The sequence below is a fragment of the Syngnathoides biaculeatus genome, chromosome 1 (assembly GCF_019802595.1).
Source record: "Syngnathoides biaculeatus isolate LvHL_M chromosome 1, ASM1980259v1, whole genome shotgun sequence".
NCBI classification, from domain to species: Eukaryota; Metazoa; Chordata; class Actinopteri; order Syngnathiformes; family Syngnathidae; genus Syngnathoides; species Syngnathoides biaculeatus.
Window position 1 is genome coordinate 5,881,807 of NC_084640.1, and position 144,179 is coordinate 6,025,985.

A 144,179-nucleotide genomic window follows, 5' to 3' on the forward strand; every position below is an offset into this window, starting at 1 on the left:
CGTCTTAGTGTATTACCAACAGTCCTTGGAAACGGTGGTCCCAGCTCTTTTCAGGTCATTGACCAAGTCTTGTCATGTAGTCCTTGGCTGATTCCTTACCTTTCTAAGGATCATTGAGACTCCATGAGGTGATATCTTGCATGGGGCTCCACTTCGATTGAGATTGACCATCATGTTTAGCTTTTTCCATTTTCTAATGATTGCTCTAACAGTGGACCTTTTTTCACCAAGCTGCTTGGCAATTTCTCTGTCGCCCTTTCCAGCCATGTGGAGTTGTACAATTTTGTCTCTGGTGTCTTTGAAATTTGAGTCTTACTGATTGTATGGGGTGGACAGGTGTCTTCATGCAGCTAACAACCTCACACAGGTGCATCTGATTCAGGATAATACATGGAGTGGAGGTGAACCTTTCAAAGCGGACTAACAGGTCTTTGAGGTTCAGAATTCTAGCTGATGGACAGGTGTTCAAACACTTATTTGCAGCTGTATCACACAAATAAATCGTTATTAAATCATCCATTGTGATTTGTGTTTTTTTTTTTTCTTTTTAGATTATCTCTCTCAAATTGAACATGCACCTACAATGAAAATTTCAGACCCCTCTATGATTTCGAAGTGGCAGAACTTGCAATATAGCAAGGTGTTTAAATACTTATTTTCTTCACTGTACATCTTACGTCATTGGCAGGCACTGGCATTAATCCTAAAGTACAATAAGTATAAAGTGTACTAGACATTTTTGACCAACAACAATTGACAAGTTGAATATGTGAATTACTGGACACAGCAACTGAACTTGTACGAGTAAACCTAGGAGTCACTGACAGTGTAGTGGTACACACGCCTGCCTGAGATATATTCCTGCTCAGTGATGATGTCAATATCTGCCCTGTGAGTAACTGGCGAACAGTTCAGGGTGTCGTCCGCCTTCCGCCTGAAGTTAGCTGAGATAGGCTCTGGCTTTCCCGTGACCCTTGTGAGGATAAGTGGCTTGGATAATGGATGGATGGATAAGTAAACCTAACAATTGTTGCCATTCTGTGCATAGTGGCTACAACACTTCACACTAACAAAGGTCAATGACTGTTGGTGTTTAGCTAATCCAAACACACACAGTATTCACTCAAGTAGGTGCTTTCGTATTGAACATTTTGTGGTAGTCAGCCAGTAGTGCACGATATAAAGAATATTTATAATGTCAAAGTGTGCACTGTAAATTTATGCCACTGCTTGCATAAAAAAACATTTTTTAGGCTATTGTGGCAGCATGCAAATTCAATCAGGGCCAGACACAAAGTAAAACCTTTCCACTTCATACTCTTGCTCCTTGGGATGTAATATAATAACATATCTTGAAATTCAAGTCGTGGTCACTTTTATTAGATTTTGCTGTGAGTGACACTATTGGTCCCTTGTGGCACTTGGCATCATTGTGTGAACTGCATGAACAAAATGTCTCAATATTGATACAATAAAAGCATGCAGTAGAAAAACAAAGACTGATTAAATTGAAGGAAGATCAAACATGTAGTTGAGAATAAAATGAGAAAAATTTACCTTGAACTCTTGAGTTTGGATTCATTTCATTCAGTGAATTGATCTTTTAGCTGATAATCATGCAATGACATAGATGTAACGAGCTATTTTAGTGAACCAGCCATTCATTTTCCATCCAGGGTAGAGAGTGTGCTGGAGCTTATCAGAGGTGACTTTGGGAAACAGGCGGGGTACATATAACTGACTGCCAGCAAATTTCAGGGTACATTCAAATAAGGGTGTCGGACAATGCAATTGAGTTTTGAGCATTCTAGCATCCAAAATCAATAGAATGACTGGGTGCTGCTAGACGCATTCTTTCGGGGGCTCTCCCCCCCTGTCAAGGACCAGTTTGTTCCGGCTGGCTTGCCATTGGACCTAGATTCCCTCAGGAGCATCTGTGTCGACAAAGGAAAGGCCATTGTTAATGCAGGGAACTAGGGTCACACCGTGGCGTACTGGTGGACAAGACGCCAAAAAGAATGATTCTCAACCTCATAGAAAGGCATGCAGCCCAGCTGGTACGTAAGGTCGCTCAGGCTCGGAACACCAAACCATGAAGCAGTACGTGTAGGAGTTCCTGGCCACCGGGCTCATCAGACCCACGTCATCTCTGGCCATAGGAGGGTTTTTGTTTGTGGAGAGAAAAAGACAAGACTGGTAGACCCTGCATTGACTAACAGGGACTCAATGTCATAGCCATTAAAAACAGGTTCCCTCTCCCCCTTATTCCTTTAGGGGGCTTAGTCTTTCTTTCTTATTTTAATCAACCACAAAAACCTAGAATACTTCAAATCAGCAAAGAGACTCAATGCGAAACACTGGGCACTTTTTTTTTTTTGCTCATTTTGACTTCATGTTAACTTATCAGCTGGTATCCAAAAAGGTTAAGCCCTATGCTATTACATTCCCTTGAGAGAGAATGTTCCAATCCTGCACCCATACTGCCTGAATCATGTTTTGTATCTGCCTTTACGTAGGAATTAGGAACACAAGTCAAAGATGCCTTACAAGATATCCGCAGTCCCAAGGGGTTTCCGGACTACCAGCTTTTCATGGTGACTTGATTAAGGGGTCGAGTAATTCATTGGGCTCACACCAGCTGTCATCCTATTAATAGTTCTCCCTTAAAATATCATCTCTGGGGAAGCCACCATAGTAAATACAGCCATTCATCCATTTTAAGGTGGATGGCTACACTATAGGGCTGGGTAATTATGAGTAATTTCACTAATTGCATCTTCTGAGGTCATCGCTCCTTGCACCTGTGTTTACATGCTGGCATTTCCCACAAGAAATTTTAATGAAAATATGAGGAGATGATTGACTGTGGAGTGAAGTAAGAAATCAGAATCAGGAAGAAATGTGTGAGGGAAATGAGACTATTGGTCCTAAATTTGGCCTGAAAGTGCCAAACCATATAATAAATCGTGAAACACTAACATTTCAGGAAAGACACAACCAAAACACGAAACATTAACATTTCAGAAAACCCAACAAAACATGGAACAGTTAAACATTTCAGGAAACACGAAACAAAACATGAAACACTTCAACATTTCAGAAAACATAAACAAAAAACGAAACAGTTTGGCATTTCAGAAAACACAAAGACAAAACACTGACATTTCTGGAACGACAAAAACAGAAACATCTTTACAAAAAGACAACAAATTACAATTGCGGAAACCCAAAGAGAGAGGGGCTGATTTCACAGACATTCTTTGAAAACGCACATCCTTTCTTAAAAAGACACACCCCACTCCAACTTAATTGGCTCCTGCATTGGAGGAAGGCTAGGCTACGCAGATGGAACATGTTTTGTCGAAATAGCGATTCCATACGTATATGGATGCCCTGATAGTGAGCTTGTATTGATGTTTGATGCAGTACTGTATCCTGAATATATCTCAAAGTTGATTACATTTCCTAAACCATTAAAAGATAGATTAAGAGTTAAGGAAGGAGCAGGGGCAGGGCAGCTGGCCAAGTGTAAAACATTGGCCTCACAGTTCTGAGGACTGGGGTTCAAATCCCGGTCCTGCCTGTGTGGAGTTTACATGTTCTCCCATGCCTGCGTGGGTTTTCATTTTTGTTTGCATGGGCACTCTGGTTTTCACCCAGATTCCAGAAACATGCATTAATTGGAAACTCTAAATTGCCCCTGGGTGTGATTGTGAGTGTGACTGTTGTCTGTCTTCAGGTGCCCTGTGATTGACTGACAACCAGTCCAAGGTGTACACTGCCTCTTGGCCAATAATAGCTGGGATTGGCTCCAGCGCTCCTGTGACCCTTGTGATGATAAGCGGCTTAGTAAATGGAATGATGGATGGAGCAGGTTACAAGAGAGTAGATGCTGGTGAGAATTAAAGGAAAATGTGGATATTTGCAAGGAAGCTGGCTCTTCCATTTATTTTGAACGTACCGAGCGAGGGATCTATTGTCATGTGGGTGTGGTCATTCCCCTGCCTCGTACTTCTGGTAGCAGACTCCCCACCTGTGCCTTGTGTACCCTGATTAGTCCGTGCATACTGTTTACTGTGTATGACTTGAGCCGAGGTCACCCAGTTGCACAGCATGCAAACTCGGAAATATACAATATTTTCATCACAGGGTAAAGTCTCTGTGTATTTTCATTTCATGTAAATGTGCATTGAAGATTGTAATTTTGAAAAGAGAGAAGAAAACCACCTGACTGAACTATGGTGCATTGTGCGTGGTGAGGCAACTGTACTACACTGTCATTTCCTTCCTGATCAACCAGACCAGGATGTATGCAAGGTAGATCCCTTGCTCAGTATGTTCAAAATGAGTCAAGGATGGCTAGAGGATTTTGAAGAATATCTGTGAAATGTGCCCCTCCATTTTCGAGTTTCAGTGATTGTAATTTTTTTCGTCTTTTTCAATAACAGCTAACAGCTGCATATATATAGAGTGAAGAAATACGTATTTGAACACCCTGCTATATTGCAAGTTCTCTCACTTAGAAATCGTGGAGGGGGTTGAAATTTTCATCATAGGTGCATGTCCACAGTGAAAGAGATAATCTAACGAGAAAAATCCATAAATCACATGTATGGTTTTTAACAATTTATTTGTGTGATACAGCTGTAAATAAGTATTTGAACATTTGTACATCAGCTAGAATTCTGACCCTCAAAGACTTGTTAGTCCGCCTTTAAAGGTCCACCGCCACTCCATGTATTATCCCGAATCACATGCACCTGTGTGAGGTCATTAGCTGCATAAATACACAATTTATTTACAATCAGTAAGATTCAAACTTGTAACATGGCCAAAACCAAAAGGCTGTCCAAAGACACCAAAGACAAAATTGTACAACTCCACACGGCTGGAAAGGGCTACGGAGAAACTACCAAGAAGTTTGGTGAAAAAAGGTCCACTGTTGGAGCAATCATTAGAAAATGGAAGAAGCAAAACATGACTGTCAATCTCAATCGGAGTGCAGCGCCACGCAAGATAACACCTCATGGGGTCTCAATAATCCTTTTGTTTGAAAAATAACTGTTGAATTTTTTTACATATTTTTCCAAATGTGATCTGAAACAGGGCTTCACAATGACGCAGCTGGAGAGCGTTGGCCTCACAGTTCTGAGGACTGGGGTTTAAATCACGGCCTCCCCATGTAGAGGTTGCATGCTCTCCCTATGCCTCCGTGGGTTTTCTCTGGGCACTCCGGTTCCCCCCACACACGCCCCCCCAAAAAATCTGCATTAATTGGAGACTCAAATTGCCCCAAGTGTGATTCTGAGTCTGACTGTTGTCTGTCTTCATGTGGCTTTGCAATTTGGCTGGCAACCAGTTCAGGGTGTACCTTCCCTCCTGCCCAAAGCCAGCTGGGATAGCCTCCAGCACTCCCGTGACCCTTGTGAGGATACGCAGCTAAGAAAATGGATGGATGGATTCTTTCCAACAATGAACAGATATGTATTGAAACTTTCACTTTAAAACTTCATCCGTGAAAAAAAGGAATACAATGCCACATTGACGGTTGGTAGACAGTTGGCGTTCCCTTTTTCTGCAAAAACATAAGAATGACACGCTTAGATTTGATGATGAAAACGTAAATGAAGACTCATCGCCATAGTTCTCTTGGATGACAGCCAAAGCTAACACGTGACTATCTCCTGACTGGCTGCGAGTACATTCAGATTCAGAGTAGTGTGAGAGAATTACTAAGCAGCACCGAGGCTATATAATGGGCCAGCGCTTGTGGAGAGTGCTCACTGAAAAGCAGACAGAGATAAACGAAGGACACTTGACTGCGGCAAGAGTGTCAGTACTCCTCATGGATCACTGAAGATTAGACGACGCAATCACCGCACTCAACCATTTTTTTCTCGCTTTCCTCCGTTGCGAATCTAAATTTATTTTATGCTTCAGTCGTTTCACAGATTATAAGTAGCAATCGAGTTTGCATCATGAATTTGCGTGTTTTCCCACTTTTTATGCTTTTCGTCGCTGTGACTCCATTTTTTTGCAAGGAGAACTTCCAACAAGAAATCGATGAGTACTGGACGAACAACCACATTCAGGAAGTGAGTTTTCGCTTTAAGAACGTGTGTTTTCCACATACACGGCATTAAAGGAAAAAACTACTTAATTTACGGTAACACACGGTTAAAATATCCTAAACTCATGTCCTGTTGACCTCTTTTCCGCTTAAATAATCAAATCATATATTTTACTTAAACATATTTTAACCATTTACAACCGATGTACAAGTACCTAAATTCAAATGACATTTTTAATGTTAATTTGTACCGTCCCTGCATTTGTATTAAAAAAGGACTCACAAAAATATTAAAATGGGATTAAACAAAAAGCTTGATACAAAAAAGTGGCTAATCAATTTGCCTTGTTTTTCTAAAAAAAAAATTAAACAATATATGTTATTTTAACACATTTTTATTGTGTGCATCCTGCATGTTTAAATTAAGTAAATTAAAAGGACCTGGAATTTTCAAGATATATATTTAAGGTCAATATCACAAAAAAGTACTTCATGTTTAATTCCACGTAATTTGTTGACCAAATTTTAATCAATTACAACCAATGTACTTGTTTGAAGTAAGTAATTCAAATGACTTTATTATTATTATTTTATTAATTTAGATTTAGGTGGAATGTTGGTGCTGCTGTAGGGTGTTGGCCTCACAGTTCTGAGAACATGAGTTCAAATTCCCGCCCACCTGTGTGGCATTGGCATGTTCTCCCTGTGCCTGCGTGAGTTTTCTCTGGGCACTCCGATCTCCTCCCACCCGTGTGATTCTGAGTCTGACTGTTGTCTGTCTTCATGTGCCCTTGCAATTTGGCTGGCAACCAGTTCAGGGTGTACCTTCCCTCCTGCCCGATGCCAGCTGGGAGAGCCTCCAGCACTCCCGCAACCCTCGTAAGGATAAGCTGCTCAGAGGATGGATGGATATAGATTTAAGCATACAACTTTAAAATAAAACAACTTAATTTTCAGTTGCACATGATAAAATGTGATAAACGGACATGTTTTCCCCTTTTTTTCCTCGAAATAGCCAATATTATATGATGGTTTAACAGATTTTTTTTAAACTGTTGAATGTAGATATAGTCTACTACTGTAAAAAGGTGGCATGGTGTGGCAGCTGTATAGCATTGACCTCACAGTTCAGAGGACCGGGGTTCAAATCCCGGCCCCCATTTGTGTGGAATTTACATTTTCTCCCTGTGCCTGTGCGGGTTTTTTTTCCCGGCACTCCGGTTTCTTCCAACATCCCAAAAACGTGTTAATTCTTCTTCTTTTCTTTTCGGCGTGTCCTGATTAGGGGTCGCCACAGCGTGTCTTTTTTTTCCCATCTTAGCCTATCTCGTGCATCTTCCTCTCTAACAGCCACAGTCTTCATGTCCTCCCTCACAACTTGAAGGCGGTGGGATTGTGAGTCACTGTTCTCTGTCAACGTGCCCTGTAATTGGCTGGCAACCACTTTGGGATGTACCCCCTCCCCGATGATAGTTGGGATAGGCTCCAGCACTCCAGCGACCCTCGTGAGGGTAAGCGGCTCAGAAAATGGATGGATGGATAACTGGAAAAACTACTTGATTTTCAGTTGCAAGATTAAAATGTGGTCATTTTCCCATCTTTCCCTCAAAAATCTCAAAAGCTATATGTTAGGCTAACACATTTTTCTTCATGCGCAAACGGCGAACATGTTTAAGTAAATTCAAAGGAAAAAGTGATACATTTAGTCTAGGCCTTTGAGTTTTATGATGTGAAGAGATCCACTTTCCTTTTTTTCTTCTCGATTGAGCAACAATTACAATTAATACATCATGGTTGCCTGCACACGATAATGACTTTGTTTAAATGACCCCGTTCCCCAAAAAACAAAAACTAAAAAGAACAAAAAAAACACTTCGAGCACAATTTGTCCGAATGAAATGTTATATTTGATGGTGCACTATTGTTTGCCTGCATTGATATGAATTGCATTTTTTTACCTTGCGAACTGAGGGATGCCGAGTTAATGTGGGCTGAGCCCATTTTCCTAATGACTTTGCCATCAATAAATCACATTTGAGCCCATTTCACCCACTAGTGCCACATCTCAGGCAATCACACGAATGCATACGGGGGGGCCACAGAGAAACAAATGGCGAAAGATAGTACTCTCCCTAGGTCAAGGTAGATGTGGAATTAGGGATCGCAAAAAACGCTTACTTTCATAACCGGTTTTAACCAAACAGCTGTAGCAAAAAAACAATTAACCGGTTTTAAAACCGGTACCATTGTGGTGTTTACATAATTCACCCGCGGGACCTCGAGTTAGGGTGCGGGGACGGCACGGACTGTTTTTGTTGTTGCTCTTCCGGAGTGACGAGTTCACAGAGTTCCCCCCGTTATGCGCGTAGTGTTTTGATGTCTGGCAATAAAACAAGTTTTGTTCCTGTGTTCGACACTCCGCTTCCGACTCCTTTTCTCCGGCGCTACACCATCGATCGTTAATTTACTCCGCGGTAATGGGGTAGTTTGTATACAATATTGACAAACAAGCTTGTTGAATGTGGCTTTCAACAACACACTCGTGTAAGTTAAATTTAAATAAATTAAAATTTATTTTATTAAATTAAAATTAAATTAAATTTTTATTCTTTTTGTAAAATGTTTTAATGTTAACATTCTTCTTTCGGACTTTCAGAAAGGGCATGAAAGTATACCGAGCGTTTTCTCGATGCCATGTTTGATGTTTCTTTGATTTAACTGAATGTTCTTTTGAGTCCAACTTTACTCTAACAGCAAAACTTGAAAAAAAGTGGAAATGATGTTGAAAAAAATAGCGCAATGTGGAGTACCGGAACCAGAAGAAATAATTGGAAATTTTAACTGATTTCGAAAGTCCGATTACGGTTTCGGTTTTAAAAAAACGAAAACGGGTTATAACCGGTTATTTGTAACCGGTTGCGATCCCTATGTGGAATACATACAGAATTTTGTATACAGTAGTCCTTCTCTACTTCGCGGATCACCTATTGCGGATTCAGTGCATCGCGGATCCCCCCCCCCCCCCCAAAAAAAAAGCCGGATCGCAACATACTAATGCGGCATCCCCGGTGCGACGACGTGGACCAATGAAGCAAAAAAGATAAAATTTAAAAAAACAAAAAATGCTAGCATACATTAGTACAGTACTGTATTTACATCCATCCATTTACTGAGCCTCTTATCCTCACAAGGGTCGTGGGAGTGCTTAGAGCCTATCCCAGCTATCTTTGGGCATGAGATGGGGTACACTCTGAACTGGTTGCCAGCCAATTGCAGGGCACATAGAAACAACTGTCACACTCGCAATCTCAGGGCAATTTAGAGTATCCAATTAATGCTTGTTTTTGGGATGTGGAGGAAACTGGGGTGCCCGGAGAAAACCCAGAAAGGCACAGGGAGAACATGCAAACTCCACACAGGCAGTGCTGGGATTTATCCCCAGTCCAAATGCTCTGACCAGTTGGGCCATCATATTGCCATTTTGTTTATTTGTTCATGAATATTTTCAAGCCGTATGAACCTCCTCAGACTCTTAGAAATCTTCTCCACACACTTATTAATATCTACAATACTCTTAACAGATGTACTCTTACACACCATTAAAACTCTTTAACAAACAGTAGTACTGTACATTATAAATTTTACTCCTTGTAATATTTATTTATTTTTACCATTTGAATATTTTAGGGTAAGAAGCTTTATTTTAACACGAAAAAATTCAGAATACACAAAAATTATGTACCGTTTTAGCAGGAATGCCCAGATTTTCCTTTCCCCAGCCACTTCATCCGGCTCTTCCGGGGGGGATCCCAAAGCGTTCCCGGGCCAGCCGAGAGACTTAGTCTCTACAATCTGTCCTGGGTCATTCCCGGGGTCTCTTTTCAGTGGGACGTGCCTGGAACATCTCACCACGGAGGCGTCCAGGGGCCGTCCGAATCAGATGCCCCAGCCACCTCATCTGGCTCCTCTCAATGGGGAGGAGTAGCAGCTCAAAACTGAGCCCATCTGTCCGTCCTGTAACAGAACACCTCTCAGGTCCTGATCGGAAAGGGTGGAGGTGGGGGAGTTCTTCCCAATCACACCCTTCCAGGTCTCACTGTCATTGCCCACGTGAACGTTGAAGTTCCCCAACGGAACGATGGAGTCCTCAAAGGTAGCGCTCTGCAGCACTCCCTATAAGCACTCCAAAAAGGGTTGATAATCTGAACTTCCGTTTGGCACATAGGCACTAACAGCAAGAGTCAGGACCCAGCCCCTCACCCGAAGGCGGACAGAGGCTACCCTCTTGTCCGCCAGGGTTAACCCCAATTTACAGGCACCAAGCTGGGGGGCAATAAGTATCCCGACACTTACTTGGTGCCTCTCATCGTGGCCAACTCCAGAGTGGAACAGAGGCCAACCCCCTCTCAAGAGGACTGGTACCAGAGCCCAAATCGTGTGTAAAGGCGAGTCCGATTAAATCTAGTCGGAACATCTCAACCTCACACAGCAGGGTGGAATTCAATATGATTGTAAAATTAAGCAATGCACTGAATCCACAATAGGTGAGCAATAATATACACTACATTGAACACTATATTGCATTTTATCTACTGCATGTTATATGGTCTGCTTCAATGTGTCAATCGATTTTAAAATTAAAAGAATTAATTAGGTTGCCCACTGTATCTCACTCTCCCCAGGACGGCTGGATGTCCAGTGACCCATTCAGAGAAATGCTTTTGAGGAGGACAAGAAAACCACGGCCACATCAGTTTATCAGCCTAATGGGAAAACGCTCAATGGGTAAAAACTGTCAGCTAGATCAGTGGTCCCCAACCACTGGGCCCTGGATCGGTACCGGTCTGTAGATTATTTGTACCGAGCCGCAAAGAATGAACAATAAATGATTAGTTTTTTCTCCCAGGTGTCTTATTTTGAAAGACAACCACCCCCCACCCCCGCCTCATTTCTGCACTCTTTGGCGCTAGCCCTCGTAAAATAAACCAGGAACTGTTCATTTGAGAGTTTCTTTGGAAACGGTATACAAGACAACGATGAGACAACAGAGGGGGTCACAGACTACCGTCAAAAAGAAAGCTGCATTTAAAAGAAAATACCAACATTCCTACCTGTGTTATGGGTTCATCGCAACAGGTGATTCACAAACCCCACAGCTATGGCATAAGGTTGCTATCTAAAACACAAGAGCTCAAATATGAGTGATACTATGGATAGGTTTCCAATGACTTCACCCCCACCCTGAGACCAATCGGATAAATTAATGATGTGAAAAAAATTCACTTTTCTCCCATCACCTGTATTCTCTGATCTCTATGACACACAAGATGGCATAGTTGGAAACCTATCCATCGCAAAACTGAGTGAGCATTTTAATCGTGTGCACCCTCCCGCTTTTTTTAATGTGCCCATTACACTCATTTCTCTGTGGTTTGAGCTCTCATTGTTTTGGTAGCAATGTAACGCCATACTACGTTTTGATGGTGACCTGACGCCATTTATTTGCAGCACACATTTCGGAGATGTTGCAGTAAAAAAGGTTCAAAACATCCTGATTTCGGCGACCACATTCAGAAGAATAAATTATTCCTCTGAGGCACTAACAGCAAGAGTCAGGACCCATCCCCCCACCCGAAGGTGGACAGAGGCTACCTGCTAATAAATTATTGTTCTGAATGTGATTGCCGAAAGCAGTGGTCCATAGTGCAAAAAAAGGTTGGGGACCACTTATATAGAGTGTTTACATTCTTATTTGCGGCCTGGTACTTAATAGCTTTTCCCTGTTTTCTACCAAAGCAAAGACACAGATTCCACGCAAAAGTAAGTACCAGTACTGAACATTCACAAAAATTAACAAGAACAAATATTGTAGTTTTCTTCTTTTTTTGTTGTAAGGATAAAAATCAAAATATAATATGCAATGCCTGGTAAGTGAATGACCGCTAGAATCATTTTAGCGTGACTTGCCTTTCTCTGTTTTGAAAATGCTCAGCTCCCTTAATTTGTCAATTTGAGTAGTGATGTGTATTTTTCAGTGCAACAATGGAGAGATACATTGTGCAACAAAAAAAGGTTTGCCCTTGTGTTTTTTGTCAAAATTAGTTACCCTCTACATTAACACAATTTTGTGTTGTATTTTTTTATTTCATATTTTTATGTTTCTTAATACTGAAGTTAGTAAATCGTAAAAAATACTTCTAAAGCACTAAATGGGTCATCTATCCATCATCAGCGCTGCTTTTCATCACAAGGGTCAATGGATAAATAGATTATTTTTCTGTAATTTCATCAATGATGGTGAATTCACAAAAAATTTAAATTTTAAATTTTATTATTTTTAATGACACCTTGGGTGTAGGTGTCCATACAGTAAGTAAGTAAATTTATCCCATGCTGAAAGAGCCACACATGAAGTCATGTTTTCCAAAGGTTATTCCAACCATCCATCCATCTTTTTCCCGAGTTACTTAGGGTCGCGGCAGTACTGGACCCAATCCCAGCTATCTTCGGGCAGGAGGCAGGGTACACCCTGAACTGGTTGCCAGCCAATCGGACCGCACATAGAGACAGGCAACAGTCACACTCACAATCGCACCTACAGTATGTGTAAGTAAAATGCAAACTCCACTTAGGCGGGGCTGGGATTTTAACCCCAGTCCTCAGAACTCTGAGGCCAACACTCTAAGCAGTTGCGTTACCGTGCCACCCTAAATGTTATTGCTGATTTAAAATTTTAGGTTTTCATAGTCTCCTCCTCAATCTGTCACCTTATCATGGTGGAAGCGTTTGTGTGTCCTGACGATCCTAGGAGCTAAGTTGTCTGGGGCTTCACAACCCTGGTAGGGTCACCCATGGCAAAAAGGTCCTAGGTGAGGGACCAGACAAAGTATCACTCCAAAACCCTTTTGATGAGTAAAACTAATGGATTCGGGTTTCCCTTTTTTCCACGCTGATCACCTTGCCCCCCCCTCTGGAGCCAGGCTTGGTGGGTAGGCCTTCACCCATGGGGGTCAGCTGGGCACAACCTGAAACAGTAACCGCTCGATGGAGCGCTGTGTCAACGACTGGGTAAAGGCTCGTGGTCCGGCACACAAGTTGAACTGTGCAGCAGGGGACAGAGACTGGCACTTATGTCGTGTCTTCTCTAGAATCTATGCTCCCTCGCCAACGAAATGGATGTAGTTCAATTTCCGATCATGACCTGCAAAGACTTTAGATGTTCTGCCACCTTGCGTTTCACAGAGACATGGCTTTGATGTGTTTCCGACAGACTTGTTACTCTACCCGGCTTTCATCTTTATCGGGTGGGCCGCATCGCAGAGCTAGCGAAAACATCCAAAGGTAGTGGAATATGCTTCTAGAGTCACTCACATTTGAAAAATGTATAGGTGTGGTCAGTAATGCCCGCAGATATAAAGTTGTGGGTGTGATTCGGGATGGAATCTCAAGACCTTAAAATAACTTACTGAATTGTTATACCCAGAGTATGTAGTTGCTACCTAATACCATAATCATAATTTGACATTGCATAGACTGAGACAGACATTTTTAAAGAGGTCAATAGACATTTAATTTCAAAATTAAATATAGACTGTTCACATTTATATATATGGACAGACGAGTCTGTTAGAACTTAGATCAAGTCAAAGTAAATCACAATCTCATACTTATTATAGTTAGATACTGAAACATTACCTATGTTGTATCACAGAAATGTTTTCAGTGTAACTGAACTTTCTTTGGCATGGCTCATGTTGATGACTTTCGTACAGTTAACCTGCATTTCCTGTTTCCGGGTGAATACTGATTGTTTAGTATCAGGCTTGTTTTGTTACCAAAGATTATGAAAAACACGTTAATTGATTATTTATTAATTTAATTAATTAAGACTACACAAAATAAGCATCATCTTTCAATATCTATATACTTTACTTACTCTAAACAAATTTCACGTGCGTGATTTTTCATCCTTGATTGTGCAGATTTGCGAGTGCGATGGGGCGCGGAACCATACGCGCCCGGCAAATCACACTTCTATATCAGTGAGAAATGTTGCACGGACGCCACACAGCTCAGCACACACTGCAGCCCGCTTTGGAGTCGTTCTTGAACCATGAATTCACTTCCCTCTTTCATTCTCATAGCTGTTCACATTCCACCCCAAGCTAGCATGAATGCAGCAATGCTAATGCTTACCAAGCAGGTAAGTGAGATTAAGAAAAAAAAAAAACACCCAGAATCACCTTGCATTATCCACATAGGAGATTTTAACACAGCTCATCTTAACCACGAACTCCCTAAATATAAGCAGGACGTAAAATGTCCGATAAGGGATCGTAACACTTTAAACCACTACTATACCACAATTAAACACACATATTGCACAATTCCCCTTGCTGCCCGGCAGTGCCTGTACGCTGTACTCTGTATGTATGTACCCCTCCGCTTTCGTGTGAGAGGACGGGTCTATGCACCAAACAGCAGTTCAGAGTACTCACCCTTTTTGGTGTCCTTAGTGGGAGTGCTGGAGAGCGTTCTGGGGACTCCATCATTCTGCTGGGGGACTTCGGTGAAGCCATGGAGAAGGACTACAATACGGCTTTGAGGAAATTCTGGTCTACCATCCAGCGTCTCAGGAGGGGGAAGCAGTGAATCATCAAAACTGTGTATATTAAGGTTTGGGCGCTGCTGACCTCAACTCGGGACGTTGTGAGTCGGTGGGGAGAATACTTGGAAGACCTCCTCAAGTACATGGCTTCCCATGACTAAGCTTAGTCTGGGTTCTCTGAAGCAGGCTCTCCTATCGCTGGGGTTGAGGTCCCCAAGGTGGTTCATAAAACTCCTCGGTGGAAAGACTTCAGGGATGGATGAGATTCGCCCGGAGTTCCTAAAGGCTCTGGATGTTGTAAGGCTGTCCTGGTTGACATGTCTCTGCAATATTGCATGGACATTGGGGACAGTACCTCTGGATTGGGAGACTGGGTTGGTGGTCCCCCTTTATAAGAAGGGGTACCAGAGGCTGTGTTCCAACGACAGGCGGTGAAAAATCCTCAGCCTCTGTGATGAGGTTTATTCAGGGGTCCTGGAGAGGAGGGTCAATTGGGAAGTAGAATCTCAGATTCAGTAGGACCAATGTGGTTTTTGTCCTGGCCTTGAAACAGTGCACAAGCTCTTTACCCTCGGCAGGGATCCTCAAGAGTGCATGGCAATTCGCCCAACCACTCCGCAAGTGTTTTGTGGACTTGGAGAAGGCGTTTGACCTTGTCCCTCGGGGAATCCTGTTGGGTGGGCTTCGGGAGTACGGAGGTGTCAGAGTGTGGTCCGCATTATAGCAGTAAATCGGACTCCATTCCGATGAGAGTAGGACACCGCCAAGGCTTCCCTTTGCTCAACTAGTCGGTCTTTGAGCTTCTATTCTGTGTTGATTATTTTATTTTTGTGTTGTGTTGTGTGTGTCTGATTAAATTCTTAAACGCAATACAACTGCTTTGTCATATTTTCCTGGTTTGAGTTTGGGGATTTTAGTCTAAATTCACACGTAACAAAATTGGGGGCTTGTTCGGGATCAAATTCATTTGACATTTGAGACATCCGTTTAAAAGCCCTATTTTTTTTTTTTTGCTGCATATTTGCAACTTAAACTGTGAAGCCAGCAAAATTGAGTTTTAGACTTGAGCACTTTATTAGGTCTCCTACCCCTGAATGAGTCTGTGATTTACGTAAGTCTGAGCTTCTGCAACTTGCTAGTCATTTCAGACTTGATGCCAAACCTGCTATGAGAAAATTTCAAGTTTAGAAAATTGTTCTGAGTCATTACAATGATGAGAGGATTTTTGTTCCTGATGTTTTGGCCTTGGTAGAAGAGGAACCTTCAGACGTTTTGGAATTAAAGAAACTGAAATTACAATTTCAGATTGAAAAAGAGAGACGAAAGAAAGACATAGAACTTAAAAAATTTGAATGTGACAAAGATTAAACATAAGAAACTTGAAAGGTCCTCTGTTTCGGTCGGTTCTTCATCTTTTAATATTACACGGTATGCCACAATCGTCCCTCCTTTTAATGAAAAGGAAGTTGATAAATACTTCCTCTACTTTTAGAAAGTTGCTGAAAATCTCAAGCGGCCTAAAGAGTCATGGACTATGCTATTGTAAATAGTCTTAAAGGGAAAAGCTCAGGATGCATATTCAGCCCTTTCTGTCGAGCAAAGTTCTGATTATGATTTTGTCAAAAAGACCCTACTGGAAGTTTATGAGTTGGTGCCCGAAGCGTACCATCAGAAATTTTGAAGAACTCAAAAAGAGGATGATGTGAGCTTTGTAGAGTTTGCTAGAGAAAAGGAAACTTTGTTTGATAGGTGGTGTAGTTCAAAGTGGGCTTCAGATTGGCAGAGTTTGAGGCAGGTTTGATGGAGGAATTTAAGCAGTGCGTTCATTCCAACCTCAGGACATACTCTGATGAATGGACTGTTAATTAATACTTTACATGATGCAGCAGTGTTGCCAGATAATTATTTTTTGACTCACAAGAGTTCTTTTCAGTCTCCGGCAATTCCAATTTTTTTTGCCAAAAGACTGTTTCTCACACAGAGTCAAGTGATGAAAAGGCAGGCTCAAATTTTCAGGATAAAGGACCTGTCTGTGCCTATTGTAAGAAGCCCGGACACTTGATTTCTGCTTGCAAAACGCTCAAATACAAAAATCAGTCCACGATTTCCCCAAATGCTTGTGCATATATCACACCTCAGCCTTCCTTACCAGGTGGTTCTAAGGAGAGTTTTGGTTCTGACAAAGAACTTTCAGATTCTGGAGTTCCGGTGAAGCTTTTGCCTTTTATTCACAATGGTTCGGTTTCACTTATGGGAGATAATTCTACCCCAAGGCCCGTTACTATTCTGAGGGACACTGGAGCTCTGTATTCTCAGATTTTGAAGGATGTTTTGCCTTTTTCTGCAGAGTCTTCAGCTAACTTAGATATTATTATTATTAATGGTATAAGTGGCTATTCTCTTGCTGTGTTGCATTTTGTGAATTTGACTTCAAATCTGGTTTCTGACACCACTGAGGTTGGTGTTCTTGACTCTCTTCCAGTTCCGGGTGTTCATTTGTTGATCAGCAACAATCTTATGGGGGCACAAGTTGGCACTGATCCTATTGTCACTGTTTCGCCAGAGTATTCGCCCAATACACAGCAATTGGAGTATGATGTTACGGATATTTTTCAGTCTTATGCAGTGACTCCTTCAATGTCAAAAGACATTTTTTCCAAGACTTCTTTGCCGAATGATTCCATTTTTGATTTGTCGGATACATTCATGGTTCATTCTGTAGCCTCAGAGGCTGATGCCTTATCTACAAACTCCTCAGGTCCTGCTGATAAGTCTGAAAATTTGTTAAACAACAAACAAGTCAGTTGTATTGCAACAACACTCTCCTCCCCAGTCACTGATTGTACAGTTGATGATGATGCAAGCGTGAATGACAATGTTGATTATGATGTTAGCGATGTCAAGTTGGATGATTTGAGCGACAATGTTTCACCGAGATTGTGCAATTCTGATGTGATAGCTTACCTTGATGAGAAATTGACACATTTGTCAAATGACTAGAAAGCTCAAACGTCGTGTCTGCTTTTTGAGTTTTCTCACCTGTTTTCAGATGTGCCTGGCCGCACATGCCTGATTAGTCATGACATAGATGTGGGTGATGCTCCACCTGTGAAACAACACCCATATCGAATGAATCTTGTGAAGAGTGAGATTCTGCAGAAGGAGGTGCAGTACATGCTGGACAATGACATTATAGAACCCAGTGACAGTCCATGGAGTTCAACTAGTGTACTGGTACCCAAGCGTGGTGGTGGCTGGTGCTCCTGCACTAACATGAAAACTGTCAATGCACTGTCACGAGCTGACTCCTACCCTCTGCCGAGAGCGGATGATTGCATTGATCACGTCAGTCAAGCTACATACGTGAGTAAGTTCGACCTTCTGAAGGGCTTCTGGCAGGTGCCGCTCGTGGTCTCTGTAAAGACGATTGCGGCATTTGCTACACCTGACGAACTGTATCAATACAAAATGATGGTGTTCAGCTTGAAGAATGCCCCAGCAACCTTCCAATGGCTTGTGAACAACGTGACATCTGGTCTGGAAGGTGTCAAAGCCTACATGGATGATGTCATTGTTTACGCCATGGAAAGAGGATTCAGCAGCTCTTCGAGAGACTGTCGGCAGGGAAACAGACTGTCCATCTTGCAAAGTGCGAGTTTGAAAAGGCCCAGGTTGAATTCCTGGGGCATCTTGTACGGCAACCAATTAGTGGGATGAAGGCTATTGAACGGGCTGATGTACTCTCCAGGGTGTAAAGTTTTGTTTGATGTTTAGTACTTCTATTGTATTTTACTGTATTTTTGTTTCTTTATTTTCTGTTTATTCTATTTTCTATTCTGTTTTGTCATGTTTTGTGTTGCTTGGTTGTATTACAACAGAAAGTTTCTCTGTAACTTTCTTTTCCTTGTGGGGGAGAGTGTGTGTGTGTATTTTTATTTTCCTTTCATACTTTTATGTTACTATGATGCGGTTCTTTTTTGATGTGGAATTCTGGAATGTTCTGAGAGGTGCCTATATAAGAAGACTGAGAAGGACCGTCAACAGAGCTTCTTACCACCACTCTAAGGACAAGTAGACAAGTACACGCCACACTGCATTTTGCCTTTCATTCCCGGACATTTGTTGACTTGGAATATTCGCTGGAAAGAACATTTGCCTGGTTGTTCAACTCTGGTGACTATTCATAGTTTAGCAACTACTCGGTCTTTGAACTTCTATTCTGTGTTAATTGGTTTATTTTTGTGTTGTGTTGTTGTGTGTGATTAAATTGTCTTAAATGCAATACAACTGCTTTGTCATATTTTGCAGGTTTGAATTTGGGGATTTTAGTCTAAATTCACACGTAACACAAGTGGCATGAAAAACAAAGATTAAATACACAACATAATCTGCATGCATGAGGCCTGAGGCTGAGGCACAAAGCCACACTGCCACCCACCGCAGTTGCTGTCAAACACCCGACTTAACTCTGTGCTTCCGCATTCACGGCGCGTAGGGTGCGCTGCGGATGCACACATGGCCATGGAGAACCCCGCTCCCTGACATCTAATTTACATTATGTAAAAATGTTTGTGTCAGTAGGATTTTTCAGGATCTGTCGGGAAATCGGGACTACAAACTTTTTTTAACACCTAGATGGATGGATGGTTTTCATCGTAAATTGACAGAACAAATGGTGGTGGCCTTCTGAAATAAACTTGTTTCTATAAAAGTAAAAACAAAAATCCATAATGGTACGGACATAAATTCACTAAAATCATGTGAGTTGCACAATGTAGGTATTTCTCTTTAAACACTGCAGAAAAAAGTGCATAAATGACCCTAACCCCTCATTAAACCCATTACTTGTCTTTGTACAATCTTAAAGACATGCAGTCGTTATGACACTTTGATCAATTAATACATATTCATTTCAAACTCAGAAATAACGTTTTTTTTGCTCTCTGCTATAGTTGTATCATCTTGACACTTCGACTCACAAATCCCTCAGGTGCATTGTAACCTGAGAATGTGTCCAGCCGCATTAATAGTAAAGATACCTTAAGTGACAAAAAGTGAGAGAACCCAAAAAAGGACTTCTCAAGATACTTGGATGCATTTGTGTGAGTTTTCATGGAAATGCCTTGCCATTAAGCATCAAAGAAAAAAAACCTTATGAAACACAAAATTTAATTAGCCTCTTCAGAAAACGAAAACAAAATTCAGCATTAAAAGTCTAATAGTCTATATTCCCGAATATTATATTTCTTAACATTTATTACCTTTTGATGGATGACAACTACTAATACTTCAAATACTTATATTGTATCAGTAAAATAAATTTATATTGGAAATGATATTCCATGTCTTTACAATTATTGATTAAATTATATTAATATTACCTCTAATCATAATATGATGGTATTAAAGATATATGACAAGACACAACATAATATAATTGGAGTTACAGGAGTAAAGAAGTCTTATACATCATAATTTCAAAATGTAATTGCAGGGTTCCCTCGCTTTTTCACACTTCACTTTTTGCAGCTTCAGTGCTTTGCGTCCCCCCCCCCCCAACAAAAAGAACGTTGGAAAAATACAGCCATTTTGCATATTGCGGGAAGACTGATTGATACAAGGCACATGATTGGTCCCCAGTGTGACATGGACCAACAAGAGAAAGTGTGGATTTATCTTGTGAGCTGATTGGCTGGACATCATCGAAGCGTCACCCAGCAACTTCTGTTCCACCTTTTCTTTTGTCCTTCCTTTCCGCCATTTTCAGCTACGCTGTTGACAGTGCGATAATCTCTCGTATTCATAAATGCCGCTGAAACGCTGTGTTGATGCAAAAGCTTCCTCCGAAGCACCCAAGAGTGCGCCTTTATGGTGTGAATGAATCCAAGGTGCCCTACAAAAAGAAGGAAGTGGCAAACATCCATAACAAAACTTCAATAACTTTTAATAAGGAAGCTAAATGTGGAGTGACTCCATAAAATAAGACGATTGTTCGAATGGAAGCTGCGTTAGCCATCAACTGCAGATTGCAGAAAAAAGGCCCAGTGACAAAGATAGAGAGGCTGAAGAAAGTGCTGACAAACCTCAAGCCAGCACTAGTGCTGCAAGAAACGATTCACCCCCTCGAGAACGAGGCTTTTCGGCAAGCAAAGGTTGGTCTAACAAATTTCAAAAGCGTTGTGGCATCAGAAGCATGCCTTTGTATGGTGAGGCTTCCTTTGCCAACAACGATGCTGCTCATTAAGTGGAGGAAGAATTTGCACAAGACATTGACGACAATGTGGTACAAGCTGTCAAGTTTAGCAATTATGTTGCCGGGGCTATGTCCTTGTACAGGGGAGTTTTGAAGTCAACTCCCTATCACCATGTTTTTCTCAAAAAAAACCCCAATTACACCATCAGCACACCCAACAGAAGATTATCAAAGTGAGGAATGTTAATTACTTATGCACTGCAATGAAAATGTTACAGTGCACCACAAGGTTTTATTAAAGATTGAATAGACACTTGTACTGTTGTAAATGTTGGTCTCAAATATGCAAAGTATAAAAAATGACACTGTTGACATATTTTAAACATTTTGGTACCCACGTTTACACACAAATCCCCCATACTCATCTCAAAGATGAAAAAAAACTCAGCTATGTACACCGCCAGCACCTCCAGTTAAAGATTCTATGAGTGGGGAATGTTAAAGGTCTCGTGTCAACCCTATAAACATTCTAAAATACATATTGAAATGAAAAATACATAAAATATTATTCACTTCAAGCTCTACACAAAAAAATAAATATGAGCAGAGAGCGCGTCATACATGTGCAAAGTTGCGGAAGTCTCATTGAACATCCAAGTGGTTGCCCTATTGGCTGAATCTACTGTCCGTGACGTCACCCCGGACATTTGCCATTGAAAACACACTGTGGCCCCTACTGTAGGACACGCCCTTCAGACACGGAAGCTCTTTTCGAAGAAAACATCTCACAACCCAATGAAGTGTACGGGGCAATATTACCCTATTTTTTCGAGTCATATTTAGATGACATGGAGATCACGGGCCAAACCACCTCCCCACAGTGGTGATAAACGGTCACTTCCGCGGCGGCGACGAGCCACCCCGGCCGACAAGGCCTGCGGCAGGCTCGGCCTTGTCGACAAGGCCTGCGGCAGGCTCGGCCTTGTCGACAAGGCCTGCGGCAGGCTCGGCCTTGTCGACAAGGCCTGCGGCAGGCTCAGCCTTGTCGACAAGGCCTGCGGCAGCCTGAGGTAAAACTAGTAGAAACAAACGAGTCCACTTGAGGGCAGTCCTGCCATGTATGTCACTTCCTGCTTCTTCTCGAAAACAAATCCCTTGAGAGGATTTTCGTAGCGCGAGTTACAAAAAGTTGTATACGTCAAAATGTCGCCTGCCATTTTTTCATTAATAGCATACTAAAAATCATGAATTTTATGACATTGGCCCTTTAATTACATACTGCAATAAAAATGTTATTGTGCAGCACAAGGTTTTATCAAAGATTTAAAAAGACACTTGTCATGTGGTGATTATTTTTTTTTCAAGTATGCAAAGTATACTGCCACTGTTGAAATATTTTAAACATTCCAGTCCCCACGCACACAAACACGCACACGCACACCTTCCGATCGCCTCCAGCAGAAGAGTCTCTGAGTGATGAATGGGGAACTATACAGTAATATAATAGTGTTTTAAAATGTACATTTATATTATAAATTTATAATACTGTGTATATTATATTCATAAGGTTTTATAATTAAAGATTTAAATAAATGCTTTTTGTCTCAAAGTATAAATACGCTTTGCACATTTTAAAAATTCCGGTACCCCCATAAACATTCACCCCCCACCCACTTTGCAGTTTTTCACATTTCGTGGGTAGTTCTGGTCCCAATTAACCCCAAAAAAATGAGGGAGTATTTTTAATATTGTTATTATTAGTAGTATCCTTTTCTTGGATTACAATTTTGATTTTTCAAGTGTCTCAATGACTCCCACAAGAAGGTGAAATTATTAATCTACGCCTGTTCATCAATTATTTTATTTTATATTTTTGTTTCTGATCATTTTTCAATTTTTCATTTAAGGGCATAAAGTCAACTCTTTTGTCGGGTTGATGGGGAAACGAAACCAAGAAGAGCCAGGTAAATCATCGTGCCACTAGCCAAATTTTCAACAGGAACTACAGTTCACCACATTATGCTACATACAGTACATGGAATAATATAGAATTACTGACATATTAACTTGGCTGGCCTGAATAAACTCAATATTATTTTCGATCAGTCTGTAGACTCGCAACCAAGTAGTAATGAAGGCTTACAGTATTATGTTATATGTTTCACAGTTTTAGAGGGTACTAAGAGAACGAGTATGTAAAAAAAAAAAAAAAAAAAAAAATTGCCAAAGTCAGTCAAAGCAAGTTTGTACAAATAGTCTCTAAGGCCTGGTACACACAAGGATTTCAAATCTTAAGGGATTTTTTTTCAATCTGTTACAGACACCACACATTATTTTTTATAAAATCTAGCATTTACCAGTTTTGATCATACAGTGTGTGGTTTGCTACGATAATCTCAATACAACACACAAGACAATGATTCAACCACCGATCTGGAATCTAATCCTCCCAAGTCAGAAATCTAGGTGATTGAAAAAAAATGAAGAGGAAAAATGGCAACAACAAGGAAATACACAATGTGGAAAACGATGCACGAGAGGTGGTATGATGAAGGTATTGGGACTTTTATTTTTTTTTTCAGGAAACATCTTGACAAAATGCAGACTGTTGAAAAAAATCCTGAAAGACATTATACAAGTCAACTTCATTTATTCATTCATCTACTGTACAGAATGGAGAGTTCACAAAAGAAGCTAACAGCTAATGTAATTACCTTCGTAACATGGATAGGACATTTATTTTTACTTACCTGTAGCTCAGTCATATAAGTTCTTGACTGGAGGCATTCTGTTCACATCCCAATTCAAGGAATAATGACTCGATGTTATTGTCTAACTTACATGAAGGTTTTTATTGTAAATATTGATAATTAAGATTATTGGCCCGGACAATTGACAATCAATAATTTCCAAGACTATTATTGTGATAAATCCACTCTTAACACACCTTGTACAAATAGGATAATCCTTCCACCTATCCATGAAGTCAGTTCGCAAAGGCTGTTGCTGGTGCAGGGAAGCCGAGACTAGCTAATTCTTCAGCTTTTAAGTCTTCAGGAGGGATCATGAGGCATTCTCAGGCCAGCTGGGTTGCTTTCTCTCCAATGTGTCTTGGGTAGTCCCCAGTGCTTCCTCTCAGTGGGACTTGTCAGGAATACCTCACCAGCGAGGTGTCCAGGTGTCATCCGAACCAGATGCCTCAACCACCTCATCTGCCCCATCTCAATGTGGAGGAGCAACAGCTTGACTGTAAGCCACTCCTGGATGACCAAACTTCTCACTTTATCTCTAAGGGACAGCCTTTGTAGTCTTCAGGAGGGATCCTGAGGCATTCCCAGGGCAGCTGGGTTGCTTTCTCTCCAATGTGTCTTGGGTAGTCCCCAGTGCTTCCTCTCAGTGGGCCTTGTCAGGAATACCTCACCAGCGAGGTGTCCAGGTGTCATCCGAACCAGATGCCTTAACCACCTCATCTGCCCCATCTCAATGTTGCTTGACTGTAAGCCATTCCCGGATGACCAAACGTCTCATTTTATCTCTAAGGGACAGCCTTTGTAGCAGAAACTTCTTTTGGCCACATATATCCGTGATTTTGTTTTTTCTGTCACGATCCACAACTTGTGAGCATAGGTGAGGCCAGAAATATTAATCAATTGGTAAATTGAGAATTGCTGACACTGCATCGATCCACCATTAGATCGCCTCTATTCAAGATAATCTTATGAACACCAAATAATCTGGTTTTTGACATCCTTTGTTCGGAAAGGACAAAGTCATGTTAAAAAAAACAAAACAGTCCCTTTATCTTCCAGCTCCTTCCGTCGGGTAAGCGCTACCAATCAATGCAAGTGAAAACTAGCAGGCATTTAAGCAATTTTTTCGCTCTGGCAATTAAGTCATTAATTTTTTGATCAGCGAACCTATTTTCTGCTTTGTGCCATTGTTGGGACACACCCTCACATCTTGCTGGTCCAATCAGTATTCGTGATAGTGATATACATTGTAGATTCTCGCACGAGTCGTCACTTTAAACTGCTACCTTTGCACAATTGTCATTGTGCTGGTTTATAACAGGAACCACGAACAGGTAAGGGTACTTTTAACAAGCTTAACTAATGAGGGGCGTTGATGCACTCTTAACTGCTCTAAATGAAGAAGACAATGTATCTTTCACATAAGGAAAAGTTCCTATTAACTGAATGTCTCTAGTTCTTAGTTCTGAATGTTGTACCGGGGCAGCACAGACTGCCGTAGACAAATTCCTTGTGTTGTTACATATTTGGGTTTAAAGCTGCTTCTGATTCTGATGTCATGTGAACCAGGTACATCCCAATGAAAGGTTGCTGCAAATATTATGCTGGCAACTTCTGACAATGGAAAAGCAAAATGGTGAGGTGAACTGTAAGACTTAGTTGAAATGGACCTGCAATGATAAGACCACCTTTCAAGTTTAAGGAGTTGTGCTTTGAGGCTCCCTTTTTTTCTCCTCCAGATTCCTATGATTGAAGAACTTTTGAGATGTATGACAAGCGCCGCTAAAACTGTCAACTCCTCACCTGTTAGTTCTGAATGTTGTACCGGGGCAGCACAGACTGCCGTAGACAAATTCCTTGTGTTGTTACATATTTGGGTTTAAAGCTGCTTCTGATTCTGATGTCATGTGAACCAGGTACATCCCAATGAAAGGTTGCTGCAAATATTATGCTGGCAACTTCTGACAATGGAAAAGCAAAATGGTGAGGTGAACTGTAAGACTTAGTTGAAATGGACCTGCAATGATAAGACCACCTTTCAAGTTTAAGGAGTTGTGCTTTGAGGCTCCCTTTTTTTCTCCTCCAGATTCCTATGATTGAAGAACTTTTGAGATGTATGACAAGCGCCGCTAAAACTGTCAACTCCTCACCTGCCCGTTTCACATCTTGACATTACTCATCCATCATAGGGGCCTCAATGCTGATTTTGTTCTGTTGTCTTGAAGCTGTTAATTGCTGTTCATTGAATTAAAAAAAATGAAAAATACACCTTTCACTTGGAGCAATGTTGTACCTGTGCGGGCGACAGCATGTTTGTTGAACTATTGAAATTTTCATAGAGCAAAGCATTTCAAGCTTTTGATTTGTCAAGAATCCATCCATTTTCCAAGGACTTCAGGCGAAAGGTGGAGAACACCCTGAATTGGCCGCCAGTCAGTCGCAGGGCGCATACTGACACCATCATTGAGCAGGAATCAATCCCATGCTACCCTCACCCAGGTCAGGCGTGTGTATCATTACATCATCAGTGACTTTCTGGTCAATAATCTATCCATTTTCTGATCCACTTTTTCTCACAAGGGTCATGGGACAGCTGGAGCCTATCTCAGATATCTTCTGGGGTAGGCGGCGTATACCCTTAACTGGATGCCAGCCAATCACAGTGCACATACAAAAAAACAATCATTTGCACCCACATTCACACCTAAGGGCAATTTAGAGTCTTCACTTAATGCATGTTTTGGGGACGTGGGAGGAAATCAAAACTCCTTTCTAAAACCCACCCAGGCACAAAGTCCGCATCACAGCAGATGCTGCACCAATCTGTCTGTCGTCTCCCGCTCAATTCTTCCTTCACTTGTGAGCAAGACCCCAAGATACTTGAACTCCTCCACTTGAGGCAGGATCTCATCCCCGACCCAGAGAGGGCACTCCACCCTTTTCTGACTGAGGACCATGGTCTCAGATATGGAGGTGCTGATTCTCATCCCAGCCTCTAAACAAGTCAGCTGCAAACCGCTCCAGTGAGCTTGAGAGATCATGGCATGATGAAGCCAGCAGAATCACATCATCTGAGAGATGATGATCAGAAATGCATTACTGAGGCCACCAAACCAGACACTCTACGCCTCAGCTGCGCCAAGAAATTCTGTCCATAAAAGTTATGAACAAAATCTGTGACAAAGGGCACCCTTGGTGCCGGAAATGAGTCAGACTTACTGCCGGCAATGCAGACCAAACTCTGACAGCGGTCGTACTGGGACCAAACAGCCCATATCAGGGGGTTAGGAACCCCAAACTCCCGTATAAACCCCCACAAAACTCCCCGAGGGACACGGTCAAACGACTTCTCCAAGTCCACAAAACACATGTAGACTGGTTGGGCGAACTCTCATGCACCCTTACGGATCCTGCTGAGGGGACACCACGGAGCTTTTTAACCACGTCGTTGACCTCAACTCCAGAGATTATAGAGTCTGCCTAAGAGAAACCCAGACTCAGCTTCCTCATGAGAAGGTGTGCTGGTGGAATTGAGGAGGTGTTCACAGTATTCTCGCCTCCGACTCACAACATTCGGAGTTGAGGTCAACAGTGCCCCGTCCCCACTATACACAGCGTTGACGGTGCACTGCTTTCCACTCGTGAGACACCAGACGGTGGAAGTTGTTCTCCATGGCCTCACCTAACTCCTCCCCCGCCCGGGTGTTTGCTTCTGTGACCACCGAAGCTGGATTCTGCTCGACTAGCCGGTACTTATCAGCTGCCTCGGGAGTCCCACAGGCAAAAAATGCACAATAGGACTCCTTCTTCAGCTTGAAAGCATCCCTCAGTGTTGGTGTCTATTAACGTATTCAGAGTTTGCCGCCACGACAGGCACCAACCATCTTATGGCCACAGCTCTGGTCGGCCGCATTTGCAATGGACGTACGGAACATCGTCCACTTGGACTCAATGTCCCCTTCCTCCCCAGGAACGTGGGCAAAGATCTTTCGGAGGTTGGACTTGAAAGTCCTTCTGACAGGGGAATTTGCCAGTCATTCCCAGCAGACACAATAGGTTTGGGCCTGCCACGTTGGACCAACACCTTCCCCCACCATCGGAGCAAACTCATCACCAGGTGGTGATCAGTTGACAGCTCTCGCCCTCTCTTCACCCAAGTGTCCAAGACATGCGGTCACAAGTCCAATGACACGACTACAAAGTCGATCATCGAACTGCGGCCTAGAGTGTCCTGGTGCCAGGTGCACATGTGAACAGCCTTATGCCTGAACATGGTTTTTGTTATGGACAATCCACGATGAGCACAGAAGTCCAGAAACAGAACACCACTCGGGTTCTGATCAGGGGGACCATCCTTCTCAATCAAGCCCTTCTGGGTCTCACTCGCATTGCCAACGTGGATAATTGAAGTCCGCCAACAGAAAGATGGAGTCCCCAGGGGGAGCACTCTCCAGCACTGCCCCTAAGGACTCTAAAAAGGATGGGTACTCTGAACTGCTGTTTGGTGCATAGGCACAAACAACAGTCACGACTCGTCCCCCTACCTGAAGGTGGAGGAAGGCTACCCTCTCATCCACTGGGGAGAACCCAAACGTACAAGTCCCAAGCTGGGGGGCAATGAGTATACCCACACCTGTTCGGCGTCTCTCACCTTGGGCAACTCCAGAGTGGAACAGAGTCAAACCCCTCTCAAGTGGAGTGGTACCAGAGCCCAAGCGGTGCGAGTCCAACTATATCTAGTGAGACCTTGTTGACCTCACGTACCAACTCTGCCTCATTCCCTGCCAAAGAGTTGACATTCCATGTCCCTAGAGCTAGATTCTGTAGCTGGGGATTGGATCTTGGTGCTTTGGCCACCACCCAGCTCACATTGCACCCAACCCCTATGGCCCCTGTCACAGGTGGTGGCCCCATGGGAAAGGGGACCCATGTTACCTTTTCAGGCCCGGCCACCAGGCTTGGCTCCAGAGTGGGGCCCCAGTGACCCGCGTCCAGGCAAGGGAAACAGAGATCCAACATTTGCACTCGTCATAGGGGTTTTGGAATCGGACTTCATATTGGTCCTTCACCTAGGACCTTTTTGCCATCGGAGACCCTACCAGGGTTATGAAGCCCCAGACAACTTAGCTCCGAGGATCATCGGGACACACAAACCCCTCTACCATGAAAAGGTGACGGCTCGAGGAGGGGGCCTATTGGTCAATAATTTGTAAATAGATCTATCTACAGGTCTGCCCAGTAGTCTAAATTTGTCAATAATAAATGTGAAATTGTGCAAATTTGGCAATAAGGGTTATCCGCTTAACAGTGGCATTATAATATGATCCAAAGATAAAATTGAGGTGAGTGGGGGTTGGAGGTGGCATTTTTTTTCTAGTGGCCTTTCTGTAAAGTATAATTTATACTTTTATTTGCAATGCAGGTTCACTAAATCATTTCTGCCAGTGAATGGCCAGCGACCAGTTAAGGCTGTATACCGCCTTTCTCCCGAAGATAAGTGGTGTAAAAAATGGATGAATGAATCATTTTTAACTTTTTTTCATTTTTCCTCCACCTTAGCACAGTTTTGGTGTTCATATTGAGAACATTGTTGCAGTGTTTACAAAAACAAATGTTTTAGGGATTAACAGTTGAGCCTATTTCACTTCTGTGTTTCAAGTTGCCATCATGGTAAACTACTTGGAGAGTTAGATATTTTCACAGTAATAAAGTATTTTCACCGTACTACTTCGTGTAAACGTTTGAAAGACACTTCCAGACACAGCCAGGGTGAAAAGATCAAAACATTGTCTGAAAATTCTCAAGTTGTCATCAATGTTCCAGGATAGTTTCAACACTGTCTGACAAATGGTATAAACTAAATTTATGGTGTTTCCTTTCACCAAGTATTAACATGATAGAAGCCCATTTCTACCAGGAAAATAAACAAAAAATAACAAAAAAAAAAAAAAATCACAGCAGGAAACTAATTTCTTCTCCTAATTTTAAAAGATTGTCTATACTCAACATTTTACACTGCAGTAGACTGTAGAGTAACTCTGACATCTATCAGAATACCAGTTCATTATTTCAAAATATGTTAAGAAAGAACAAAATATTGTAATCTTTGGTTAAAGCCTATGTTGTAAATAAACACTTTTTAGCAGCAGTAAATGTACTCCAAAAACAAACTGCTGTTACATATACAGTAGTAAAAAAAGATAAAAGTACCGGTGCCCACTTTTGACTTTTTGCGAAATTGCATAATGACCACCCAAGTACCATGGTTTTATTTGTTAATTGGATATCCGCAAAATATAAAATCATAATTATGTAACAGAGATCATGGAGCGACAGAAACAACATGTTTTGAATTGCGAAAGTTGCAGTATATCATGGCAAATATAATACGAGTCAATTATGATTGACTTCCATCGGCATAACCAAGTATAACTAGTTCACAGTAATAAACTTCCTAGCCTACTGTGGTTATGTCCTTTCATGCAAAGCATTGCAACACTGAGAAACCATTATAAAACAAAGACAAAAACATGCATGGTAGGTTAATTAATTTCTTTAAATTGTTCGTACAGTATGTGTGTAGTCATTTTCATAGACCAGACAGGAACATAAATGGTTATTTCTGAAATATGAACGTGTCAAACTATTACATCTTTACACTCTATAGAATAAAGAGTTGCACTCACAATCAGACCTCGGGGCAATTTAGAGTCTCCAATTAATGCATGTTTTTGGGATGTGGGAGCAAAGTGGAGTGCTTGGAGAAAACCGACGCAGGCACTGGGAGGACATGCAATCAGCACAGCTGCTCCACCGTGGCTCTTCTAAAAACACTTAAAATTAATTGAATTGAATTTGAAGAACGTTTGTCTATCTGCAACAGCCGCACTCAAAATCACACCTTGGGGCAATTTAGAGTGTCAAATTAATGCGTGATTTTGGGATGTGGGAGGAAACCGGAGTACCCGGAGAAAATCCACACAGGCACGGGGAGAACATGCAAACTTCACACAGGTGGAGCCAAGATTGAACCTGGGTCTTCAAGAACTGTGAGGCCAACACTTAACAGCTGCACCACCGTGCTGCCCCTTTTTGGACAATTTGCACAAAATCATGATTATCACAGCTTCCATCGAGTAATCCCCTCCATCAGTCCAAGTAAAGCTTGTATCCAATTCCTCTATTTTGGTAACCAAACTGACAGTGTAATCGGTGTACTGACATAGGTACCACTTTGTTTGAACACAAAATACGATAAAATGTTAATTTTTTCAAGTAGTTCATTTGTTTGGAAGTCAAATATTCTATGATTATACATTTGTAATTTAAATATTTATTATATTTTATTGATTCTCTGTAAATTTGGTTGGCAAATTTGGAATTAACCTGTACTGGAGATTGATGAGCTTGTTGAGTGGCTTGCTGAGTGACTTCACATGCAACTTTTCACTTGTTGGTGCTAAGTTTATAGATGGACAGTGTGCGGGCTGAGGGGTCAGTTGCAGCAATCCAGCGTGGCATCCAGAAATGTGGGAGCAACTCAGCATGGTCAGGGTAGTGTTTTTCAAACACCTGTCTGAAGTAGTATGCCTCTTTGGTTCGGGGAGTGTTATGAGGGAAGATCTTTGGGGCATTCGTCATCTGGCCATCAGTAACCTATCAAAAGGAAAGAATCATTTATAATTTGTTAGGCTTGTAGAGTATCCAGATTTATACAGTATAAGTATACGTTTAAATCAAACTGCACAAAAATTTGGCAATTCACTTTTCAGTTTTACAATCTGCTCTTTAAAGCTCAAGTGTCGTCAAACTGATGATTTTTGGTATATTATTAATGAAAAACCCACAGCCAATATGGTCTCATGTGTTTTTTGACCACAAAACATGATTTTGACGTATACAGCTTTTTGTAACTCCCGCCATGAAAATTCTCTCAGGAATTTGTTGTCGAGAAGAAGCAGGAAGTGACGTGAAGAACAGAAGCACCCCCTCGTGGACTCGTTTGTTTCCAAGAGTTTTACCTCCGCGAAGGTAGCTTGTTATTCCTTCGTGTTAGCCAAAATGCCGCCTCATTGCATTGCTGGACATTGCTTGAACACTCGGGAGAATGGAATTACCCTTCATAAGTTTGAAAGAGACTCTGTACGTTGAGAAAAATGGATTGCACAGGTGAAGAGGACGAGAGCTTCGTGGGTTTCCTAATAACAGGTAGGTGTGTATATAGCTACTAAAAAAAAAATAGTTTGGGGCGGACCAAATTATCGGTCTCTCTCATAACAGAGCAAAAGATCTGCGTATGAAATGTGTCGATGTGCCCGTCGCCCAGCCAACAATGTCTCACTCAGCCTGCAACATAGCTCGGCTCCAACACCTCCTTATATAGCTTGGCGGGCCGAAAATCAGCCACACCGGCTGAGGCGCCGCGTTCTGCGGTCACATCTTCCGCGAAGGCTGCGCGTCAGGCTTTGCAACGGGGGTGGCTCTGAAGAACCCAGCCGAGAATGTGTTACTCAGTCACATGCGAGCATGAAGCGCGCCGGCTCGACTGTGAACCGTCATAAGCCACACCGGCCGGCTGCGATGAGCCGCGATGGCTCATCTCCGCCGCGGAAGTGGATCGGACGGGATGCGGTTTGGCCGTGATGGCATATCATCCAAATAGGGCTCGAAACAATAGTGTAATATTGCCCTGAGGGCTCGAAACAATAGTGTAATATTGCCCCGGTAACTTCACCCGGTTGTGTGGTGTTGTCCTTTTCGAAAAGAGCTTCCGTGTCAGAAGGGGCATTGGAAAAATCCGAATATCTCTGTTGTTCGTCTTCCGTAGTAGCGGGCACTGCGCGTTTTCAACGGTGCAAGTGATGATGACGTCAAGGACAGATGACGCGACTAATATGGCGACCACTTGGATATCGAGGGACACTCAATTGCGCAACTTTGTGCATGGATGACGCGGTCTCCGCTCACTTTTTTTTTTGTATAGACATTGACGTGAATACTGTTATGTATTTTTCATTACAATATCGATTTTAGAATGTTTATAGGGATGTCACCCGCACTTTAAACAACTTGTGGCCCACAGCATAATCAGTGGTACATAGTAACGCATTTCATCTCAATGGAATTAGCATTGAACAATGCTTTGTTTGACGAGCAATATGGCGATGTAAACAAAGTCACGTGATTTTATGACATGGGTGCACGAGCTCTATATGTGTTATTAACAGTATGAATAAAATGGTATGCCATCATTGAGCCTTTATTTTAGTTGGTTGAAGGATTCTGTTCTGACAATTACAGGGACCAGGACAAGCATGTCCTGTGGCCTTCCCGAGATATATATTACCGCTACATCAGTACATGCAGAAAGGTTCTTATTCATGATTGCTGTACATACTTTCTTTTGAAAAAGAATACAAGTACAAACAATAAAAGTACAAACTAAAATAGAAATACAGGAAATTCCTAATATTTTGAGCATATGGAAATCAGCAAATTGGTGTTGCGCTGTTGAAAAATTTAATGATTTTCACAAAAGTTTTTTGGTCAACTGTATAAAATTCTGACATGGTAACAGAGCTTTCCTTGGGTGACTTCAGAAGTAGTATAATTATTATTTTTCTGATTTGTGCTGAAATTTAACCGGATGCCTTGTATTTTTTCACTAAAGCAGGGTTGGAGTTAGCGACATGGTAATAGAGCTTTCCCTGGGTGGCTTCAAATTGCATCTTTTCACGAAAATACCAGTTCTGGAGCTATCTGATTGGGGTGCGGGTTGTTAGCTTAGCAACCACACCAAACGGAATGCGAGTATTGTTGAAGTTCTTGATGATAATTTCAGAAAATTGTTGCTGTCAAGCCCTGACCAATTACAAAAGCACTGTCTGTAGAGGTCATAGTCAATTTTCTCCATTTGTGTTCTTTCCTACTGTTTGATTTCGAGCTCTTGACCATCACTGTCTTCTTCTTTTCCTTTCGGCTTCTTCCGATAGTTATCGCCCCAGCGTGTCATCTTTTTCCATCTTAGCCTATCTCCTGCATCTTCCTCTCTAATCCCAACTGCCCCCATGTCTTCCCTCACCACATCCATAAACCTTCTCTTTGGTCTTCCTCTCGCTCTTTTGCCTGGCAGCTCCATCCTCAGCACCCTTCCACCAATATACTCACTCTTTTGCCTCTGAACATGTCCAAACCATCGATGTCTGCTCTCTCGAATCTTGTCTCCAAAACAGCCAACTTTGGCTGTCCCTCTAATGAGCTCATTTCTAATCCTATCCAACCTGCTCACTCCGTGTGAGAACCTCAACATCTTCATTTCTGCCACCTCCAGTTCAGATTCCTGTTGTTTCTTCAGTGCCACTGTCTCTAATCCGTACATCATGGCCGGCCTCACCACTGTTTTGTAAACTTTGCCCTTCATCCTAGCAGACACTCTTCTGTCACATAACACACCAGACACCTTTCGCCAGCGGTTCCAACCTGCTTGGACCCGTTTCTTCACTTCCTGATCACACTCTCCATTGCTCTGTATTGTTGACCCCAAATATTTGAAGTCGTCCACCCTCGCTATCTCTTCTCCCTGTAGCCTCACTCTTCCCCCTCTACTTTTCTCATTCACGCACATATATTCTGTTTTACTTCGGCTAATCTTCATTCCTCTCCTTTCCAGTGCATGTCTCCATCTTTCCAATTGTTCCTCTGCATGCTCCCTGCTTTCACTGCATATGACAATATCATCTGCGAACATCATGGTCCATGGGGATTCCAGTCTAACCTCATCTGTCAGCCTATCCATTACCACTGCAAAGAGGAAGGGGCTCAGAGCTGATCCCTGATGCAGTCCCACCTCCACCTTAAATTCCTCTGTCACACCTAAGGCACACCTCACCATTGTTCTGCTGCCATCATACATGTCCTGTACTATTTTAACATACTTCTCTGCCACACTAGACTTACGCATGCAGTACCACAGTTCCTCTCTTGGTACTCTGTCATAGGCTTTCTCTAGATCCACAAAGACACAATGTAGCTCCTTCTGATGTTCTCTGTACTTTTCCACTAGCATCCTCAAGGCAAATAATTCATCTGTGGTACTCTTTCTCGGCATGAAACCATAATGTTGCCCGCAGATACTTACTTCTGTCCTGAGTCGAGCCTCCACTACTCTTTCCCATAACTTCATTGTGTGGCTCATCAACTTTATTCCTCTATAATTCCTTTGTTCTTAAAAATGGGAACCAGAACACTTTTCCTCCATTCTTCAGGCATCTTTTCGGCATCTTTTCGCCTGCTTGTATTCTGTTGAATAAGTTGGTCAAAAACTCCACAGCCATCTCTCAAAATTTCTTCCATACCTCCACCGGTATGTCATCAGGACCAACTGCCTTTCCATTTTTCATCCTTTGTCGTGCCTTTCTGACTTACCCCTTACTAATCATTGCCACTTCCTGGTCCTTCACACTTCAACTCTTCCTTCTCTCTCATTTTCTTCATTCATCAACTTCTCAAAGTATTCTTTCCATCTATTTAGTACACTACTGGCACCGGTCAACACATTTCCATCTCTATCCTTTATCACCCTTACCTGCTGCACATCCTTCCCTTCTCTATCCCTCTGTCTGGCCAACATGTAAAGATCCTTTTCTCTTCTTTCTTGTCCAACCTGATGTACATGTCTTTATATGCCTCTTGTTTAGCCTTTGCCACCTCTACCTTTTCCCTACGTCGCATCTCGATGTACTCCTTTCGCCTCTCCTCAGTCCTCTCAGTATCCCACTTCTTCTTCGCTAATCTATTTCCTTGTATGACTCCCTGTATTTTGGAGTTCCACCACCAAGTCTCCTTCTCCCCTTCCCTACCAGAAGACACACAAAGTACTCTCCTGCATGTCTCTCTGATTACCTTGGCTGTCGTCGTCCAGTCTTCCAGGAGCTTCTGCTGTCCATCAAGACCCTGTTTCACCTCTTTCCGAAAGGCCCCACAACATTCTTCCTTTCTCAGCTTCCACCACCCGGTTCTCTGCTCTACCTTTGTCTTCTTAATCTTCCTACCCACCACCAGAGTCATCCTACACACCACCATCCTATGCTGTCGAGCTACACTCTGCCCTACCACTACTTTACAGTCAGTAATCTCCATCAGATTACATCGTCTGCACAAAATATAATCCACCTGCATGCTTCTACCTCCGCTCTTGTAGGTCACTATATGTTCCTCCCTCTTCTGGAAATAAGTGTTCACTACAGCCATCTCCATCCTTTTTGGAAAGTCCACCACCATCTGTCCCTCAAAGTCGTACTTACCCATCACTTCTTCATCGCTGATGTTTCCTTTACCAACATGTCCATTACAATTTGCACCAATTACAACTTTCTCGCTGTCTGGGATGCTCAGAACTACTTCATCCAGTTCCTTCCAGAATTTCTCTTTCAACTCTAGCCCCCCCCCGACACCACACAGACCTGTGACAACTCCTCTTCTCTGCTGGATCAGGTGCACGACTTCTTTGCTCACTTTGAGGCAGACAACAACACCCCAGCAAAGAAGATCCCTCTTACTACCACCGACCCGATGCTGCTGATGTCTCTGCAAAGCATGTGGAGATAACTCAGAGGGACCAATGGAATGCTGGAGGAATGCCTCCGGACCAGCCATCATTCCTGGCCCCATCCTGAGAGACTGTGCCGATGAGCTCATAGATGTCCTCAAAGACATCTTCAACACCCCACGAGGCCAAGCTGACATGTCGACTTGCTTCAAAGTCACTACCATCATTTTGGTCCCAAAGAGGTGATCTCTCTCCTGTTACAATGACTAGTGCCCGGTTGCACTCAGTTCCATCATTATGAAGTGCTTCAAGTGACTTGTTATGAAGCACATGAACTCCACCCCCACTGCCCCACACTGGACCCCTACAAGTTTGTAAATCAATCCAACCGTTCGACTGATGATGCTATCGCCATTGCCCTCCACTTACCCTCACCCACCTGGAGACCAATGACTCATATCAGAATACTGTTCATGGACTTCTGCTTATACCGTCATACCCCAGCAGCTCATCCTCAAACTAGACCAGCTGAGACTCAACACATTCCTGTGCAACTGGCTGCTGGATTTCCCGACGGGGAGACCAGAGGCAATTTAGGTCAGCAGCAACACCTTTAACACCACCATGCTGAACACAGGGACCCACAACGGATGTGTGCTCAGTCCTCTCCTCTTCACTCTGCTGACCCACATCTGTGCACCTACCTACAGCTCTAAATTCTTTATCATGTTTGCAAATGACACATCTGTGGTGGGTCTCGTCAACAACAACGATGAGACAAGCTACATTAGTGAGGTGACACGCCTGGCTAGATGGTCCAAGGGCAACAATTTCCACTTGAACATAGAGGAGAGGGCCCACCCAGCATCACCCACAAACCATCAATGGTCTGCAGCACGCCGGATGATCAGTGCAAAATTCCTGTGTGTAGAGTGTACAAATCTCCAAAGACCTCTTCTGCACCCATAACAGCCAGCACTGGCTAAAAAGGCTGAACAGGTGCTGTAGTTCATGCGGGAACTGAAGAGTGAAAGCACCATGCACCATCATGATGTCCTTCTCCAAAGACCATCCTGTGGAGCAGCATCACTGTGTGGTATGCCACCTGCATCAACTACTGCCAAAAAAAACCTGTAGCACATGGTGAAAGCAGCTGTAAAGATAATTCGTGTCTCTCTCCCCTCGCTTCTGGATATTTATCACACGCACCTTACCTGAAAGTTCATGAAAATCATAGGTGACCCCAACCACTCATCCCACTGTCTCTTCAGATTGCCACCATCAGAGAGGACACTCCAGAAACTTTGAGCCAAAACTTGCAGGGTCAAAGACAGTTTACGTATTCCATGAGGCAGTCAAGATGCTATTCCCTCTCTGCTTTGGTCCATTATTCCTCCATGGCACCTACCACCACCCATCACCACTGACTCTTGGGATTTAAATCCGGGCCCTGTCTGTGTGGAGTGTGCAGGATAAGTGGCTCTGAAAATGGATGGATGGAGAGTTTGATTGTTTATTACACACCACAGGTCTGAGAGAAATGGTATTTTAGGTATGGTGTATGTCATGTGGCATGGTGGTGAAGCTGAAGAGCGTTGGCCTCACAGTTCTGAGGACTGGGGCTCAAATTCTGGCCCTGCCCTTGTGCAGTTTATATGTTCTTCCCGTGCCTGTGTGGGTTTTCTCCGGGCACTCTGATTTCCTACAAAAACATGCATTGATTGGAGACTCTAAATTGCCCCAAGGTGATTGTGAGTGCAACTGTTGTCTGTATCTATGTGCCCTGCGATTGGCTGGAAACCAGTTCAGGGTGTACCCTGCCTCCTGCCCAATGACAGCTGGGAGAGGCTACAGCACTCCCGCGACCTTTATGTACAGTATATTTTTGTATATTGCAGCATATAGTATATCGCCAAGTTAAAAAAAAAAAAACATTTTTTGACTATCATGGAGCCTGAAACAGCAGTATTATTTTTAAAAGCAAATCATGTCTATCTTAAAATGTTGCACATACCACAGATCCAAGGTACTCCTCTAGGTAGACATACCAGGACTTCTTAACAGACATCACACCATCACTGAAGGCTTCTTTCCTTCTCCACAGGATCTCATCAGGGATCAATTTCAGATCTCTGAACGAGTCCCTCAAAAGGTACTTCTCCACTCCATGCTGGCGACAAATACCAATTACTTATATTCGAAAGTTGATTTTGACAGATGCCAGCAGATACTGATTTGAAAAAAAATATGATAAAGAAATGTAAAAGATTTCACCCTGGGATTTCTCATCTCCTCAGGCAGTGATAGGTAGTATGCTGTCAGTCTGTGGTCCAGGAAAGGTACTCTGAGCTCCAAACTGAATAGATAAACCACATTAATAAACAGCAGTAAAAGTGCATTTGTTGACAAGCTAAAGGAGGTTTTCAGTGGTCTTGCAGGTATACGATACAATGCCAGAATGTAAAGGGAATGCTGCTCCAATATTGCAAAAAGTTACCCGTGTGCAGAAGTAGTACGATCAGCTCGGAGATTATCAAAGAGGTAGAGTTCTTTCAGCAGTCGAACACTTTCTTCTGCTCCTGCTTTGGCACTTGGAGCCTAGAAAATGAGTACAGCATGATAATAAAATAAACAACATGATACAGTGAAGAAAATAAGTATTTGAACACCCTGCTATATTGCAAGTTCTCCCACTTAGAAATAATGGGGGGAGGGGGTCTGAAATTTTCATCATGTCCATTGTGAGAGAGATAATCTAAAAACAAAAATCCAGAAATCACAATTTATGATTTTTTTTAACGATTTATTTGTGATACAGCTGCAAATAAGTATTTGAACACCTGAGAAAACAATGTTAATATTTGATATAGTAGCCTTTCTTTGCAATTACATAGGTCAAACGTTTTCTGTAATTGTTCACCAAGTTTGCACACACTGCAAGAGGAATTTTCTGATTTTATTGCTTGATATGCTTCTTCCGGAGCCACTCCTTGGTTTTACTGGCCGTGTGCTTCGGGTCATTGTCATGTTGAAAGACCCAGCCACGACCCATGTTCAATCCTCTGACTGAAGGGAAAGAGGTTGTTGCCCAATATCTCCCAATACATAGCTGGAGTCATCCTCTCCTTAATACAATGGATGGAACAAAACTTAGGGTTAGGGTAACCCTAACCCATGACTCCTCCGTATCATCCAAATGGTTATTGAAAAACTTAAGACGGGCCTTGACATGTGCTGGTTTAAGCAGGGGAACCTTCCGTGCCATGTGTGATTTCAAACCATGACGTCTTAGTGTATTACCAACGGTCACCTTGGAAGAGGTGGTCCCAGCTCTTTTCAGGTCATTGACCAAGTACTGTCGTGTAGTCCTGGGCTGATTCCTCACTGATTCTAAGGATCATTGAGACCCCACGAGGTGATATCTTGCATGGGGCTCCACTCCAAATGAGATTGACCATCATGTTTAGCTTCTTCCATTTTCTAATGATTGCTCCAACAGTGGACCTTTTTTCACCAAGCTGCTTGGCAATTTCTCTGTAGCCCTTTCCAGCCGTGTGGAGTGTAACGTGTGAATTTAGACTAAAATCCCCAAACTCAAACCTGCAAAATATGACAAAGCAGTTGTATTGCATTTAAGACAATTTAATCACACACAACACAAAAATAAAACAATCAACACAGAATAGAAGTTCAAAGACCGAGTATTTGCCAAGCTATGAACAGTCACCAGAGTTGAACATCCAGGCAAATGTTCTTTCCAGCGAATATTCCAAGTTAACAAATGTCCAGAAATGTCCAAGAATGAAAGGCAGAATGCAGTGTGGCGTGTACTTGTCTACTTGTCCAAAGAGTGGTGGTAAGAAGCTCTGTTGACGGTCCTTCTCATTCTTCTTATATAGGTACCCCTTGGAACTTTCCAGAATTCCACATCACAAAAGAACCACATCATTGTAACATAAAAGTATGAAATGAAAACAAAATACACACACACACACACACACACACACCACACACACACACACACACACACACACTACTCTCTCCCTTAAGGAAAATATAGTTACAAAGAAACTTTCTGGTGCAATCCAACTAAGCAACACAAAATGTGACAAAATAGAATAGAAATCAGAATAAACAGAAAATAAAGAAACGAAAACACAGGAAAATACAACAGAAGTCCCAAACATCAAACAACTTTACACCCTGGAGAGTAATGTAGAGTGTGCAATAGCCTTCATTTTATCTTTGAACGGAACATGAGCGGCACCTGCCAGAAGCCTTTCAGAAGGTCGAACTTACTCACGTATGTAGCTTGACTGACGTGATCAATGCAATCATCCGCTCTCGGCAGAGGGTAGGAGTCAGCTCGTGACAGTGCATTGACAGTTTTCATGTTAGTGCAGGAGCACCAGCCACCACCACACTTGGGCACAAGTACACTAGGTGAACTCCATGGACTGTCACTGGGTTCTATAATGTCATTGTCCAGCATATACTGCACCTCCTTCTGCAGAATCTCACTCTTCACAAGATTTATTCGATATGGGTGTTGTTTCACAAGCAGAGCATCACCCACATCTATGTCATGACTAATCAGGCATGTGCGGCCAGGCACATCTGAAAATAGGTGAGAAAACTCAAAAAGCAGATGTGACGTTTCAGCTTTCTAGTCAGCTGACAAATGTGTCAATTTCTCATCAAGGTGAGCTATCACATCAGAATTGCACAATCTCGGTGAAGCATTGTTCCTCAAATCATCCAATATCGCTAACAACATCATCAACATTGTCATTCACGCTTGCATCATCATCAACTGTACAATCAGTGACTGGGAAGGAGAGTGTTGCAATACAACTGACTTGTTTGTTGTTTAACAAATTTTCAGACTTATCAGCAGGACCTGAGGAGTTTGTAGATAAGGCATCAGCATCTGAGGCTACAGAATGAACCAAGAATGTATCCAATAAGTCAAAAATGGAATCATTCGGCAAAGAAGTATTGGAAAAAATGTCTTTTGACATCGAAGGAGTCACTGCATAAGACTGAAAAATACCCGTAACATCATACTCCAATTGCTCTGTATTGGGCGAACAATCTGGAGAAACAGTGACAATAGGATCAGTGCCAACTTGTGCCCCCATAAGATCGTTGCCGATCAACAAATCAACACCCAGAGAGAGTCAAGAATACCAACCTCGATGGTGTCAGAAACCAGATCTGAAGTCAAATTCACAAAATGCAATGGAGTAAGAGTCATCCTCTTCTTATTACAATGGATGGAACTCACCATTCGTCTTCGTCCAAACGCAGTTAGTGGAATTATGACCAAAACGTTCCATTTTGGTCTCATCTGACCACAAAATTTTCTCCCATGACTACTCCGGATCATCCAAATGGACATTGGAAAACTTAAGACGGGCCTAGACATTTGCTGGTTTAATCGGGGGAACCTTCCCTGCCATGTATGTATGTATTTCAAACCATGACGTCTTAGTGTATTACCAACAGTCACCTTGGAAAAGGTGGACTCAGCTCTTTTCAGGTCATAGGCACCTCTCGGAAAATTCCAGAATTCCACATCACAAAAGAACCGCATCATAGTAACATAAAAGTATGAAAGGAAAATAAAAATACACACACACACACAACAGGAGTTCTACAATTTTGTCTCTGGTGTCTTTGGACAGCTCTTTGGTTTTGGCCATGTTACAAGTTTGAGTCTTACTGATTGTATTGGGTGGGCAGGTGTCTTTATACAGCTAACGACCTCACACAGGTGCATCTGATTCAGGATCATGAAGTGGAGGTGGACTTTTAAAGGCGGTCTAACAGGTCTTTTGGGGTGAGAATTGTAGCTGATAGACAGGTGTTCAAATGCTTATTTGCAGCTGTATCACACAAATAGATCATTAAAAAAAAATCATACATTGTGATTTCTGGATTTTTCTTTTACGATTATCTCTCTCATAGTGGACATGCATCTACGATGAAAATTTCAGACCCCTCCATGATTTCTAAGTGGGAGAACTTGCATTATAGTAGGGTGTTCAAATGCTTATTTCCTTCACTGTATGAACATGTCTAAACCATCTAAGTCTGCTTTCTCTAACCTGGTCTTCAAAACATCCAACTTTGGCTGTCCCTCTAATGAGCTCATTTCTAATCCTATCCAACCTCTTCACTCCAAGCGAGAACCTCAGCATCTTTACTTCTGCTACCGCCAGTTCTGCTTCCTGTTGTTTCTTCAGTGCCACCGGCTCTAATATGTACATCATGGCCAGCCTCACCACTGTTTTATAAACTTTGCCCTTCATACTAGCGGAGACTCTTCTGTCACATAAAACACCAAACAGCTTGCACCAACTGTTCCACTCCGCTTGGACCAGTTTCTTCACTTCCTTATCACACTCTCCATTGCTCTGTATTGGTGACCCCAAGTATTTGAAGTCGTCAACCCTCGCCATCTCTTCTACCTGGAGCTTCACTCTTCCTCGTCCGCCCCTCAAATTCATGCACATATATTCTGTTTTACTTGGGCTAATCTTCATTCTTATCCTTTCCAGTACATGCCTCCATCTTTCTAATTGTTCCTCTGCCTGCTCCCTGCTTTCACTGCAGATCACAATATCATCTGCGAACATTATACTCCAAGGGGATTCCAGTCCAACCTCATATGTCAGCCTATAACATATTTCTCCACCACACCAGATTTGCGCATGCAGTACCACAGTTCCTCTCTTGGTACTCTGCCTCTTGTTTAGCCTTCGCCACTTCTACCTTTGTCCTATGTCACATCTCAATGTATTCCTTCCGCCTCTCTTCAGTCCTCTCTCCATGTCCCACTTCTTTTTCTTCGCTAATCTCTTTCCTTGAATGACTTCCTGTATTTTGGGGTTCCACCACCCATTCTCCTCTCCCCTTTCCTACCAGAAGGCACCCCAAGTACTCTCCTGCCTGCATCTCTGAGTACCTTGCCAGTCGTATTGAAGTCATCTGGGAGCTCTTCCTGTCCATCTTGAGCCTGTCTCACCTCTTTCCGAAAGGTCACATAACATTCTTCCTTTCTCAACTTCCACCACCTGATTCACTGCTCTCTCTTTGCCTTCTTAATCTTCCTACCCACTACCAGATGAATCCTACACACCACCATCCTATGCTGTCAAGCTCCACTCTCCTACCTGTGGGGTATAGCCATAAATCACATTATACACAACACCCTCAATTTCAAATTTCAGCCTCATCACTCAATCTGATGCTCTTTTCACCTCCAAAACATTCTTAGCCAGCTCTTCCTTTAAAATAACGACTACTCATTTTCTCTTCCTATCTACTCCATGGTAAAATAATTTAAACCCTGCTCCTAAGCTTCTAGCCTTACTCCCTTTCCACTTGCACTCGTCGATGCACAATACATTAACCTTTCTCCTAATCATCATGTCAACTCACTCGTGAGCTTTTCCTGTCATAGTACCAACATTCAAAGTCCCTACACACAGTTGTAGGGCCTGTGCATGACTCTTCTTCTGCCAACTAAGCCGCTTTCCTCCTCTTTTTGTCTTTCTACCTACGCCTTGTAGATTTAATAGTGCCGAGGGCGGGGGTAGTTTGCCCGGGCCACGACTTATCCGTTATGGAATTCATTTGATGAATGCTCATATATGTTTGGCTCACTTTTACGCTGGATGCCCTTCCTGCCCGCGACCCTCTGCATTTATCCGGGCTTGGGACCGGCCTACAGGACGCACAGGATTTGTGCCCCGCTTCAGGCTGCAGATAAGAGGAACATCAATTCCATCCCCAAAAAATCCCAGCAAAGGATGTACTTCTTGCGGTTTCTGAGGAACCACAGCCTGTCGCAAGAGCTGCTGAGATAGTTCTACAGATTGGTCATCCCATCAGTGATGTGTGCCACCATCACAGTCTGGTGTGGGGCTGCCACAAAAAAGGATAAACTCGGACCACAACAGACAATCAAAACCACTGAACAGATTTCTGGTACCACCCTACCTAATCTTGAAGACTGGCACACCACTCAAACTACGTCCAGAGTGGGCAGGATCCTTTTGGACCCTCCACATGAAGGCTACCAGCTCTTCCTAGCGGGTAAGCGCTACAGATCAATGCAAGTCAAATTAGCAGGCATTGAAACAGTTTTTTTACCTCTGGCAATAGTCATTAAATTCTTGAACAGCGAACCGACAATTTTCTGCCTAGTGGTATTGTTGGGACACACCCTCACATCCTGCTGGTCCAATCAGTATTAGTAATATAAACTGACACTATAGTACGATTCGCCACTTTAAACTGCTCCATTTGCACAATCGTCATTGCACTGGTCTATAACGGGAACCGCAAACGAGTAAGGGCACTCTGTATAAGTTGACGTAATGTGGGGCGTTGACGCACTCTTAATTGCTCTAAATGAAAAAGACTGCATCTTGCACATCTGTAACTCTTAAAGGAATAGTTCCTATTAACTGAATGTCTCTTGTTCTTTGTTCTTATCTGTTTGTTCTTTGTTCTGATTGTTGTACCCGGTCAGCACAGACTGTCGGAGACAAATTCCTTCTGTTGTTATATACTTGGCCATTAAAGCTGATTCTGATTATCAGAGCATGAACATTGCTGTTGTAAAAAATAAATGATCATCAACAGATATCACGATTGAGTGTGTTTGCCTCATCTGCCGGTCTACCATTGCAATACTACAGAAAGAAAATGTGGAGCGCCCTTTTAGGACTGTTCATGGAAAATAAGATACCTACTTCCCGCCGAAAAGCGAGCTGAGAAAGAGAAAGGTGAAGGAATTAAAATCCCAGTTGTCCGGACAGCAGTGATTTTTCACTCAACAAACTTCAAAAACAAAGGCTGATTCTGATTAGCAGTGCATGAACAGCACTGTTGTCAAAGTTAAATGAGCATCAAGTCATATCACGATTGAATTTTTGGGACTGAATTATTTCAGAGTTGTATTTCCAATTCAATTTTACTTCTTATTTCTGAACAAACAATGTTGGGTGATAGCCTTATAACTCCTCCAGTTCTTAATTCAATTTAATGAAACCCTTCCACTGTGTCATTAATATTTTCATCACCTCACCTCTGTACCGTTAATAAGACACATAACCTGAACAACTCATTTAAAAAAAAAACATTTTATGAAAAGTAAAACTAAAAAAATGCTGACATATGTATCGTGTGCAGAAAATGCATTTGTAACCCTCATTATTTGCATTATTTTTGCATATTAATCACACACAAATGTTTAAAATCATCAAACCAATTTTAATATCACTCAGAGACAACCCAAGGAAATAGAAAATGCAGTTTTCAAAAGACAATTCAAATTATTGAGGCAAAAAAAAAATCCAAACATTTCTGAACCTTTATGAAAAAGTAATTGCTCCCTGAACCTAATAACGGTTTGTGCCGCTCTTGGCAGTAATAACTGAAATCAAGCATTTGCTCTGATTGGTGGTCTTTCACATCGCTTTGGAGGAATTTTTTCTCCACTCTTCTATGCAGAAATGTTTCAACTCCGCCATATTACAGTTGCTCGAAGTTAGAAGCATGACCTTCCCGTTTAAGGTCACACACACCACAGCATCTCAGTTGGATTTAAATCCACAATTAGACTTGGCCACTCGAAAACATTTTTTGAGCCATTCAGAGGTGGACCTGCTGGTGTGTTTTGGATTGTTGTCCTGCTGCATGATCTAAGACCGCTTGAGTTTGAGGGCATGAACTGATGGCCAGACATTCTCCTTCAGGATTTTCTGGTCTACAGCAGAATTAATTGTTCCATCAATGACAGCAAGTTCTCCTGGTCTTGAGGCAGCCCCATTCCATCACAATGCCAGCACTAAGCTTCAGTGTTGGCAGAATGTCCTTTTAATTAAATTCTGTGCCATTTTTATGCCAGATGTAACAGGTTACACACTTTCCAAAAAGTTTAATTTTTGACTCGTCAATCCATAGAGCGTTTCTTCCAAACGCTTGCGGATCATCAAGATGTTTTTTGGCAAAAGACTAGCCTTTATATTTTTTGCTGACGGCAAGGGTTTTCGCCTGGGAACCCTCCCATGGATGCTCTTTTTGTCCAGTGTCTATTATATCAATGACTTTTTTCTCATTTCTTCTTCAATTTCATTGGATCGTCACATAATGCATTGGTTCTTGAGCTTGTAGCCTACTTCACGTTCTCTGACAAATTCGATTCAAGCAACTTCTTGATTCAACAAGTATGGTGGTAATCAAGTTTGTGTGTGGCTATTTAATTGAACTGATCTTTCCCAAATTTGTGGTGCATCACAGCGACTTAGTGATTTAACATGGGGGTAAGGGGGGGAAATTACTTTTTTCCACAGAGGGTCAGAAAGATTTTGATTTTTTTTTTGTTTTTGTTTTTTGGTGCCTTAATAAATTGAAATGTCATTTGAAAACAGCATTTTGTATTTCCTTGTGTTGTATATGAGTGACATTAAAATTGATTTGATGATTTGAAATCTCTGTCTGTGATAGATACAAAAAATACAAATAATGAGGGTTGAAAATACATTTTCTGCGCATGGTACACAGGTAAGCTTTCTTTCAGTTTCACTTTTCATATTTTTTTTTTCAAATTAGTTGTTCAAGTTATGGGCCTCCTTGGTGGTACAAAGGTGAGGTGATGAAAATATTAAATGACATAGTGGAAGGCTTTCATAAAATTGAGTGCCTCCTTGGTGGGAGGACTTGTTAGATCCCTCACTCATGCTATCAGGCTCACATTAATAAACAAAAAAAAAATTCAACAACTTCAAAAGCAAAAGCCGGCACCAAAGCATTGTTCCGTGTGAGTCACGTCATCATTAAAAGAAACAAGTCCTTCAAAGATGGAGGGATGGTAAAAGAGGCATGTGTTGAAGGTGAAGTTGATTAAGTTATTAATTTTGGAACTCTTATGGTCTCTTAGCACCTGGTTGGTGAGGGAAACGGTTAGTATTGTATTTTTCGAATGGAAATATACTGTCACGGGCGTGGCCAGGCCACTGCCCTCTGTACTGCTGACGTTGGCAGCAATTACTCATCTGCGCTTCATTGACCCTAATTAGGCCAGGTATATAAGCCTTGTGTTCGTTGTGTTTGACACTGCATCACTGTGTGTAAGTACGCAATTGCTTTGTTCGTGTAATTCCCTCATTCCCGTGTTTCTGTGCCACGTAACTCAAGTCTTCTTTTTGCTCATGTTCCAAGTTTTGCCTCATAGTTATCGGACGTTTGCTACGTACTCTTGTTCTGGCAGCGCCCCACTGCGTGCCATCCACTACATGCTCATGTCTCACCGGTGCCCAATCCACAGCATCCAAGTACACTTCAGCTTTATGCCTCCCGCTGTACTCCGCCTAAACCACACAAAGCAAAATCTGCCAGTGAATCAACGCATTCTATAGCACCCATGTTTCCCAGTTCACCTTCACAAGTCAGTGTACACTCTGCCACCCTCATATCCTTACCTACCAAGCCTGGATGACAGAAGGCTCAGGAGGCCCCTGCTGACCCACAGCCGCCTCGTGCCTCTCTTCAGCAGAGCCCAAGCCCCAGCCACCTCACGCTCATGTCTTGGCGACACCGAGCTCCAACCGCCTCTCACTCACGTCTCGGCAGCAACGGAGCCCCAGCTGCATTTCAACCATACCTTAGAAGCGTCCGAGGCCCAGGCGAACAGCAGAAGCCATCGCCTCTGGACTACGAATCGGCGGCGCTTGACCAGCACCAGCATCAGCCGCCGCCGCTGCTCAACCACTCCTCTGCTGTGCTCAACCAGCACCAGTGTCAACAGCCTCCACCGCTCAACCAAACCTCGGCATTGATCAACCAGCACCAGCGTCAGCCGCCGCCGTCGCCTCTCGACCACACCTCAGTCATGCCTGACCAGCAGCAGCAGCCGCCCAACCATGTAACAGTGGTGCTCGAACACCACCAGCGTCAGCAGGCACCGTTTCTTGAACATTCTTCGGCAGTGCTTGACCAGCGTCACCAGCCAACACCTCTCGACTATTTCGTCCACAGCTGTCATCTGATCATGTTTGGCTCCTGCTTTGTCATTGGGAACCTCCTTAAGGACGTACGCCTGAGTCGTCCCACAAGGACCCTGGAACTTGGTGTGGTGGGCGACCTCCTGAATTGCTCAGCCAGGCTCCTCGCTTTGGGTGGCCTGGACAGCCATCAGACAGACTGGGGTGGGGGTTTGTTACTTTATTTAATTGGGTTTGTACACTGATTATTCTATCCACTTCCTGCCAACTAATAGAAGACCATTAATTCGTTCTCTCTCTCACTATGTCTCACTGCCATAACTAGATCAACAAAGATACATTATTTATTGTAAATATATATTTTTGGGCGGGGGGGGGCAATTAAGTACAAAAGTAAACATTAAGTGTTAGGTAAAGTGGCTCAGATAATATATTTACAATCAAGGCACAGTTCTACTTGAGCTACTTAAGCTATTTTGGAGTCTCTTTTTCCGTGTTTTGTGGGACATCTAACTCCTGCCAGAGGTCACCAAGTTAAACACCTAATGATCAGGGTTGGACGAGTCCTTAGCAATGTTATTAGCTCTGCTATGGTTGCGAGAGCTGGAAATGTCTTCTAGGGAGAGCGGAGACCAGCCAGTGATCTTCTGGGCGCTGTTGATCCCTCTCTGTAGACTTTTCCTCCCCGCCATTGTACACCCAGCATACCACACTGTGATGCAGTATGTGAGGATACTTTGCAGGGTGGTTCTGTAGAAATCCAGCACCAGCTTAGTTTCCAGATGTATTCATTCTGAGCACTCTCGGCAAGTGGAGTCGCTGCTGGGCCTTGTTCACCACCGTCATGGTATTTACAGTCCAGATGAGTTTGTCTGTTACAGTATGTGGACTACCAGAAATATGAAGGAGTGGACCCTCTCCAGACACTCCTCATTGATGAAGAGCGGGACCAGGTCTATGCCATATTGCCGTAAGTCGAAGATGATTTGATTTGTTTTTGTGGTCTTTAGTGTGAGGTTGTTTACTAAACACCAGTTTGACAGATTCGCAGTCATCTCTGTAGGGAGACTCATCTCATCTTGAGATAAGACAGATTACGATGGTACCATCAGCAAACCTGATGACAGAGTTGCTGGGATGGGCTGATAGAGTCATATTTGTACAGAAAGTATAAGAGAGGACTCAGTACACAACATTGAGGGGACCCAGTGCTGAGGGTGATGGAGGAAGAGAGGTATGGAGTAAGTCTGACAGATTGTGGATGGTTTGTGAGAGTCCCGAATCCAGCAACAGAGGGAAGGGAGAGTTTGTCAACCAAAATACCTGTCACAATGGTGTTAAAGGCTGAGGTAAAATTTATGAAGAGCATCCTCACATAGTTCCATTGGTGTTCCAGGTGGTTCAGTGTAGTGTGAAGAGCTATTGCGATAGCATTCTTGGTGGATGGGTTTCCTTTGTAGGCAAACTGGTGTGGGTCAAGTGAGGGAGTGAGTGAGTCCCTTACATAACCTGCAACCAGTTCCTTAAAGCAGTTAATGATCACAGATGTGAGTGCAACCAGCCTGTGATCATTCAGATTATCAATGACTGGCTTTTGGGATGATTGTTGCAGATTTCAGGCACGAGGGGATGGTTGATTGTTGCAAGGAACAAGATTTTTGTGAAAACACGGCCAGCTGGTCACCACAGGTACCTTACCAGGCATTCCATCCGGGCCGGCAGCCCTCCTGGTGTTTACAGTCCTGAGCATACGTCTTACTTCATGTTCCTGAAGTGTCAGTGTGCTGCTGAGGGGAGATGGTTGTGACTGAATCCGATCCATCAATGTCAAAGCGAGCAAAGAAACGGTTTAGTTCCACTGCCAACAAAGCATATGTGTTTCTGGCGCACATATTTTGTTGTTAGTGATGTCTTCATCTTCTTCTTTGAGTCACTCAAGCACCTGAGGATGATCCTCAGAAGCGCTAGACTCATGTGGGAGGCTCCGTAGTTCCCTGAAGGAGAATCCCAGTTGACAGCGGTATCGGGCAGACTGGAGTGGAAGGCACCGAAGCCAGAGGCTGATTCTTCTTCCTCACCGCAGAGACGACACCGGTCATCATCACACTTCCCCATCAAATGTTGCCATCTTCGGAGGGAGGGATGATGGCCAGACTGGAACTGGATAAGATCAACAAGGTCTTTCTTGGACAACTGGGACTCTTCCTCCATATTAGGTTGGGAGGAGGTGAAGGAAAGGATACGGGGGCGGGTAGGTGGAGAGGGTTTGCAACTCCTGCAGATGATCGCTAAGCGTATTTGGGAATCGAGTGATATGATAGGTTGGGGAAGGGAGAACCAGGTTTGGCCTGGTCGTCTGCAAGGTCATTGCCCAGGAGGTTGCAATGGCCTGGGACCCATATTAGTTGGATCTTTTTGGTGCGAAGGAAGGCTGTAAGGTTGGAGTTGATGGAAAGGGTGGAGGGGTCTAAGGCAGTGGAGTGGTCGAAGGATTGAAGGAGGAACTTTCAGTCTGTGATGATGGAGGCTGAGGACCAGTTGTCATTTTGTCCAAGCCAAGTGATGGCCACATTCAGTGTAGCCTTTTCGGCCTGAAAAGAGCTGCTAAAGGTCCCGTTGGATGTGTGCAAGGAGTGGATCAAGGAGTCACCTCTGAAGACCACTCACCCAGCGCCTCCTTTCTCCGTGCTGTTAAAGGTGGAGCCATCAGTGAAGACAAACAGTTCTGTTGGGCCGTGTGCCACAAGCATTTCCATACCTGCAGCTAGTTGTTGGGTGGGGAATGCAGATTTTGGGATGGGCGTGAAATGGATGGGAGGTGGAGGAGGCGGGGGCCATGGAATATTGGAATTATTTTCAGTTTCCATGTCCACCAGGTTGATGTTGGATAGGATAGGGGTGAAACTTCTGTAGTCGCCACGTTTTAGGCGTTTTGGCTGGTGCGTCTGGTATAGTACCCTTCTGTCATTGTCGTGGGGAAGGTGGCACCAGTCATCAGCCTTTTTAAGACAGGCCAAATTTAACTGGGAGGAGATTAGTGGTAATTGGGCTTCATGCAGGACAGCGTCGATAGGAGTTGTTTGAAGATGGCTCGTTATGGTGCAAGCCACATCTGACTACGCCCTCTCCAGTTTCTGGATGTTGTAGAAGGAAGCCCAGGGTGCCCAGGCAGGAGCTGTGTATTCTGCGAGCGATTTGATGGTCGCAAAATTGATCATCTGCATATCCTGTGGCTGCCACCTCCAAGACGAACCAGTCAGTTGTCGCAGGAGGTTGGAGCGCTGCTTCATGACTTGGCTCAAGTGGCAGACATGTTTGTTGAACATGAGCTGGTGATCGTATTGAAACCCCAGAAAGATGGGAGTGGGATTTGTCTTGAGTCTGCAACCCCCAGCCATGATGTTTGGGCGCCATGAGGATTCAGCAACGTCCATCGTGAAAAAGGCAACTTCCAACTTCGACGTGTTGAGAGTGAGATGGTTGGCTGCGGACCATTGGTGAACTTTGACAGCCTTCGACTGTAGTCTCACCACCAATTCTTCCTGATTACAGCCGCCACAGACCAGCGCAAAGTCATCAGTATTTTTATGGTATGGGAGGATCTCAGCCGTGCACCAGAATTGTGGGCACCATTGGGTGGTCCAGCTGTTGTTGAGTATTTCTAGGAGAGCGGGAAGTGCAGCAGCAGGCAGGTGTTTCAACATCTCTGGAGCAGTTCCATCTGGTCCAGCAGCTTTGCAAGGTTTGAGTTGTTTGAAGGGAGTTCATCAGTCGTTAATTGGCACTTGAGTGATTGCCGAGGGGAACCCTGTAGTCTACGAAAATCTCTTCGAAGCTCTCATATAGTCCTCCTACTCGACTTATCACCCTTGCCCCACTCACCGTTGCATATTCGATGACTAAGGCCATCGCGTCAGACTTGTCTGAGGCATATTCGTGGTTGTTGTAGGTAACCATCTTGCCTGTTTCATGTGAACGGGGTCCAGACAGAGATTTGACCACCACTCATGCCTGCTTGGTGTCATTGGTCTCCGCAATTGTGGAGAGGTGGAGATGCCAAGCCGCACATATTGGCTCTGCTGTCTTCTCAGTTACCGCTTGGCGTTTTTGAAGGGAGTACTGTCTGGTGTTGGCGCTCAGATTTCTTTGGAGCCAATGCCTCTCCTTGATGAGTTGTTTTAAGTCGCTGTTCATCCAGGAGATGTTGTTTGGTCGGAAGACTTTTTGCTGGACTGATTCTGCGGTCGCAGTTTTGAGCACTTCAGTGAACAGTGAGGTGTGGGGGCCGCAGACATTGATAGAGGGGAGTTCTTGAAGGGCAGCACATTTGTATTTCCCTCAATCACCTTTCTTGTTGTTGATGTCATAGTTAGTGTGTGTTGTAATCCCTCACACATCTTTTTTGAGTTATTTTCCGTGTGTTCAATGTTCCCTTTGTAGGCCGCCTTGACCTCTGTGATGCCTCTCTTTACAGTGAAGAAAATAAGTATTTGAACACCTTGCTATATTCCAAGTTCTCCCACTTGGAAATCATGGAGAAAAACACCCCCAAAGCATGATGCTACCACCCCCATTCTTCACAGCAGGGATGGTGTTCTTGGGGTGGAACTCATCATTCGTCTTCCTTCAAACACGGTTGGTGGAATTATGACCAAAAATTTAAATTTTGGTCTCATCTGACCACAAAACCTTCTCCCTTGACTCCTCTGTATCGTCCCATGACTCCTCTGTATCATCCGAATGGTCAATGGCAAACTTAAGATGGGCCTTGACATGTGCTGGTTTAAGCAGGGGAACCTTCCATGCCATGCATTATTTCAAACCATGACGTCTTGGTGTATTACCAACCTTGGAAACGTTGGTCCCTGCTCTTTTCAGATCATTGACCAAGTACTGTCGTGTAGTCCTGGACTGATTCCTCACCCTTCTAAGGATCATTGAGACCACACGAGGTGATATCTTGCATAGGGCTTCACTCCAATTGAGATTGACCGTCATGTTTAGCTTCTTCTATTTTTTAATGATTGCTCCAACAGTGGACGTTTTTTTCCACCAAGCTACTTGGCACCTTCTCTGTAGCCGTTTCCTGTCGTTTGGGGTTGTAGAATTTTGTCTCTGGTGTCTTTGGACAGGTCTTTGGTCTTGGCCATGTTACAGGTTTGAGCCTTACTCATTGTAGGGGGTTGACAGGTCTCTTTATGCAGGTAACGACCTCACATGGGTGCATCTGATTCAGGATAATACATGGATTGGAGGAGGACTTTTAAAGATGGACTAACAGGTCTCTGAGGGTCAGAATTCTGGCTGATAGACAGGTGTTCAAATACTTAGTCGCAGCTGTACCACACAAATCGTTAAAAAAAAAAAATCATACATTGTCACAAATCACAATGTATGATTTTTTTTTTTTTAGATTATCTCTCTCACAGTAGACATGCACCTACGATGAAAATTTCAGAGCCCTCCATGATTTCTAAGTGGGAGAACTTGCAATATAGCAGGGTGTTTAAATACTTATTTTCGTCACTCTAAGTCAGCTCTGAGAGCTCTGTAATTTTCCTTGTGCCCTGACATGAAGGCAGCTTTATGGCATCTCGGGAGTAACCGAGTCTCAGTCATCCAGCATTTTTTTTATTGTGGAAAACCCAGATATGTCTATTGATGGTTACAGTGTGTATGTAGTTTTTGATCTAGAAAAGCATACTATCTGTGAATTCCTGGAGTTTCTGTGGTTCAAATAATTCCAAAACAGTGCATGAAAAACAGCCCTGTAACTGAGAGAGCGGATTCTCAAGGCATGTTCCATTTATTTATTTTCTTTGTTTGTGGCTTTGTTTGTCCAAGATATGGGATGTTTGTGGGGGTGAGGGAAACCTAAACATGATCGGCTCCAGCAAGATGGGGGAGGGTGGTGGCCCTGTAAGCATGTTTAATGTTGGAATAGACATCGTCCAGGGTTTTATCCCCTCTGGTGGGACGCTTCACATACTAGATGAATTTGGGAAGAACAACCTCATTGAAGTCACCAGCAGCAATAAATATTCCATCGTGGTGGGCAAGCTGCTATTTGTTTACAACCACGAGCAGACGGATAAGTGCTGTGCTTACGTTAGCATCCACTGCACTGATGCAAACAGCTATCACAATGACTACGTTAGCGCTCTTGGTAGATAAAAAGGTCGCACGATACTGCAAGAACCTCTAAATCAGGAGAATAGTGGGTGTTGATGATCCTGCTGTTGCAAGACCAATCATTATGCACATAAACACAAAGCCCGCCTCCTCTGCTCTTACCGGAGACTTTGGTTCCATCCTGCCGGTGCAGCGTACAGTCTGCTAGTGAAACTGCAGCATCAGGGATTTGCAGATGAAGAAGCCATGTCTCCGTGATGACAATAACACTGCAGTTACGGACAAATTTGTTCATGGCAAGTTATAACTCCAATTCATCCATTTTGTGGGGAATGGATCTGGCGTTGATCAGGAAGATGCTTGGTATCTGTGGTCTGTGAGGTTCCTTCCTTAGCTTAGCAGCAAGGCCTGACTGACATCCTCACTTTTGCTTTCACTCCCTCCATCGTCTCCGTTGCTTGCTGGGTTGACCTACTATCCACTGAGATCTCGGTGGTCTCACGATGTCATCTGGAATATTGTTTTTTTGTCTCGAGGATCATCAATGATTGATAGATTATGCTTCAGTCCCAGATCAATCAGGTCCATGAAGCTCTAGGTGAATGTGGCTTTACAAAAATGTAAAAATAACACCAAAATAATGAACAAGAAAAAGCACTAAACTTTGCAGCCAGCCCTGTATCATTACAAAGGAATACAAGTACACCAGGAAAATCTAAATATTTTTTTACCATAATTCATTTTTATGTGATTCCCTTACAAGAAACAGGAATCGAACCTGCACTATCCAGTACCTTCTTCTTTTCTTTTCGGCTTGTCCCGTTAGGGGTCACCGCAGCGTGTCATCTTTTTCCATCTAACCCTATCTCGTGCATCCTACTCTCTAACACCCACTATCCTAATGTCCTGCCTCACAACATCAATCAACCTTTTCTTTGGTTTTCCTCTCATTCTTTTACCTGGCAGGTCCATCCTCAGCACCCTTCTACCAATATACTCACTCTCTCCTCTCTGAACATGTCCAAACCATCTAAGTCTGCTCTCTCCAACCTTGTCTTTAAAACATCCAACTTTGGCTGTCCCTCCAATGAGTTCATTTCTAATCCTATCCAACCTGTTAACTCTAAGCAAGAACCTCTGCATCTTCATTTCTACTACCCTCAGTTCTGCTTCCTGTTGTTTATTCAGTGCCGCCATCTCTAATCCGTACATCATGGCTAGCCTCACCACTGTTTTATAAACTTTGCCCTTCATACTAGCGGAGACTCTTCTGTCACATAAAACACCAGACACCTTGCACCAACTGTTCCACCCCGCTTGGATCTGTTTCTTCACTTCCTTACCACACTTTCCATTGCTCTGTATTGTTGACCCCAAGTATTTGAAGTCGTCCACCCACGTTATCTCTTCTTCCCGGAGCTTCACTGCTCCTCCTCCGCCCCTCACATTCATGCACATATATTCTGTTTTACTTCAGCTAATCTTCATTCCTCTCCTCTCCAGTGCGTTCCTCCATCTTTCTAATTGTTCCTCTGCCTGCTCCCTGCTTTGACTGCAGATAACAATATCATCTGCGAAGATCATAGTCCAGGGGGATTCCATCTGTCATCTGTCAGGCTATCCATTACCACCGCAAACAGGAAGGATCCCTGATGCAGTCCCATCTCCACCTTAAATTCTTCTGACACACCTACGGCACATCTCACCGCTATTCTGCTGCCCTCATACATGTCCTGTACTATTCTAACATATTTCTCCGCCACACCAGACTTGCACATGCAGTACCACAGTTCCTCTATTGGTACTCTGTCATACGCTTACTCTAGGTCTACAAAGACACAATGTAGCTCCTTCTGACCTTCTGTGTACTTTTCCACTTGCATCCTTAAGGCAAATAATGCATCTGTGGTACTCATTCTAGGCATGAAACCATAGTGTTGCTCGCAGAAACTTACTTCTGTCCTGAGTCTAGCCTCCACTACTCTTTCCCAAAACTTCATTGTGTGGTTCACCATCTTTATTCCTCTATAGTTTGCAAAGGTCTGAACATCACCTTTGTTCTTAAAAGTGGGGACCAGCACAGTTTTCCTCCATTCTTACGTCATCATTTCTCCCGCGAGTGTTTGATTGCATAAGTTGGTCAAAAACTCCACAGCCACTTCTCCAAATTGCTTCCATACTTCCACTGGTAAGTCATCAGGACCACCTGTCTTACCATTTTTCATTCTGTCCAGTGCCTTCCTAACTTCCCCCTTACTAATCATTGCCACTTTCTGATCATTCACGCTTGGCTCTTCTACCCCACCTTCTCTTCCATTTTCTTCATTTATTAACTTCTAAAAGTACTTTTTCCATCTACATAGCAGACTGCTGGCAACAGTCAACATATTTCCATCGCTATCGTTAATCACCTTTACTTGCTGCACATCCTTCCCATCTCAATCCCTCTGTCAGGCCAACCTGTTGAGATCCTTTTCTCCTTTCGTATCCAACCTGGTGTATATGTCATGCGCCTCTTGTTTAGCCTTCGCCACTTCTACCTTTGCCCTACGTTGCATCTCAATGTATTCCTTCTGCCTCTCCTCAGTCCTCTCCATGTCCCACTTCTTCTTCGCTAATCTCTTTCCTTGGATGACTTCCTGTATTTAGGGTTCCACCATCAAGTGTTTCTCCCCTTTACGACCAGAAGGCACCCCAAGTACTCTCCTGCCTACCTCTCTGAGTGCCTTGGCAGTTGTATTCCAGTCTTCCAGGTGCTCTTCCTGTCCGTCTAGAGCCTGTCTCACCTCTTTCCAAAAGGCCACACAACATTCTTCCTTTCTCAACTTTCACCACCAGATTCTCTGCTCTCCCTTTGTCTTCTTAATCATCCTACCCGCTACCAGAGTCATCCTACACACCACCATCCTATGCTGTCGAGCTACACTCTCACCCACCACTACCTTACAATCCATAACCTCCTTCAGATTACATTGTTTGCACAAAATATAATCCACCTGTATGCTTCTACCGCCGCTCTTGTACGTCATTCTATGTTCCTGTCTCTTCTGGAAGTAAGTGTTCACCACTGCCAATTCCATCCTTTTTGCTAACTCCACCACCATCTGACCCTCAAAGTTCCTTTGCTGAATGCCGTACTTACCCATCACTTCTTCATCGGCCATGTTTCCATCGCCAACATGTCCTTTGAAATCTGCACCAATCACATCTCTCTCTCTCTCTCTCTCTCTCTCTCTCTCTCTTACTCAGGACCACTTCGTCTAGTTTCTTCCAGAATTTCTCTTTCAAGTCTTGGTCACATTCCACCTATGGTTCAGAGCCGCTAATCACATTATACACAATACCCTCAATTTTATATTTCAGCCTCATCACTCGATCTGATACTCTTTTCACATCCAAGACATTCTTAGCCAGCTCTTCCTTTAAAATAACCCGTACTCCATTTCTCTTCCAATCTACTCCATGGTAAAATAATTTAAACCCTGCGCCGAAGCTTCTCGCCTTATTCCCTTTCTACTTGTTCTCTTGGATGCACAATACATAAACATTTCTCCTAATCATCATGTTAACTAACTCGTGAGGTTTTCCTGTCATAGTCCCAACATTCAAAGTCCTTACACACAGTTGTCGGGTCTGGGCATGCCTCCTCTTCTTCTGCCGACTAAGCCGCTTTCCTCCTCTTTTTTGTCTTCGACCTACATTATCTGAATTTCTACCTCCGCCTTGCAGTGCCGGCCGGGGGCAGGCGTAGTTAGCCCGGGCCACAACCTATCCGTTATGGAATTCGTTTGATGAATGCTCATATATGTTTGGCACAGTTTTACGTTGGATGCCCTTCCTGCCGCAACCCTCTGCATTTATCCGGGCTTGGGACCGGCCACAGGAATTGTGCCTCCCTTCGGGATGCAGATAGTCAAAAAAAGCAATCAAATAAACTAAGTCAGCACATAAGGTACACAAATCACATACTATCTGTGTGAAAATACAAAGGATATCTGGCTGGAAGGGATTTGAACCATAATGGCCCTCACTCTAGTAGTTGAAAGTTGAGTCCACGTTCGATGTTTGGTCATCGTTGTATATTCTACGTAGGTTATATTGTTCACGCGCTTTGCTAACTTAGGCCGAGCAGCTTCAACGCGAACGATACGGGAACAATCTGGGTAGTAAGATGTACCAAGATAAGACTTGTTAAATTTCCTATAAGTTCTCACGGCCCTCGTCGTACAAGTTCTGAAGTTACTAATGTTCGATGTTTCTTCAACAGCACAGTTTGATCACAAACGCGTCTCGTTGTTAGCCAACTAAGCTAAGGTGGTCTGGGCCGAAGTTTACGTTGACGTTTCTACTTGCTCAACTTCCTACTAAGTACTCACGGTCCTCATTGTAAAAGAAACATAGATTTTGCCGGTTGTGTAACTACTAAAGATAGAGTTTAAATATTAGTTCAGCTCAGTTAAATATTAGAATACAGACGCGTTTTGTTTTTAAGAGATCTAGGCTAGGCTAATTTATGGCCGAGCAGCTTCAACACGAACGATACAGCTCCAATTTGGGTTCTAAGATTGCACAGATGATGATTTTAGTCCACTGAAGTCGTCACCAGGAGCGTCCCACGTCGAGTCTTCACAACATTCGGTCCAAATTCAGCAGGATTTATTGAATCGGGCTGGCCAGAGCCTCCTGTTTAAGCTGCTACCAGTTTGGGGACCGGAAGCAATATTCCTGCACTATCCAGTATATAGGTATTTATTTCAAAGTCAGACTGGATCATTTATTAATTTTGACATAAAAGGACACTGAACTAATTTCCTGCCATTGAATAATTTCAGATCATATTGTTCTCAATGAACCAATATCGTCCTTGAATTAAATTGCCGACTAATGAATCGTGATATTAATCAAATCATTGTTAAAATGAATCATTTCAGCCCTAATTTCAAATATGATTGTTTAAAAAAATGCACTTGCCTTGTGAAAGTAAATGTACCCTTGTGTGAGTTCATCTGAGCCTTCTCCAGAGAAGATAACCACACTGTCAGTCTTCTCACGGATATATTTAGAAACCAAGTACATTCCTAGAAGGAAGAAAATGGTAGGGTTGGTCAGAGGTTTGGAAGAAACAGTCTCAAGCTTAGTTATTTAAAAAATGTGAGGTTAGGTTGTGTTGATTGATTCATAACGTACTCACCATGTTCACATGAGCCCTCTCTACTTCGCGATTCACCTTTTGCCGATTCAGTGTATCACAATACTTTTTTTTTTTTTTTTTACTCCAAGCCACAAAAAGAAAAAAAAAATCCAGATCTTCTTACAGGAGATACTAAATTACGTAAATTACGCATTGATTCAACACGGATTGATACAAGGCAAGTCCCTAGCACAACATGTGGAACAATGAAGCAAAAAAAAAAAAAAATTGATTGGTTTCCGGCGTGACATCAACCAATGAGAGCACAGATGGCAACTTCCCTTGTCCCACCCATTTCCTTGTTGTGCATGTTGTCATCCATGCTATTGACTGGCTCGCATATGTATTGTAAGTTGTGTTTGTGATAACTTTTTTTTTCCAGCGATATTTTTTTGCAATAAGCGATAAAATTTTTTGATTATACACCTCAGCGTTGTGCCCCAGTGAAAGCTTCCTCCATGGCGCCTGAGAAGTGGTGACCATGCGTGCACGTTTATTCTTTTAGGGACCCCCCTGAGGAATCAGCTCTTACAATTTGTAATGACCTATGGGGTCCCTCAAGGGTGAGTTCTTGGACCTCTCCTGTTTAGCCTGTACAGTATATGCTACCCTTGGGTCATAGTCTTCAAAACTTTCACTTTGACTATCGTAGCTGACATCGCATCGTAGATGACACAGTTATAAATAACAGAGTCTCCAGATGACTAGAGTTCAATTGAGGTATTGTGCCACTGTCTAAAGCAGATAACTGGATGAGGCAAAATTTTCTTCAACTAAATCACAACAAAACTGAGAATTATTTTTGTCAATAAAGAAAAGAGAATTGCTGTGAGTAAACACCTGGACTCTTTTTAAAAAAAACAAAAACATAGACAAGGTCCAAAACCTTGGGGTTCTGATTGATTCCGATGTGACTTTCAACTATCATATCCAATCACAAAAACTGCCTTTTACCATCTAAAGAACAAATCTATAAAGAAGGCTTGTATGTGTCAAGCGGACCAGGAAAAGCTCATTTATGCTTTTACCTCAAGTAGACTGGAATACTGTGAGTGTTTAATGACTGGATTCCCCAAAAAGAGGATTAAACACCTGCAGCTCATTCAGAATGCTGCAGTCGCGTTCTGACCAAAACAAAGCAGTCAGAGCATATAACGCCACTCATAAAGACCTTGCACTGGCTTCCAGTCAGCATTAGAATCGATTTTAAAATTCTGCTACTGGTCTATAAATCACTAAATGGTTTAGGTCAGGGGTGTCAAACATACGGCCCGCGGGCCGGATCCGGCCCGTCTGGTGGTTTGGTATGGCCCGGGAAGAAAGCTGCATTGTATTAAAAAAATATGAATTTTCTTTAAAATTTGTAGTTCTTGTATTATCCACTAGGGGGCGCAGTGTTTTAGTACGTGCAGACAACATGAAAGCAACACTGCGGCGGAACTAGGACCACCTTGACCTGGTAAAATTGAACGTCTGTACAGCGTCTATTGGCGACAATTGCATTATCTACTTTTCCGTTTGCCTCGCACCCTCATCAGCAAAATGTCTTTGTCAAAAAGGAGAAAAGTAGACACAGAGTGTCGGACTTTTCAAGAAAAATGGACATGTTCTTATATGTTCACGGAGGTGAATGGGAAACCCTTGTGCCTGGTGTGCCCGCAGCAAGTTTCGGTGCTTAAAGAATACAATATTCGGCGCCATTACGAAACTCAGCATGGTGAAAAATACAACAGTTTGCATGGAGAATTGAGAAAACAGAAGGTAAATGAAATGATGGCGCGTCTGAAGAAACAGCAATCTGTTTTCACCCGGAGCCGAGAAGCCAGTGATGCTGCGGTGAAAGCCAGCTACCTAATTGCGAGCCAAATAGCAATGGCATCAAAGCCGTACAGTGATGGAGAGTTCATCAAAAACTGCTTGCTGACGGCTGCTGAAATTGTGTGTCCTGAGAAGCGACATGCTTTCGCCAATATAAGCTTGACAAGAAATACCGTGGCAGACAGGATTTCAGAACTCTCTGCAGATTTGGACCACCAACTAAAACGCAAAGTGGGGTCATTTGTGGCATTTTCTGTTGCGATTGATGAGAGTACTGATATCACGGACGTCACTCAACTGGCCATATTCATTTGTGGAGTTGACAAGACTTTGAATGTCACAGAGGAGTTTCTCGAGCTGGTGCCGATGATCGACACCACAACAGCTGAGGACATTTTCAGCTCCGTTGTCGGAGCGCTGGACAGAGTCGGAGCGGACTGGTCACGCGCCATAAGCCTGACTACTGATGGTGCGCCGTCAATGATCGGTAAAAAGGCAGGTGTTGTGACAAAGTTCAGAGATAAAGTACAAGCCGCAAATGGGGGAGGTTATTTTTGGACATTTCATTGCATTTTGCATCAGGAGGCATTTTGCAGCAAATCGCTAAGAATGGATCACGTCATGGAGGTGGTTGTCCGAACTGTTAATTTCATCCGAGCCAGAGGTCTCAATCATCGTCAATTTGACAGCTTTCTCAGTGACTGTAACATTATCCATGGTGTGCCTTATCACACGAACGTACGATGGTTAAGCAGAGGTGCTGTGCTAAAGCGCTTCTTTGATTTACGTGATGAAATCGGACAATTCATGGAGAAAAAAGGTAAACCTGTTAAGGAATTACAGTGCCATCTGTGGCTGCAGGACCTTGCGTTTATGGTTGACATCACTGAGCACTTGAATATTCTTAACAAAATGTTGCAGGGACGCAAAAAAATCGTAACACAGTATTATGACAGCATACGTGCATTCAAGTTAAAGCTCGGGTTATGGGGGACGCAGGTGGCAAGTGGTGACCCTGCTCATTTTCCCTGTTTAAAAGATATGTGCGCAGCAAGCGTTAATTCTGACGTGAAACGGTACAAAGAGAAGATTTCAGGGCTGTTGATGGAGTTTGAGAAAAGATTTCAGGTTTTTAGCGAACTCGAAACAGATTTTGCAGTTTTTCGCTCACCATTCACAGTCAAAGCTTCTGATTTGCCTGTTGCCATGCAACTTGAAATCATTGATTTGCAGTGTGATGTAGAACTGAAGGACAGATTTGCCTCTGTAAGCTTGGACACATTTTACAAGTACCTCCTACCAGGCTATCCCGCATTGACAGCACTAGCTGCTAAAACATTGTCCATGTTTGGGACAACCTACCTTTGTGAGCAAGTTTTCTCACTTCTTCTTCTTCTTTTCCTTTCGGCTTGTCCCGTTAGGGGTCGCCACAGCATGTCATCTTTTGCCATCTTAGCCTATCTCCTGCATCTTCCTCTCTAACCCCAACTGCCCTCATGTTTTCCCTCACCACATCCATAAACCTTCTCTTTGGTCTTCCTCTCGCTCTTTTGCCTGGGAGCTCCATCCTCAGCATCCTTCTACCAATATACTCACTCTCTCGCCTCTGAACATGTCCAAACCATCGAAGTCTGCTCTCTCGAATCTTGTCTCCAAAACTTCCAACTTTGGCTGTCCCTCTAATGAGCTCATTTCTAATCCTATCCAACCTGGTCACTCCGAGCGTGAACCTCAACATCTTCATTTCTGCCACCTCCAGTTCACCTTCCTGTTGTTTCTTCAGTGCCACCGTCTCTAATCCGTACATCATGGCCGGCCTCACCACTGTTTTGTAAACTTTGCCCTTCATCCTAGCAGACACTCTTCTGTCACATAACACACCAGACACCTTTCGCCAGCTGTTCCAACCTGCTTGGACCCGTTTCTTCACTTCCTGACCACACTCTCCATTGCTCTGTATTGTTGACCCCAAGTATTTGAAGTCGTCCACCCTCGCTATCTCTTCTCCCTGTAGCCTCACTCTTCCCCCTCTACTTTTCTCATTCACGCACAGATATTCTGTTTTACTTCGGCTAATCTTCATTCCTCTCCTTTCCAGTGCATGTCTCCATCTTTCCAATTGTTCCTCTGCATGCTCCCTGCTTTCACTGCATATGACAATATCATCTGCGAACATCATGGTCCAAGGGGATTCCAGTCTAACCTCATCTGTCAGCCTATCCATTACCACTGCAAACAGGAAGGGGCTCAGAGCTGATCCCTGATGCAGTCCCACCTCCACCTTAAATTCCTCTGTCACACCTAAGGCACAGCTCACCATTGTTCTGCTGCCATCATACATGTCCTGTACTATTTTAACATACTTCTCTGCCACACCAGACTTTCGCATGCAGTACCACAGTTCCTCTCTTGGTACTCTGTCATAGGCTTTCTCTAGATCCACAAAGACACAATGTAGCTCCTTCTGACCTTCTCTGTACTTTTCCACGAGCATCCTCAAGGCAAATAATGCATCTGTGGTACTCTTTCTAGGCATGAAACCATACTGTTGCTCGCAGATACTTACTTCTGTCCTGAGTCTAGCCTCCACTACTCTGTCCCATAACTTCATTGTGTGGCTCATCAACTTTATTCCTCTATAGTTCCCACAGCTCTGAACATCCCCTTTGTTCTGAAAAATGGGAACTAGAACACTTTTCCTCCATTCTTCAGGCATCTTTTCGCCCGCTAGTATTCTGTTGAATAAGTTGGTCAAAAACTCCACAGCCATCTCTCCAAATTGCTTCCATACCTCTAGGCCTTTCCATTTTTCATCCATTGTAGTGCCTTTCTGACTTCCCCCTTAGTAATCATTTCCACTTCCTGGTCCTTCACTCTTGCCTCTTCAACTCTTCCTTCTCTCTCATTTTCTTCATTCATCAACTTCTCAAAGTATTCTTTCCATCTATTTAGCACACTACTGGCACCAGTCAACACATTTCCATCTCTATCCTTAATCACCCAAACCTTCTGCACATCCTTCCCATCTCTATCCCTCTGTCTGGCCAACCTGTAGAGATCCTTTTCTCCTTCTTTCGTGTCCAACCTGGTGTACATATCTTCATATGCCTCTTGTTTAGCCTTTGCCACCTCTACCTTTGCCCTACGTCGCATCTCGATGTACTCCTTTCGCCTCTCCTCAGTCCTCTCAGTATCCCACTTCTTCTTCGCTAATCTCTTTCCTTGTTTGACTCCCTGTATTTTGGGGTTCCACCACCAAGTCTCCTTCTCCCCTTTCCTACCAGAAGACACACCAAGTACTCTCCTGCCTGTCTCTCTGATCACCTTGGCTGTCGTCGTCCAATCTTCCGGGAGCTTCGGTTGTCCATCGAGAGCCTGTCTCACCTCTTTCCGGAAGGCCGCACAACATTCTTCCTTTCTCAGCTTCCACCACATGGTTCTCTGCTCTACCTTTGTCTTCTTAATCTTCCTACCCACCACCAGAATCATCCTTCATACTACCATCCTATGCTGTCGAGCTACACTCTCCCCTACCACTACTTTACAGTCAGTAACCTCCTTCAGATTACATCGTCTGCACAAAATATAATCTACCTGTGTGGTTCCACCTCCGCTCTTGTAGGTCACTATATGTTCCTCCCTCTTCTGGAAATAAGTGTTCACTACAGCCATCTCCATCCTTTTTGCAAAGTCCACCACCATCTGCCCTTCAAAGTTCCTTTCCTGGATGCCGTACTTACCCATTACTTCTTCATCGCCCCTGTTTCCTTTACCAATATGTCCATTACAATCTGCACCAATCACAACTCTCTCGCTGTCTGGGATGCTCAGAACTACTTCATCTAGTTCCTTCCAGAATTTCTCTTTCAACTCTAGGTCACATCCTACCTGTGGTGCATAGCCGCTAACCACATTATACATATCACCCTCAATTTCAAATTTTAGTCTCATCACTCGATCTGATACTCTTTTCACCTCCAAGACATTCTTAGCCAGCTCTTCCTTTAAAATAACCCCTACTCCATTTCTCTTCCCATCTACTCCGTGGTAGAATAATTTAAACCCTGCTCCCAAACTTCTAGCCTTACTACCTTTCCACCTGCTCTCTTGGATGCACAGAATATCAACCTTTCTCCTAATCATCATTTCAACCAACTCCTGTGCTTTTCCTGTCATAGTCCCAACATTCAAAGTCCCTACACTCAGTTGTAGGCTCTGTGCATTCCTCTTTTTCTTCTGACGCTGGATCCGGTTTCCTCCTCTTCTTTGTCTTCGACCCACAGTAGCTGAATTTCCACCGACGCCCTGCAGGTTTAGCAGTGCCGGGGGCGGGCGTTGTTAACCCGGGCCACGACCGATCCGGTATGGGATTCTTTAGATGAACGCTCATATTTGTTTGGCACAGTTTTTACGCCGGATGCCCTTCCTGACGCAACCCTCTGCATTTATCCGGGCTTGGGACCGGCTTACGGATTGCACTGGTTTGTGCCCCCATAGGGCTGCATTCAAGTTTTCTCACTAATGAACATTAAGAAAACAAAGCTGCGCTCAAAGCTCACACATAAGCATTTGAATGAGATTCTGAAATTGGCTGCTTCTCAGGACATGATGCCTCATATTGATGCACTTGTGCAGGATAAACGATGTCGAGTTTCAAGGGCAAATTCCAAGCAAGACGAATAATTGCTGTGAAAGTTATTAATTTGTTCAAATTGCTTTCCAGATGTTGAAAAACAGTGTTTTTAAGTTCCACAAGGCTGGTACTAAATGTTTTTGGAACATTGTTACTATTTCTGTGATCAGTTTTATGTACAACACACTTAAATATATGTTTAACTGTGTAAAAGTGTTGTTAAAATTGCACATACTTTATTTATGTTCTTATGTTATTCTCTTGTTCATAATATATTGTTCATAATGTAAAAGGAAAATTCTGTTAAACATTTTGATAATTTACTCATTCTTTGCACTAATTATTAGTATTAGTGACTAATACAAAGGAAAAAAGTGGGCTTAATGTTAGTTCTATGTAATTTTGCAATGAGTTTACTGGTCCGGCCCGCTTGATCTCAAATTAAGCTGTATTCGGCCTGCAGACCAAAGGGAGTTTGACACCCCTGGTTTAGGTCGTGAATACATGAAAAAAATGCTTACGGAATACAAACCCAGTAGAGCTCTGACATCAACTCACTCAGGTCAAATAGTGGAGCACAGAGTCCAAAGCAAACATGGAGAAGCATTTACCTATTATGCTGAACAAAAATGGAATCAGTTTATTGTTATTTTCCCCTTTTTAAATGTTTTATCTCTTTGTTTTGAAATGCTTTTAATCATGTAAAGCACATTGTGTAAATTTCATTTGCTTTGCTATTTGGAAGCACTTTTGGAGATCCAGCAGGAGGAATCAACCACTTTGTGCAACAAATGACGCAGTCACCGCAGGGACCAACTGAGATGTCCTTCAGGCCTCCAGACAGGGCACTTTTCACCTTGTTGGATCCTGCATTGTGATTCTACCCCTTGATGACGAGGCTTTTTGACCAGCAAAGAGTGGTTAAAAAAAAGAAAAAAAAAAATATACAACCTCAGAAATATGCCTCTGTAAGATGCTGCTCGTCGGTACGTGGAGAAATTGTTTCATAGGTGGTGGGCACACGTTTTTAACATGGATGAAAAAGATCTTTTCTTGGAAGAGGACAGCTACGTATACTTCTTAAAGGACCGTATTTACGGTCATTGTCTACAAGCCTCTGCTTCGTCGTGTGTGTGTGTGCGTTAGCGCGTGCTTGGGTGTCTCCCCTGCGTTTCCCGAACAACTGTTGCAAAAAAGATTAATAAAGCTTTTATAATTAAAGATTTAAGTACTGTTGTCATCTTAGTCTCAAATATGTAAAGTATAAACATTGTGACTGTATTTTAATCATTCTGATACACATACACACATGAAAATTCCCAGGGTGTGTGTGGATGGGTGGTTCGGGGAGGGGGTACTACTTTGCGGTTTTTCGAATTTCACGGGGTGTTCTGGTCCCCATTAACTGGAAAAAAACAAGATTCAGTAACAGGAACAAGATTATTTTTTTAAGTTCATCAGCAGCCCAATGGGGTAAATTCAGCCCTATGGGGGCACAAGCCAGTGCAATCTGTACGCAGGTCCCAAGTCCAGATGAATGCAGAGGGTCGTGTCAGGAAGGGCATCCAACGTAAAACTGTGGCAAACAAATATGAGCGTTCATCTAAAGAATACCATACCGAAAAGGTCGTGGCCCGGGAAAACACCGCCCACCCCCAGTACCGTGAACCTGCAGGGCGTCGGTTGAAATTTGGCTACTGTGGGTCAAAGACAAAGCAGAGTAAAGCTAATTTATCGGCAGAAAAAGAAGAGGAATGCACAAAGCCTATAACTGAGTGTTGGGACTTTCAACCTTGGGAGTATGACAGGAAAAGCTCAGCAGTTGGTTGACATGGTAATTAGGAGAAAGGTTGATACATTGTGCATCCAAGAGAGCAGGTGGAAAGGTAATGAGGCTAGAAGTTAAGGAGCAGGGTTTAAATTATTTTACTATGGTGTAGATGGGAAGAGAAATGGAGTATGGGTTATTTTAAGGGAAGGCCTGGTTAAGAATGTCTTTGAGGTGAAAAGAATATCAGATCAAGTGATGAAGCTGAAATTTGAAATTGAGGGTGTTATGTATAATGTGATTAACGGTTATGCCCCACAGGTAGGATATGATCTCGAGTTGAAAGAGAAATTCTGGAAGGAACAAGATAAAGTAGTTCTGAGCATCCCAGACAGAGAGTGTGATTGGTACAGTTTGTAACGGACATGTTGGTGAAGGACACAGCCGCGATGAAGAAGTGATGGGTAAGTACGGCATCCAGGAAAGGAGAATGATGGTGGACTTTGCAAAAGGGGTGGAAATGGCAGTAGTGAGCACTTTTTTCCAGAAGAACACAGTGTGATATACAAGAGTGGAGGTAGAAGCACGCAGGTGGATTATAGTTTGTGCAGACGATGTAATCTGAAGGAGGTTACTGACTTTAAGGTAGGGGTAGGGGAGTGTAGCTCGACAACATAGGATGGTGGTGTGTAGGATAACTCTGCTGGTGGGTAGGAAGAGGACTGAGGAGAAGCGAAAGGAATACTTTGAGATGTGACCTGGGGAAAGGTAGAGGTGGCGAAGGCTAAACAAGAGGCATGACCACATGCACACCAGTTTGGATACGAAAGAAGGAGAAAAGGATCTCTACAGGTTGGCCAGACAGAGGGTTAGAGATGGGAAGGATGTGCAGCAGGTAAGGTTGAATTAGGATAGCAATGGAAACGTGTTGACTGGTGCCAGTAGTGTGCTAAATAGATGGAAAGAATACTTTGAGAAGTAAATGAATGAAGAAAATTAGAGAGAAGGAAGACTAGAGAGGCAAGTGTGAAGGACCAGGAAGTGACAATGATTAGTAAGGGGATAGTTCAAAAGGCACTAGAAAGGATGAAAAAATGGAAATGCAGTTGGTCCTGATCACATCCCATGGAGCAATTTGGAGAAGTGGCTGTGGAGTTTTTGACCAACTTATTCAACAGAATACTAACGGGAAGAGAAGATGCCTGAATGGAGGAAAAGTGTGCTTGTTTTGATTTTTTAGAACAAAGGCAATGTGCAGAGCTGTGGAAATTATAGAGGAATAAAGATGATGAGCCACACAAGTTATGGGAAAGAGTAGTGGAGACAAGAACATAAGTACGCATCTGCGAGCAACAGTATTGTTTCATGATTAGAAAAAGTACCACAGATGCATTATTTGGCTTGAAGATCCGAGTGGAAAAGTACAGAGAAGGTCAGAAGGAACTACATTGTGTCTTTGGATCTAGAGAAAGCCTATGACCAAGAGAGGAACTGTGGTACTCCATGCGTCTGGTGTGATGGCGAAATATGTCAGAATAGTACAAGACATGTATGAGGGCAGCAGAACAGTGGTGAGGTGTGCCTTAGGTATGACAGAAAAATTTAAGTCGGAGGTGGAACTGCATAAGGGATCAGCTCTGAGCCCCATCCTGTTTGCAGTGGTAATGGATAGGCTGACAGGTTAGGTTAGATTGGAATCCCCTTGGACTATTATGTTCGCAGATGACATTGTGTAATGCATTGAAAGCAGAAGGCAGCTGGAGGAACAATTAGAAAAATTGAGGCAAGCACTGGAAAGGCGAGGAAGGAAGAATAACCAAAATAAAACAGAATATATGTGCGTGAATAAGAGGGGAGGAGGGCGAAGAGAGAGGCTCAAGGGAGAATAGATAGCGAGGGTGGACGACTTCAAATACTTGGGGTCAACAATCCGGAGGAATGGTGAGTGTGGTAACGAAGTGAAGAAACTGGTCCAAGCAGGATGGAACAGCTGGCGGAACATGTCAGGTGTGTTATGTGACAGAAGAGTCTCTGTTAGGATGAAGGGAAAAGTCTATAAAATGGTGCTGAAGCCAGCCATGATGAACGGATTAGAGAAGGTGGCACTGAGAGACAAGAGGAAGCAGGACTGGAGGTGGCAGAAATGAAGATGTTGAGGTTCTCGCAAGGAGTGAGCAGGTTGGAAAGGATCAGAAATTAGCTCATGAGAGGGACAGCCAAACTTGGATGTTTAAAGGACGACGTTCAAGAGAGCAGACTTGGATGGTTTGGTCTTGTCCAGAAGTGAGAGTGAGTATCTTGGTAGAGGGTGCTAAGGATGGAGCTGCCAGGCAAAGGAGCAGAGGATGACCAAAGAGAAGGTTTATGGATGTTGTTAGAGAACATATGAGGACAGTTGTTGTTGGAGAGGAAGATGCAGGAGATAGAGTTAGATAGAAAAAGATGACACACTGTGGCGACTCTTAACAAAAGGAAAAGAAGATCAGTTGGATTAAAACCAGTTTCCTCACATGAATAAGAATAGCAAAGAAGTATGCAGAGAACCTCGACTCTGAGCCCCTCATGGATGACCGAGCTTCTCAACCTATCTCTTAGGGAGAGACCAGACACCCTGTCGAGGAAACTCATTTCATCCTCTTATGTCTGGGATCTTGTTTCATCGTTCCCACATTTTGTGAAGATAGTTGAGGGTAACAATGTAGATCTACTAGTAAACAGAGAGCTTCGGTATTCGGGAGAGCATCTTCTTCACCACAACAGACCAATACAAAGTCCGCATTACTGCAGACACTGTACCGATGCAACTGTCAAACTTCCCTCACTTGTAAACACGACCCCAAGATATTTGAACTACTCCACTCGGGGAATGATCTCATCTCTGACCTGGAGAGCGCACTGCACCCTTTTCCGAATGAGGACCATGGTCTCAGATTTCAGGATGCTGATTCTCATCAAAGCTGCCTCACACTCAGCTCTATGCTTAGGTTGCGCCTAGAAATTCTGTCCATAAAAGAAACAAAGTGGCAAAGGTTAGCCTTGGTGGAGTCCAGCTTTCACCAGACACAAGTACGACTTACTGCCAGCAATGCAGACAAAACTCCAATACTGGTCATATCAGGAGATAAAAATGTGGGTTCGGTACCCCAGACTCCTGAAGTACCCACAGCAGGACTCCCTGAGGGACACAGGAGAATGCCTTCTCAAAGTCCACAAAACACATGTAGTCTAGTTGGGCGATCTACCAAGCACCCTCAAGGACACTGCCGGGGGTGAAGAGCTGGTCCATTGTTCCACAGGGAGAATGAAAAACACATCCTGCTCCTCAAGCAGTCACCTTGTTGTGCTGGAGAGGTTGTGTGTCAGGATGATCCTTGGAGCTAAATTGTCAAGGGCTGTCACCCCCTGGTCGGGGCAGACAGATTCTATGGAACAGACGGTATGGCTCAATAAACCCAGATGATGATTAAAAATATTGGATTCAGGTTTTCCTTGCCTGGACATGAGTCACCAGAAACCCCCCCGGACCCAGGCATGGAGGCGGAGCTCGAAGTCGAGTGCCTGGTTGCTGGACCTGCACCCATGGGGCTCAGCTGCATACAGCCCAAAGGGTAACACGGGTCCTCCTTCCCATGGGTCCACCACCTGTCAGAGGGGCCATAAGGGTCGAGTGAAATGCGAGCTGTGCGATGGCCAAAGGCGGAGACTTTGGTGATCCGATCACTGGCGACAGAAACAAGCTGTGGAAACATGGAATGTCACCTCTCTGGCAGGGAAGTAGTCCGAGCTGGTGCGTGAGTTTGAGAACTTACGACTAAATACGGTCAGACTCACCTCTACGCACCACTCACCCTGGTGGATGAGAGGATAGCCTTCCTCCGCCTTTGGGTGGGGGGAAGGGTCCTGACGCTTCTGGGTGCCAATAGTTCAGAGTACCCACACTTTTGGGAGTGCTTTGAAGGAGTGCTGGAGAAGGGAAGAATGGCTCCCCCCATCAGAACCCTCTTAGACACGGGTGAAGAGAGGGGCGGAGCTGTCAAATGATCACCACCTGGTGGTGAGTTGGCTTCGATGGTGGGGGAAGAAGGCGATCCAACATGGCAGTATTGTGAGTGTCTGCTGGGGACCTCTGGCAGATTCCCCTGTCAGAAGGAATTTGAACTCCCACCTTTGAAAGAACTTTACTCGTGTTCCGGAGGAGGCAGGGGACATCGAGTCAGAGTGGACAATCTTCTGCACCTCCATTGCTTAAGTGGCCGATCGGAACGCTTGCTGTAAGGTGGTCGGGGCCCGTCGCGGCAGCAAACCCCGAACTTGTTGGTGGACAACAGTGAGAGATGCAGTAAAGCTGAAGAAGGAGTATTATCATGCATGTGGGACTCCCAAGGCAGCTGATAGGTACTGGCTGGCCAAACGAAATCCAGGTTCAGTCATTGCTGAGGCAAAAACCTAGGCATGGGAAGAGTTCGGTGAGGCCATGAAGAACGACTCCAGTACAGCTTTGAGGAAATTCTAGTCCAGCATCTCAGAAGGATGAAGAAGTGCACAATCAACACTGTGTATAGTAAGTTTGGGGCACTGCTGACCTTAATTCGGGACGTTACGAGTTGTGGGGAGAACACTTTGAGGTTCTCCTCAATTCCGCCGACACGCCTTCTCATGATGAAGCAGAGTCTGGGTTGTCTGAGGCGGGCTCCTCTATCGCTGGGGTTTACGACACTGAGGTGATTAAAACGCTTCTCGGTGGCAGGGCCCCGGGGGTGGATGAGATTCCTCCTGGAGTTTTGCCCATCGGGGTGAACCCAAACATCCAGGCCTCGAGCCGGAGGTTAATAAGTATGCGCATACTTGGCCGGCGCCTCTCACCTTGGGAAACTCCAGACCGGAAAATAGTCCAACTCCTCTCAAGCGGACTGGTACCAGAGCCCAAACCATGTGTGGAGGCAAGCCCGAGTGTATCCAGTTGGAACCTCTCAACCTCACACACCAGCTCAGGTACCTTCCCTGCCAGAGAGGTGACATTCCACGCGCCTTGAGTCAGCTTCTGTAGCTCAGATCGCCTTGGTCCCAGCCTTTGGCCACCACCCAGCTTAAACTGCGCCCAACCCCTATGGCCCTCCCACTGGTGGTGAGCCCATGGGATGGGGAACCCAAAGTGCAGACCCAGCCACTAGGCTGCGGGTCGGCAACCCGCGGCTCTAGAGCTGTACGCTGCCCTAGTGGCTCCCAGCTAAAATATACAATGAAAGAAGACATAAAAAAGGCAAAAAAAATCAACTACATCTACTATCAATTTTTCCGCAATCTACTACATGGATTTCACTTAACTCAGGTATTTTTTTGGAATTTCAGTGCCACGTTAAAAGAGGGAATACTGTACTTATAGAATTTTTTGTACAAATACAGTAAATGTGTTAACGAACAATGTCTCAACAACTGCTATTATGTTTGATGGCTCTGCGATGACATATTGTGTTAAAGAAAAACATTTTACACATTTAAAGTTCCAACAGGTTTTGTCTTAGTTTCTTTCATTTAACAAACTCGGAAGTGCTTAGACACTGATTTACCAAACGCAGAACTAGTTTGCATGAGTCCCAGTTACTTAGTTATAATTACTTGATCCATTTCTAACACAACAGCATGCAGTTTGCTATCAGCTATGACAACACGCCAAAAATCCACCTCCCCAACATGCCATAATTTACAGAACTGCTCAGTGTTATTTAGAATCTCACGTATCAAGTATTTTGTGTTATTTGGGCATCTGTAATGAGTAAGAATGCAAAGCATTGTGGGTGTGGTGTGAGATACAACCTAAAGGACTTGTTCTGCTGCATTTAATAAATGGTTGGTTTTCCCCATCGTCACAATACCAAGTGAGGAAGGTGACAGCGGAGACGAGCCTGTCCGCTCCCCAGTTAGCTTGTAACTCAGCTGATGGCTAGCACATATCCTTAGGTAGTGGAAAGCCCTGCGACGACACAGTGGGATATATTCTATCCACTCGAGGCTTTAAGTAATGCAGCCCTATGGGGGCACAAGGCAGTGAATCTGTAGGCCGGTCCCAAGCACGGATAAATGCAGAGGGTTGCGTCAGGAAGGTCATCCAGAGTAAAACTTTCCCAAACAAATATGAGCATTAATCTAAAGAATACTATACCGGATTGGGTATCCTTGCTGTACATTGTACAGAGATGAGAGAAATATGTGGAAAAATCACCAGTCAAAAGAAGGGCTGAGACGTTTCCTCAGTCTTCACTTTGCACTCACCAACAGAAGCACGTATGGTGGTGATGTCATAAGTCTCAAGGCTGACAATGACTTTCTCCACAGCCTGAATGCCTTCTTCTGCAGTGAAGTTCACCTCATGGTGTTCACTGCCAATGTATGCTGCAACCTTGGACATATAATAATCAATGTTTTGTCTGAAAGATATATATACATAACTAGCATGACAGAGAATTAAAATAACATTTTTAGAATTTGAAAACTATCTGGAAAAACCATAAATTCATAATGCTTACCTTACGGGCAGCTAAGATGTCCGGGCTGTCCTCTGACCCAATTGAAAATGTTTGAATCGGATATTTCAGTTCCCCCTCTTTTGCTAGTTTCACCAATGTAGCAGCAACCAAACTGGAATCCAGACCCCCTGAACAATAGGAATTTAAAGGTCAAGTGTCATCCCTATAAAACATATAAACATTCTAAAATAGATATTGTAATGAAAAATACATGTAACATTTTTCACTTCAATGTCTATATAAATATGAGCGGAGAGCGCGTCATCCATGCGCAAAGCTGCAAAAGTGTCATTCTACGCCTTATTGACTGCATCCTGTCTGTGACGTCACCCAGACACTCGCCAATGAAAACACACGGTGGACCCTACTATGGGAGACAAACACACACCTTCTGACACTGAAGCTCTTTTCAAAGAAGAGAACGTCACACAACCGGGCGAAGTTACCTGGGCAATATTACCCTATTGTTTCGAGCCATATTCAGATGGTATGCGATCACGGCCAAACCAGCGAGACACCAGAACTTGGTTGTGCCACCAGGTCGAACGTGCTTGAGTAAGGCTGGTCTTGCAACCATGTGCTTCAGTGTTGCAGGACTTGGGCATAACAGGCACTTGGGATCTTTGGCATACGACTGGTTTAGGTTCATGGGAGAAGGCAAGACGCAGTCACTCACATTTGAAAAATGTACGTGTGTGGTCAGTCATGCTCGCAGATAAAGTTACGGGTGTGATTAGGGATGGAATCTCAAGAACTTAAAATAATTTACTAGATTAATAGAACATGACTGTAAATTAAAAATAAAATAAACAAATACATAACTAAAATGGAAAAAAAATTCAAACTCAGAAATGATAATTTCCAATTTCAACTGATAATACTAGAACATAATATAAAATGGTATTTAAAATTTTTTATCAATAAAAATTCTTGATCTGACAAACCTTACCTGAAGAAAAGTTACATGCACTGGCCTGTCAAGGAAAAAACACGAATGGTCTATACCCGCAATGTTTTGAAAATACTGAAAGTTTAGTTCAACATAACCGGCGTTAGTGGCAACAAGCTAGTGATACATTGTAACAAACATTACTGTCAGCAATTGTGATGTATTCTTATAATGTAGCGTAATTTACGGCGGTATCGATATTGTCAATCCATTAATGAAAGCTAGCAGTAGACGATCTATATCTTCAACCAAAACTACCTCGCGATCGACGCATTGAGCACGCCTGGTGTAACAGAAATTTCCTTTGACATGGCTCATTATGTGGATGACTTTCAACGTAAATGCACTCGCAGTACGTGAAGAAGCTCTGAACATGCCGTTGTGGCATTACTTCCAGACATGCTCAGTATGGTTAACTTGCATTTCTTGTTTCCGGGTGAAGACTGATTATTTAGGAGCAGGCTTGTTTTAGTTAACAACGTTTATAAAATAAACACGTAAATTAATGTCTAGGCTAGACAAAATGCGCTACGTCTTTCAATATCTATTTTTTCTACTTGTAACAAATTTTATGCGCATAATTTTTCATGCTCAACTGTGCAGATTTGAGAACATGAAGGCGCGCGAGCACGGTCGCGCTCGTCAAATGTGAGTGACTGTAACAAAACCAAGCCAACTATGAACTATAAATTTGAAACGTCGCTTGGAGCTTTGTTTCATTTTTTTTAAACCCACTATGATATCCCTGTCTGTTTTTCTTGGTGTAAAACTGAATTATTGCTTGCAGAATATCTTTAGCAATCCATGTTGAAAGCTAAATGATGCTCCCAAACAGTTTTAAGGTTAATGTTATGTTGCTTCCTGTATTTAAAATACAGAATTAGCTTTTTGTGCAGTTTATTGTCTGTGCTTTCATCCTCGATCAGGCTGTAGCAAGGTGGGATTTTAACATTAGACACCATCTCATCCTGTACTTTATACTTTGGCTTCAGACCAGACCTTTTTTACTCAAAAGAGAAAATCTCATCCAGTTACACCACTTTTTCTTCTATTATTCACTTACCCCGACATTCATTAAAGCAACAGCATTTCTTTCTTCTTTTTTTTTTTTTTTTTACTTTTACCAATATTATCGAGAGTAAACACAAGCAGCATGCTCTACGTAGCCTGGACTGTGTGGGTGGACGGTGTATGTATTTATGAGTGTAAGAGCCGAAGCGGGGCGGGGTCAGACAAACGAACAGAAGACCGTGTGCTTCCATGTGGAAAAAAAAAAAAAAGTCAGGCTGTGGTTCACTGCGCTGGATTGGTTTTCATGGGTGCTGAGAATGTTTATGTCAGGGGTCACCAACATGGTGCCCGCGGGCAAATGGTAGCCTGCGAGGACCAAAAAAGGCCCCCGTGAGGTATGTTCTAAAAATACCATAGGCCACAAATTGTTACTATTATTTGTGCTTTAAATTCTGACTCTGACTTGCTTTCGTGAAGTAAAATTTAAAAATACCTGTAATGTCATTTACAACAATAAATTAAAACAAAAATATTTTATGTACATGTAATGAACTGAGACTGAAATTTGCCGCAAACAGGTCACGTAGCCCTTCATACGATCAGTGCTCACAAAGTAGCCCTCAGCCTCAAAAAGGTTGCTCAGCCCTGGTCTATGTTTTTCTACTCGGAACAAATATTATGCGTGTGATTTTTTTTGTGCTCAACTGTGCAGATTTGCGAGTGCAAAGCCGTGCAAGGGCGGTCACGCTCGTCAAATATGAGTGACTGAAGACGTCATATACAGCTCTGATTGTATGCCTCCCTCCCCCACAGCTCTTTTCAGCTGATCTTCCTTGCCTCCACTCCTTTCCAGGGCAACCACTGCCCTTGCTTGGCCTGGAACACAGTTTGTGTAGTGAGTGGAGCTCAACAGCATAGGATGGTGGTGTGTAGGATGACTCTGGTGGTGGGTAGGAAGATGATGAAGACAAAAGTAGAGCAGAGAACCATGTGATGGAAGCTGAGAAAGGAAGAATGTTGTGCGGTCTTTCGGAAAGAGGTGAGACAGGCTCTCGATGGACAGAAGGGCCTCCCAGAAGACTGGACTACTACAGTCAAGGTGATCAGAGAAGCAGGCAGGAGAGTACTTGGTGTGTCTTCTGGTAGGAAAGGGCAAAAGGAGACTTGGTTGTGGAACCATAAAATAAAGGAAGTCATACAAGGAATGAAGTTAGAGAAGAAGAAGTAGGACACTGAGAGGACTGAGGCGAGGCGAAAGGAATACATAAATACAATACATACATTTGTAGAGCTGTGGGAAATATAGAGGAATAAAGTTGATGAGCCACACAATGAATGGGAAAGAGTAGTGGAGGCGAGACTCAGGACAGAAGTAAATATTTGCGAGAGACAGTATGGTTTCATGCCTAGAAAAAGTACCACAGATGCAGTATTTGCCTTGAGGATGCAAGTGGAAAAGTACAGAGAAAAAGCTACATTGTGTCTTTGTGGATCTAGAGAAAGCCTATTACAGAGTACCAAAACAGGGAACTGTGGTACTATGTGTGAGGGCAGCAGACCAGTGGTGAGGTGTGCCGTAGGTGTGACAGAAGGATTTAGGGTGGAGGTCGGACTGCATAAGTGATCAGATCTGAGCCCCTTCCTGTTTGCTGTGGTAATGAATGGACTGACAGATGAGGTTAGACTGGAATCCCCTTGGACCATGATGTTTGCAGATGACATTGTGATCCGCAGTGAAAGCAGGGAGCAGGTGAAGGAACAACTAGAAAGATGGAGGCATGCACTGAAAAGGAGAGGAATGAAGATTAGCCAAAGTAAAACAGAATATATGTGAGTGAATGAGAGGGGTGGAGGGGGAAGAGTAAGGTTCCAGGGAGAAGAGATTGCGAGGGTGGATGACTTTGAATACTTGGGGTCAACAATGGTGTGTGTGGTAAAGATGTGAAGAAACGGGTCTAAGCTTGGAACAGCTGGCGGAAGGTGTCTGGTGTGTTTTTTGACAGAAGAGTGAAACAGTGGTGAGGCCAGCCATTACGTACAGATTAGCGACGGTGGCACTGAAGAGACAACAGGAGGTGGCAGAAATGAAGATGTTGAGGTTCTCTCTTGGAGTGAGCAGGTTGGATGGGATTAGAAATTAGCTCATTAGAGGGACAACCAAAGTTGGATGTTTTGGAGACAAGATTCGAGAGAGCAGACTTCGATGTTTGGACATGTGCAGAGGCGAGCAAGTGAGTACACTGGGAGAGGGGTGACCTGCCAGGCAAAAGAGCAAGAGGAAGATCAAATAAAAGGTTGATGGATGCTGTGAGGGAAGACATGAGGGCAGTGGGTGTTAGAGAGGAAGATGGCCTTAGATGGAAAAATATGACACGCTGTGGCAACCTCTAACAGGACAAGCCAAAAAAAAAAGATCGACTTATCCCTTGCATGGGTTTTTTCCGAGCACTCCAGTTTCCTCCCACATTCCAAAAACATCGATTTATTGGAGACTCTATATTGCCCTTAGGTGTGATTTTGAGTGCAACTGTTGTCCGTTTCTATGTGCCCTGCGATTGGCTAGCAACCAGTTCAGGGTGTACCCTGCGTCCTGCCCATTGAAAGCTGGGATAGGCTCGAGTACTCCCGCGACCCTTGTGAGGAGAAGCGGGTATGAAAATGGATGGATGGATGGATGGATGGATGGACAATAATAATACTTTCTCAGGAAAATGTTCTATGTATGTAATAAATCACGAAACAAACTAAATATAGTAGAAAAACAAATAACTACCTGAGAGAAGACAACCAATCCTCCTGTTGGACATGAGACGTTTCCTAACTGCATTCTCAAACAGGGCTCTGATGTTGTCCTTCACTATGTCTTCATCAAAACCTAAGAAATGTAAACAATGATCTTCAAATATTTTCTTGAATAAAGTAACACAAACTCAGTGAGGAAGACCGGTTCATACTTCCTGGCAGTCTCCCGATAGTGTCATAGATAGTATGTGTGGGCTCTTTTGTGCATTCATGAAACTGCTCCAACTGAATGGATTTCACTTTGCCATTTGACTTCAAATCAAAGACCTCAAAATAGCCTGGGAGAAATTGAATGATTTTGGCAGTAGTCCCCACGGAATGGATAACATCCATCAGACCTGTAAGAAAATGAGCAACTTTGCTAAGGAAACAAACACACGTTTTCCTTATTACTGCAAACTTTGGTGAACCCCAGCAAATCCAATGTTAAGGATTTGCAGATTTTTTTGGAAACCTATCTTGTTATTTCATAAGAACAAACAAAAAACTAACCTAATTACTGTTTTTCGGCGCATGGCAAACCCCTGTCTCAAGTAACATTATAATTTTTCCTCCATCTTGTGGCATCTTTGCTCCATGAAACTATGTGAAAATTTACGTTACCCTTTTCTGCCATTTTGTAGCATTGAGGTGGAACCATACAATATTTCCCAAAAGTATTTGCTCGCTTCAACAAAAAATTCTGAATTGGGTTTGGGATATTTAGATCACTTCCATGGTCCCAAGTGGATAAAATCAAAAACCTAGCCATGAAAAATATTTTTAGTCTTGTGAAAGAAATGGTTGTTCTCAGGACCTCAAGCATTAATTCCAGTGTGGAAATGTGATAGGATGCCACCAATGCAACAAGTCCAGTAGTGAAATGTCCTCATTCTTAAATATTCCACAGTCGACTTTCAGCTGTTTTATAAGAATGTGGAGTGGGGTCCGCAGATGCTGAGGCGTATAGTGCAAAGTGGTTGGCAACTTTCTGTGGAGTCAATGGCTACAGACCTCCATACTTCATGTGGCCTTGAGATTAGCTCAAGGAAAGTGCACGGATCTTTGTGAAATGGGCTTCCATGGCCAAGAGATTCATCCAAGCAATACATCACCAAGTGCAATTCAGCATTGGATGCGCAGTGGCGTAAATGATGCAGCCACTGGAGTCTAGGGAAGTGGCGATGCATTCTCTGGAGACACATTCTCCGAAGTGATGGATCATACGTCTCCATCTGGTCATATAAGGAATGAGTCTGGGTTTGGCTGTTGCCAGGAGAACAGTACTTGCCTCTTTGTTGTAGGGGGTATTATTGTGTAGGGTTTTTTTTTTTTTCCAGGAGCTGGGCTTGGCCTCTTAGTTCCAGTGAAAGGAACTATGAATACTACAGCATACCAAGAGATTTTGAACGATTTCTTGCTCCCACCAGCATACAAAGCAAGGTCTATAAAAACATGGATGACAGAATCTGGTCTGCATTAACTTCACTGGCCTATACAGAGGCCTGACCTAAATCCAATCGAACAGATTTGGAATAAATTAGGATGGAGACTGAGAGCCAGGCCTTCTTGTCCAACATCAGTTTATTACTTCACAAATGTGCTGGGATAATGGGGGGGCGGGGGGGGGGGGGGCAAACGTACTCTTAAACCTTGTGGACAACCTTACCAGAAGCGATAAAGCTGTTATACTTTCGAAGGGTGGACCAACGTCATAATGAAACCCATGTATTGGGAATCAGATTTCACTTGAGTTCATATGTGAGTCAATGCAGGTAAGCGAATACCTTTTTCAATATAGTGTATGTTAAATTATGTTGAGGCGCTGCATTTAGCACTTTAACGTCTTTTGCCATCTCTAGGAAATTAGAATCCATTTGGGGGCGGGGTTCATTACTTGCAGATTTTTGGTATTCGCATGACGGCTCGTTTCATCTCACCTGGAAATAGCGGTGGTTCACTGTACTTATTCAATTACCTTTGGCTTCGGAGCTTACTCCAAGTAATCCATTGTCAGTAAGAAGTCTAAACAACGGTCGAACTCCATATGTGTCCCTTCCAAGGCACACTTTTCTGTTATCCGTGTCCAACAGAACAAAAGCAAAAGTGCCATCCAGGAGAGCCAACGCCTTCTGAATGCCAAAGTGATCATACATATGGAGTAAAATCTCACCATCCACTTCTGTTTGGCAATCAAACTCAAATTGGTTCTTTAACTGAAAAAACAGTTGAACAAGAAATTAGAATTTGACTGAGGGAGAAAACACATCAGGTTGTTACAGTACCATTTCAAAATGTGAAATACACATTAATAATAACACATGAGCTTGGTATTATTTAAACCGTCCTGTGTTTTAGCATCGGATAGTAGGCAAGTTTGTGCCAGCCACTATTCAATTGTAAATTGAAAGTACGTTCCCCTGTGATTCGCATGGGTTACATTCCTCACACCCCCACGAATATTGAAAATCGCAAATAATGGATGCAGCATTAATACAGTATACCTTTGTATGATATGTACCACATTTTGATAAGATGTACCATAAGACCATAAGATTTACTTAATGTTATAAGCCTCGGTACACAGAAAGAGATTAACGCTAGCACCACGCTAACGCTAGCTGTTTCAACCCCAGGGTTGAAAGCGTCTGAAAAAAAAATCGCGGCTTGTAGCCCGGAAATTACGGTAATTGTATTTCGAAACAAAACGAGAAAATTACTTGAGAAAGTCAGGCAGCTACTGATTTATTTACTGATTTATTATTGCAAAAACAAGGCATCCCTCCATTTTCTGAGCCGCATATCCTCAAAGGGTCACGGGAGTGTTGGACCTAAACCAGCTGTCATCGGAGAAGAGGGGGAATACAGCCCGAAATGTTTCCCAGACAACCACAAGGCAAAGAGAGACAAAAAACAGTCATACTCACTATCATACTAAAGGGCAAATTAGAGTCCCAATTAAGAGTCCCCAACTCTGTTTTGTTTCAAGACAAAGGTTATACTGACAGACTTGCATGTGTCGATCGTTCTGGTCATTGTTCAGTTCTGGCACCATCTTTGTGCAAACTGTACCATGCTCAAATCATTAGTTAATCTCCAATTCATCTTTCAGATGTTTCATGCACAGCACCTTGCATTTTCACCTTTAATTTTGTGAAGTTGGTAAGTAATTTCACATTTTTTCTTTCTGTTGTCATGAGGAAATGAATGTATCTGGTTATTTATCTCGTATCTCCACTTAATACAAGGGGAATATGATCTGAGGTTATTTTTTTTAGCTGTTCTTGAATACAACTCCCTGAGCCATCTCCTTATCTTTTGTGTGTCCCAGTGGTCTTTGGAGCTAAGTTGTCATGGGCTTTATGCTGCTAGAGGGCACTACACTAACTGCTGTACTGGTAGCACTGATGCGACCAACTTTTTCAGTTTGGCGAACCAGTACATGATTTGCTTGCACCCTTTTTTGGGGAGATACAGCATGACCATGAATGCTGATCAATTGTAGTTTATGAAAACAAAGATCGACAGTGATTCAAGATGTTATGTGCAAACTATTTTCCCGGGAAAAAGAGGTTTCTCTGCAACAAGCAGTGCCTGACAACTCAAGTCAATTATTTTATATACCTGGTGTATCAGTATTTGAAATCATAATTTAGGGTCCAAGGGAAAACATCCATTGTTGTCCATAAGGGGGTTCTGCAGGGTGCTCTGGGAGTATGGTATAAAGGTGGGGCAATTATGGAAAAAGTAATGATCATGATTATTTCATTTGATTTTGAAATCATAATAAATAAACACTATTATTCATGGGCGGCAGGGTGGGCCAGCTGGAAAGTGTCTTACAATTCTGAGGTCCAGGTTTCGATCCCGGCCCCGCCTATGTGGCATCTGCTTGTTCTCCCCGTGCCTGCATGGGTTTTCTCCAGGCACTCCGGTTTACTCCACATCCCCAAACTATGCAACATTAATTGGACACTCTAAATTGCCCAGAAGTGCGGCTGTTTGTCTCGCTGTGCAAGGCGATTGGCTGGCAACCAGTTCAGGGTGTACCCTGCCCGTTGACAGCTGGGTTAGGCTCTAGCACTCTCGCAACCATCGTGAGGATAAGCAGCAAAGAAAATGGATCGATGGATGGATGGATGGATTTTGAAACTTAGTACTTGTTTATCTACCAAAATGCAGGCCTATGGGGATGGGCAGTGCAAGCCAGTGCAATCTGTAGGCCGGTCCCAAGCCCAGATAAATGCAGAGGGCCGCGTCAGGAATTGCATTTGGCATAAAACTGTGCCAAACAAATATGAGCGTCTATCTACAGCATACCATACCAGATCGGACGTGGCCCGGGTTAACAACGCCCACCTCCAGCACCATGAACCTGTAGGGCGTTGGTGGAAATTCAGCTACTGTGGGTGTGGGTCAAAGACAAAGAAGAGGAGGAAACCGAATTCGTCAGCAGAAGAAGAAAAGGAATGCACTGAGCCTACAACTGAGTATACAGACTTCGAATGTTGCGCCTATGACTGGAAAAGCTCAGGAATTGGTTGACATGATGATTGGGAGAAAGGTTGATATAACAGTAATCCCTCATTTTTCGGGGTTAATTGGTACCAGACCCACCCATGAAAAGTGAAAAACCACAAAGTAGGGGTAAATGGCGTTTGTGTGTTTTTTTGCTTCATTAGGTCCTTGTCGTCTTGCTGGGGATGCTGCATTATACCCTATCAATGCGGCCTCTCGCTACAGTACTGTACTAATGTATGACGGCGTTTTTTTCTTGTTGTTGTTTTTTGCTTCATTGGTCCATATCGTCGTGCCAGGGATGGCGCATTGGTATGTAGCGATCTGGCTGGAAATCCGCGATGCACTGGTGATGAATGATCCGCGAAGTAGAGAGGGATTACTGTATTGTGCATCCAAAAGAGCAGGTAAAGGTAGCAAGGCTAGATGTTTAGGAGCAGGGTTTGAATTATTTTACCATGGAGTAGATAGGAAGAGAAATTGAGTAGGGGGTATATTAAAGGAAGAGCGGTCTTGGAGGTGAAAAGTGTATCAGGTCGAGTGATGAGGCTGAAACTTGAAATTGAGGGTGTTATGTGTTATGAGATTAGCGTCTCTTATCCGTACATCATGATCAGACTCACCACTGTTTAAGAAACTTGGGCCTTCATCCTAGCAGTGACTCTTCTGTCACAGTATATGTCGTTCCTGAAAAAATCAAGACCATCTTGAAGTCACCGAAAATATTGTGGAGGAGCACAGTGATGGTCATCTAAAGAATCCCATACCGGATCTGTCGTGGCCCGGGTTAACAACGTCCGCCCCTGGCACTGCCAACCTGCAGAGCGTCGGTGGAAATTCAGCTACTGTGGGTCGAAGACAAAGAAGAGGAGGAAACCGGATCCGTCGTCAGAAGAAAAAGAAGGAATGCACAGAGCCTACAACTGAATGTAGGGACTTTGAATGTTGGAACTATGACTGGAAAAGCTCAGGAGTTGGTTGACATGATGATTAGGAAAAAGGTTGATATACTGTGCATCTAAGAGAGCAGGTGGAAAGGTAGTAAGTCTAGAAGTTTAGGAGCAGGGTTTACATTATTCTACCAGAGAGTAGATGGGAAGAGAAATGGAGGAGGGGTTATTTTAAAGGAAGAGCTGGCTAAGAATGTCTTGGTGAAAAGAGTATCAGATAGAGTGATGAGACTAAAATTTGAAATTGAAGGTGTTGTGTATAATGTGGTTAGCGGCTATGCCCCACAAGTAAGATGTGACCTAGAGTTGAAAGAGAAATTCTGGAAGGAACTACATGAAGTAGTTTTGAGCATCCCAGATAGAGAGAGTTGTGATTGGTGCAGATTGTAATGGACATGTTGGTGAAGGAAACAGGGGCGATGACGAAGTGAAGGGTAAATACGGCATCCAGGAAAGGAACTTTGAGGGACAGATGGGGGTGGACTTTGCAAAAAGGATTGAAAAGGCAGTAGTGACCATTTTTTCCCAGAAGAGGTTGGTCAAAAACTCCAAAGTCACCTTTCCAAATTGCTTCCACACCTTCACCGGTATGTCATCAGGACCAACTTTCCATTTTTCATCCTCTTTAGTCCCTTTCTAACATCCCCCTTACAAATCAATGCCACTTCCTTGTCCTTCACACTGTAACCGGTGTGTGGCCAATTTGGATTTTAGTTAATTCACTTTTCTCATTCTCAGCTTGCTTTTCGGCAGAATGTCAGTGTCGTATTTTCCATAAACAGTTCTAAAATCCCACTCCACATTTCACGCCAATGACAGGTGAGACAAACGCCTTTGAAAATTATATCGTTAAAAATTTGGCTGCCTCCCATTCCGGATGAAAATATGTTTTTGTCTTCTTTACTGCAGCATCCATACTCATGTTTAAGATTTCTTAAGCGAGAGCATCAAATAGGGGGGAACTCACTGACAGCATGTTTTCCTGCACTGTTATTGTTTGCACATGTGCGGTGAGCTAAAGTTAAAAAAAAAAAAAAAAATACGGCTGGCGTGTTTTTTTTTTCTCGGCACGCTGTCACAATCGACCGAAACTGCCTCGCAATGGACTGGTCAGACTGGTTATCCCTAAAAAAAGAAAGAAAAAAAAAAAAAAAGTCAGCCAATGTTCCCTCAAAACTACATGCTCTTTGCAGATATTCTGCATTGCACGCAAAAAAAAAAATAATCCAATGCAAACTGAAAGTATAACATACAGCTATTCAGTTTGTGGCATTTTTTAATGTGATTTAATGAGTGAGGGATGACTGTTGTTAAATCCAATGGCACACTTCACATACATACTGTAAAAAATGAAAAGAGGAGGCCAGTGGTTTCTTTAGGTAGCACACTTTCTCCAACAACTACCACTGCTCCACCACACTCTCTTTTTCCGACTTCACCTTACACCCCGCACCCCCAGCCCCTCACCCCCTTGTCGGTAGCTCGTGAGAGGCTGGCTGCTTGAAAAGTAGATCTTGAGGTAATAAAGTCTGGGCACCCCTGCTTTAGATGTACGCTCATACTTGTTTGACACAGTTTTACGCCGGATGCCCTTCCTGACACAACCCTATTTATGCAGGCTTGGGACCGGCCTACAGATTGCACTGGCTTGTGTCCCCATAGGGCTGCAATGATTATAAGCTCAAACCAATCCGTAAAAAAGGTGAACACGTGTGTGGTTCAGTTTGCAATCTGAATTATTCTGGTCACAGTTTGCATTATTTTCCCAAAGACCCAAGCCTCAGAAGACAGTGGATAAAGTTTGCGCAAAGGAAGAAGGCTAATCTTTCCAAACTCAGTCAGCACTCTCTCATATGCAGTGAACATTTCACCCTGAACTCTTTTACTAGTGGACTCATGTCTGAGATGTGTTTTAAAACCTGGATCAGTGCCTACCATACAGCCAGTTCCAACACCTGAACAGATCGCTGTTGCTAAAGGCACAAAATACGAACTTGGATCAGCCGTTGAACCTGGACACGCTTTGACAACCTCAGCCCCCCAGAAAGGAGCAAAACTGCGAAGAGCTTTTTTTTCTCCAAAAGACAGGTTGCAGAGATGTGTTTTTTTTTCCTGAAAACACTGAACACTGTTTTCATGATTGAATGATAAAAGCACATATCGTTCTTTGCGAAAAATATTTTATTACTGCAAATAGTTTGACCATTGTCAACCAGAAAAAAACAGATAATATTATTTACAAATGGTGGCACGGTGGACCAGCTGGAAAGCGTTGGCCTCACAGTGCTGAGGACACGTCTTCAATCCCAGCCCTCGCTGTGTGGTGTTTGCATGTTCTCCCCGTGCCTGCATTCTCTGGGCACTCCAGTTTCCTCCCACATCCCAAAAACATGCAAGATTAATTGGACACTCTAAATTGCTACGAAGTGAGATTGTGAGTGCGGCTGTTTGTCTCTATGTGCCCTGCGATTGGCTGGCTACCAGTTCAAGGTGTACCCCGCCTCCTGCCCGTTGACAGCTGGGATAGGCTCCAGCACTCCCTGTGACTCTTGTGAGGATAAGCGGATAAAAAATGGATGGATGGATGTTTACAAACCACTGTTGGTGGCATGGTTGGTGACTGATTAGAATGCCTGCCTCACAGATCACGATCACAGGCACATGGAGAGAGACAACAGTCACACTCACTTTCACAGCTAGGGTCAATTTTAGTCTCCAATTAATCCATGTTTTTCGGATTTGGGAGGAAACCAGAGATCCCGGAAAAAACCCATGCGGGCACGGCAAGAATATCCAAACTCCACACAGGTGGGGCTGGAATGTGAAGTCCAGTCCTCAGAACTGTGAGGCAAAGGCTCTACAGCTGCCCCACCACCATGTAGATTTTAATTTGCATGAAATATTTTATTTGATAAGTAATTAAGTACACATCCTCAATACAGAAATGTTTTAATAGAGTCACACTACTAGTTCATATATTACAGTCAATCTTAGACATTATTAAATATTGTGGGGTTTTGCATGCATGGCATTTCTCTTTTGGTGTTGGTAATCTCTCATGTGAAGAACATCTGGTTGGATTTAATGAAGTCTGTAACTGTGATTGTTTTGGGTTACATTTTGTTCAATATTATGGTCATAATACTGATTATTTTTGGTTATCTAATCATGACATGACATTGAGGTAATACTATATGTGATCCCGTTTCATATCTACAATATTCCTTCGGTGTTTCATCATTGTAAAATGCTGCTGTTTTTGTGAAACCCTTGCTTGTCAGTATGGTCCATACAGTATCACAAAAGAACAAACAGTAAACAGCTTGTATATTCTTACTGTGAGATGGTTGTAAATCTCTCCATTGTAGCACAGCCACAAATAGGGAAATTTCTTGATATGCAAAGGCTGCATGCCATGCAGCTGATCCAAGATAGCCAGACGATGGAAGGCAAAGCAGCAGTTAATGTATCCATTGATATTCTCAAAACGAAAGGCATCTGGGCCTCTGTGTGCTATCTTCATGGCACAGGTGCACTGAGCTGACAGACAATGATCACTGCCAAACATTGCCCAGATACCACACATATTGGATCTGTAATAGAAACAAGAAATGGTGGGATACCAACCATGGTTAAAGGTCCACATATTAGGAAAAGTATTGTCGACCCTTTGATGTATTTTTTTTCCGTTGACTGCCAATGTCAATAAAAAAAACCTCAGTAATTCATTAGACAATTTTATTATTCAAAGTCTAGGTCGCTGATGATGTAGTGGTACACAAGCCTGCCTTTGGTGCGGACAGCATAGGATCGATTCCTGCTCAGTGATGGTGTCGATATCTGCCCTGCGAATGACTGGCGACCAGTTCAGAGTGTAGTCCGCCTTTTGCCCAAAGCTAGCTAGGATAGGCTCCAGATTTCCCTCTACACATGTGAGGATAAGCGGCTTGGATAATGATATGACATGGCAAAGTTTAGTTCTCCAGCAGGTGCACCAGCAACATAGAATAAGAGAATTTGTAAGATTCATTTCGGCAATGTTTGCAAGAGAGACTTTAAAGCAGGCATGTCAAACATTTGACCCATTGGATGATTTAATCCATCTGAGCACAAATATGTCAAAAAAAGAAGCGAGTCTCTCTCTCATGTCTATCAAAAGTTGTGATTTTTAAAATAAATACAAACCAAATGCTCCCTCCGGCCGCCAGAGGGCAGTAAACGTTTAAAAGCGCTCACGTCCATCATGCGGCACTGAGTTAGTCACAGGAAATAAACATTCGCAACGTAATGTGTTCAGGTAAAAATAATGTAGCAATATAACTTCATTATTCACGACTTCTAAACAAGTTATCAGTTAACACACCCTTACCAAAATGGCACTGTCAAAAAAAAGAAAAGTGAACACAGAGTACAGAGTTTTCCAGGAAAAACGGACTGAGTTTTATTCACAGAATTGAATGCAAAACCAATGTGCTTGGTATGTAATCAGCAAGCTGCAGTGTTCAAAGAGTTTAATATTCGGTGCCACTATGAGACTCAACATAAAGACTAGCCAAAACAGAGGTGTTTTTCAGAAGACTCAATGGCCTTGGGTGTCTAGTCAAATCAGATAGGTCTTGTTTTGAGACTTGTCCGCCAACGGCAGCGTTCCAACATTGCATATACAAGCTTTGTTCTGTTTTCACACACACACACACAAACTCTGTGTCGGACCACAGCCTTTGTCTGCGTCACAGAGCGCTCTGTTCATTAAACTTCAAAGTGTTTGTCACATTTCACGCCTCTGGAGTCCAGTTATTGACCCAACCTGGAAATGGACGAACACACGGAAAGACCCCAAAAGGCCCGCCTTCCAACAATTGGTCACCCCGACGTGATTCAGAACCATCCATTGGACCGACAGGCAGAAATTTTGGTGCACCAAAATTGACAAGGTAAGAAGACATTTATATTCTCAATCTAATTTCTGTATGTCGGCCAGTGTGTGTTAAGGTTTCACCTCCTATTGTTTGAAATAGAATAAGAGGCTGTGAAATGTGATGTTATGGGCAGAAAGTAAATAGAATAAAAGCCCATAAGTAAATGTGGTGACAAAGAGAAACAGAGAAATAAATAACCAATACATTAAGTGTTGTAATTAGCACAAAGAGAAGGCGGATTCGTTCTTCTAGTAAGTTTAAGAATCAATAAGACCTGTCTTGTGTCTAAGAGGCAGTATCGTTCCATTACGGAATCTGAGATACTGTGGTGTTTACATAATTCACCTGCGGGACCTCGAGTTGGGTTATGGGGTTCCGCACGGACTGTTTTGTCTGTTGCACTTCCGGAGTCAGGAAGTGGAGAGTTCCCGCCCTAATGAGTTTAGTTGGTTGATGTCTGCCATTAAAAAAAAGATTTGCTCCTGGGTTCGACACTCCGCCTCCGACTCCTTTTCTTTGGCGCTACACTGGTGACCCAGACGTAAGTCCCAGCGATTCCGAGACTGAACCGAACATGGCAACCGCCATCCTCAAATTGACGGAGTTTTGGGAGACCTCCGCGGCAGCGTGGTTTGCGCAGACGGAGGCTCAATTCGGGTGATACCGCTCGCTATTACCATGTTGTCTCAGCCCTCGGGAGCTCAACGGCGGCCAGGGCAGTGAGTTTCATCACATCTCCCCCAGCCCAAGATAAATATGCTGGGCTCAAGACTCACCTCCTCAAAGTTTTCGAGCTTTCACGACCAGAGCGAGCCTAACGTCTTTTGGCTATTAATATACTAGGAGATAGCAAACCTTCCGAACACGTGGAAATGAAGCCTTCTGGGCGCGGAAGAGCCCAATTTCCTTTTCATGGAACTGTTTCTTAGACACATGCCGCCGCATGTTCAGACAGCACTCGCTAACACTACTATCACTGAAAGTAGATACCCTGGCTGAAGAGGGTTACCATTTCTTCCTGGCCACCCAGCACTTCTCCCCTGAAGTACTGGCCCCGGCCCGCAGTTACTTGCCCCCGGGTGCGGGGGTGCATACCAACAGGGGCCCCATCGCCACCGAAGGCCGCGCTGGCACAGGCTTGTGCTACTCCCACGGCCGTTTTGGCGCAAAAGCGAAGAGGTGGCGCACATCTTGGAACTACGACGCGTCGGAAAACGGCAAAGCCCGCACTCCGTAGCGGCCATGAGCATGGGCACGAAAAACTGGCTGCTCTTCGTCAAGGACACCCTTTCCGGGCGCAAATTTCTTTGTCATGACTGTCACTGCGGATGACACCGCTGGCAGGACTGGTGGACGCACAGACTTTCTCCTCGGTTGGCTGTGTCCGAAATGAGGCAACTTATGGCGGTCTCTCCAGTTCACTCTCAGATGGCACCAAGTATCAGCTCCTTCTTGGTGAGTTCCCTGGCTTGACACTGCCCAGTTTCTCCTCTGCCGCAATTTAACATGGAGTCGAGCACCACATCGAGACCAAGGGCCCCCGAATTCACGCTAGAGCCAGACGGCCTGTGTGGCCTGTCAGCGTGGTAAGGTGCATCGCCACACAAAAGCCCCCTTAGAGCCCTTCGCTGTCCCTGAGAGGAGGTTCGACCACATCAACGTTGACTTGGTGGGTCCGCCTCGCATGGTTTCACCTACTTGCTCACCATGGTGGACACGACGACCCGCTGGCCCGAAGCCATTCCACTCTCCTCGACGACGTTTTTGGACATAGCCCAGGCGTTCATCGGCACATGGGTTCCGCGCTTCGGGACCCCGTCCGACCTCTCCTCCGAAGGTGGCCCTCAGTTTACCTCTGAACTCTGGAACGCAGTCACTGAGAGTTTGGGGGTCAAGCTGCACCGCACTACCGCCTATCACCCCCAGGCGAACGGTCTCTGAGAGTGGTTCCACCGCTCCATGACAGCAGCCCTGCGCGCCAGCTTGACGAACGGCTACTGGCTGGATAAGCTCCCATGGGACATGCTCGGCCTCAGGTGCGCCCCCAAGGAGGACCTGATGTCCTCGTCCACCGAACTTGTCTACAGCCAGCCGCTGCGGGTCCCCGGCGAATTCATTCTGGACGCCACGGCGCCTTGGTCTGCAGCCAGGCAAAGGTCTTCCCTGTTGGAGGCCGCCAAAGAGTTTGCGCATGTTCCCAAATTGCAACATGGCACCCTGGCTGCCCGGCTGATTTTGTGTTCATTCAACATGGCACCCACCGCGGACCCCTGCGCCCCTCATACGACTGCCTGTTCAGGGTCCTGGAGTGCGGGGATAAGAAACTGCTCGTGGACATTGGCGGTAGACCCAAGACTGTTTCCATGAACAGGGTCAAGCCTGCTCACCTGGAGATTGCCCAGCCTTTGGGTTTGGTCCTGCGCCGGGGTTGTCCTCCTTTATTGTCCCCTGCACCTGCGGGGGAGCCCCCGACCCCGCCAGGGCCCTTGACCCTTGACTCAATGGACAGTGCAGCCGCCCCCCCCCTCCCCCCCTCAGCCCCTGCAGTGCACACCAGCGGGGGTCGGGTTGTCGTCCCCGCACGGCACGGGGATTTTGCCTATGGGTGAATTCCGGGGGGCTTGTGTGGTGTTTACATAATTCACCTGCGGGACCTCGAGTTGGGTTGTGGGGTTCCACACACATTCCACCACCTTATTCTACCGCTGTGGAATCGCCGTATTCCAGATGAAACAAAATGTTGCAAAATGCATTCGATTTGACGTGTCCTGTAATGACCGTGTCCGGGGGGACTTTGGTGAGTGATTGGGACGAAACGAGAGACACACTTCCCCAATTGCGAGCAGCCACATACTCATCACACAATAATGTTGCTGTGGTTCTCGGGGCTGGTGTTCTTGTTAGTTTGTTTATTCTTTGTTTGTTCTGAATGTTGTACTGGGGCGGCACCGACTGCTGGAGACAAATTCTTTGGGTTTTTGCACACTTGGCCATTAAAGCTGATTTGGAAAGCATATCAAAGTTATCTTCGTCCGTGCGTGACAACAAGCTCAGTGTGCGTGTGCGTTGTGCGTCGGCGTGTGACTGAGCCGGCCCTGTTCAGGTGTGTCCCGCGACAGGGTGGGAAGAAGAAAAACACGACATGAACCCCCTAATACGGACTGTTCAGTCTCTGTACAACTGCTGTCAGAGTTTGGTCCGCATTGGCTGCAATAAGTCAGACTCGTTTCCAGTCAAAGTTGGACAAGGCTGCCCTTTGTCACCGATTTTTTTCATAACATTTTTTCATAACAGTCGAGGCGTAGAGGGTGTCCAGTTTGGTAGCCATAGCATCACATCTCTACTCTTTGCAGATGATGTGGTTCTGTTGGCTTCATCAAGCCATGATCTCCAGCTATCACTGGGACGGTTCGCAGCTGACGAAGTGGCTGAGATGAGATTCAGCACCTCCAAATCTGAGCCCATTGTCCACAGTTGGAAAAGGGTGGCATGCCCTCTCCGGGTCGGGTGAGATCCTGCCCCAAGTGGAGGAGTTTAAGTATCTTGGGGTTTTGTTCAGCAGTCAGGGAAGAATAAAATGGGAGATTGAGAGGCAGATCAGTGTAGCATCTGCAGTGATGCAGACTTTGTATGGGGACATTCTGGTAAAGAAGGAGCTCAGTCGAAAGGGGAAGCTCACAATTTACCGGTCGATCTACGTTATTAAACTCACCTATGCTCACAAGCAGTGGGTCATGATTGAAAAAAAAATCCTTGACACAAGCAGACGAAATGTGTTTCCTCCTCTCTCCTTGATAGATAGGGTAAGAAGCTTGGTCTTCTGGGAGGAATCAGATGAGGTGGCTGGGGGATCTGATTCAGTTGCATTATGGACACCTCCCCAATGAGTTGTTCCAGGCAAGTCCACTGGGAGGAGATCCCCAGGATGACCCAGACATGATGGAGAGCCTGTGTCTCCCAATAGGAGTCGGTCTCAGATCACCTCAGGAAGAGCTGGATGGAGTGACTCGGGAAAGGGAAGTTTCGGCATCCACTTCACCTACACCAGCTTGGATGTGTGAGTGTAGGAAGTGCATTAAAGATGCACAGGGAGAAGGCATGCCACGCCAGAGAGCAGGCTGGACTGCCTGCTCCCACATAGTCACCTGTCCCAGCAATGAGATTGAGAAAAAAAATTTCTGATTGATTTTTAGTCCATATCTTTGCCAATTAATTACACACAGTACAAGTGTAAGATAGCTGCAAAATTTGCTCTGTAGAAAGTAGTTGACGCCCATTGCAATCAGAATGTAAAAGCGTTTTTATTGATTTTAAGTCATTCTTTTGCCGGTTAATCAGATCCATGCAAAGTATCCACATTATTTGACATGTAAAGGAAAATAAGAAGAAGAGTAAGTAGTGGCCTCACATTACCACCTAAGACAGCAATCATAATGAGGGGAAAAAAGTGTTTCTATTTATTTTTGCACACAGTTCAACCAAAATGTAAGGTATCAGACAAGTTTGTCCTGTAGTAAGTTGTGAAATCCAATTGACAACTAGTACAACAATCACAATCAGAAGTGTTTTTGTGAATATTTTACCCAATAAAATGCATCAATTTTCTCGGTAATGCCAGATGTATGAATATTTGACTAGTGGGAAACAGAGTGGCCTTGCATTGCCATCTACTATCGCAATCAGAATGGGGAAAAAGTGTTTTCATTATTTGGTGACTATTTCTGACAATTAATTGCACAATTGAACCAAAATGGAAGAAAAGTTTGACCTGTAGCAAATAAACTCCCAATTATGACAGCAATCAGAATAAGAACAAGTTTCTTTAATTTTTGTCCAACGTTTTTTATACTAATTGATTTTGGGTGGATATTTTTGACTGCCTTCAGCATTTGTAGAATTATTTGAATACACTTTTTCCCAAATGCAAGGTATCAGCAAAGTTTGACCTGTTTTAAGTAGTGGGCTGCCATTGCCAACTACTGCAGCAAGCTGAATAAGAAAGGGTATTTTCATTAATTTTTGGCAAATATTTTGTATAATTACTGATTCTTGATATTTTTAAATTACCTGCACACAGTTTTACTAAAATTCAAGATATAAACAAAATTTGACCTGCAGAAGCCACCCATTGCCAACAACTACAGCAAGCAGAATGGAAAAAAAGTACTTTTTGTGATTTCACCAAAAGCTAAAAGGCTTAACTTGTCCACAGTCCCTGTTGAATTACTAACTTTCTCTTGCTCAATCAGCAACTGAATGTAGTCCTTAGGGAAAACAAAAGAAACTGCTATACATTAGACTGACGATTGGACCGGTAAAATAAATAAATTAATTAATAGTTGTTACAGTTTCTCGATTAAGATTTTTATTTTTTCTAATAATGACTACCACACGAATTTAATCCAACCTTTACGAAAGTATGCATCACAAAAGCGTCTCTCACTTGTAACGGTTAAGATGGTCGTTTGTACTGTACACGGTATAAAAATTGTTCCAAAATGCATTCAACGAATACATGAACATTAGCTGCGGTTGTGAAGTCTTTACCTTGTTCTTTGACAGATTCTGAGGAACAGTAGCTCTTCCGTGTCCTGAGTTGATAGTGCAACTGAGACCAACTCATCTGCCTTAGTTTTCCTCATCTGTTTGAATTTGGCGTTACATAAACCGCTGCGAGGTGTAATTTCAAAATAAAAGCTACAATAAAAGTGTCCGTTATTGTTTTTATTCATAAGTATTTTGTACGGTAGCTTTTATAAGAAAAACCTATTACAAATCTGCAAAGCCATAGAAGTCTGTACGGCTTTGTGATCAAATATTTTTTATATATTTTTTCTTCATTCATCATCAGTAAGTAAGTTTCTTTAGGCTTGTCCCTCTCGGGGTCGCCACAGAGTGTCATCACAGATGAACGCACATATGTTTGGCAAAATGTTTACGCCGGATACTCTTCCTGACGCAACCCTTCTCAGGGAGTGGAGGCCTCAGTGGGATACGAACCCACAACCCCTGGTTTACCAAATCAGTGCTCTAATCATCAGTTTAATCAATAAATGACAAACGAATCACAAACATATAACCCTATCATTTAGTGCTAAGCTGTTGAGCTATCAATAGCATTACATTCTCCTTCAAATCATAGTTGTGTGGATTTTTTTAGGATCCAGCTAAAGCGGTGGCTAGGTGACACAACCTGGCGACTCAGCATGAGTCTATCCTTCTTTATCAAGAGTTCTTGTGCTTTACAGTCTATTCACTGCAATTGCCTTTTCCTGATTGAAAACAATAGATACTTGCATTAATGTCATGCTGACCACATGCTTTTTGTTTACAACGCCATTTTGGACGGCAAGATCGTGTCTACATGTCATGGCTTGGAAGCAATAAGTGTATACTGTAATATTTTGGCTACAGTTATCGTTTGATCTTTTATCTTGAAAGTCTTTTGACAAACGAACACTGTAACCAGAGGTGATTGAGGCACTTGTGCTGGAGTGAGGAATAAAGAAAGAAGCCAAGTGTAAAACTCGAGAGCAAGTATTGGTTCCTTATTAGATTGAGCTGTAGTTTTGTGATTGTGTCGGATGTCACCAGGGTGTGACGAAGAGAGGTTGGCGGGGGTAAAAGCGAAATAAATATCACCCACGTTAAAAAGTACAGTTGGACTCACGTGTACATTATTCAATAACACCACAGCAAGATCATAACAAGGTGTCAAGAGTGATGGTAGTATAACTATGGACTCACTTTGAAAAAAAAAAAAACGAACTCACAAAAAAGAAAAACGAACAAAGACTACTAGGAGGCATTCGGTGTTCCAACTCATCCAATTTACCAGATGCGTGGCGGAGATTCAAGCAACACGCCGAACTCATGTTCACAGGACCGCATAAAAACAGAGCTGAAGAGGAAAAGTGCAGTTTCCTCCTGCTGTGGATTGGCGATAAAGGACGGGATGTCGGCAATACATGGACACTGACCGGACACAAAGATAAGTTGCTAAAAACCTATTACGAAAAATTCTCTGATTATCTCACTCTGAAAGCAAACCCCATCATTGCTAGATATAAGTTTCTCGAGAAGGCGCAAGGTAACTGAGTCATTTGAGCATTTTATGACAGAACTTAAGGTGTTGGTTAAAGACTGTAACTACACAAACAGCAATGAGATGGTCAGAGACTGCATAGTTTTCGCAACCAACTCAACAAGTGTGCGTCAACAGTTACTCAGCCAGGGATCGGAGCGCACGCTTGAAAAAAAGCGATCGGCATAGCCCGCTCCCACGAGTTAGCAAAAGTGCAGCTAAAGAGTATGGCTAAAGACAGCCACAAGGTTCACATTATCCACTGCAAATCTGGAAAGCAAAGTTTCACTGTGGGTGCGAGGAGGCATATTGATAGCCCAAAGACCCCCGTAAAGATATGTAACAAGTGTGGAGGATACCACAGTAAATTAGCTGAATAGCCAGCAAAAGCTAAACGACGCCTGTAGTGTAAGAACCCTTTTTCTGTCTGTTCTTACAACCATAAGCCACACAATGAAATACGATGATGAAAAGGCCGTAACACACTTATAAGCAAGCCAATATTCACAAAGAGATCACTAAAAAACGCAAGTTGTATTGTAGTTTTGCCGTCCACTATGGCGTCGTAAACAAAACCCATGTGACTCATGACGTCACGTCAAAACTATCTATTTGCCCACTACACAACAGTGCCTATCCCACATTATGCCCACAGTTACACCAAAACAACCAAACAAATTTTCCCCAGGTCACTCTAATCAGTAACACAACACACACATTGATAAATCTTCATTTGTAAGAAGAAAAAAAAAACCTCCAAAAATTTTATATTCAGTATTTGTAAGTATCGGAGAGTGTGTGTGCATGTGTGTACAGAATATCTTCCTCCCATTGCCTGTAGAAAAGTCAACCCTGGCAACTGAGTGTAGGGACTTTGAATGTTGGGACTATGACAGGAAAAGCACAGGAGTTGGTTGACATGATGATTAGGAGAAAGGTTGATATTCTGTGCCTCGAAGAGAGCAGGTGGAAAGGTAGTAAGGCTAGAAGTCTGGGAGCAGGGTTTAAATTTTTCTACCACGGAGTAGATGGGAAGAGAAATGGAGTAGGGGTTATTTTAAAGGAAGAGCTGGCTAAGAATGTCTTGGAGGTGAAAAGAATATCAGATCGAGTGATGAGACTAAAATTTGAAATTGAGGGTGTTATCTATAATGTGGTTAGCGGCTATGCACCACAGGTAGGTTGTGACCTAGAGTTGAAAGAGAAATTCTGGAAGGAACTAGATGAAGTAGTTCTGAGCATCCCAGACAGCGAGAGAGTTGTGATTGGTGCAGATTGTAATGGACATATTGGTAAAGGAAACGGGCGATGAAGAAGTGATGGGTAAGTACGGCATCCAGGAAAGGAACTTTGAAGGGCAGATGGTGGTGGACTTTGCAAAAAGGATGGAGATGGGTGTAGTGAACACTTATTTCCAGAAGAGGGAGGAACATATAGTGACCTACAAGAGCGGAGGTAGAACCACGCAGGTAGATTATATTTTGTGCAGACGATGTAATCTGAAGGAGGTTACTGACTGTAAAGTAGTGGTAGGGGAGAGTGTAGCTCGACAGCATAGGATGGTAGTATGTAGGATGATTCTGGTGGTGGGTAGGAAGATTAAGAAGACAAAGGTAGAGCAGAGAACCATGTGGTGGAAGCTGAGAAAGGAAGAATGTTGTGCGGCCTTCCGGAAAGAGGTGAGGCAGGCTCTCGATGGACAACCGAAGCTCCCGGAAGACTGGACGACGACAGCCAAGGTGATCAGAGAGACAGGCAGGAGAGTACTTGGTGTGTCTTCTGGTAGGAAAGGGGAGAAGGAGACTTGGTGGTGGAACCCCAAAATACAGGGAGTCAAACAAGGAAAGAGATTAGCGAAGAAGAAGTGGGATACTGAGAGGACTGAGGAGAGGCGAAAGGAGTACATCGAGATGCGACGTAGGGCAAAGGTAGAGGTGGCAAAGGCTAAACAAGAGGCATATGAAGATATGTACACCAGGTTGGACACGAAAGAAGGTGAAAAGGATCTCTACAGGTTGGCCAGACAGAGGGATAGAGATGGGAAGGATGTGCAGAAGGTTTGGGTGATTAAGGATAGAGATGGAAATGTGTTGATTGGTGCCAGTAGTGTGCTAAATAGATGGAAAGAATACTTTGAGAAGTTGATGAATGAAGAAAATGAGAGAGAAGGAAGAGTTGAAGAGGCAAGAGTGAAGGACCAGGAAGTGGAAATGATTACTAAGGGGGAAGTCAGAAAGGCACTACAAAGGATGAAAAATGGAAAGGCCTAGAGGTATGGAAGCAATTTGGAGAGATGGCTGTGGAGTTTTTGACCAACTTATTCAACAGAATACTAGCGGGCGAAAAGATGCCTGAAGAATGGAGGAAAAGTGTTCTAGTTCCCATTTTTAAGAACAAAGGGGATGTTCAGAGCTGTGGGAACTACAGAGGAATAAAGTTGATGAGCCACACAATGAAGTTATGGGAAAGAGTAGTGGAGGCTAGACTCAGGACAGAAGTATCTGCGAGCAACAGTATGGTTTCATGCCGAGAAAGAGTACCACAGATGCATTATTTGCCTTGAGGATGCTCGTGGAAAAGTACAGAGAAGGTCAGAAGGAGCTACATTGTGTCTTTGTGGATCTAGAGAAAGCCTATGACAGAGTACCAAGAGAGGAACTGTGGTACTGCATGCGTAAGTCTGGTGTGGCAGAGAAGTATGTTAAAATAGTACAGGACATGTATGATGGCAGCAGAACAATGGTGAGGTGTGCCTTAGGTGTGACAGAGGAATTTAAGGTGGAGGTGGGACTGCATCAGGGATCAGCTCTGAGCCCCTTCCTGTTTGCAGTGGTAATGGATAGGCTGACAGATGAGGTTAGACTGGAATCCCCTTGGACCATGATGTTCGCAGATGATATTGTCATATGCAGTGAAAGCAGGGAGCATGCAGAGGAACAATTGGAAAGATGGAGACATGCACTGGAAAGGAGAGGAATGAAGATTAGCCGAAGTAAAACAGAATATGTGCGTGAATGAGAAAAGTAGAGGGGGAAGAGTGAGGCTACAGGGAGAAGAGATAGCGAGGGTGGATGACTTCAAATACTTGGGGTCAACAATACAGAGCAATGGAGAGTGTGATCAGGAAGTGAAGAAACGGGTCCAAGCAGGTTGGAACAGCTGGCGAAAGGTAACTGGTGTGTTATGTGACAGAAGAGTCTCTGCTAGGATGAAGGGCAAAGTTTACAAAACAGTGGTGAGGGCGGCCATGATGTACGGATTAGAGACGGTGGCACTGAAGAAACAACAGGAAGCTGAACTGGAGGTGGCAGAAATGAAGATGTTGAGGTTCTCGCTCGGAGTGAGCAGGTTGGATAGGATTAGAAATGAGCTCATTAGAGGGACAGCCAAAGTTGGATGTTTTGGAGACAAGATTCAAGAGAGCAGACTTCGATGGTTTGGACATGTTCAGAGGCGAGAGAGTGAGTATATTGGTAGAAGGATGCTGAGGATGGAGCTCCCAGGCAAAAGAGCGAGAGGAAGACCAAAGAGAAGGTTTATGGATGTGGTGAGGGAAGACATGAGGGCAGTTGGGGTTAGAGAGGAAGATGCAGGAGATAGGCTAAGATGGCAAAAGATGACACGCTGTGGCGACCCCTAATGGGACAAGCCGAAAGGAAAAGAAGAAGAAGATGAATTCAGGACCATACAAGAATGATTTCATGTTTAAAATGTTTGTTTTTGACTTTTTAACATTTTTGAATTGTGTGTGTCTGTGCGCGTCCGTGCGTGCGTGTGTCTGTTTGTGTATGTGTATCAATGTGTAGAACTGTCCAGTCATTGATTGACAGTTCCTCTCTCTTCCCATTTTTGCCTTTTTGCCCCATTACTGAATGCAATTCATTGCACACAGGTCCATTGCATTTCCCACACCTATTGTTGACTTTGTGATCTTTGTTACTTGGGCAGATCTGACACCTTTTTCTCTTTGGTTGGCCCTGTGTATTTCTTTCCTGTGTCTGGGTTGTGGCTTTTCTCACACCGCACCTTTCCATTACTTCAATAATCGGGGTTTGCAGTTGGGGGCACCTTTCCAGTTGACTCCTCATGTGTGGTGTGACAAGCTCCTTGGACAGCTGTTTGAGGAACAGCCGTCGTGCATTGGTGATGCCACTCTTGAAATCTGGGTGCTGAGCCATGAAAAAAGTGTAGGGATTCAGGGTGCCAATGTCAATTATGTTGCACCATGGGCCACCTCTGTGTTTGCCGCTTGCACGTGTATTTGCCAACCATTTGGTCAATGGTGTCTACACCTCCTTTTGTCTCGTTGTAAAATGTGATCACTTCTTGTTTTTTCCTTCTGCTATGTTCATCCACTGCTTTGTCATGGTGCATCATGCTCAGGATCACAAAAACTTTTCCTTTCTTTCTGGCATAGCTGACTTAGGTAAGGCTGTCATTGAATCCAAACTCTGTGCTGTAAACCTCCTTGGACTTGGAAGGCTTCATCAGAGGAGGGATGTCTGGCTTGTTCTGACGTAGCGTCCCCACCAAAGTGAGATCCTTCTCCAGGAGATGCTGCACGAGTGGCACACTGGTGAAAAAGTTATCCAAGGTGATGTTGCGACCTGTGTTTCTAAATTTACTACACAACTGCTGGACAATGTTTTATCCCAGATTCTTCTGAACCTCTTCCCGTGGTTGTCTCCCCGTGTAAATTATACCATCTATTGCATAGGGGATGCGTACATCACAAACCCAGATGATCTTTAGGCCGTACTTGGCATGCTTGCTTTGCATGTACTGTAGAACCTTGCACCTAACCCTGAATGGCACAAGATTTTCATCCACAGTGACACAATCACTGGGGATGAATCACTGTGTGCAGTTGACCAGGAACAGGTCCCATACATAGCGGAAAGCTGCCATATGATCTGTTTCAAGGCAGAAGGCTCTGGTCCTCTTATCAAAGTGCAAGGTACAGTGAATGTCTTCAAATCTTCCAACAGCCATAGTGGCCTTGAACATGGGATTATGTAGAGGACTTCCGAACAACTCACGGATAGATATATCCCAGTTATTCTCACTCCCTGCAAGTAGTTGCAATCCAATGAAAGCCACGAATTCTTCTTTAGTGACATTTTTCCATTCTTTTCCTTTAGCTGTTGCTACCCTCCGTCCTTCCAAGTTTGTGCACTTCATCACCTCTTGAATTATATAATCAGTGATAAAGAGCTCCCATGCATCTTTGGATGAGACAGTGGTGCTAAGCCCTTGTACAGGCCCTGACTGTCTTCTGAGGATATTGTGGCTCTGTGTTCTCCCCTGGGTGGGAGGAAACTCGTTCCAGTAAGAGCCCTTCCAACTCATTCTGTTGGACATAATTTGGACACTTTCATCTTCAGAGGACACATAAGAGGAATCTTCTGAGTCAGATTGATCCTGTTCAGTTGGATTTCCAGATGGGTGACTGATACTGCCACCTGGACAATAGTCTGGGTCATCATTATAAATTTCAGACCTGACATAAACAGTGTTATATTGTTTATGTATTTAAGACTGTAATACATGTTATCAAGAGTATCAATATTTTTCATTATATATTTACTATTATTTTATTATAGTTAATTATTAATAAAAGTTTATTTCTGCTTGTCCTGTTAGGGGTCGCCACAGCGCGTCATCTCAGATTAAACTGACGCAATCCCTCTGGTTTACCAAACCAATGCTCTGACCACTGAGCTATGGGGCTTCCATTATAGTTAACTGTTAATAACTGATAAAATGTTGTCCCATAATATGGATAGCAGCAGATCGGTGGTGCGCATTATACATTCGTAGAGGGGTTTTCAGATTTTTTTTAGGTCAATTTTGGGGGTGCACATTATACTTCAGGACGCATTATACACAAGAAATTATGGTACACGTCCATTAAATGCCGACCCTGTCACAGTTGTTTACATTCCACTGGCTGCTAATGCTAAAGCCGCGCCCTCTCTATTGCTGAAAATCTTCAATGAACAGCAGCGGGTCCACCCTGAAGACGTTCCCATCATAGCCGGGGACTTTAACAAGGCCAATCTGAAGACTGAAATCAGTTTGGACCCTACGCGTGTTCACGAGTCGAAGAAGATATGACCAATGATTAGAAAAAGTCAACAGCAAATGGATTTATTACAAAGGAATGTGCAGTACAGAAGTCCGGGTCTTACCTAGGTATCTGCCGCACACGAGACGTGTGTCTTCTGGCAGGATAGCCAAAGAAGAAGACAAAAGGTGTATGGGTCCATGGTAGAAGTGGCTCCCCCCCCCGGCAGTAAGATCCTGGGCCGGGAGGGTAACTTTCCGCTCCTTATCTGGTGTCGTTCGTCTCCACGGCAACGCCTGGGAGAGGAGTATGGCGCCAGCCGGTTTTCTGCGTACAAAGATCAAGGACAACCACCGGCTCCACAACACATCCTTGTCTGATTAGCAAATGGACAACACTTTATCTGTTATTAAATGTATAAGGTCATATTTCAGCAAATAATGAAAGTGCAATAAAAGTCAAGTCAAGTCAAGTCCCACCAGCATGTTAAATGTCCAACAAGGGGTGGAAACAATTTAGGCTACATGTTCTCCAACATCAACCATGGCTACAGAACCACAGCCCTTCCTGACATTGAGAGTTCAGACCACATCTCTGCTGCTCATCCCTTCATACATCCCCCTCAAATGCAGATCCAGGCCCAACACAATGACTGTAACAACCTAGCCAGATATGACATTCAGTGAACTTCAGGATTGCTTTCAACAAACAGTCTGGGACTTTTTGTACAACTGGACCTGGATAGATACGCATGAGTTATTCTGGACTATATCAAGTTCTGCATAAAAGCTGTGCAAGAGGAAGAGCATCAGGGTTTTTCCAAATCACAATACCTGTATGACCCTCCAGATCCATTCACTCCTCAGGGCCCGTGACATTCCCTACAGGTCAAGCGATAGAAGTCTTTGCAGCACAGCTCAAGCTTAATGGAAAAAAAAAAGTATCAAAAATGAGTGCACGAGGAGAGAATCGTCCCACCTTGCCAGGAACAGACCTTGGAAGGTGTGTCAGAGTCGACAGAGCTCCAGAAAATTCATAGGCTCTGATGCAACACCAGAAGACAAGAAGATCAATAGCTTCTTTGCGTGTTTTGAATCATCTCCGCGACACTCAGCAGCTCCAGTGCTCCCCACACTCCCATCAGTCTCCAGCAAATCTCCACTTACTTTAAAGGAATACGATATGAGGCATGTGCTCCTGGCAGTGAACATGACGAATGCTTCTGGCTTGGAGAGTGTACAAGGCAAGGTGCTAAGAACATGTGCCCAACAGCTTTCCAGCGTCTTCTGCAAGATCTTCAACCTCTCACTGGCCCAAGCAGTCATCAACATTTGCTTGAAATCTTGAACAATCATTCTCATCCCCAAAAAGAAACTAATAACAAGCCTTAACGATTGCTGCCATGTTGCCCTCACACTTGTCATCATGAAGCACCTTGAGAGGCTGGTTCTGAAGCACATCAAAGACTGTCTCCCTCCCAAAACTTTGACTTCCACCTGTTCGCAAACCAGGTGAAAAGTTCAACAGGGGACATCACTGGTATAGCTCTGCATGCTGTGTTGACTCACCTGGAACAACCGCAGAACTACGATACAATGATCTTTGTGCATTATAGCTCGGGCCTTAGCATAATCATCATCATCATTAATCATCTGGACATTCTGATGATTAAACTGGACATCTTGAGCCTCCCTCCTCTCACATGCAAATGGTTCAAGGACTTCTTGACCAACAGACCCCAGACTGTGAGAATCGGCCCCTTCCTTTCCTCCACCCATAAACGGAGCACCAGCTCAACACAGGTGCATGCGAAGCCCACTCCTGTATTGTCTCTACATTACACTCTATTGTCGACTGCAGCCCATTCTACATGTAGTTTCCTAATTGGGCTAATCTTGACGCATCATTCCTTCTTTACTTGCACAAAAAAGTGGGAAATGAAAATAACCAATGACGCAGGTGGTTTGTTCCCAGAAAACAGTTTCTTCAAATTCAAACGGCAAAAATAAAATAAATAAAATTGTTTCCACATGAAATGGGCACAGCAAATCCAGGTTAATGAACGAACATACAAAGAAAATGACGTGGATTGCGGATGATGATTATGTTGATGTTCAAAAAACTATTTCGCCCAACCGTCCATATTTCCACTGTCCATCTCTGTCCATCTCACCTTTGTTCTTCCGGTTCATTATGTCATCAAAACGTATCAACTATGTAGCAAACCTCTAATCCTCATTTAAAATACCACATAATGGAATATAATCATCATCCACAGCATACATTCAACAAACAATTTGTGAATACACAATATCACATATTTAAACTTAGCTGAAATTATTTCACTAATTATTCTGACTGAAAATATTTTAAGAACATAAATTATATTTAGGCTCTTACATTACCAGTCCCTAACCCGTTCTTGTCCGGGTTGCCACAATCCTTCCAAGTGGCCAGGAATTTGTGGGTGATGTATCATCCACAAAAAGCACCACATCGCCAACACAAAGATTTCTTCTAGGCATAGACCATTGAAGACATTTTTGAAACCGTGTGAGGTATTATTTACACCAACGTTTCCAGACAATGTCAGCAAGATCCTGTACATTACAATCTTTCTTTCACCTGAAGTTGATTTTTAACTTGATCGACTTTGCCCACCATTGGATTCCAAGAGCTCTCTTAATAGGTATTCTGTCTTTACTCTAGTCTAGATCTTGAAATTCATCTGCTCTTTCCACTTCTGGAAGTGAATTTAACACCATCCTACTGTTGGTTGACCATTTTGCTCGCTTAAATCCACCCTTGGCCAACACCCCTTTTAAGTCTGCACAAAGACTTAAAACTGCCCTGACACCAACTGCCGTTTCTTCATCATGTACTGACTTCAAGCAGTCGTCAATGTAAAAAAAAATGTTGTGACTGTCTTGGCAGCTTCTTGAACAAAATTTGGAACACTTGGGGATGACATTGCTCCAAAGATGTGTACCAACATCTTATATTCCATTAGCTGCTGGTTGTAGTTTCCCTCAGGCCACCAGAGAAACATAAGATCTATATCTTCCTTGCTGACTCAGACCTGATAAAACATTGCTTCAATGTCAGCCATTACAGCTACGTCCTCATGCCTAAATCTCACAAGAACCCCTACAAGAGAATGAAAGGTTATGTTAGGACAGTAACCTGCACTAGTAACTGGTCCCAGGAACTGCCTTAAATGGAGTTGTTTTTCAGCAGTCTTCAGCCTTGTGTCACTAGCCAAAACGGAGATGTTTTTCAGCAGGCACCTGCCTTGAGTGTCCAGTCACAACAGAGGTGGTTCTCAGCAGACTCAACGGCCTTGGGTGTCGAGTCAAATCAGTAAGATCCTGTTTTGAGACTTGTCCGCCAACAGCAGCTTTCCAACGTTGCCTATATAATCTTTGTTCTGCTTTCACACACAAACACACACTCGGTGTCGGACCACAGCCTTTGTCTGTGTCACACTGTGTGTCACAGAACATTCTGTTCATTAAACTTCGAAGCGTTTGTCACATTTCACGCCTCTGGAGTTCAGTTACTGACCGAATCTGGAATTAGACGAACACGCGGAAGGACCCCAAAAAGACCGCTTTCCAACAAGAACTTGTCAGCTCTGGCCCTTGTAAGAGTTGCTGGTTCAAGGACACACCTTGAAAGCTGGAAGAACAATGAAAGAGTGCTCTGAGTTTCTGCTTCACGGGATGGCTTACTCTGCAGTGTGGTAAATACGACGTCCGTCATTCTGTAACGTCACATTTGGTGTTTAGCTTCACTGCGTAGCCTTTGCTGAACATGCTGTCCATCAATGCAAAATATTCTGTGTTAAACTTCGCATCTCTTGTAAATCTTTTCTTGAAATTTAATGCACGTTGTTCAGCGACTGATCTGTTGTTTGGCAGATGAAGTGACTTGTTTGTCACAGGTAAACAAACACTGTAATGGAAAACACTGAAACACTGAAAGCTTGGTGGAGTGAGAAACAATTTGGATGAACTGGTGATCATCCTTCGACCACTCAGTTTCTTCATTTTGCCTGGCATCAGGAAAGTCATGCTTAAACTGCATTTGCCAGAGCTCTTCTAGTTTTGTCACTGATATTTTGTTGACAGAGACTTCTGCTAATTCGTTTACCTCCATGTTATTTCCCCCTTTTAGTGGTCCATTTATTGTCCAGCCAAGTATCGTCCTCACTGCATGAGGTCCATCATCCACACTACTGATAACTTGTAGTGGTTCCATTGCTTTGGGAGCATTTGCTCCAATGAGTAGTCCAATGTCTGCTTGGAGTGAGGGAAGCTTCACCTCCTTGAGGTAAGGCCAACAATCAACATCCCTTTGACAAGGAATATTGTCTTTGGAAAATAAATGTTTCTTTGTCAAAACACTTCAGGAAACTGGATACTGATCAAGTCCACTAATTTCCAGCTCAGTCACAACACGAGTGTCCACAACTGATTCCTTTCCAGTCATTCATATTGAGATACTCGTGTTGTGTCCCTTCCAGCCTAGGTGATCCATCAGCAACTCAGTCATATAAGAAGCCGTACTACCTGGGTCCAAAAATGCAAAATGTAGTCAAAAGCCTTGTTCCCTTTTGAGTTTTGACACGTACTGGAATTATTGAAATGGCACAGTCTGTTTTACCGGCCCCAATGGCACCCAGAGTTTCTGACATTTGGACAAGATCACTTGACACTGTTTGCTCTTCCCCCTTTTCCTTTATCTCCTCTTCATCCTTAAAATTTGTGTAACAAAGTAGGACGGAAGTGAGAACATTCTTGACACTGTGCCTTTTCTTTACACTCTTTGCTCATTTGACCATGTTTTAGACAAAGCACAACATAAACCATTGACTCTTAAAAATTCCTTTATATTCTTTATGAGGTTTGTCATTGAGTTTATATCAAGTTGGCAGACCATGTTGGCTTACTTTGCTGTATGCACAGTGGTTACTCTCTTTTCCGTTTCCCTCACTTTTAGCTTTCGAAGAAACTACACCTGTTGTAAACACCTTCTTTGATTTGTTCCTATCTGCACTTTGTGACTTTAACTTCTATTGAAATGATTCTTTCACATGTACTGTAATGTCCTTTATATTTCCATAAAGAGGGTGGTGCACATACCTCACTTGCTTATTTATAAAACCTACAAAGTCCTTGAATTTTTCTCTTTGCTTGTTTTTTTTCTTGCATATCAGAGGAAAGTTTTCGCCAGGATTCTTTGAGCTTATATGGAATGCCCATTTACTAGTGCCTTTATGTTAGCTGCATTGTCCAAATCCTCCACATATAGTTAATATCAGAGATTGCATTTAAGCATCCTGTGAGGAACAATGAACAAGACTGTAACGCATCGCCATCTTCTGGTTTGATCATTGGCCAATCCAAGACCTCCTGAATGTAGGCTTCCGCTATCTTATAGTCATCACCAAAAAATTATTTCAGCATTTGCTTGGCTTTTACGTAACCAACTGAGGGTTCCATATGCAAACAACATTTGACTAGGTAATGTGGTGGTCCACATGTGTATTGCAGAAGAAACTGTAATCAATTACGATTATCATTAGATCGGCCTTCTACTCCATGTTCCATTGCTCTAATAAAGGATTTATATTGAAGAGGATCACCTGCCCTGTTGGTTTCCGGTTCCCGAACTGGTGGCAGCTAAACGCGGAGGCTCTGGTCTGGCTCAAATCTTTGCTGAGGAGGAAAACATCAAATGCTAGTACCTACACGACTTGCAAAACCTATGTGCCGTATACAAGGAGGACCGTGAGTACTTACAGGAACTGGGCAAGTGGAACCTTCAACTTAAACTTGCTTCTCGGCCCAGCCAACCTTAGCTTAGCTTGCTAAACAACGAGACACATTTGTGATCAAATCGTTGCCATTGAAGAAATAGCAAACGTGAGTAACTACATAACTTGTCAGATCTACACAACTTGTACAACGACGACCTTGAGGACTTATAGGAAACTGCACAAGTGGACTCAACCTTCAACTACTGGAATGGGAGCCACTGTGGTTTGAATCTCTTTCATCTCCAATATCCTTTACATTTTCATACTCGAACCTTACTTACCCACATGCCCTTTTGACTTTAACTTTAACATAGCCTAGGGAGGATGTTGTGTACCTTATGTGCTGACTTTGTTATTTGATTGCTTTGATTGGACTATCTGCAGCCCGATGGGCGGCACAAGCCTGTGCAACCTGTAGGACGGTCCCAAACCCAGATAAATGCAGAGGGTTGCGTCAGGAAGGACATCCGGCGCAAAACTGTGCAAAACATATATGAGCATTCATTAAATGAATTCCATACCGGATAGGTCGTGGTCCAGGCTAACTACGCCCACCCCCGAGCACTCTTAATCTCTAAGGCATAGGAAGAAATTCAGATGGGTCGAAGACAAAAAAAGAGGAGGAAAGCGGCTTAATCGGCAGAAGAAGAAGGGGAATGCACAAAACCTACAGCTGTATGTTGGGACTTTGAATGTTGGGACTATGACAGGAAAAGCTCAGGAGTTAGTTGACATGATGAGGAGGTATATTGTGCATCCAAGAGAGCAGGTGGAAAGGGAGTAAGGCTAGAAGTTTAGGTGCAGGGTTTAAATTATTTTATCACGGAGTAGATGGGAAGAGAAATGGAGTAGAGGTTATTTTAAAAGAAGAGCTGGCTAAGAATGTCTTGGAGGTGAAAAGAGTATCTGATTAAGTGATGAGGCTGAAATTTGAAATTGAGCCTATTGTGGATAATGTGATTAGCGGCTAAGCCCCACTGGTAGGATGTGACCTCGAGTTGAAAGAGAAATCCCAGCATCCAGCGAGAGAGAGAGTTGTGATTGGTGCAGATTTCAATGGACATGTGGGTGAAGGAAACAGGGGTGATGAAGAAGTGATGGGTAAGTACGGCATTCAGCAAAGGAAGGGCAGATGCAGGTGGACTTATCAAAAAGGATGGAATTGGCAGTTGTGAACATTTATTTCCAGAAGAGAGTGGAACAGAGAGTGAGGTAGAAGCACAAAGGTGGATTGTATTTTATGCAGACGTTGTAATCTGAAGGAGGTTACCGACTGTAAGGTTGTGGAGAGTATAGCTCGATAGCATAGGATGGTGGTGTGTAGAATGACTCTGGTAGTGGGTAGGAAGACTAAGAAGACAAAGGTAGAGCAGAGAATCAGTGAAAGTTTGAGAAAGGAAGAATGTTGTGTGATACAGGCTCTAGATGGACAGGAAGAGCTCCCAGAAAACTGGAATACTACTGCCAAGGTATTCAGAGAGGCAGGCAGGAGAGTACTTGGGGTGTCTTCTGGTAGGAAAGGGGAGGAGAAGTGTTGGTGGTGGTGGAACCCCAAAATACAAGAAATCATCCAAGGTAAGGTGGGGGACTTCACATACTTGGGGTCAACAATACAGAGCAATGGAGAGTGTGCTAAGGAAGTGAAGAAACAGGTACAAGGGGGGTGGACCAGTTGCCAGAAGGTGTCTGGTGTTCTATGTGACAGAAGAGTATCCGCCAGGATGAAGGGCAAAATGTATCAAACAGTGGTGAAGCCGGCCATGATGAACGCATTAGAGACAGTAGCCCTGAAGAAACAACAGGAAGCAGAACTTGAGGTAGCAGAAATGAAGATGTTGAGGTTCTCGCTTGGTGTGAACAGGTTGGATAGGATTAGAAACGGGCTCCTTTGAGGGACAGCCAAATTTGGATGTTTTGGAGACAAGGTGAAAGAGAGCAGACTTTGATGGTTTGGACATGTTTAGAGGCGAGAGAGTGAGTATGTTGGTAGAAGGATGCAGAGGATGGAGCTGCCAGGCAAAAGAGCGAGCGGAAGAACAAAGAAAAGGTTGATGGATGTTGTGAGGGAGGACATGAGGACAGTAGGTATTAGAGAGGAAGATCCATGAGATGGGTTTAAATGGAAAAACATGAGATGCTGTGGTGACCCCTAACAGGACAAGCCGAAAGAAAAAGAAGACAGAACTATACAGTGACCGACAAGAGTGGAGGTCGAGGCACGCAGGTGTATTATATTTTGTGCAAACTATGTAAGCTGAAGGAGGTTACTGACTGTAAGGTAGTAGTCAGGGAGAGTGTAGCTTGACAGCATAGGATGGTGGTGTGTAGGATAACTCTGGTAGCGGGTAGGAAGATTAAGAAGACAGAGGTAGAGCAGAGAATAAGGTGGTGGAAGTTGAGAAAGGAAAAATGTTGTGTGGCGTTTTGGAAAGAGGTGAGAAGGCTCGAGATGGACAGGAAGAGCTCTCAGAAGACTGGAATACTATTGCCAAGGTATTCAGAGAGGCAAAGCAGGAGAGTACTTGGGGTATCTGCTGGTCCGAAAGGGGAGATGGAGACTTGGTGGTGGAACCTCAAAATACAGAAAGTCATCCAAGGAAAGAGATTGGCAAAGATGTGGGATACTGAGAGGACTGAAGAGAGGTGAAAGGAATACTTTGACATGCAACGTAGGGCAATGGTAGAGGTGACAAAGGCTAAGCAAGAGGCATATGAAGGACATGTACACCATCACACAAAAGAATGAGAAAAGGATCTCTACAGGTTGGACAGACTGAGGGATGGAAATTTTAAGTATGTGCAGCAAGTAAAGGTGATTAAGGATAGCGATGGAAATATGTTGACTGGTGCCAGTAGTGTGCTCAGTAGATGGAAAGAATACTTTGAGAAGTAAATGCATGAAGAAAATGAGAGAAAAGAAAGAGTAGAGAGGCAAGTGTGAATGACCAGGAAGTCGCAATGATGAGTAAGGGGGAAGTTAGAATGGCACTCTACAGGATGAAAAATGGAAAGACAGTTGGTCCTGATGACATACCAGTGGAGGTATGGAAGCAATTTGGAGAGGTGGCTGTGGAGTTTTTGACCTACTTATCCAATAGAATACTAGCAGGAGAGAAGATGGCAGAAGAATTGAGATAAAATGTGCTCATTCCCATTTTTAAGAACAAAGAGCTCAGAGCTCCGGAAACTATAGAGGAATAAAGTTGATGAGCCACACAATGAAGTTATGGGAAAGAGGAAAGGAGGCTAGACTCTGGACAGAAGTAAGTATCAGCGATCAAAAGTATGGTAGAAAGAGTACCACGGGTGCATTATTTGCCTTGAGGATGCTCATGAAAAAGTACAGAGAAGGTCAGAAGGAGCTACATTGTGTCTTTGTAGACCTTAGAGAAAGCCTATGACAGGGTACCAAGAGAGGAACTGTGGCACTGCATGTGCAAATCTGGTGTGGTGGAGAAATACGCTAGAATACTACAGGACATGTATGAGGGCAGCAGAATAGCGGTGAGATTGCCGTAGCTGTGACAGAAGAATTTCAGGTGGAGGTGGGACTGCATCAGGGTGCTCTGAGCCCCTTCCTCTTTGCGGAAGTAATGGATAGGCGGACAGATGAGGTTCGACTGGAATCCCCCTGGACTATGATCTTCGCAGATGATATTGTTATCTGCAGTCAAAGCAGGGAGCAGGGAGAGGAACAATTAGAAAGATGGAGACACGCACTGGAAAGGAGAGGAATGAAGATTAAGTAAAACAGAATATATGTGCATGAATGAGACGGGCAGAGGGGGAAGAGTGAAGCTGCAGGGAGAAGGGCTAGCGAGGGTGGAAGACTTCAAACACTTGGGGTCAACAATACAGAGCAATGTTGAGTGTGGTAAGGAAGTGAAGAAACGGGTCCAAGCAGGGTGGAACACATGGCGGTTCGATGTGACATAGGAGTCTCCACTCGGATGAAGGGCAAAGTTTATAAAACAGTGATGAGGCCGGCCATGATGTACGGATTAGAGAAGGTGGCACTGAAGAAACAACAGGAAGCAGAACTGGAGCTATCAGAAATGGAGATGTTGGTCTCGCTCTGAGGGAGCATGTTGGATAGGATTAGAAATGAGCTCATTAGAGGTGTGTGTTTCTTTCGGCTTGTCCCTTTTGGGGTCGCCACAGCGATGCCGGATGCCCTTCCTGACGCAACCCTTCTCAGGGGAGTGGAGGCCCCAGTGGGATACGAACCCACAACCCCTGGTTTAGCAAACCAGTGCTCTAACCACTGAGCTCCGGGGCCTCTTAAATGAGCTCATTAGAGGGACAAGCAAAATTGGATGTTTTGGAGACAAGGATCGAGAATGCAGCCCTATGGGGGCACAAACCAGTGCAATCTGTAGGCCGGTCCCAAGCCCGGATAAATGCAGAGGGTTGCGTCAGGAAGGGCATCCGGCGTAAAAACTGTGCCAAACAAATATGAGCGTTCATCTAAAGAATCCCATACCGGATCGGTCGTGGCCCGGGTTAACAACGCCCGCCCCCGGCACTGCTAACCTGCAGGGCGTCGGTGGAAATTCAGCTACTGTGGGTCGAAGACAAAGAAGAGGAGGAAACCGGATCCAGCGTCAGAAGAAAAAGAGGAATGCACAGAGCCTACAACTGAGTGTAGGGACTTTGAATGTTGGGACTATGACAGGAAAAGCACAGGAGTTGGTTGACATGATGATTAGGAGAAAGGTTGATATTCTGTGCATCCAAGAGAGCAGGTGGAAAGGTAGTAAGGCTAGAAGTTTGGGAGCAGGGTTTAAATTATTCTACCACGGAGTAGATGGGAAGAGAAATGGAGTAGGGGTTATTTTAAAGGAAGAGCTGGCTAAGAATGTCTTGGAGGTGAAAAGAGTATCAGATCGAGTGATGAGACTAAAATTTGAAATTGAGGGTGTTATGTATAATGTGGTTAGCGGCTATGCACCACAGGTAGGATGTGACCTAGAGTTGAAAGAGAAATTCTGGAAGGAACTAGATGAAGTAGTTCTGAGCATCCCAGACAGCGAGAGAGTTGTGATTGGTGCAGATTGTAATGGACATATTGGTAAAGGAAACAGGGGCGATGAAGAAGTGATGGGTAAGTACGGCATCCAGGAAAGGAACTTTGAAGGGCAGATGGTGGTGGACTTTGCAAAAAGGATGGAGATGGGTGTAGTGAACACTTATTTCCAGAAGAGGGAGGAACATATAGTGACCTACAAGAGCGGAGGTAGAACCACGCAGGTAGATTATATTTTGTGCAGACGATGTAATCTGAAGGAGGTTACTGACTGTAAAGTAGTGGTAGGGGAGAGTGTAGCTCGACAGCATAGGATGGTAGTATGTAGGATGATTCTGGTGGTGGGTAGGAAGATTAAGAAGACAAAGGTAGAGCAGAGAACCATGTGGTGGAAGCTGAAAAAGGAAGAATGTTGTGCAGCCTTCCGGAAAGAGGTGAGACAGGCTCTCGATGGACAACCGAAGCTCCCGGAAGACTGGACGACGACAGCCAAGGTGATCAGAGAGACAGGCAGGAGAGTACTTGGTGTGTCATCTGGTAGGAAAGGGGAGAAGGAGACTTGGTGGTGGAACCCCAAAATACAGGGAGTCATACAAGGAAATAGATTAGCGAAGAAGAAGTGGGATACTGAGAGGACTGAGGAGAGGCGAAAGGAGTACATCGAGATGCGACGTAGGGAAAAGGTAGAGGTGGCAAAGGCTAAACAAGAGGCATATGAAGACATGTACACCAGGTTGGACACGAAAGAAGGAGAAAAGGATCTCTACAGGTTGGCCAGACAGAGGGATAGAGATGGGAAGGATGTGCAGCAGGTCAGGGTGATTAAGGATAGAGATGGAAATGTGTTGACTGGTGCCGGTAGTGTACTAAATAGATGGAAAGAATACTTTGAGAAGTTGATGAATGAAGAAAATGAGAGAGAAGGAAGAGTTGAAGAGGCAAGAGTGAAGGACCAGGAAGTGGAAATGATTACTCAGGGGGAAGTCAGAAAGGCACTACAAAGGATGAAAACTGGAAAGGCAGTTGGTCCTGATGACATACCGGTAGAGGTATGGAAGCAATTTGGAGAGATGGCTGTGGAGTTTTTGACCAACTTATTCAACAGAATACTAGCGGGCGAAAAGATGCCTGAAGAATGGAGGAAAAGTGTTCCAGTTCCCATTTTTAAGAACAAAGGGGATGTTCAGAGCTGTGGGAACTATAGAGGAATAAAGTTGATGAGCCACACAATGAAGTTATGGGAAAGAGTAGTGGAGGCTAGACTCAGGACAGAAGTAAGTATCTGCGAGCAACAGTATGGTTTCATGCCTAGAAAGAGTACCACAGATGCATTATTTGCCTTGAGGATGCTCGTGGAAAAGTACAGAGAAGGTCAGAAGGAGCTACATTGCGTCTTTGTGGATCTAGAGAAAGCCTATGACAGAGTACCAAGAGAGGAACTGTGGTACTGCATGCGTAAGTCTGGTGTGGCAGAGAAGTATGTTAAAATAGTACAGGACATGTATGATGGCAGCAGAACAATGGTGAGGTGTGCCTTAGGTGTGACAGAGGAATTTAAGGTGGAGGTGGGACTGCATCAGGGATCAGCTCTTAGCCCCTTCCTGTTTGCAGTGGTAATGGATAGGCTGACAGATGAGGTTAGACTGGAATCCCCTTGGACCATGATGTTCGCAGATGATATTGTCATGTGCAGTGAAAGCAGGGAGCATGCAGAGGAACAATTGGAAAGATGGAGACATGCACTGGAAAGGAGAGGATTGAAGATTAGCCGAAGTAAAACAGAATATATGTGCGTGAATGAGAAAAGTGGAGGGGGAAGAGTGAGGCTACAGGGAGAAGAGATAGCGAGGGTCGACGACTTCAAATACTTGGGGTCAACAATACAGAGCAATGGAGAGTGTGGTCAGGAAGTGAAGAAACGGGTCCAAGCAGGTTGGAACAGCTGGCGAAAGGTGTCTGGTGTGTTATGTGACAGAAGAGTGTCTGCTAGGATGAAGGGCAAAGTTTACAAAACAGTGGTGAGGCCGGCCATGATGTACGGATTAGAGACAGTGGCACTGAAGAAACAACAGGAATCTGAACTGGAGGTGGCAGAAATGAAGATGTTGAGGTTCTCGCTCGGAGTGACCAGGTTGGATAGGATTAGAAATGAGCTCATTAGAGGGACAGCCAAAGCTGGATGTTTTGGAGACAAGATTCGAGAGAGCAGACTTCGATGGTTTGGACATGTTCAGAGGCGAGAGAGTGAGTATATTGGTAGAAGGATGCTGAGGATGGAGCTCCCAGGCAAAAGAGCGAGAGGAAGACCAAAGAGAAGGTTTATGGATGTGGTGAGGGAAGACATGAGGGCAGTTGGGGTTAGAGAGGAAGATGCAGGAGATAGGCTAAGATGGCAAAAGATGACACGCTGTGGCGACCCCTAACGGGACAAGCCGAAAGGAAAAGAAGAAGAAGAGGAGACAAGGATCGAGAGAGCAGACTTCTATGGTTTGGACATGTCCAGAGGTGAGAGAGTGAGTATATTGGTCGAAGGGTGCTGAGGATGGAGCTGCCAGGCAAAAGAGAGAGAGACCAAAGAAAAGATTAATGGGTGTTGTGAGGGAGGACATGAGCACAGTGGGTGTTAGAGAGGAAGATGGAGGAGATTGGCTTAGATGGATGCTGTGGCGACCCCTAACGGGACAAGCTGAAAGGAAATGAAGAAGAAGATGATTTTATTACTGTTGTGTGTGAATTTAGAATAAATCCCCTTGGTCAAACCAGCGAAATATAACAGAGCAGTTGTATTGCATTTAAGACAATCCAATACAATAAAACACAAAATAATAAACTAACACAAAATAGAAGTTCAAAGACAGTTAAGTCTAGCCAAACGAGTTGTTGAAATGTTAGTCATCCTCTTGCATCAGGACACCACCTGCAACGATATCACTTGCAACAATTTGCAATTTAAATGCTTTGTCGAAGTTTGGTGCCTGCAACACTGGAGAATTCACAACTATGGCCTTGACTTTTTCAAATGCAGCTTGACAACTGCCATCCTACCGAAATCTAACCCTTTCCCCCAAACGGTTAGAGTAAGTGAAAATACAACGTCAGAGAAATTTTGGCAAAATTTCCTGTAATAGCCTGCCATACCCAGGAACCTAATAAGTTCTCTCTGACACTGTGGAACTGGGAAATTTGCAATAGCTTAAACTTTAGCAGCAACTGATTGTACCAGGCCATCCTCTACAACTTATTCTTTTTTCATTCATTTTAGTGACAACTGCAATGAGGAAGCAGAGGCAAGAATTCTCCGCCACTTCTGGTAGAAGCTTGAGAATTACCTCAGCAAGAAAATAATTGTCACCCTGTTGAGGGAAAGTCAGTAAATCATGACAGGTGAACGTCTGACTTCAAATTTTACAAAATAGGAAAGTCAAACATTAAGGCCGTGAATAAAGAGGATCCTAAAGAAAACTTGACATCTAATGTTTGGAAGTTTGTCGAAAGCCAATGTCCTTGTAAGATAAAACATTTAAAGTTTTGGATAAGAAAATATTACACACTGAAAATAATACACCAGCAGGATAAAATAAAAATGATGCGCAAGAATAACAAGAAAGAAAATGGATAAGGACGGGTATGAAGATACAGAGTTCTGGATAATTATTGCTGGAATGTGGGAGACAGCAAAGTTGAAAAGGGAGGTAGAGGAAGTCGAAAGAAACAGGCAAGTCGAGAAAAAATTAATAATGAGAAGGAAGAGAACATCATGTTTCATAGAAAAGAAGGTGATGAGATGGGACCAGTAGGGGGGGAGGAGACTGACGGGAAAAGGGTGGAACTACGGTGAGACAACTGAAATGTACAGGAAATCGCTGTTCTGGACTGTACAGGTACAGGGACGCATACATTAGTTTGTTAACCACGGAGGAGGGAAAAAATATTGCATCCGATACAAAATTATTTGTGATCGAGGGGGCCGTCAGATGTTGGACTGATAAAAGGAGCACTTCCGGTTCAGATAAGACTGAAAACGTAATGCAGACAATGTGTGCGACAATATCTGTTGAAATTGGACAGGGACGAAGGGATCAAACCAGTAACTGACAATTAAATTAAAGCAGGAGTAATTGTGGAATACAATGATTCTCCATGCAACACTCTGACATTATATTTCCTGAAAATAAGGCGCCCCGATCTGTGGGATGGAGAATAGTTCAATACTTACAAGCAGTCCCTCAATGAAAGAAGGATTACGTCGTCCCCCAAACTATTATTTTTTTAAATAGCTCTATACACACCTACCTGTCATTTGGAACCCACAAAGCTGTTGTCCTTTGCACCTGTGCAATCCATTTTTCACTTTTGGAAAGGTGTGAAGAGTGAATCCATCATCCAGAGTGTTCGACCAATATCCAGCTATACAACGAGACGGCATTTTGGCTAACACGCAGGAAAAAAACACTTACTTTCCCGCCGGTAAAACAGGTATAAACCCATTGAAGACTATTTTACTTTTATTGCACTTTCATTATTTGCTTAAATATGACCTTATACATTTAATCAACAGATAAAGTTGTCCATTTGCTAATCAGACAAGGATGGGTTGTGGAGCGCGGTGGATGTCCTTGATCTTTGTACGCAGAAAACCGGCTGGTGGCAGCCTCCTCTCCCAGGCGTTCACATGGAGATGAACGGCACCAGATAAGGAGCAGAAAGTTACCATCCCGGCCCAGGGCCAGACTGCGGGGGGGGCAGCCACTTTCACCAAGGACCCATACATATAAAAACCTTGTGTTGCCGGGCAGCTCGTGTCTTCTTCGTTGGGCTATCCTGCCAGAAGACACACGCCTCCTGTGCGGCAGATACCTAGATAATACCCGGACATATGTATTCCACATTCCTTTGTAATAAATCCATTTGCTGTTAACTTTGTCTAATCATTGGTCATCTCTTCCTCGATCAGCGAATATGCGTAGGGTCCAAACTCGCAAATCCCTACAACATGAACTCGTCAGTGGGGGCTTCTGGAAAAAATGTCACTACCTGCTTCTTCTCCAAAATGAATGCTTCGAGAAGATTTTCATGGCGGGGGATACAAAAATCCATATACGAATACATCATTACATGTGGTGAAAAAACGGATGGGTCCATACCAGCTGACTTTTTTTTTTTCCCATCTGTACAACTCAGTAGATCTTTAAGCAAATGCTGGTGTCGTGTTTAACGCTACCCTTGCCGGAATATTCAAAGCCATTTATACAAATGGTTGACTGTAGAGGAGAATACATGCTATCTGTACTATCACAACAACATGGAGACAGACTGCGGCCTTTAGTTTACTTTTCAACCAAATTAGACGGTGTGGCTTTTGCACTTCATCATTGTCAGGGCTGTGGTTGCAGCATCAATCGCAGTAGAAAGTGGTTATTCTATTGTGCCATTCCACACTTCGACCTTAAAAATACGTCATGCAGTGACGCCCTTGCTTCTGCAAACAAACATATGACGTACCTGTCTTTAGAGAGACATTTGTCTTGCATGGCATTGATGTTGTCGCAATCACACCTAACTTTAGAAAGATGCACAGCCTTAAATCCAGCAACCCAGTTGCCACTTCCAAAAGATGAGTGTCGGGAACTCGACAAAACAGCAAAGTAGGCGGCTACTAAACCCTTTGTAGGAACAGCTCAGTGTATACCAAAAGATAATACGTGGTAGCTCGGTTTTTGAACATCTTGGTTTTCGTACAAATCGGTTTTCGAGCGAAAATGGAGATTTTTTTGCTTTCGTTTTGAACGAACGGTATTCTAACACCCCGACCAGCTGACCCACGACGATTTGCTATTGTGCTTTAAAACGCACACCCCCCCCCAGAAAAAGAAAAGAAGTAAGGCGTGAGACCACACGCGGCACAACCAGTTGACTCACAGATTCTTCTGCTCTCGGACATTTCCCATTACTGTAGTGACTTTTTTTTTTTCTTCAAATTGAGCTACATTAACCCCCTATCATGGCTCCAAAGAATGCAAGTGGAACTGCTGATGATGAAAAAAGGAAAGTGGTGCGTAAAACTCAACTTCAAGAAGGATTTGCTAGCCGAGCACCAACCTGGTCTGTGTGTTTCTGAGTTATCGAAGAAGTATGGCATGGCGAAAACGACGATCAGCACCATTTTGAAACACAAGGATGCCTTCAAAGCAAGTGATTGCACTTTTGCACCTTTAGCAACCGTATTCACCAACCAAAGGCCACAGATCTTGGAGGAAGCCGAAAAGTTGCTTCTTATTTTCGTGAACGAGCAGCAGTTAGCTGGGGATAGTGTTGGCGAGGAAGGTAGGAGATGTCATCTGAGAAGGCTGAAGGCAGGAAGGAGGTCTCAAGTGCCGATATTAAAGCTATCTGCGCTAAATGTAACGACATCCAAAATTTTGTAGAACTCAATCACATGAATAAAGCTGAATATTGCAGAGCACTGCAAAATTTGAATTATGTTTTGAGCCACTTCAGAAAAGTGTTTAAAAGATGCCAGAAACAGACAGATCAGTTCTTTGTGAAAAAGGGGTGTGACATTTGAAACTGTTGTTGTGCATTGCTTTTTTCTTTTGTTCCATTAACCCCACCTCTATTTGCAAGTTAATTTTTTTTACATTACGTACTTTCTGTGCAAATAAAAAACTATTTTCTTTTCCCCCTCATTATTGCTTGTTTAAAGTTATTCTGCACTTTTGTTAATAAAGGTTTAGAAGGCTGGGGGCCGAGTTGCTACAGATACGGCAATGCAGCCTAGCATACTCTACTTGGCTAAAGGATACATTTTAACCAAAACATAATTATATTTCATAAATTATTTAATTAGATAAAGTATTTAAACTATTCAAAAGCCAGAACGGATTGTATTTGAGAATCAAGGCACTGTGGTGTTTACATAATTCACCCGCGGGACCTCGAGTTGGGGTGCGGGGTTCCGCACGGACTGTTTTTGTTGTTGCGGTTCCGGAGGAAAGGTTAACAGAGTTCCCGCCGTTATGCGAGTAGTTTTTTGGTGATGTCGAACAATAAAGCAAGTTCTGTTTCTGTGTCCGACACTCCGCCTCCGACTCCTTTTCTCCGGCGCTTCACTGGTGACCCCGACGTCAGTCCCGGCGTTTTCGAGACTGAAACGAACATGGCAACCGCCATCCTCAAATTGCCGGAGTTTTGGGAGACGTCCGCGGCAGCGTGGTTCGCACAGACTGAGGCTCAGTTCGCCCTCCGCGGGATCTCAGATGATTCCACGCGTTACTACCACGTTGTCTCAGCACTCGGGAGCTCAACGGCGGCCAGAGCAGTGAACTTCATCACCTCTCCCCCGGCCCGAGATAAGTATGCTGGGATCAAGGCTCACCTTCTCAAGGTTTTTGAACTTTCACGGCCGGAACGTGCCCGACGTCCGTTGGCTATTAATGGACTGGGGGACAGCAAACCTTCCGAACTCATGGAAATGATGCTAAACCTGCTGGGCACGGAAGAGCCCAATTTCATTTTCATGGAACTGTTTCTCAGGCAAATGCCACCGCATGTTCAGACGGCGCTCGCGAACAGTACTATCACTGAGCCCCGGGCCCTGGCCGAGGAGGCCGACCGTTTCTTCCTGGCAACCCAGCGCTTCTCCCCTGAGACGCTGGCCGCGACGCGCAGTTACTCACCTTCGGGCACGGGGGTGGCATCCAGCAGGGGCCCCTTCGGCACCGACGGCCGTGCTGGCACAGGCTTGTGCTACTTCCATGCCCGTTTCGGTGCGAAAGCGAAGAGGTGCCGCGCCCCTTGCAACTACGACGCGTCGGGAAACGCCAAAGCCCACGCTTCGCAGCGGCCGTGAGCGTGGGCGCGAAGAGCCGGCTGCTGTTCGGCAAGGACAACCTTTCAGGGCGCAAATTCCTTTGTGACACCGGCGCCCAGAGGAGCGTCCTGACGGCCACTGCGGAGGACGCCGCTGGCGGGACTCATGGGCCACCCCTACTGTCCGCTAATGGCTCCCCTATCCGCTCTTATGGCATGAGGACGGTGGACTTGTGTTTCGGGAGTCAGCGCTTCACATGGGACTTTGTCACTGCGGATGTCTCATTCCCTCTCCTCGGCGCTGATTTTTTTTGTGCCCACGGGCTGCTGGTGGATGTTAAGAGGGGCCGTCTGGTGGATGCACTGACTTTTTCCACGGTCGCCTGCGTCCGCAATGTGGCGACTTATGGTGGTCTCTCCAGTTCGCTATCGGACGGCACCAAGTACCAACTCCTCCTTGGTGAGTTCCCTGCCTTGACACGGCCCACTTTCTCCTCTGCCGCAACTAAACATGGGGTCGAGCACCACATTGAGACCAAGGGCCCCCCGATCCACGCGAGGGCCCGACGGCTTGATCCCGAGAAGCTAGCAGTCGCTAAGTCCGAGTTTGCCAACATGGAGCGTCTGGGCATCGTCCGCCGCTCGGATAGCCCGTGGGCCTCGCCACTACACATCGTCCCTAAACCGAGTGGTGGGTGGCGACCGTGTGGTGACTACCGCCGCCTTAACGACGCCACTACGCCCGACCGCTACCCTGTTCCACACATTCAGGACTTCTCAGCCCACCTGGCAGGCAAAATCTTGTTCTCCAAGGTCGACCTGGTGCGCGGGTATCACCAGGTTCCCGTGCACCCCTCAGACGTTCCCAAGACAGCTGTAATCACTCCGTTTGGACTGTTCGAGTTTCTGAGGATGCCGTTTGGTCTTAAAAACGCGGCACAATCTTTCCAGCGTTTAATGGATTCTGTGCTCAGGGACTTGCCATTTGTGTTCGTCTATTTGGATGACATCCTCGTCGCCAGCTCCTCGGAGGATGAACATCTGATGCACCTCCGCGACCTCTTCGCAAGACTTGAGCAGCATGGCCTGATCATCAACCCGGCAAAGTGTGTTTTCGGGGTGCCCTCTATCCAGTTCCTCGGGCACCTCATAGACAAGAACGGCGCCGCCCCCCTTCCGGCAAAGGTGGAGGCCGTCTCCGCTTTTCCCCTACCTCGCTCGGCTCGGGGCCTCCGGGAGTTCCTGGGGATGGTGACTTTCTACCACCGGTTCATCCGCCGGGCGGCCCACATCATGCGCCCGCTCTATGAGGCTCTTAAAGACAAGGCCCCCAACCGGGACGTTGAATGGACGGCCGAGAGGATGGAAGCCTTCGAGGCTACGAAGGCCGCACTGAGTCGTGCCGCTATGCTGGCTCACCCGACCCACGGGGCCCCTGTCGCTCTCACTACCGATGCATCGGACTACGCTGTTGGAGCCGTATTCGAACAGTGGGTCGGCGGCGCCTGGCAACCGCTTGCCTTTTTCAGCCGTCAGCTGGTCCCCAGGGAGCGCAAATACAGCACGTTCGATAGAGAGCTCCTCGGCCTCTGGCTGGCGATCCGCCACTTCCGCTCCCTATTGGAAGGCCGTGAGTTCACGGCATATGTGGACCATAAACCCCTCACTTTCGCCATGTCCAAGGTGGCCGAGCCGTGGTCCGCCCGCCAGCGACGCCAACTGTCGTTCATCTCTGAGTACACTACGGACATCCAACACATCGCCGGCAAATCCAATGTGGTCGTGGACTGCCTCTCCAGGGCGATCGTCGGCACTGTGCATCTGGGTCTCGACTACTCCCGCATGAGCGCAGACCAGGCCCGGGCGTTCATCGGCACGTGGGTTGCACGCTTCGGGACACCGTGCGACCTTTCTTCAGATCGTGGCCCTCAGTTTACCTCTGAACTCTGGAACGCAGTCGCTGAGAGTTTGGGGGTCAAGCTGCACCGCACTACCGCCTATCACCCCCAGGCGAACGGTCTTTGCGAGCGGTTCCACCGCTCCATGAAAGCAGCCCTGCGTGCCGGCTTGACGGACGGCAACTGGTTGGATAAGCTCCCGTGGGTCATGCTCGGCCTCAGGTGCGCCCCCAAGGAGGACCTGTTGTCCTCATCCGCCGAACTCGTCTACGGCCAGCCACTGCGGGTCCCCGGCGAATTCATCCCGGACGCAACAGCGCCCTGGTCCGCAGCCAGGCAACGGTCCTCCCTGCTGGAGGCCGCAAAAGGGTTTGCGCCGGTTCCCACGTCGCAACATGGCACCCCAGCTGCCCGGCTGCCCCGTCACCTGCGCGCTGCGGATTTTGTGTTTGTCCGTCATGACGCCCACTGTGGACCTCTCCGCCCCCCATACGACGGGCCGTTCAGGGTCCTGGAGCACGGGGATAAGAGCCTGCTCGTGGACATTGGCGGTAGACCCGAGACTGTTTCCGTGGACAGGGTCAAACCCGCGCACCTGGACATTGCCCAGCCTTTGGGGTTGGCCCTCCCCCCGCGCCGGGGTCGTCCCCCTTTGCCCTGTGCCCCTGCGCCCGCCGGGGTACCCTTGACCCCGCCTGAGCCCTTGTCCCATGACTCAATGGACAGTGCGGCCCCACCCCCATCGGCCCCTACAGTGCACACTCGCCGGGGTCGGGTCATCATCCCTCCACGGCACAAGGATTTTGACTATGGGTGAATTCTGGGGGGGCTTGTGTGGTGTTTACATAATTCACCCGCGGGACCTCGAGTTGGGGTGCGGGGTTCCGCACGGACTGTTTTTGTTGTTGCGCTTCCGGAGGAAAGGTTAACAGAGTTCCCGCCGTTATGCGAGTAGTTTTTTGGTGATGTCGAACAATAAAGCAAGTTCTGTTTCTGTGTCCGACACTCCGCCTCCGACTCCTTTTCTCCGGCGCTACAGCACCACTGTAGTTTACAAATTGACATTCTACTTGATATGCAACAACAAAGTCCAATTCACAAACAAAAAATGTGACAACATAAAGGTGCAACATTGGGAAATGTGATTTGTGTCAACACAGATAAGCCTATTCTACCAAAAAACCTTTTTAAGTGGGTAGCAATATTGAGCCATGGAAAGTCTCATGTCTCAACAGGGGGGGTTGTGGTGTCCTTGGTAAAAGGACACTATACCACCTATGTCTTTATATTAAAAGAATTTCTGAGGAGTTTGTTTAATCTGCGCTCGACATAATCCACAGGGCAATTATTATTCCAGAGAATACACATGGATTTCATAGAACTAAAAAGGAAAGGAAAGCAATATTGTTTAGTTAATATTGACTCTTTTTCAAAATTAGTGGAGATAATTCCAACTAAACAACCTGATGAGCTAACAGTAGCGAAAGCATTATGCAAAGACATTTTACCAAGATATGGCATTCCTGAAACCATATATAGTGATAATGTAACACATTTTTAAAGCAAAATTATCGATAAAATAGTGCATGTTTCATATTAATATGAAACATTATTTTTCCTATCATCCAAAGAGTGCAGGTCTAGTGGAACGGATGAATGGAACAATATAAATATGTTGAAGAAATGTGTGGAAGAAACACACAGACCATGGACACTGTGTAGATTTTGTGAAACTATACATCAACATTACAAGCACGACATCTCCCTCTCCATTTGAAACATTGTTTGGGAGACCATACAAATTTCCAATATTTACCACACAATGGGAATTAGACAATTAGGCTAATTCATCTGATTACATGTGGAATTGATGAAAAGTTACCGGAGGACAATTGTGCTTCTTCTCAACAGGATGAACTGGTTGTCCCGGGTGACTGGGTTCTGATCTGAAGCATCAAAAGTAAGCAATGTCATTCTCCGAAGTGGGAAGGTCACAATCAAGTGTTGTTAATCACACCAACAGCTGTAAAATTTGCAGAAAAAATCATGGATACACATCATATATTGCAAAAGAGTCATCTCAGATACCCACAAAGGCAGGTGAACAAGTCTGGCAAAAAGTGGGTGCAGGTTTATAGTATCTGAATACACCTGACACCAGTAGTGGTCTAAAAACACCTTACCTATTTAGGGGTTCTCGGCAGACAACCATTCCAATTTGGATAAAGAATAATATTGCACGCAATGTGGCCTTCTTGTGATGACGATTGTTTACCTGTACGCATGGTCTATGTGGAAGGTAGTTATTGTAAAATATATATATATTATATATATATTTTGTAGACAGCACGATTCATCACTTTAAACTGCTCCCTTAGCACAAGTGACCTTGTTAACACACTTATCTACATAGATTTTACATGTTACACGTCTTATAAGGAATAGTTCCGACAAACAGATCTTGTTGTGATCTTGTTCTTGTTGCAACTGTACTTTGTGAAAGTATTCGGCCTCCTTGAACTTTTCAACCTTTCGCCACATTTCAGGCTTCAAACATAAAGAAAATTAAATTTTCAGTCAAGAATCAACAAGTGGGACACAATCGTGGAGTGGAATGATATTTTGTACTTTTTTATCAAATAAAAACCTGAAAAGTATGGCGTGCATTATTATCCGGCCCCTTTACTTTCAGTACAACAAACTCACTCCAGAAGTTAAGTGAGGATCTCTGAATTATCCAATGTTGACTGATGATGATAAGTAGAATCCCCTTGTGTGTAATCAAGTCTCCATATAAATGCACCTGCTCTGTGATAGTCTCAGGGTTCTGTTTAACATGCAGAGAGCATCATGAAGACCAAGAAACACACCATGCAGGTCTGAGATACTGTTGTGGAGAAATTTAAAGCCAGATTTGGATACAAAAAGATTTCCCAAGCTTTAAACATCTCAAGGAGCACTGTGCAAGCAATCATATTGAAATGGAAGGAGTATCAGACCACTGCAAATCTACCAACACCCGGCCGTCCCTCCAAACTTTCACCTTGAACAAGAGATGGAGCCAAGAGGCCCATGATAACTCTGGAAGAACTGCAAAGATCTACAGCTGAGTTGGGAGAGTCTGTCCATAGGACAGCAATCAGTTGTACACTGCAGTAATCTCGCCTTAAAGAAAGAGCGGCAAGAGGAACGCCATTTCTCAAAGATATCCATAAAAAAAAGTCTCGTGTAAAGTTTGCCGCAAGCCACCAAACATGTGGAAGAAGGTGCTCTGGTCAGATGAAACCAAATTCGAAATTTTTGGCCACAATGCAAAACGATATGTTTGGCGAAAAAGCAACACAGCTCATCACCCTGAACACACCATACCCACTGTAAAACATGGTGGTGGCAACCTCATGGTTTGGGCCTCCTTTTCTTCAGCCGGGAGAGGGAAGATGGTTAAAATTGATGGGAAGATGAATGGAGCCAAATACAGAACCATTCTAGAAGAAAACCTGTTGGAGTCTACAAAAGACATGAGGCTGGGACGGAGATTTATCTTCCAACAGGACAATAATCCAAAACATAACGCCAAATCTACAATGGAATGGTTCACAAATAAACATATCCAGGTGTTAGAATGGCCAAGTCAAAGTCTGGACTTGAATCCAATCGAGAATTTGTGGACAGAGCTGAAGACTGTTGTTCTCAAATGCTCTACATCCAATCTCACTGAGCTCAAGCTCTTTTGGATGGAAGAATGGGCAAGAATTTCAGTCTCTCGATGTGCAAAACTGATCAGGACATACTGCAAGCAACTTGTAGCTGTAATTGCAGCAAAAGGTGGTGCTACCAAGTATTGATGCAAGGGTCCCGAAGAATATTGCATGCTCCACTTTTCAGGGTTAATTTGTTTAAAAAAATAATAATAATAATGCAGCCCAATGGGGGCACAAACCAGTGCAATCTGTAGGCCGGTCCCAAGCCCGGATAAATGCAGAGGGTTGCGTCAGGAAGGGCATCCGGCGTAAAAACTGTGCCAAACAAATGAGCGTTCATCTAAAGAATCCCATACCGGATCGGTCGTGGGCCGGGTTAACAACGCCCACCCCGGCACGGCAAAGAAGAGGAGGAATCCGGATCCATCGTCAAAAGAAAAAGAGGAATGCACACAGCCTACAACTGAGTGTAGGGACTTTGAATGTTGGGACTATGACAGGAAAAGCTCAGGAGTTGGTTGACATGATGATTAGGAGAAAGGTTGATATTTTGTGCATCCAAGAGAGCAGGTGGAAAGGTAGTAAGGCTAGAAGTTTAGGAGCAGGATTTAAATTGTTTTACCATGGAGTAGATTGGAAGAGAAATGAAGTAGGGGTTATTTTAAAGAAAGAGCTGGCTAAGAATGTCTTGGAGGTGGAAAGAGTATCAGATCGAGTGATGAGACTAAAATTTGAAATTGAGCGTGTTATGTATAATGTTGTAGGCGGCTATGCCGCACAGGAAGGATGTGACCTAGAGTTGAAAGAGAAATTCTGGAAGGAACTAGATGAAGTAGGTCTGAGCTTCCCAGACAGCGAGAGAGATGTGATTGGTGCAGATTGTAATGGACATATTGGTCAAGGAAATAGGGGCGATGAAGAACTGATGGGTAAGTACGACATCCAGGAAAGGAACTTTGAGGGACAGATGGTGGTGGACTTTGCAAAAAGGATGGACATGGCTGTAGTGAACACTTATTTCCAGAAGAGGGACGAACATATAGTGATCTACAACAGCTGAGGTAGAAGTACGCAGGTGGATTATATTTTGTGCAGACGATGTAATCTGAAGGAGATTACTGACTGTAAAGTAGTGGTAGGGGAGAGTGTATCTCGACAGGATAGGATGGTGGCATGTAAGATGACTCTGGTGGTGGGTAGGTAGATTAAGAAGGAAAGGTAGAGCAGAGAACCATGTGGTGGAAGCTGAGAAAGGAAAAATGGTGTCCGGCCTTTCAGAAAGAGCTGAAACAGGCTCTCAATGGACAGGAGGAGCTCCGACAAGACTGGACTACTACAGCCAAGGTGATCAGAGAGACAGGCTGGAGAGTATTTGGTGTGTCTTCTGGTAGGAAAGGGGAGAAGGAGACTTGGTGATGGAACCACAAATTACCAGAAGTCATACAAGGAAAGAGGTTAGCGAAGAAGTGGGACACTGAGAGGACTGAGGAGAGGCGAAAGGAGTACATCGAGATGGAACGTAGGGCAAAGGTAGAGGTAGCAAAGGCTAAGCAAGAGGCATATGAAGGACATGTACACCATCACACGAAAGAAGGAGAAAAGGCTCTCTACAGGTTGGCCAGACAGAGGGATAGAGATGGGAAGGATGTGCAGCAGGTAAGGGTGATCAAGGATTGAGATGGAAATGTGTTGACTGGTCCCAGTGGTGTGCAAAATAGATGGAAAGAATACTTTGAGAAGTTGATGAATGAAGAAAATGAGAAAGAAGGAAGCGTTGAAGAGGCAAGTGTGAAGGACCAGGAAGTGGCAATGATTAGTAAAGGGGAAGTCAGAAATGCACTACAAAGGATGAAAAATGGAAAGGCAGTTGGTCCTGATGACATACCGGTAGAGGTATGGAAGCAATCTGGAGAGATGGCTGTGGAGTTTTTGACCAACTTATTCAACAGAATACTAGCGGGCGAAAAGATGCCTGAAGAATGGAGTAAAAGTGTTCTAGTTCCCATTTTTAAGAACAAAGGCGATGTTCAGAGCTGTGGGAATTATAGAGGAATAAAGTTGATGAGACACACAATGAAGTTATGGGAAAGAGTAGTGGGGGCTAGACTCAGGACAGAAGAAAGTATCTGCAAGCAACAGTATGGTTTCATGACGATAAAGAGTACCACAGATACACTCTTTGCCTTGAGGATGCGAGTGGAAAAGTACAGAGAAGGTCAGAAGGAGCTACATTGTGTCTTTGTGAATCTAGAGAAAGCCCATGACAGAGTACCAAGAGAGGAACTTTGGTACTGCATGCATAAGTCTGGTGTGGCAGAGAAGAATGTTAAAATAGTACAGGACATGTATGATGACAGCAGAACAATGGTGAGGTGTGCCTTAGGTGTGACAGAGGAATTTAAGGTGGAGGTGGGACTGCACCAGGGATCAGCTCTGAGCCCCTTCCTGTTTGCAGTGGTAATGGATAGGCTGACAGATGAGGTTAGACTGGAATCCCCTTGGACCATGATGTTCGCAGATGATATTGTCATATGCAGTGAAAGCAGGGAGCATGCAGAGGAACAATTCGAAAGATGACAAGCACTGCAAAGGAGAGGAATGAAGATTAGCCAAAGTAAAACAGAATATAGGTGCGTGAATGAGAAAGGTGAAGGGGGAAGAGTGAGGCTACAGGGAGAAGAGATAGCGAGGGTGGAGGAATTCAAATATTTAGGGTCAACAATCCAGAGCAATGGTGAGTGTGGTAAGGAAGTGAAGAAATGGGTCCAAGAGGGTTGGAAAAGATGGTGGAAGGTGTCTGGTGTGTTTTGTGACAGAAGAGTCTCTGCTCGGATGAAGGGCAAAGTTTACAAAACAGTGGTGAGGGCGGCCATGATGTACGGATTAGAGACGGTGGCACTGAAGAAACGACAGGAAGCAGAACTTGAGGTAGCAGAAATGAAGATGTTGAGGTTCTCGCTCGGAGTGAGCAGGTTGGATAGGATTAGAAATTAGCTCATTAGAGGGACAGCCAAAGTTGGATGTTTTGGAGACAATATTCGAGAGAGCAGACTTTGATGGTTTGGACATGTTCAGAGGCGAGAGAGTGAGTATATTGGTGGAAGGGTGCTGAGGATGGAGCTGCCAGGCAAAAGAGCGAGAGGAAGACCAAAGAGAAGGTTTATGGATGTGGTGAGGGAAGACATGAGGGCAGTTGGGGTTAGAGAGGAAGATGCAGAAGATAGGCTAAGATGATAAAAGTTGACACGCTGTGGCGACCCCTAACGGGACAAGCCTAGAGGAAAAGGTGAAGATTTGTTTAAAAAAAAAAGTATAAAATATCCAATAAATTTCATTCTACTTCACGATTGTATCCCATTTGTGGATTCTTGACAAAAAAAAAATTATATCTTTATGTTTGATGCCTGGAATGTGGCCAAAGGTTGAAAAGTTCAAGGGGGCCGAATAATTTCACAATGCACTGTATGTTGTTCCTCGTTCTGAATGTTGCACGAGGTGAGCACCGACTGCTGGGGAAAAATTACTTGTGTGCCATAAAACTGATTCTGATAACATCATCATTGTGGTCAACAATATCACTTATCACCTTGTTGTGTCAATCGAGGGGAGAATTTCTGCCAAGTTTTAATATGTCGGCGCAATAGCAGTGATTATAAATCGGTTAAATTATTCCCTTACGCAGGGAATACAACATCATCCACACAATGTACGAATAGCTGCACATCGAGCACAATGTGGTTCTGGAACTCCATGAGTGAGGTTGCAGAGAACAACTCTGATGGCAATAAAGTCTGTTTCTGTACATTGTAATGTATTTTGTTGATTCTGTCGACGTTTTTATTTGGGGTTATCCATAACAAGATGGATTCCCATCCTGCAACAATCTGGTTAGCCACCTTATACTCATCCAGTACGCTTCGTGGGATGCCAATTGCATCAATGTTTGTCGGATCAAAATTAAAAAGACAGTTACTGCCGCACCACCATGACAATGGCAAAAAAATGGCTTCACACATCAATGCTGATAAAATTCCCAATTTGTTTCTAGTCCTATCAAATTGATGCATGTGAAATTTCCTAGTGACACGCCATTAGAAAACAATGTTATTTTAGTTTTTCAAAAGAAGTTAATGGATACACAGAATCCCCCAACTTTTTTTTTTTTTTTTGCATTCATTATCAATTAATAGCATTGGTATTATCTCTGGATCTGTGCAAACAATACAATCTTTTGAACACGTTTTTGTATGTAGTTATCCAATTTGTTTTGTTTTTATTTAATTTTATTTATTTTTTTGGGGTGGGACCTTGAGTGGTTCCCACAGGTACCACTCAAACAGAAAAATGAAAATAATGGGTAGCGTTTTCATCCAACACCCAACAGCAAAATTGAACTGTTTCGTCACCATTATGACAGCAGTCTCACTCCCATGTGTAACCGGACTACAGCAACCTTGGCAGTGGGAATGAGAACAGCTATCTTACAAGTGGCCTATGAAAACAAATTCATTTAGTTTGTGTTAACAATGGTTTCAAAAGCACTAACTTTCCTACAATCAACAAATGAACTCAAGTACCCCTGTTTGCAACTTTTTTTAAAGCTGTTTGGGGTTAATAAGTACTGAAAGGGACCCACTTGTGTGTGTGTTTTTTTTTCCTTCATCATTCGTCTATCTCTCATTGTGTGGAAAATATTGGTAATTTGTATGGTCTCCCAAACAGTGTTTTGAATGGAATGAGACCCTTACGTGCTTGTAATGTATGTATAGTTAGACTAAATCTATCATTGTGTCCAAATTGCCCCTCCGTGGGATTGTGAGTGCGGCTCTTTGTCTCCACGTGACCTGCAATTGGCCGGCAACCATGTCAGGGTGTAACCTTGCCTCCTGCCCGTTGACACCTGGGATAGGCTCCAGCCCTCCCCGCGACCCTTGTGAAGATAAGCGGCTAAGAAAATGGATGAAGGGATGAATGGATGTGTAGCTTGAGGAAACTGACCACATTTTGGATGCACATTCCCTTGTGGATTATGCCGCACACAGATCAAACAAGCCCTACAAAAAAAGTTTTTTGCATACAAGTTAAATCCATGGATCATGTAATGCCTTTGTACCAGGGCTACCATTCCCCCTGTTGAGACCTGAGACTTCCCATGGCTCAAGATTGCCGCCCACTTAAATGTTTTTGGTAGAATTTGTTTTTGTATATGTGCTGACATAATTCCCATTTTGGAATGTAGTACCTTATTTTTTCCACATTTTTAGTTCTGCTGGTAAGCTTTGTTGTTGCATTTTGTTTAACACGTCATCTTAAAGTATGTCTTCATTTGTTACATGGTCACCTAATCCCATGAAGGTTTTGCTGCTTCTTTTGCTGTTTTATCTGTAAATCCATTTCCTAATGATTCTTTGTATTTGATCTGTGTACTGCACATTTACATATGGCTATTTCTTTTGGTAATTGAATTGCTATGAGCAAATTTGGTAGTAGCTCTGCATGTGTCACTGTGTTCCGTGTAGTTGCTATTCCTCTATTTTTCCAGTATTGTCTGTGTAGATTGTGATACCACCGTGAATACAGCAGCATCTGGTCTCAGATTGTTTAAGACTGTCCAATAAGATATTGTCTGTACAATTCAGTCGTCCCAATCCAAATCTGTTTTTTTTTTCTGTCCAATCAGGAACATTTCGTACGACCAAAACAAATTGTCCCAAACTCTTCCACTCCCGTTGTAATGACGTGTATGGTGGTGTCCATTCCTTGTGTAGTGCATTTAGTTTGTCAGTCAGTCTTGTTCCTGTCACCACGACTGATATACCGTCTGAGTACAGATAATCATGATTTTGTCTGGTGTGGGCTGTTATAAGTTTACAGTATCTTATAATACATAGTCACGTGCAATGAGTCACTTCCTACGTCATTTTGTGGTTGTTCAATCACGTCTTGAGCTGTTTGCAGCAAGAAATTTCCTGTTCTTGTGTGAGGTTTGTTTGGAATATCTAAGGTGTAATAATAGAGCGCTGGATTCCTATTTTGTCAGATATTTAACTATGCTCCCTGTAATTCCTTTTTTTTTTCTTTTTACTTCTATTTTTCCTGTCACAGAGGGAATTAAGCCCAGTCCTAGTTTCAGCAAGCCATCTCTTACCAAAAAACGTACAGGGCAAATTAAAAAGTTTCATTTTGGGAACATTAGTTGTGACATTTTTGATGGGGAGATGGCTGCTCTCTTCCTCATTTGTGGCCACAATTATTAAATGTTTCACATAAAGCTCCATAAATTTCTCCTTCCTCTGTCTATTAACCCTTGAACTCCCTGCTGCTGTGAGAAAGTACTTTGCTGTCATACAAATTTATTGTACTTCCACACCATTTAAGTGGTAAGATTTTCTCAAGTCTTGCGTTCCCTGGACGAATTATGTTACATCAACTTTATGAGATGTGATACCTTTTATGGCTGTTCATGTGCGTGTGCATGTGTGGAATATTGCTGAATACATGTGTGGTCATCATTTCTTTAACAGGCAGCAGTTCTAACAGTTCTGATGATTAGATGTTTTTGTTGTTGTCATAAAATCACGTGACTTTTGTTTACCTCGCCATATTGCTGGTCTAGCAAAGTATTGGTCAATGCTAAGTTGGTTAGAAACGACACAAAAATATGCATGACGCCCAGAGTCGTATCCAATTCCGTGAAATATTTAGAAGGTGAATATAAATGAAGGCATGTGGCAAAAATAGATAAACTCGGAATAGGGGACCCGTATTTAATGCCAAAGTTGATGTTAGGGTTAGGAAATGAGAAATAATAAGAAATTGGACCGTTAATTTGCTTCCGCTTGTCTTGGACAACTGGATATACACATGTATCTGGTGAGTAAGTCATTGAGATTTACACGGAAAAAGTTTGAAAGCGAATAAATGTCTAAACGCATACAAATACTTCGTGGCTGGAACTTTTTTCATCAGTACTAAATCCCACAAAGTCACAGTTTTGACGGCTCGTGAACACTGAAGCATTCGGCCACATGTTAACCTTTGTCCATCGATCTTTTTAGGTCGTATGCAATACAAATACCAATATTTAAATAATTGACCCCTGCTTTACACAAACTCGCATTTATTCACGATGATTGGAAAAAAAGCCGACGGTTTTGATGGCTCGTGAACGCTGAAGCGTTCGGCCACACGTTAACCTTTGCTGGAATATAAATACAATATTTAAATAAATGACCTCTGGTTTTACACAAACTCGCATTATTCAAAAGAGATCACAGTCGTCTACACGGAACGTACACTGAAGCAATTGCGGCCACACTTAACCTTCGTAAACCTCTGCGACAGTTTTTTTTTTTTTAATACGCAGTGTTCTCAAATGAACCAACTTGGCATTATGAATATAGTACTTCTTGGGAAGTTGAGAGTGAGAAGAATACTTCCTCCCTGAAATGAAGCGATGCTACACAGGCGTGTGTGTATTTTGGCTGGGCACCCTCAACCATGTTTAATTGCTGAAATCCATCGATCTTTTGTGGTCTTTTCAGCTGGTATTCCATCTTGTTGATCTCTTTGAATATGCGTGTCATCTGTTGTAACAACCAAGAGCACAACAAGTCTCGGACATTGTGAATATTCTGCTCCGGTTCAATGTCTCCCACACTGTCGAGCAGCTCTTTTTGACCGGCAATTTGGCGCCATGAAATTGGTGACATCACGTGCACGAGCTCTATTTGGTTGGGCACCATCCATCACATTTAATTGCCGAAATCCATCGATCTTTTCTCGTCTTTTCAGCTGGTATTCCATAGAATGATCTCCTTGAACATCTGTCTCGTCTGTTGTAACAACCAACAGCACAACAAGTCTCGGACATTGTGAATATTCTGCTCCGGTTCAATGTCTCCCACACTGTCAAGCAGCTGTTTTTGACCGGCAAGATGGCGCAGCGAAAATGGTGGCGTCACGTGCGCGAGCTCCAGAGTCGGAATGGGGCACTGCTGACCTCAACTCGGGATGTTGTGAGACGGTGAGGAGAATACTTCGAAGACCTCCTCAATTCCACCAACACTCCTTCTCATGTGGAGGCTGAGTCTAGGTTCTCAGAGGCGGGATCTTCTATCTCTGGGGCTGAGGTCACCGAGGTTGTTAAAAGGCTCCTTGGTGGCAGGGCCCCGGGGGTGGATGAGATTCGCCCGGAGTTCCTAAAGGCTCTGGATGTTGTGGGGGTGTCCTGGTTGGGTTGACAAGCCTCTGCAACATTACGTGGACACCGCGGACAGTGCCTCTGGATTGGCAGACTGGGGTGGTGGTCCCCCTTTTCAAGAAGGGTACCGAGCCCCCTGATATGGGTTGTTCGGTCCCTGTACGACCGCTGTCAGAGTTTGGTCCGCATTACCGGCAATAAGCCAGACTCGCTTCCAGTGAAAGTTGGACTCCACCACGGCTGCCAGTTATTCACCGATTTTGTTCACAACTTTTATGTCTAGCAGCCAAGGTGTGGATGTTGTCCGGTTTGGTGGCGGAGGAGTTCAAGTATCTGGGGGTCTTGTTAATGAGCGATGGAAGAATGGAGCAGGAGATCGACAGACGGATCGGTGCAGCGTCTGCAGTGATGCGGACTTCGTATCGGTCCGTTGTGGTGAAGAGCGAGCTAAGCCGAAGGGCGAAGCTCTCAATTTACCAGTTGATCTACGTTCGTACCCTCACCTCATGCACGAGCTCTGGGTCGTGACCGTAAGAACAAGATCCCGGATACATGCGGCCAAAATGAGTTTCCGACGCAGGGTGTCCGGGGTCTCCCTTAGAGATCGGGTGAGAAGCTCAGTCATCCGGGAGGGGCTCAGTGTCAAGCCACTGTTCCTCCGCATTGAGAGGAGCCAGATGATGTGGCTGGGGCATCTGATCCGAATGCCTCCCGGACGCCTCCCTGGTGAGGTGTTCAGCGGGCATGTCCCACCGGAAAGAAACCCCAGGGACGACCCAGGACACGCTGGAGAGACTATGTCTAGTTTTACAGGTGCCCAATGGTACCATATAAACAAAGACACCATTACGGCTGTCAGCGTTGCAGCCCATTATGCTATCATATTATTTACCTATTTTGAAGTCATGTCAATGGATGGTTTATAAAACAGTGGTAAGGCCGGCCATGATTTACAGATTAGAGACAGTGGCACTGAAGAAACAACATGAAGCAGAATTGCAGGTAGCAGAAATGAAGATGTTGAGGTTCTCGCTCGGAGTGAGCAGGTTGGATAGGATTAGAAATTAGTTTATGAGAGAGACAGCCAAAGTTTGATGTTTTGGAGACAAGGTTTGAGAGAGCAGACTTCAATGGTTTGGACACCTCCAGAAGCGAGAGAGTGAGTATATTGGTAGAAGGGTGCTGAGGATGGAGATGCCAGGCAAAAGAGTGAGAGGAAGACCAAAGAAAAGTTTGATGGATGTTGTGATGGAAGGCATGAGGACAGTGGGTATTAGAGAGAAAGATGCACAAGATAGGTTTAGATGGAAAAAGTTGGCAGGCTGTGGCGACCCTTAACGGGACAAGCCGAAAGGAAATGAAGAATAAGAAATCACGTCGACCAAGTCACCCCTAAATGAGTGAGGTGTCTTTTAAATCTTCACCAGCCTTTGGGTATTTTCAGATACTATAAATCTGCACCCACCTTATGACGGACTTTGCTCACCTTTCCTTTCGGGGGACTCAGGAAAGATGACCTTTTTACAGTATGTAAAGTGTATTCACGTGTTTCTTTCTGCTATTTTGTCCATTTCATTCAGCTCCTCCTCAGTCTTTTCCATTGTTCTGGTAAAACTGCATGTACAATAGATGTCAATTAATAAAAAGACAAGGGGTGAATAGACAAATGGCAATAATAAAGGTATTAAGGTTACATCCCCCCGCCCCCCTATCTGATGGTGTAGTGGTACAGAGGTGCAGGCAGAGTGGGATTGATTCCCGCTCAGTGATAGTGTCTGCCTTGTGACTGGCTCGCGACCAGTTCGGGGTGTAGTCTACCTTCGCCCGAAGTTAGCTGGGATAGGCTCCAGCTCTCTCCCCAGATAAATGCAGAGGGGTTGCCTCAGCAACTGTATCAAAAATCAAAAAGACTGTTACTGCTGCACCACCATGACAATGGCACAAAAATGGTTTGACACATCAATGCCGATAAATTTCCGAATTTCTTTCCAGTTCCTATCAATTTGATGCATGTGAAATATCCTGAGGACATGTCATTAGAAAATGTTTTTTGTTTTTTAAAATAAATTAATGGATACACAGAACCCCCCCCCTTTTTTTTGGGGGGGGGGCATTAATGACAAGGTTATAGCACTGGTATAATCTGTGGACCCGTGCAAACAATCTTTTGAACAGGTTTTGCCCATTTGTTTTACTAAAAGGAGCGAATTAATATTTTGTCTGGAAATGACTTAAATAAAATATTTTTCTACATCTAATTTAGTGTTTAAATAAACAGGCACACCTTTTAACCGCAAAACAGTTTCAAAAGCAAATCGTTGTAGTTTGTGGCCTGCACAAATCTACATGGGGAATTTAGCTTTTTTGGAAGACCCATAAGCCCTAGTTCCATTCACAGATACACATATTATAACACTTGCAACTGTCATACAGTCACTTACATTTGAAAAATGTGCGGGTGTGGTCAGTCATGCTCGCAGATAAAGTTGCGGGTGTGATTAGGGATGGAATCTCAAGGCCTTAAAATACCTTACTGGATTAATATAACATAGCTGTAAATTAAAAATAAAATGAACAAATACATAACTAAAACAGAAAACAAAAATTTCAAACTCAGAAATGATAATTTCCAATTTCAACTGATATTAGTAGAACATGATGTAAAATGGTATTTAAAATTTTTCATCAATAAAAATACTTGATCCGACAAACTTTATCCACAGAAAAGTTAAATGCACTGGCCTGTCAAGGAATAAACACAAAAGGTCTATACGTGCAATGTTTTGAAAATGCTTAAAGTTTAGTTCAACATAATCGGCGTTAGTGCCAACAAGCTATTGATACATTGTAAGAAACATTCCTGTAAGCAATCGTGATGTATTGTTGTGGGGGTGGGGGGTTGGGGAACTGCCGTAAATAGGAGGCCGGCTTGCTAGAATGCGCCTTTATCTGCATGGGTATATGTATTATTTACTAGACGTATTGGCCACACCTGAATCAAGCGACGAGGTGGAGGATAGTCTAACGTCTTTTTTTTGGGGGGGGGGCACACGCCGTCAGACTGCCTTGCGATCGACGCAATGAGCACCCTTGATGTAACTGAATTTCCTTTGACATGGCTCATTATGTCGATGATTTTCGACGTAAATGTGCTCGCAGTAGCAGCTCTGAACATGCGCTTTCGTCCTAACTGCCGTACATGGTCAGTACAGTTAACTTGCATTTCCTGTTTCCGGATAAATATGTTTGTTTTGGAGCAGGCTTGTTTAGTTAATGTTTATGAAATAAACACATAAAATAATGTCAAGATGACACAAAATAAGCGACGTCTTTCAATATTTTTTTCTACTCGTAACAAATTTTACAAGTGTGACTTTTTTGTGCTCGACTGTGCAGATTTGCGAGCACGGAGGCGCGGGCATGAATGCGCTCATCAAATGTGAGTGATTGCTCATGGCTTGATTATTGTCACAAGAATGTGGTTTTACATTTACGGATTTACTGTGTCATTTTAATGAACTCGAATTTAGTTTTTTCCATGTAGTTTTCCAATTTGTTATCTGGGACCTTGAGTGGTTCCCACAGATACCACTTGAGTAGAAATATTAAAATAACGGATAGCGTTTTCATCCAATACTCAACAGCAAAACTTAACTGTTTTGTCACCGTTATGACAGGGGTCTCACTCCCCTAAATACCTCGGTCGGGTTGTTTTCTTCACCAGGTAGAGATGGAAGGGTTCTAAATCCCACTACCCCCTGTGTAACCGGACTACAGAGACCTTAGCAGTGGGAATGAGAACAGCTATCTTACAAATGGCCAATAAAAAAAAAAAATAGTTTTTAGTATTAACAATGGTTTCAAAATCAATAACCTTCTTACAATAGACAAATTAACTCAAGTATTCCTTTTTGCTATTTTTAAAGCTTTTTGGGGTTGTTAACTCCTGAAAGGGACCTACCCACTTGTGTTTTTTCTTCATCCTTCGTCTATCTCTCATTGTGTGAAAATATCGGTAATTTGTATGGTCTCCCAAACAGTGTTTTGAATGGAATGACACCTGTTATGCTTGTGATGTATGTATAGTTTGACTAAATCTACCCATTGTGTTCATGGACTGTGTTTCTTCCAAGCATTTCTTCAGTCTGTTCTTAATTGTACTATTCATTCTCTCACTTTGTCGATGGTAGGAACAGTGGTGTTTCAAGTAAATGTGCAACATTATTCCTATTTTGTTGACGACTTTGCTTACAAATTGTGTTCCTTTGGTATATCTTTGCATAATGCTCTGCTACTGTTAGTGCAACAGATTGTCTAGCTGGTAATATTTCTACCCATTTTCAAAGAGCATCAATAATGACTTAAACAGTATTGTTTTCCCTTACTTTTGTTTCGTTCAATGAAATCCATGTGTATTTTCTGAAAGGGATATGTAGCCTGCGGAAACTGACCACGTTTTGGACGCACATTCCCTTGTGGATTATATCAAGCACAGGTCAAACAAGCTCTATAAAAAATGTTTTGCATAAAAGTTGTATCCACGGGTCGCGTAATGTCTTTGTACCAGGGCTACCATTCCCCCCTGTTGAGAAATGAGACTTCCCATGGCTCAATATTGCTACCCACTTAAAAATGATTTTTAGTAGAATGGGTTTTGTATTTGTGCTGACATAAATCCCATTTTGTAATGTAGCACCTTTATTTTTCCACATTTTTAGTTCTGCTGGTAAGCTTTGTTGTTGCATTTTGTTTAACACATCATCTCAATGTATGTCTTCATTTTTTACATGGTCAGCTATTCCCATAAAGGTTTTGGCTTACTACTTCTTTTGCTGTTTTATCTGCAAATGTATGTCCTAATTTGTATGGTCTCCCAAACAGTGTTTGTCGTGCTTGTAATGTATGTACAGTTTGACTAAATCTATCCATTGTGTCCATGATCTGTGTTTCTTCCATGCATTTCTTCAGTCTGTTCTTAATTGTACTATTCATTCTCTGACTTAGTGGACGGTAAGAACAGTGGTGTTTCCAGTAATGTGGAACATGAGTCCTGTTTTGTCAACCACTTTGTTGACAAAATGTGCATCAAGTTGTTTAGCTGGGAATATTTCTACACATTTTGAAAGAGCATCGATGATGACTAAACAGTATTGTTTTCCCTCACTTTTTTTTAGTTCAATGAAATCCATGCGTAGTCTCTGAAATGGATACCTGTATGTAGCCTGAGGAAACTGGCCATCTTTTGGACGCACATTGCCTTGTGGCTTATATGGAGCACAGGTCAAACAAGCCCTACAATTTTTTTTTTTGGATACAAGTTAAATCCATAAGTCGTGTAATGCCTTTGAACCAGGGCTACCATTCCCCCTTTTGAAACATGAGACTTCCCATATCAATATTGTCGCCCACTTAATGATTTTTTTGGTAGAATGGGTTTTGTATCTCTGCTGATAAAAATCTAATTATGTAATGTAGCACCTTTATTTTTTCACGTTTACTTCTGCTGGTAAGGTTTATTTATTACGTGGTCAGCTAACCGCATAAATGTTTTAGCAGCTCCTTCTTTTGCGGTTTTATCTGTAAATGCATAATGATACTTTGTCTGTATTTTATGGGTGTGCTGCACATTTACATATGGCTATTTCTTTTGGTTATTGAACTGCTATGAGCAAATTTTGGAGTAGCTCTGCATGTGTCACCGACTTCCCTGTAGTTGTCACTATTCCTCTATTTTTCCAGAATTGTCAGTGTAGATTGTGATATCACTGTGAATACAGCAGCATCTGGTCTCAGACTGTTTAATAAGGTGGTTTTGATTGATTTGGTTGTGGTGAGGGAAGACATGAGGGCAGTTGGGGTTAAAGAGGAAGATGCAAGAGATAGGGTAAGATGGAAATAGATGACACGCTGTGGCGACCCCTAACGGGCCGAAAGGAAAAGAAGAAGAAGTTCCTTACATTAGGGGGCTGTTTGTATAACATAATTCCAATATCTGTCTGGTAATTTGCTATCCAATAACAAACAGCATCTGCCCACTTCGTAAAGCGTTCGCTACCCCTTCTCAACGGTCCCATTTTGAGGGGGGCGAATGAGGTGCTGAAGTTTCATGCCTAATCCCATTTCTAGTTAACAGACCTTAAAATTCTCTTTTAGTGTGTTCGCTCCCAATGTCTCAGCGAAGACATTTTAATTGCCCATACGATGCTGAGTCTGCCAAGAATCTCTCAGTTGCATGTATTACATTGCTTTTGGATTTTATGACGTATACAGTGACTGCACCTGAATAGTTGTCTGTGAAAGACATCATATTTGTGCCCGTCTAAACTTGCGGTTCTCATAGGACCTGCTCAGTCAGTGCGAACCAATTGTAATGGCACTGTGGCTTTTCTGTCTGGCTCCCTATTCCTTGTTTGTACAAATTTCCCTTTTGTGCATATTTCACATAGCTCTGCTGGCATGGCTGTACTGCCTTTTATCTCTGTACCACTTACCACACCACGTAATTTTCGTAGATCCTCATAACAGCAATGACCAAGGATTTCATGCCAAATTTGCATGCCATGGCACACATTACACAAAATCGCTGACAATTTTCTCAATCATTGGAAAGTACCAATTTTCATGAAAATGAATCCTGTAGTTACTTTTGGTAAGGTTGGGTTCGGGGGATGCTTAACCTCAATTATGGATAAGATGTCCCCATTCTTGAAAGTGACTGTAGCTCCAGCGTTTGTCCCTCTTGCCATCAAAAACATGACATATGAGTATGTTGGCAAAAACAGTCTCTTAGCTGTGCTCTATGTTGGCATCCATCGGTGTCCTGTTGGTAGATCAGCGCCGTCTCTCTGCGTTTAGCCATCCCACTGCACTTTGTCCCATTTGCCAGCTTGATTAAATGGGTATCAGGCTCAAATGAGTTGTCGAAGTTCTTGAACTTTGTAATATCATTCACGATGTGAGATGTTGCTTCAGCATCCACCATGATCCCCTTCATCCTTATGTTGGTAGCTGTCCTCTTGCTGCTTGGTCGCTTGGCCATAAAACACTGATCCTCATTATTGGTCTTCCTCTTTATCTTCAATTTTTCTGACTCCATCTTCTTTTCTCTCTTTTTTTTTTTTTTTTTTTTGCATACCGATTCACCGTGTGTCCGCACTAGACCTTTTGGTTGCACTTGTTTCTGATATGTCCTTTTTGCCCACACTTGTAACATATCAGACTGTTTTCTCCATCCTCTGCTTTGTATTGAGCTAGTCTTCATCGCACTGTCAATGTAACTTGTTGCCCTCATCTTTTCAGACTCTTCATAGATCCTCAGCCTTCGCTTGGAGTTCAAAAAGGTAACATTGTCCTCATTTTGTGTAACATGGGCAGCCAACAGCCTGATAGATTCTCTGTCCATTCAAAACAGTTGCTATGAGCAGACCGTCACTCTTGTTATCTCTTGCATCACGGAGGGCTGAAACTATATTCCCAGCCCTTATGAGTTTCATTTTCTACCATTTGAATAGTGGTCAACTGTGTGTATAGGTTTAGAATTCTAAGTTTCCTCTTTCCAGAATAATGTTCCCTCAATATTTTGAGCGCTTTCCTTCCATCTTCTGTAGCTTCATGTCTTATCAAAGAGAGGCTTATATCGTGGAGTGAATTAGCCAACTGAGCATAACAGTCTGTATTTTCTTCTGGGTCTGGAGCTAATGCTTCTGTGCTTGTTGGTACTCGTAGGATGGTGTCCTTTAGCTTTAGAATATGTAAACGGCTAAGGAATCTCGTCTCCCACAGATCATACTTGTCTTTTGTTCCGCTGTACATCATCTGCTGGGGTATTCCTACTGTGGCCATTTTCTTTTAATTCCACATTCTCTTGGCTGCTAACAGTTTGCTTCTTCTGTTACCTTGCTCTAGACTGTTGTTCCTGGGCCCATAACCTTTTAGCTTTTATATCGATTCCTGGAGAACTTATATTTAGCTTTATCCAGCCATGTTTATTTTTGGCCGAGAAATTAACGATCGTGCTTGTGCTGTGCTTTCCCTTCACACTTTTTTATTAACCAACCCGGAACCGGAACGTAACAGATGAACAATACAGATAACATAGTGGTCAGGGTAACACTGCCCTCTGCATGACACAATGAATAAGGGCCCACGTAACACTATGACATTTAACAAGGCTTGATCCAAAAAACATGAAAGAATGTAAAGATCAGAAATGGCAGAACATGAAAATGTAACTTGACATGATATGCCTCAATCATGCAATGACTGCGCAGACCAACTTGCTCCTGTCTTCATAAAGATCTTCAGCAGGTCTCTTCAACTGTGTGAAGCACCAACGTGCTTTAAACGCTCCACCATTATACCGTTCCCCAAAAAAGCAGCAGTCTCGGGTCTTTATGACTACAGGCCTGTTGCCTTAACATCTGTGGTCATAAAGTCCTTTGAACATCTTATGCTGGACACCCTCAAGAGTTCTCATTTTTATTGTTTTTATCCCGTTTTAAATGTTTTATCTCTATTTTCAAATGCCCTTTATCATGTAAAGCAGATTGAGGTACCTCGTGTATGAAATGCGCTATACAAATAAATTTGTTTTCATTTGCTTTGCTTACATTGTTTGGGGTTGACATTACAGGTATTTATCCTTTTAGGACTAAGATACTGTTGAGTGAACCTGAGAAGGCCCACCCCGTGGTGCTTCTCCGCAACAAACAAAGGTAATCGTTTTTGACAGCCACACACTCACTCTACCTAAAAGGTTATTTGCATCCACAGGTGTTGATGTGCTCTTAAATGACTGGGTGCAGGCAGCTGAAGACGCAGCCAACAGCACTGGGATGACAAACTCCATTTCCAAATTCCAAATTTAGTCACCCCTCACCATGTCAGATGCCCTGAACCTTTGGGGAGCAGAAATCAATCAAACAATGGGAGAAGAGGACTCAGATTCTGATGAAAATACTAGTCCAAAGTTATTAACCTCATAAGATCTGAGGTCAAAAGGGGACTAACATCAATTTTTATGCTTACTCATGGGTTCACCTGAGGATTGAGACACTCATAAGGAATTGTTGTATTATCCATATATTTTTTATTTTGTACTGCTTGCTTAAAAGTAGGCCCGAATATAACGTTGTTTCACACGTAGCTGCTGGATGACGCACCCCTCTTGCACTTGTACAGTAGTGTTATCT

At 43.7% G+C, this 144,179-nt stretch overlaps 2 protein-coding genes across 5 annotated transcripts; one reads left to right on the forward strand and one right to left on the reverse strand.

Annotated features, from left to right (window-relative positions):
- The first annotated feature begins 4,062 nt into the window (after positions 1-4,062).
- On the forward strand, positions 4,063-25,427 carry tac1 (tachykinin precursor 1). Of its 4 annotated transcripts, none has more exons than XM_061842967.1 (5): positions 4,063-4,317; positions 10,753-10,855; positions 11,867-11,890; positions 22,779-22,835; positions 25,361-25,427. In XM_061842967.1, the coding sequence occupies exons 1-5, from the start codon at positions 4,183-4,185 to the stop codon at positions 25,372-25,374; spliced, it is 333 nt and encodes a 110-aa protein (XP_061698951.1). In that variant the 5' UTR covers positions 4,063-4,182; the 3' UTR covers positions 25,375-25,427. The 4 variants fall into 4 exon arrangements, with proteins under 4 accessions (XP_061698951.1, XP_061698783.1, XP_061698866.1 ...); XM_061843051.1 differs by lacking the exon at positions 4,063-4,317 and adding an exon at positions 5,647-6,095; XM_061842799.1 differs by lacking the exons at positions 22,779-22,835; positions 25,361-25,427 and adding an exon at positions 17,728-18,875.
- A 4,466-nt stretch (positions 25,428-29,893) lies between these two features.
- Positions 29,894-95,228, reverse strand: asns (asparagine synthetase). The gene is made up of 12 exons (XM_061842708.1): positions 94,927-95,228; positions 87,798-88,053; positions 80,971-81,208; positions 79,166-79,351; positions 78,985-79,086; positions 74,252-74,379; positions 73,998-74,124; positions 59,289-59,395; positions 38,666-38,766; positions 38,443-38,524; positions 38,183-38,338; positions 29,894-31,277 (listed from the first exon to the last, which is right to left on the reverse strand). Exons 1-12 carry the CDS (start codon positions 95,109-95,111, stop codon positions 31,068-31,070), a joined length of 1,878 nt encoding a protein of 625 aa, XP_061698692.1. The 5' UTR covers positions 95,112-95,228; the 3' UTR covers positions 29,894-31,067.
- Between the last annotated feature and the right edge of the window lie 48,951 nt (positions 95,229-144,179).

Coding starts and splice junctions, on each gene's coding strand:
- tac1 (XM_061842799.1), top strand. CDS start 4,183: ATGTGCATTGAAGATTGTAATTTTGAAAAGAGAGAAGAAAACCACCTG. Junction 10,856..11,866: donor AATGGGAAAACGCTCAATGG/GTAAAAACTGTC, acceptor TTTCTACCAAAG/CAAAGACACAGATTCCACGC. Junction 11,891..17,727: donor GACACAGATTCCACGCAAAA/GTAAGTACCAGT, acceptor ACCTGTTTTCAG/ATGTGCCTGGCCGCACATGC.
- asns (XM_061842708.1), bottom strand. CDS start 95,111: ATGAATAAAAACAATAACGGACACTTTTATTGTAGCTTTTATTTTGAA. Junction 74,380..78,984: donor GATTGGTTGTCTTCTCTCAG/GTAGTTATTTGT, acceptor CCTATTGTTCAG/GGGGTCTGGATTCCAGTTTG. Junction 31,278..38,182: donor AGGAGTACCTTGGATCTGTG/GTATGTGCAACA, acceptor TCCTTTTGATAG/GTTACTGATGGCCAGATGAC.